Source organism: Pinus tabuliformis, chromosome 3_1, assembly GCF_031772625.1.
Source record: "Pinus tabuliformis cultivar Carrire ecotype Pingquan chromosome 3_1, CPIR1, whole genome shotgun sequence".
Classification (NCBI taxonomy): domain Eukaryota; kingdom Viridiplantae; phylum Streptophyta; class Pinopsida; order Pinales; family Pinaceae; genus Pinus; species Pinus tabuliformis.
This window is the reverse complement of record NC_142301.1, coordinates 189,682,995-189,827,173: the sequence shown is the minus strand read 5'-3', so window position 1 is coordinate 189,827,173 and position 144,179 is coordinate 189,682,995.

The window sequence follows — 144,179 nt, the reverse complement described above, 5'->3', positions numbered from 1 at the left end:
TCCAATAGCATCTACCCTTAGGAATGTTCAGCTTTTAGCCTCCCTCCCTCTGGCCCAATGCCTATATTTATAGTGCTCTAGAGGAAGTTAATTAGCTCCACCATGGATGGGATAAGCCCCTCTTTCAATGGGATAGGCTCCCCTCTTCATGGGATAAGTTCCTCTTTCTTTGGGTACATGAACCATCTAGAGGCGCTTCATACACGTCAAACAAGCTTCTAGAATGCTCTAGAAATGACCACAAGTAACTTTTTTAAGATGAAACTCGCGCCTTTTGACCTTTACAGGGGTACGCACCCACCCCTTTAGATACAGAGCGTACAAGTACGCAGGTATTATGAACTTGGGTTGCGTACACACAGGTAAGGCTAAGAGAAACTGCGTACTAGAGATAATTGACTTTAAATGACTTTTCTCTCTTTTTGGAGTTTGACATGAAGAGCAGAGGCATGAGACTTGCCAAGGAGGATAGTATGACAGTGGATGGATCCATACTAACTGCAAATAGTCATGGTGACATTTTTTAGTGTAACAGATTTCCCCCTAAAGTGCGAAGCCTGTAGTAGATTAGGGTTTTATATGATCTAGGAAGGGTGAAGTACTTTATCATTTCAAGGAGTATCTCGCGGAGAGCCCGGTTAGAAACTGCAATTATTCAACACAAAATACATATATAAGATGATATCATTACTGAGGTAGGCATTCCCATACTCAGATTGAAAACTTTAACTAACAATCTAACTACTGCTCTGATACAGGAATGATTTTGCAGTACATCACAATCATAGACTTTCGTAGACACAGTATGGATGCAGCCATCTGTTTATAGTTAGTCTACTATATAATGAATACAAAACTCCTCGCAGCCTGGATGGTGGAAACTAGATCCAGGGTCTTCATTTCTACTTCCCGAATTGGTACGATTCTATCCATGCGAATAAATGAGTTGATGTCGAACATGGTAGAAACCACTTGATTACCAGTCGATGATGTAAACTATTAACAATTGTGAGAGAGACCACCAGTGATGTCAATGGTTCTCAAAGTACCCAGTACAATCCATGAAATGTGAATGAATGGGTTGATGTCGAACACGTCACAGAATCCTTTGATCGAAAGTCAATGATGTAAATTGTCGTCAAGGGCGAGAAACCTGCCATTGATGCATGCAGACTTCAAGGTACTGACGATTTCTAAGTCATCTTTCTAGATAATGTGCTGATGTCGATAGAAAGCGACCCGTTGCGGGCAAGCCCTCAACACGAAATCATTGTTCAAGTTGAAGAAATGTTGTTGTAAGGACTGACTCAGGGATGGTCAAAATGGATGACAAGTATTTTGCATATGAGTGGTTTATTTGCAGAGACCTCTTGAACACATAATGACACGACAGACGGCTTGGTGACGATTGACCCAAAGTTAATACCCGGAAACGGTTGAAGATTTTCAGAGACGTTTGATCAACTTTAAGGCAAAGGATTTCCCAACCCAAGTGAATGAAAAGTGTCGTGTTCAAGAGCGGTGATAAGATTCTTTTGTAACAAAGGATAACAAATAGGCTCATTCTTCTCTCTTTTCCCCCACCATTTCTGGCAAGTACCTCTTTATTTTTACAAGCTTAAGGAGGATAACATATGCTTGAGTATAAGCTCATCCTTTGGATGAGTCCAACTTAGTTTAGATTCGGACCCTAAGAAGGAGTGGTCCGTTCCTGTTTGTAATCGAACAGGTCATTTACTGTGAAATTTTAACGAGTCCAGTATAGGAAAAACTCGGCGTTTTTCAATTTTAGAGAGTCTGAAAAAACTAAAGAAGACTCCAAGGTGAACTTTTTCGTAAATTTGTGTCTCCCAAGCCCGAAAAAGTATAAAATAATACCTGAGAGAACCGCTTGATCTTGCGACCAAGGAGTACTTTCATGATTAATGCCTTTGACCTGAAAAGTAAAAAGCGATCAGAGGCATGTCGTTTTATTTCCAGTATCAAATTTGAAACGACAAAAATCCAGCAATCTTTTCTTGTTTTTACGGTCAGAAAAGAGCTATAAGAGGACCGTCTTTTAATTCCGTTTTAACGAGTGTAGAAGAAACACTCGGCAATCTTTTCATGTTTTAGGAGTCAGAAAAGGGCTTAAAAGATGACTCTGAGGTTTCACTTTTTCGTAAGTTTTAACGAGTTCGAAAAAATGATAAAAATGTACTCATGGTTTTCATTTTTTCATAAGTTTTAATGAGTTCGAAAAAATGATAAAAATGAACTCATATGTCCAACTTTCAATTTAATTTACGAGCAGGAAAAGACGGAAAGAACTCGGCATTTTCATTTGTTTTACGAGAATGAAAGATAGCAAAATAATCTCGGGATTTTCATGAGTTTAACGAGTCTTGAAAATAACTAAAATTGACTCAAGATAAGTTTCATTTTTACAAAAGCTTGAAACAGAGAAAAAACTATGCTTCAAAGTAGTTTCATTTTTTTACAAGCTTGAAACAGAGAGAAAATTGTGCTTGATGCCCCCTAAGCATAACTGCTAGAGCGCATGCCCCCCCAGCTTCATTTCATGCAACCAGTTGGATGAAATGAAGGTTGAGTTACGAGATCATTTGAAATACTGGACCTAAAACAAAAAACTGAAATAACTAACCTAAAAATATAACTTAACATTTACGAGATCTAGTCAAACTCACAACTCGATTAGAGGAGGATTTGTTTCATTTTTTAACGAGCTTGACATAGGAAAAGAACTATGCTCGGATTCGGTTTCATGTTTACGCAAGCTTGAAACGAAAAACTATGCTTGTTATAAGTTCACATGCCCCCAGCATAATGACGCAAAACGAGGTACATGCCCCCCAAGATTCATTGCATTCAATGAGGTGGATGGAATGAAGCTTTACTTTCAAAATCTTGGAAAGACTCGAGGGAGCTGTTTCATTTTTTAGTGAGGTTGACACAGGAAAAGAACTATCCTCAAAACCCTTGTTTCATTTTTTAAACGAGCTTGACAAAAGATAAGGAACTATGCTCATAACTACTCTCTACAATCTACCTAACAAAAACTCTACTCTAAAAACCTTGATTCATTTTTTAACGAGCTTGACACAAGACATGGAACTATGCTCTAAAATCCTTGATTCATTTTTTAATGAGCTTGACACAAGACAAGGAACTTTGCTCGTGACTACTCTCTAAAATCTACCTATCTAACCTATCCTTGTTTCATTTTTTAACGAGCTTGACACAAGATAAGGAACTATGCTCAAAAAGTTTGCATGCCCCCAGCATAATGACGCAAATCAAGGTACATTCCCCCCAAGCTTCATTGCATTCAACCAGATGGATGGAATGAAGGTTAACTTTCAATATTTAACTTGAAAAGGGAGTTATTTCATTTTTAATGAGGTTGACACAAGAAAAGAACTATCCTCATACCTGATTCATTTTTTAACGAGGTTGACTCAGTAACAGGAACTATCCTCATACACACTGATCATGGCTTCCAACTGGAAGAAAGACATGTCAATGGACACACCTTGATCATGGCTTCCAAGAGGTCTTCATCAGAAGGAAGAATAGTTCTTTGGAAGGAACACATGTCAAGGGATTCAAAATGGATAAGAACATCGTGTTCAAGTAATCCCATGGAGTTTTCCATGTCAATTACCAGATCTAAATCGAAGGAAGATGAGCAAACAGTGGGAGGCTCACTTACATCGGTAACTGAAAACATGGGGTCAGTTGCCACATAATTAACCCGTGGCAGGGTAGATACCACTTTAGAATCAGGAACATTTAGGGGTGTCATACTATTGGTAGTTGAAACAAGACTAAGGAACGAAAGCTGGTCTACAGTCACAATACTGCCATTGTGAGGGAAAGACATCATGCGAAAGAGTGTCGATACGACAGCTTTCATTGCATAAACATAGTCTCGCCCAAGGAGTAAATTGAAATCCAAGGGACCTCGAACTACCATAAGATCAATACAGACAGTTTTACCTTCCAAGGTAATAGAAAACTTAGGAAGGATCCCTAAAGGTTCACTAATGGTTCTGTTAAAAGCTTTCAGATTCTGCGTAATAGGTGCAAGCTGAGGGGAACCCAAAGCTTTCCAAACAGTTGAGGATAAAATACTAACAGAAGCACCTTCATCTACCTGAGTACGATGTATGTCCCTACCACCAGCCTTGACAATGATTTGGAAAGGGATGGAGGAAGGAAGACGAGGTTCTGTCAGTCTATTCCAATCAAAGGAAAAGACCTCGGTACTTGGAGGGGGTTCTATAGAAACAGGTGAAATGCCCCCCGGCATAGAAGAATCTGATGTAACAAGAAGAACCTGAGCGGTATGAAGTTCACTCTCTAAAGGGAAAGTGGGATCGACCGAATGTGAAATTGAATCGACCACTTGATCAACTAATGGATCATCAACCTGAGTGACATGAGTTTCACTCTCCAATGGAAGAGTGTGATTGACCGTACTTGAAATTTGATCAATCATTCTGTCAGTTGACGGTAGGTTGGGAGAAAGTTTACGGTAACCAGTTGGAAATTCTTGTTGTGGAACAGTAAGATTTTCCAACAATTTTGAGGCTTCATCCATGTGAGGGCAAATGTGAGTTTGATGACTCCCTTTGCATAACTTACAAGGAAACCTAACTTTACCCTTTTTCCCATGAACCTGACTATCACTGGTTGATGGATCAACGGAAATTTGATGAGATTTTTCTGACCATACTTCCAAGACCTTTGGAATACCAGGACAATTGACAAGGAAGTGGTCACCCTTACAAAGCCTGCAAGGGTATTTGGGTTTACGATGCATGTCGGAGTTTTCCTCAACACCACGAACACTTACAGTCGTGGTTGGTTGGTTGACTTCTTTCTTATCTTGCTTCTTCTTCTTCTTCTTCTTCTTCCCTTTCTTCTTCTTCTTAGCCTCCTGGTTACTAGCATCAAGGCTTTTACCAGGCGAAGAGGAAGAAATGGAGGAAGAAAAATTAGGCGAAGAAGGTAAAGAGTCAACAGAAGGTCGGTGATGTTGAGATGGTGAACTCTGTTGAGGTGAAGCATTCGGTTGAGGTGGAACAATTGGAGTACTTTGGGCCAACGAAGTTGAAAATAACCATATCGGTAATCCTATTGTAAATCCAGGTAATGACAAAGTAGCCATATAAGGAGGACCAACATTTCCAAAGTAAGGAAAAGTGCTAGGATTCTCGTTAGGAGGGGTTCCTAGGTTGATAAATTCCGGAACATTTGCCATTATATTCAGCTTCAGTGAATTTTATTAACAATTTAAAACTAAAATTAACAATTCACAATTCACACCTAACAGTTAAAATTCACAATTCACACCTATGGTCTCTAAAAGTAAAAACAAACAAATTAACACGCGCTATCAAATCTAGGAGTCAAACCACACACAAACAGTAACCTTCCGGATCGAAAACACTAGTTGGTGATGAAGCCCAACATCGCCGAATTCAGTACAGAAGTGGTGGGTGGAACAGTTACCCCGGTAACCTACTTAATGAATAGACTGGACCAAGTTCCTCCACTTTAACCGTCTCGAGTGAAGTGAACCCCCTAGAAAATCCAAGTGAGTCTAGCCGACGTCTGCTCCAGGTACAGTGGGATCTTCCCTCCACCGTCACCTTGGGTAGAACCCTAAAGATAATGGTCACTAAGGTCACCAACAGCAACAAATATACCTAGGGGAACAGTCTACGACCCGATAGCACGCAAGGGCAGAGTAACAAGCTCAATCCCCTTGCCGGCTCCTTGACAATAATCCAAGGTTTACCGACAAGTGACCCCAGGCTCCTCGACAATAATCCGAGGTTTACCGTTTGTAGTACGTGCGTATCTGGCGTCTTTCTCAATGAAGGAGGATTGATCCCGTCACTGGTTTGGACACGGTCTCGTGCTTCTCCTTTAAGAGGAGCTTTCCCAGAGTACAAATGAAACAGTTGGATTTATCCTACCACAAGATGAGCTACTTGTTTGGTTTTGCTGTCTTGGAGAGTTAATTACTCTCCTACTCCAAGACACTAGCCTGATCTATATTGGTGTTTCAGAGCCCTAGAAATGTAAAAATTACTAGATGAATTTTAATTAAGCGCTGTGTTATTAAGGCTGTTATTACTCAAATGGGTAAATGGATACGAAACCAATGGTGTTATGACCCGACTTAACTGAATGCAATCGAATATGATAATGTAATCTTTTCAATTCGATGAATCCTAACTAAAGTAAGGAGAGAGTTTCCATTCACTTCCAACAATGCAAAAAATTGATCACTAAGAGAAAATATAACAAATTCTCTAATGCACTAATTTTATCAAGAAAAACTAATGCAAATCAATTCCAAACCATTTTTTTTTATTTTTTTTTTGTGTAAATTCAAATCAAAGAAAACTGATCTAAATCTACGATTGATTTTTCAGAATGTAAACTATGCAATTGTCATCTATGCACAATTCACTTGAAAAGTATGCAAATGTAATCTATGCACATTTTTCATTCATATTCTGAAAATGAGAATTCTAATTATGAAAATGTGATCTATGCAAGAGAATTCTCAAACACAATATGATTCTAATGTAATCTAAGAACCAATCAAGTGTAAGTGGAGAAAATTGGGTGAGAGTTCCAAAGATCAAAAAAAATAAAAACACTCAAAGGCGGTTAACGCTCATACACAATTTATCGGGCAAAGAGGAAGCTCTGTTTGAACTAGAGGAAGTATGTCGAGACAATACTGCAGAGGTTTAATATGCATGATAGTAAACTGATGAAGGTTCCTATTCCTATAGGTGTAAATTTATCTACTGAATAGTGTCCCAAGACACAAGAATAGGAAGAGGACATGTCCCATGTTCCATACACAAGTGTAGACAGTAGCCTCATGTATGAAATGGTCTATACTAGATGATCCATTGTATATGCAATGGGAGTATTGAGCAAGTTTATGTCAAAACCAGGGAAGGACCATTGGACAATAGTGAAGCAAGTTTTCAAGTATTTTTGTGGCACTAGTGATTATGGTTTGTGCTACCAAGGAAGACTGGGATAGGACAAAGTTTTGGACATCCATGGCTTTGTTGATGCAGACTAGGCTGAAGATATAGATTGGAGAAGATCTACAAGTGGGTATTTTTTTAACCTATTTGGAGGTGCAACCAGTTGGATGAGCAAGAGACAATTTGTAGTGGCACCTTCAACTATAGAAACAGAATACATGGCAGCCACTCATGCAAGCAAGGAAACATTTTGTTTCTAGAGAATGTGTTCAAGTATGGGGTTAGCACAACGAACTATAAGGATATATTGTGGCAACCAAAGTGAAATTTTCTTGGCAAAGAACCCTACTTATCATTCAAATACAAAGAAAGTTGATGTTTAGTATCACTTTGTGAGGGATATGATTGAGGACAAAAAGGTGTTGATGGTAAAGGTGGACACTTTGAAGAATGTTGTAGATGCATTGATGAAGTTTGTGAGCACTAAGAAGTTTTCTTGGTGTAGAGAAACAATGGGCATTGAAAGGTTGGACAATGACTAAGCTCTCTAATGACTCCCTATGTGGAAAAGAAAACAACAAGGGGGAGAATGTTGGGTGTGTGTTATATTCTTTCCACAACTAGCCACACATGTGGGGGGGTGAATTATCGCAACCCATGTTTGTTGCACTAGGCACATTAGGGGGGTCATAGGTGGGGCGCATCCCCCTTTGTCGAGGGGTTTTAGGGGAGAAATAGCCCCTGTGTATAGGGTTTGGGGCATTTCCCCGGTAATTTTTTTTGGACCCTATATTACGTGGGGGACTACCTATCATTTAGTGCATGGGTTTCACACATAGTTTTGGGCATAATGGTTTTCTGCCCATGGTATTTTGTAGATCTATTTAAGGGAACTACAATTATGTTCTAATGCAAGATTCATGGATTGAGGTTTTATGAATGCTTCAGCATGTATACATATGTATTGTAACATTGAAAGGAATATAATCAATAATCAATCTAGTAGTCCCGGTTTTGTGATCCAAGGGAAAATATATGTGTATTTGTTTTGTGTTTCTCTCCATTATATATTGTTTGTTTTTAAGAATTCATTTGCAGGTAATTTATATACAGGGTTAAAACATATAGGCTCAAATTTCCATCAGATATAAGGTAGTCACATTAAACAAGTAGAGAAGTAGGAAGGTGAAGATTCTTTCAACCTTTCTTCTCTTTTTCAAAACCCTCCATGCCAAAACAATGTTCCTTCATTCATGGATGATTCTCAATCTGCTAATCTTGGTAGTGAATCAAATGAAGTCAATTCTTTCAATCAATCCATAGCCTTTGGAAACAATCATTCTGATGATGATGACTTTGTTGATGTCTACGATCAGGAATGCCCAGGTGCGTCATCTGATCTTTTGGTTTCTCATGAAGACGTTATTTTAGATCTATAATCTAATTCACTCAAAGAAGATGTTCTTACTGAAATTTTCTCTTCATCTCAATATCTCTTTCACTCTACCATTTTTTATGCATCTACTAGTGATAGAGATACTCCATGCTCATCAAGTTTTTCAACTGATGAGTTAACTTCCCAATTAGCACAAGACAATGATATTATCCATGAAGAAAATGAAAACAATCAAATCATTGATTACTCTTTCCATCCCCCATCATATCTTCTCTTGCATGAAGACAACCCTTCAAACCAGCTTGCTGATGAAATTTCCTTGATTCATTTATCTTTTGATTTGAGATTAGAAGAATATTTCAATTCAAGTAATCTATTTGTTGAAGTTGAAAAATACGATCGAATCAATGATAGAGATGGATGCCATCTAGTGAACAGTGGTATTATTGAAACCAATGGTAACAACTATCTTCACACCATGCACGATTTGGTTCAACCTTCAAGATGTGATTTTACAATCCTTGAAAGTTATGGGACTTGTCAGGAAGTCAAGGCACTTCAATTTTTTTTTATGGTTATGTCATTATCTCACAACTTTGGTAACGCCATCGAACTAAGTCAGATATGGTTTCTTTCAAAAATACTTCTCTTTGCATGGTTTCATTCAATGTAAATATATTTCTGAAAGATATTTGGTATTTTAGATGTAATCTTTAAAACTTTCAAGATTTGGTTTCTTATCGAATTCAGGAATCTTCTTCAGTATATCCATCTTCATGAAAATTTCTTGCATCAAAATCGAGTTTGGTTTGGCTGTCTCTCATAACATCATGGAATTACGAAGTTGGTCATTTCAAAGAGCATCTTTGTCCTAAGGAATCATGCTTATTATATTCAATTTTTAATAGTCAGCTCCTAGTTTTCTTATGAATGTTTTATTGAAAATATTTCCCTTCACCGCACCTGAAATCCTCTTGAGTGACAATGAATGCATGAGTTATTTCATGAATGAAATTCTTCTCATTTCAATATGTCCTGAATTGTCTCATGTGTTTGTTTTGATGGCATCCATTTTAAATTATTTTGATGATTACGTTGCTTGTATAGTTTGTCACCAGTTACAGGAAAATGGTTTGTCACATTTGGCCTGCAAGGAAGTTGGTTCGAATGTTTAGATCGTTCGTAGATATGTTCAAATTGATTTATTGTTGTTAATTACAAATTTGGAATCTAATGCTTTAATCATCCCATCTGATCATTATTTCTTCTTTGATGACTGTCATTCAGCTTATCATTTTCCCACCAGCACATCCAATGACAGTTGTTTTACATCCTTTGATCTTTCTGGTTCAACATTTCACTATTCAGATATTTGTTGAGCATTGGAGGCACTTCAACCTTCGTTGATGGTTATGTCAGGTTCTCACTGTCTTGGGATGCTTGCTAAATACGATCGAATCTATTTTCTCTCACAAGATTCTAATCATAATCTTGTCCCTCTAATTGAAAATTCATCTTTTCAAATATTTCGGGGTTTTCAAGAGGATTATCATGAATTTTACAATCCAATCACTGAATGGTTGGAACAATCTTACCTAGAATTTTTTGTCGCAAACAACAATTTTCCATATTTCCTCATGCTTGCCAAGGAGTTTGATGTGGATGGAGACACATCCGCGAGAAGCTTCTGAGATTTGTTGATTGATGGTTCTCATAGAAAAGGAATGAATGTGAATTGTTTAAAAGTATTAACTACAACATATCTTTCTGCTGATAGACAAGACCTTCAATTTTTTGTAAAAGTTATACAAGCTCTTATCTTTTCCATTACACATCATTTTATATTTCTTTTAATTGATCACATATTTTTTATTGTAGTTCGGGAACAATTACGATGGATACATTGGAAATTCCATTATATGTGACCTAAAAATTCTAGCTAGTTAGGTTAGGAGCAGGTCTAGTTGCATTTTAGTTTACCTGCACTTTCGTCCAACATTTATTTTTTGTAGTTTGTCTTGTGTTTTCTGGTTTTGGTTTCGCATCATTTTTTCATTTAGCCACTTTTTGTCTTGTCTTTTGGTTTTGTTCCCTTGTTGTGTGTTGTATTTTCTTTCGTTTTGTGAGACCTTGCATGAAGATGCCCTATTGGCTCAAAAGGGAATGTGGGAAAATAGAAAATGACTTTGTGACATTGCAACATTTGTCTAACTCTCTGTCCTTCTTCCTTGTCTTAGTTACACATTTTGGTTGATGATGTTATAATGGAAAATATAATATTTGCATTAAGAAATCCTTGTGTCGAACCATGATCTCTATGTCTATTATGGAAACCTCATGCCTGCATTCAAGTTTTTATGTTTCAGTGTTTTCAACTTGATCCAAAGAAGTAGAGAAGGATAAGGGAAAAATATAAACGAGAAAACCTAAATAAGATGTCTCTATATGCTTCTCTGAAGGAACAACCTCTCCTGCTCTCAATAATTCGAGATCCTTATTATTCCCACAAAATGAAAATTAAGTTCTAATTCATAGTACTCTTAAATATATAAATAAAGGCTAAAGAAGAGAAATACTTCTTGTGGAGATAGGTGAATCAAGAAACTCCATCGAGGTGCTTTCCAGGCTTGCTAGCAACAGAGTAATGTTTGTGTTCCTAAAGTGACTCCATTGGGGTACTCTCCATGCCTGCTAGTAGCGGGGCATCACGAGAGATGAAAAACTATAGTTTGAAAATCTAAAGCTCATGAACTTCATTACCATGTCCTGAATTTAAACATTGTGTGATCGTCAATCTTATTTTTTTGTTTAACTGAGTAAAGGAATGAAGTGGAATATGTTTATGCACGGGGTACGTGGGGAATCCATGGTAATCTAAAAGATGCATCAATAGTTCCTGAAGAACTAGACATTACATGAAATAATTGACCAAGACAAATAAGCTGGAGTTCTACCAATGTGTCGCCAAGTGTTGTCGTTGTGACAAACACCCTCCAAAATTTTTTCTAAACTTGAATTTTGGAGCCTGCTTTGGTGTTATTGGGAAAACTAGTGTCCATTCAGAGCTGCTAGTCCCACTAAGATGGGTAGCTATCTTAGCAACAAACAAACTAAAGTTACTTGTGTTTTCCTTTATGAGAGATAGATGAGAGAGAAGTAGAGAGTACCAACCTCAGTCCTTCGCTTGGCTCCTTACTTGTTTCCTCCCTCCTTTGACAGAGCTTCGCCACTCCTTCCTTATTTGTCCCGCTTCAAAGAAAACCTGTAGAGTCAAAGCAGCATAATACAATCAAATCATAGAGATTTATAACCATAAACAATATAGGATCAGGTGTATATTAACGATACAAATGCATATATCAATACAAGATTCAGAGATATACAAGAATATGGAGGAAAACTCAAATAAATTTATTGATAGAAGTAGTAGAAGAGAGGATTACAACCCATTGGTTTCACCCAGTGCCATCCTCCCAGCATGAAAGCCCTCTTCACCTCATGAAAAGCTTAGATCACCCAACAATGCAATGTTGCACAGAGAAACCAACAACACTTCCTTACAAAATACAAAATGCCAGCCCTTGGATCTCTAGGATGAGGGATCCATATATAGATATTTGCAGGTGGGTGAGTCAGCTTCTGGGATTTTGATTAGTGTCATTTCTATGAAAGTTCTTGGTTCCACTTGGAGACTTAACGATCTCTTACTCATCCCTGGGCAAATTCAGAGAGGAAAGTGTCAAATGGGCAGTTTCTAGAAGATTCTCTGGGTTTCCACCTAGCCAACTGCCTCTGCCATTTGTCTGCTCTCGCTCATCGCATCCTACATAAGGGCTTTTCATTATGCATTGCACTTTTTGCATGTGGTAGGTGAGATGCATCACACCCTTAGCACTGAGCAGTCTGTATGGTCCATTTTTTACCAGTTCTGAGTAGTTTTTCAGGGAGAACTTCTGGGAGTTGATGTAATCAGCTAACCTTGTTCCTTTAGGGTATGAAACAAAAATTTAAAGGGCTTAGAAGCCCTTGGTTTATGGACATATGAGATTGGGGTTGCAATGCCCAAATATGTCTATAACAGTTGCCCGCTAAAGCATGAGGTCGTAAATCTTCTAATGTCGGGTGAAATGCTTTATCATGAGGATCCAAGGTTTTTTGAACTGGAAGGTGACCTGTAATAAGATACAATACAATACATTATCTTCATAATATTTTCATGATCTAGCTAAGGCGAGCATTCCCATGCTCAACTTTATAAATTCATTTTCATGTATATATGACAGACAACCGTCTGCATGATAGACTGATGATTCTGGTAGAGCCATCATCCATTGGCTTGGATGATTATCTGTGCAGCTATGATGTACATTTGATGTCTTTACTTTCCTGAATATATCGCAGCCCAGATGGATGAAACTAGATCCGGGGTCTTCAAACTCGTTCAATCTTCACCTGAAGTACAAGTCAATCCATGTGAAAGGATGTTTTGATGTCAAACATGGAAAGACATCGCCTGATTACCAGCCAATGATGTAAGCTATTAACAGGTGCAAGAGGAATCACCGATAATGATAATGACCCTCAAGGTACTGCAGTACAATTCACGTGGTGCGAATACATGAGTCGATGTCAAAAACCACGCAAAATATTTCGGTCGAAGGCCATTGATGTAAACCTGTGTCCAGAAGTGAGAAACTTGCCATTGAGTAATGAAAGCTTCAAAGTACTGAAAGGGTTGTTCCTAGATCAACTTCTTGGATAATGAGCTGATGTCGACAAGAAGTGACCTATCGTAGGAGGGCCCTAATGAATCCCACATCTATGACACGAAATGGGGCAAATGATTTTGTGGAGGTGAAAACGATCTGATGATACAAGGTTTAGGGTGGCGGTCATGAAAGAATGAAGCATGAAGGTATTGCAGTGGATGAGAATAAGCTGGGTTGGTGAATTCTGTGAGCGACTTCTCTTGAACATATCGATGACACTAAAATGGATTGGTAGCATTAACCCCAAAAATGGATGGTACACAAGACCAATGGTGATATGACCGGTGAACAGAATAATCCAACCTGACTCAATCATGGTGATGGAGTGAAAGGGTCATGTTCAAGAGCGACCTGCTACCAATAAATTTTCTTCACGTTTTCTTCCCAATTTTTCCCCAGTCATTTCTGAACAGTAGCTCTTTATTTTTGTCAAGCTTGAGGAGGATACCATTTGCTTGTTCTATAATTTGCCCTTTGGGAAAACCTGTCACTATGTTTTAACGAGCCTAGTGATAGTGAAACTCGCTCTTGTCTGCATGGACAAGTTCATCACTATTGTTTTAATGAGTTTAACGACGAAGATAACTCGGTCCTTTTCAATTTTTGAGAGTCTAAAAAGAGACGGAAAGGCAACTCCACTATTCCTTTTTCGTAATATAATCCCTTAAGTCCGAAAAAGTATAAAATCATACGAAAGGGATGATTTTTCGATAGTTTTAACGATCCGAACAAGACAAGCACTTAATCTTTTTGTGTAATGATCCCTCAGGTCCAAAAAGATTAAAATCTAGAGGAGGGATGGCACTTCTGATCGCTTTAATGAGCTAGAGAGGCCAATTGCTTGACAATCTTTTCATATTTTACGAGTTAGATGAAAAGAGCTTAGAGGAGACTCGTTTTTTGAGGAACGAGTGATGTTTTCAGATAGTAGATGGTTCTAAGTAAGGTTTGGAACTTTTCAATCACGACAGTGTAGTGAAGGTGACTAATAGAATCACTCGTCGCGGCTATTCCTCAAAATGGGTAAACAATCAAATGGAGGCATATGATCGCCTAAAAAAGAGTGGAGGTGATGGTAAAAACATGACCAAGGTTCAAAAGCTGATAATTATGCGATCGCAATGGTTATTTACCAAAGGTGGGTTCACTTTTTAATGAGCTTAAACTCTGGTGGAACATATGCTCATTGCTAGGTTTATTTTTTAACGAGCTTGAACTTCGCATAAAACTGCTCGTGATAATGGTCAGAGATGTTCGATTCACCGTTAACACTATGTTCTCTTGACGGTCATACTACCTATTCAATCGCTCCATCAAACTGATTAGATACATGCTTGAAAAATGAGTTAAAAACCAATACCTTACTTGAATTACGTGAACAGTAACATAAAAGTAGTTTTTTACCTCTCATTTTACTATTTCATTCAAATTTGGGATTGTTGGAGCTCTGGAGGTGTTTTCCCCCTCGATTTTCATCAGCTGATTCTGGGAGATTCTGTGGACTATTTTCGGTGCCTTCTGGACTAGGTAGGAGCTAACCTTGAGCTCTTCAATTGCATTCTTTCCTTTTCTGATTCTGAGCATGTTTTCTTGTTCCTCTGGGCCTCTAGGGTTCAAACAATTCATTCTCATCCCATCGCACCTAATATACATCGAAAGGTGCGATGCATACTGAGTTGGGCATTGGCCAGTCAGTATGAATCCCACCCAATACACAGCCAGGGTGGGATGGGCGAAAGGAGGAAAGTTTATGCACTGATTTTTCATGGAAATTTTGCCTATTTTTTGCCAAATCAAGATCCTAATTCTTTTGTTGTTTGATTTTCAGAGATTCATTGGAGCAAGATGGTCATTACATGGCATGAACGTGAGCATGAAGAAGAGGATATGATTGCCTTACATGATCTGGGTATGGTGACTGTATTGCGGAACTGTGGCTTGCTCAAATTCTTCCGCATATCCAACATGAGGCAACAAATTAATTTGTTGCAATATCTTCTTGATGCATGGGATCCTACCAACCAAGTATTACAGATTAGGGGTAAATCCATCCCTTTGACTGTTGAGGATATCTACTTTTTTCCCAGTTTATCAAGGCTTGGCGCCCCTCTCTCACTATCAGGTTCATGAGGGATTATATTCACCGTATTGTAGAGATGGATCTCAGCCGAGCAAGGACGGCAAGATCAATATTTGAGATGTCACTGACTGGTCCTTGAGGAATATCTTATTCACCTTTGCTATATTGGCTGGTAGTGTGGCTCTTCACTTAGCCAACAGTTCCTATATGCAGTATGCCTTGGAATGCCTTGAACCAAAGGTATTCAACTGGTGTGATGCAGTACTTTCGGTGATAGAAGAACAGCTTACCAAGGTGAAGAACGGAAGATCAAAGAACTTTGGTTATGGTTCTATTCTGACTGCTTTCGCCTTGGAGAAGATCCCACTGATGCAGCCACAGTACATTTCACTCGGAGTGCCAGCACCAACCGAACCATGGATGCAGAGATGGGTCAATATTATTGCCAGACATGCTGGCCAGTCACAGATTTCATTCTCTGATGCCTTCTTTGAGTGGTTCAACCGTCAGCAGATGGTTTATGCCGAGTATCCATATGTCAGGATGGATTTCCTGGGTATCTCAGATTTGGTGCTGCCGGCTGGCGAGCAATGGGGTGTTATAGGTAAAATATTTGACCATATCTATATTTATTGCTTTTATAATGTTCTTGTGTTTTTTAAATGTTGTCAAGACTAATCAAACCCATATATTCGTGCAGATATTGGACCAGTGCAACCAACAGTTGGCCTGAGTGTAGCAGCTACTGTTCCAGCAGGAGAGGCTATAGGGAGGGCTGTCCTTCGCAATCTGGACATAACCGAGACCCTTGCAGTACTGCAGGATCAGATAGAGGGTCTCACCCTTGGTATTCAATATGTGGGGACCGACAAGTTACCTCTACGATTACAACGCCATACCACTGGTGTGCCGAGCCGATGGACTAGGCTCTTACGTATGATTGCACAGGCGGTGACTTGCTATCACTAGCACCATTAGTCTAGGGTGTTTTCCTGCATTTTTGAGTTTTTGGGTCATGTCACTAATTTTGTACTGGACACAGAACATTTTGTAAAAACTATAAATAGTTATATATATTTTTTATTTTCGGAGCTTTATTTTGGTTAAGTTATATGATCCTGATGCAAATGTTGATGCAATGATTTTCTTTTATAAATGTTGCAAATGTCTATCTAACACATAATTTGCTAATGAATAAGTTAATGTGTTTAAGTTTCTGGAAATGTGTTGATATTGAATAGAATCAAATTACCTTTCCAAAATCCTGACCCTTAGGAACACACGATAGATAACTGGATTCCGAACGGAATAGATGCCGGTAAGCTGTAGAATGATGAGTTGTGAGTATAGCCTGACGACAAGTCGGTGTATGCAATGTGTGATGGAATCAGAGAGGATCTCTGTCAACGTGCTATATTCAACGATGTTGTTCATTGACTGCCCAATACATACCCCTTTGAAACTCACTAACTCGCCGCTTGGATCAAAGATAGCCCAGGCTGCAGAAGATAGGTTCCGTGTACTACGACTAGCTCCATCGACATATCCAAAAACTGATTCCAATAGGTTCGACATCTGCAACAAATGAAAAAGTGGATTACCTAACCATAACAATCACTCTTGACAAAAACAAAAATGTAACAAAAGCATATGAAGAGATTACTACGCTTAGTCAAGCATAGTAACGCTTAAGGTATAACCTATTTTGGGGTTGCGACAGTGGAATCCCATCGTAATCTACTAGCTCGTAGGCTCCTTTTGCTAATACACGCTTACCAATATAGGGACCCATCAAAAAAGACTGGAACTTACCTGCTCCCAATTTATCGGATTCCTGAGTGTAAAGTAAGACCAGGTCACCTTCTGAGAAGAAACGGGGTTTGACATTCTTATCAAATTGTGCCTTGACTCATTTCTTATGCACTTTGTTAGACAAGGCGGTGTCACGACAGGTTTCATTTAGATGGATTAATTCCAAGAAATGAGCCTCTTCCTCTGATGTTCCAGGGAGAAGGTCGACTGTGAATTTGAGAGATGAAATTTCGCACTAAACTGGTAAGACCGCTTCCAGGCCATACAGCAGCTGAAATGGTGTAAATCCAGTTGCATTTCTTACCGATGTCCGATATACCCACAAGGCCGAGTACATGATTAGGTGCCAACTCCATTTATGGACTCCAATCATCCTTTGCAGCATGCGTTTCAGGACTTTGTTGATTGCTTCAACTTATCCGTTAGCTTGCAGATAACATGGAGTGGAACTGTCATGAGACAATCCTAATTTCGCAGCCAATTGAACCATCATGCAATAACGGAAATGCGATCCATGATCTGTGACTATAGCTTGTGGAACACCGAATCTGGAGACTACATGATTCAAAAAGAAAAGAGCAGTTGTTTCACCACTGTTGTTTAATGTAGGCATCGCCTTGACCCATTTCATAAAATAGTCAACTGCGACTATGATATAGCCATGCCCCCCGGTCGAGGTGGGGTTACATGTCATGAAATCTATGCCCCATTTGGTGAATGGCCCAACAACAACTACTGGATGCAGAGGTGTGGGTGGTATTTTGGTTTTGCGGTCGAAGATTTGACAAGCATGGCAACTTTTGACTGCAATTATGCAATCTTTGAACATTGTTGGCCAGAAGTAACCTGCTCGTAAAATATTTTGTGCCATAGCATAACCAGATTGATGCCCTCCCCACACACCTAAACGGGTATCATTCAGGACTTTTTCGGCCTCCTCATGGGTGAGGCACCTTTGCAGAACTGTATCAATACCATGACAATAAACTATATCACCAACGATCATGTAGTCTTTTGCTTGGTATCGAGTACGTCGTTGTTCTGAGTTAGAGGTATTAGGCCTATATGTTTGGGTTTGGAGATAGATGATTATATCTCCATACCACAGATCACTCGACAATATCAGAAACAAAGATTCATCCACAATTAATGCTCTGGATGTTGAATCGTTGGATGACGATGGGAAGTCGCATAGTAACTCCGCGAAAACTAGAGATTTGATTTGGATTTTACGAATTCCAGATCAAAATCTTGCAAAATAGCTATCCATTTCAAATATTTTCCCCCAAGTAACTGACTCGACAAGATGTAAGTCATAGGGTTGCAATTTGACAAAATTATAGTTTTGCGAAAGAGGATATAGTGTCGAAATCTCTGTACTGCTTGAACAGCTGCAAGAGCCAGCTTTTCAACATAGGAGTACTTTCTTTCTGTATCATTTAAGTTTCGACTTACATAATATAAATGGGGTTCGATTTCATTGTCTTATTGAACTAAAACCATTGCGATGGTCGTATTTGCTGCAGCTAGACACAGGTTAAAATATTTTTGATAGTCAAGAGCGTACATTAATGATGCTTTTATTAGGGATTCCTTTAGAGCATCAAAGGAAGCTTGCACAACCTGGTCCCAGTTGAATGGCACTTCTTTTTTCAAAAGATGCATATAACCTTTAGCAAGTTCGACGTAACTTGGAATGAACCTCCTTAGAAAGTTTGCTTTCCTTTGGAGTTTTTGAATCTGAAGCAAATTTGAAGGTGGAGGCATATCGATGATTGCCTGAACCTTATATGGGTCAAGGCGAATCCCATCCTTTGAAACCACAAATCCAAGTAAATGACCAGAACCGACACAAAACACACACTTATGTGGATTGAGTCGTATCTTGTAGTGTCGGCAACGTAGAAATATAGCTCTCAAAATGCTGTGGATGATCAGTTCGCTTTCGCGAATGAGCTGGTAGATCATCGAGATATGGTTGAACGATGTTCTTGATGTCATGGAAGGCATAATTCATAGCCCTCTGAAAAGTTTCCCTTACGTTCTTGAAACTGAAAGGTAACTTGCGGTACGCGAATGTGCCCCACAGACAAATAAATGCAGTCTTTGATTGGTCCTGTGGGTGGATATTTATTTGATTATACCCACTCCGCTGGGGAGGGAATAGTTTGTTTTCTTGTTTCTATTTGTTTCCTTTATAAACTATAGAAAGGGCTTGAAGATAAGCCAGCTATCCTTCAAACTGCATTTGCTATCCAAGTGCAAAGTAAATCAACGCTGCTTCAGTCAATCTCTGGGTTTGTTTATGAACTGAACAACTGACTTGAAAACATCCTAAGTGCCCTAGTGGTAGCTCAAATAACCTCATTAGATCAGCCCCTATACTTTTTGTTTACTGCCTATCATTAGCTCAGCCTAAATCTCTGAACCAAGCTGCAAACTGTGAGCAAAAAACCAAACTCAATCTCATCCCTGGACCATCACACTATCTCTCATTGACAGTCTAGATGCATCACACCTCCTGTGTGCTGAAGGTGAGATGCATCCCTGTTTCCCTATGTTACAGGTGCAATGATTAGGTAAGACTGTTTCTGCCTCCAGATTTTGGTTTTCTCTTCATTGTCTTCATCTTTATTCAGTAGTTTTGCTGTCTGTGATCAGTATATCACTGTTGAAACTCTCTTCCTTTGCATTATTCAGCAACCATTGATAAAGAATTGTGAATGTTTTTATGTATTTTTCTCCATTTGTAGTCTAAATGCAAATGCACATGCATGTATTTGTTTTTCGCTTTCTTAATGTGTGAATGACAAAAAGAATGCTAAGTATAGATTTGAACCATTTTTCTTTCAAAGCGACAGTACTAAAAATTTTCTTTTCAAAAAATGAAAGGAAGACTAAGACGAAACTTTGTGATTTCGAATTCAAAAAACGAAAGGAAGACTAAGACGACACTTTGCAATTTCAAATTCAAAAACAAAAGGAAGAATAAGTGATCTCGTGTCCATTTTGTTAGCGGGAAAACTAGTGTCCATTCAGAGCTGCTAGTCCCACTAAGACGGGTAGCTATCTTAGAAACAAACAAACTAAAGTTACTTGTGTTTTCCTTTATGAAAGATAGATGAGAGAGAAGCAGAGAATACCAACCTCAGTCTTTCACTTGGCTCCTTGCTTGTTTCCTCCCTCCTTTGACAAAGCTTCGCCACTCATTCCTTACTTGTCCCACTTTAAAGAACACTTGTAGAGTCAAAGCAACATAATACCATCAAATCATAGAGATCTATAACCATAAACAATATAGGATCAGATGTATATTAACCATGCAAATTCATATATCAATACAAGATTAAAAGATATACGAGAATGTGGAGGAAAACTCAAATAGCTTTATTGATAGAAGTAGTAGAAGAGAGGATTACAACCAATTGGTCTGGCCCAGTGCCATCCTCCCAGCATGAAAGCCCTATTCACCTCATGAAAAGCTAGATCACCCAACAATACAATGTTGCACAGAGAAACCAACAACACTTCCTTACAAAATACAAAATTCCAGCCCTTGGCTCTCTAGGATGAGGGATCCATATATAGATATTTGTAGGTGGGTGAGTCAGCTTCTGGGATTTTGATTAGTGTCATTTCTCTGATAGTTCTTGGTTCCACTTAGAGATTTCATGATCTCTTACTCATCCCTGGGCGAATTCAGAGAGGTAAGTGTCAAATGGGCAGTTTCTAGAAGATTCTTTGGGTTTCCACCTAGCCAATTGCCTCTGCCATTTGTCTGCTCTCGCTCATCACACCCTATAGAAGGGATTTTTAGTATGAATCACACTTTTTGCATGTGGCACGTGAGATGCATCACACCCTTAGCACTGAGCAGTCTGTGTGGTCCAGTTTTGACTAGTTCTAAATAGTTTTTTAGGGAGAACTTCTGGGAGATGATGTAATCAGCTGACCTTGTTCCTTTAGGGTATGAAACAACACTTTTAGGGGCTTAGAAGCCCTTGGTTTATGGACATATGAGATTGGGGTTGCAATGCCCAAATATGTCTATAACAGTTGCCCCCTAAAGCTTGAGGTCGTAGATCTTGTGATGTCGGGTGAAATGCTTTATCATGAGGATTCAAGGTTTTTCGAACTGGAAGGTGACATGTAATAAGATACAATACAATACATTATCTTCATAATATTTTCATGATCTAGCTGAGGCGGGAATTCCCATGCTCAGCTTTATAAATTCATTTTCATGTATATATGACAAACAACCGTCTGCATGACAGACTGATGATTCTGGTAGAGCCATCATCCTTTGGCTTGGATGATTATCTGTTCATCTATGATGTACATTTGATGTCTTTATTTTCCTAAATATATCATAGCCCAGATGGATGAAACTAGATCCGGGGTCTTGACACTCCTTTAATCTTCACCCGAAGTACAAGTCAATCCATGTGAAAGGATGTTCTGATGTCGAACATGGAAAGACATCACCTGATTACCAGCCAATGATGTAAGTTGTTAATAGGCGCGAGAGGAATCACCGATAATGATAATGACCCTCAAGGTATTGTAGAACAATTCATGTGGTGTGAATAAATGAGTCGATGTCGAACACCACGTAAAATCTTTCGGTCGAAGGCCATTGATGTAAACCTGTCGCCAAAAGTGAGAAACTTGCTATTGAGGCATGCAAGCTTCAAAGCACTGAAAGGGTTGTTCCTAGATCAACTTCTTGGATAATGAGCTAATGTCAACAAGAAGTGACCCGTAGTAGGAGGGCCTTAATGAATCGCACATCTACGACACGAAATGGAGCAAATGATTTTATGGAGGTGAAAACGATCTAATGATACAAGGTTTAGGGTGGTGGTCATGAAAGAATGAAGCGTGAAGGTATTACAACGGATGAGACATAAGCTGGGTTGGTGAATTCTCTGAGCGACTTCTCTTGAACATATCGGTGTCACTGAAATGGATTGGTAGCGTTAACCCCAAAAATGGATGGTACGGAGGACCAATGGTGATATGACCGGTTAACGGAATAACCCAACCTAACTCAATCATGGTGATGGAGTGAAAGTTTCATGTTCAAGAGCGACCTGCTACCAATAAAGTTTCATCAAGTTTTCTTCCCAATTTTTCCCCAGTCATTTCTGACGAGTAACTCTTTATTTTTGTCAAGCTTGAGGAGGATAACATGTGCCTGTTCTATAATTTTCCCTTCGGGCAAACCTGTTGCTATGTTTTAATGAGCCTAGCAACAGTGAAACTCGCTCTTGTCTGCATGGACAAGTTCATCGCTATTGTTTTAACAAGTTTAACGACGAAGATAACTCAGTCCTTTTCAATTTTAGAGTGTTTAAAAAGAGACATAAAGGCAACTCTAGTGGTCCTTTTTCATAATATAATCCCTTAAGTCCGAAAAAGTATAAAAGAATACGAAAGGGATGACCTTTTGATAGTTTTAATGAGCGAAACAAGACAAGCACTCGATCTTTTTGTGTAATGATCCCTTAGGTCCAAAAACATTAAATATAGAGGAGGGATGGCACTTCTAATCACTTTAACGAGCTGGAGAGGCCAATTTCTCGGCAATATTTTCATATTTTACGAGTCATATGAAAAGAGCTTAAAGGAGACTCGTTTTCTGACGAACGAGTGATGTTTTCGAAGAGCAGCTGGTTCCAGGTAAGGTTTGGAACTTTTCAATCACGGCAGTGTAAAGAAGGTAGCTAATAGAATAACTTGTCGCAGTTGTTCCTCAAAAGGGGTAAACAATCAAATGGAGGCGTATGATCGGCTAAAAAAGAGTGGAGGTAATGGTAAGAACACGACCAAGGTTCAAAAGCTGATAATTATGTGATCGTAATGGTTATTTACTGAACGTGGGTTCATTTTTTAATGAGCTTAAACTTTGGTGGAACATAACCTCATTGCTAGGTTTATTTTTTAACGAGCTTGAACTTCGCGTAAAACTACTCGTGATAATGGTCAGAGATGTTCGATTCACCGTTAACACTATGTTCTCTTGACAGTCGTACTACCTATTCAATCGCTCCATCAAACTGATTAGAAATGAAAATACATGCTTGAAAAATGAGTTAAAAACCAATACCTTACTTGAATTACGTGAACAGTAACATAAAAGTAGTTTTTGACCTCTCATTTTACCATTTCATTCAAATTTGGGATTGTTGGAGCTCTGGAGGTGTTTTCCCCCTCGATTTTCATCAGCTGATTCCGAGAGATTCTGTGGACTATTTTTGGCGCCGTCTGGACCAGGTAGGAGCTAACCCTGAGCTCTTCAATTGCATTCTTTCCTTTTCTGATTCTGAGCATGTTTTCCTGTTCTTCTGGGCCTCTGGGGTTTGAATAATTTGTTCTCTCCCCATCGCACCTAGTATACATCAAAAGGTGTGATGCATACTGAGCTGGCCATTGGCTAGTTAGTATGCATCCCACCCAGTACACAACCAGGGTGCGAAGGGCGCAAGGAGGAAAGTTTATGCACTGATTTTTCATGGAAATTTTGCCTGTTTTTTGCAAATCAGGATCCTAATTCTTCTGTTGTCTGTTTTTCAGAGATTCATCGGAGCAAGATGGTCATTACATGGCGTGAACCTGAGCATGAAGGAAAGGATATGATTGCCTTACATGATCTGGTTACGGTGACTGTATTGCGGAACTGTGGCTTGCTCAAATTCTTCCGCATATCCAGCATGAGGCAAAAAATTAATTTGTTGCAATATATTCTTGATGCATAGGATCCTACCAACCAAGTGTTCCAGATTAGGGGTAAATCCATCCCTTTGACTGTTGAGGATATCTACTTTTTGACCGGTTTATCAAGGCGTGGCGCCCCTCTCTCACTATCAGGTTCCGCCCGTGGGGGCGAATCCATGAGGGATTATATTTGTTGATACTATAGAGATGGATCTCAGCCGAGCAGGGATGGCAAGATTAGTATTTGAGATGTCACTGACCGGTCCTTAAGGACTATCTTATTCACCTTTGCTAGATTGGATGGTAGGACGTCTCTTCACTTAGCCAACAGGCCCTATATGCATTATGCCTTGGAATGCCTTGAACCAAAGGTATTCAAATGGTGTGATGTAGTACTTTCAATGATAAAAGAACAGCTTACCAAGGTGAAGAACATAAGATCCAAGAACTTTGGTTATGGTTCTATTCTGACTGCTTTCGCCTTGGAGAAGATCCCACTGATGCAGCCATAGTACATTTCACTCGGAGTGCCAGCGCCGACCGAACCACGGATGCAGAGATGGGTCGATCTTATGGCCAGACATGTTGGTTAGTCACAGATTTCATTCTCTGATGCCTTCTTCGAGTGGTTCAACCATCAGCAGATGGTTTATGCTGAGTATCCATATGCCGGGATGGATTTCCGAGGTGACCCAGATTTGGTGCTGTTGGCTGGCGAGCAGTAGGGTGTTATAGGTAAAAGATCTGACCATATCTCTGTTTATTGCTTTTATAATGTTCTTGTGTTTTTTAAATGTTATCAAGACTAATCAAACCCATATATTCGTGCAGATGTTGGACCAGTGCGACCAGTAGTGCGCCCGATGGTAGCAACTGTCGTTCCAGCAGGAGAGGCTATAGGGAGGGTTGTCTTTCGTGATCTAGACGTAGCCAAGACCCTTGCAGTACTATAGGATCAAATCAAGGGTCTCACCCTTGGTATTCAGGATGTGAGGACCGATGAGTTACCTCTGCGATTACAGTGCCATACCATTGGCATGCCGAGCCGATGGAATAGGCTCTTACGTATGATTGCACATGTGGTGATTTGTAATCACCAGCTCCATTAGTCTAGGGTGTTTTCCTGTATTTTTGGATTTTTGGATTGTGTGACCGATTTTGTCCTGGACACAGAACACTTTGCAAAAACTATAAACAATTATATATATTTTTTATTTTCGGAGCTTTATTTTGGTTAAGTTATATGATCCTGATGCAAATGTTGATGAAATGCTTTTCTTTTATAAATGTTGCAAATGTCTATCTAACACATAATTTTCTAATGAATCAGTTAATCTGTTTAAGTTTCTGGAAATGTGTTGATATTGAATAGAATCAAATTGCCTTTCCAAAATCCTAACCCTTAGGAACACACGATAGATAGTTGGATTCCGAATGGAATAGATGCCGGTAAGTTGTAGAATGACGAGTTGTGAGTCTAGCCTGATGACAAGTCGGTGTATGCCATGTGCGATGGCATCAGAGAGGAGATCTATCAACGTGCTATATTCAGTGATGTTGTTCATTTACTAACCAATACATACCCCTCTGAAACTCACTAACTTGCCACTTGGATCAAAGATGGCCTAGGCTGCAAAAGATAGGTTTGTGTACTACCACTAGCTCCGTCGGCATATCCAACAAATGATTCCAATAGGTTCGACATCTGAAACAAATGCAAAAGTGGATTACCTAACCAAAATGATCACTCTTGACGAAAACAAAAATTTAACAAAAGCATATGAAGAGATTACTACCCTTAGTTATGCATAGTAATGCTTAAGGTATAACCCATTTCGAGGTTGCGACAGTGGAATCCCATCGTAATCTACTAGCTCGTAGGCTCCTTTTTCTAATACACACTTAACAATATAGGGACCCATCCACAAATACTGGAACTTACCTGCTCCCAATTTATCGAATTCCTGATTGTAAAGTAAGACTAGGTCACCTTCTGAGAAGACATGGGGTTTGACATTCTTGTCAAATTGTGCCTTGACTCATTTCTTATGCACTTTGTTAGCTAAGGCAGCGTCATGACGGGTTTCATCTAATTGGATTAATTCCAAGAAATGAGCCTTTTCCTCTAAAGTTCTAGGGAGAAGGCCCACTGTGAGCTTGAGAGATGAAATTTCGCACTGAACTGGTAAGATCGCTTCTAGGACATACACTAGCTGAAAGGGTGTAAATCTGGTTGCATTTCTTACCGATGTCTGGTATGCCCACAAGGCCAAGTACAGGATTAGGTGCCAACTCCATTTATGGACTCCAATCATCCTTTGCAGCATGTGTTTCAGGACTTTGTTGATCTCTTCAACTTGTCCATTAGCTTGTGGATAATACGGAGTGGAACTGTCATGAGACAGTCCTAATTTGGCAGCCAATTCAACCATCATGTGATTGCAGAAATGCGATCCATGATCTGTGACTATAGCTTGTGGAACATTGAATCTAGAGACTACATGATTAAAAAAGAAAAGAGCAGCCATTTCACCACTGTTGTTTAATGTAGGCATCACCTTGGCCCATTTCATAAAATAGTCAACTGCAACTATGATATACCCATGCCCCAGGCCGAGGTGGGGTTACATGTCATGAAATCTATGCCCCATTTGGCGAATGGCCCAACAACACTACTGGATGCAGAGGTGTGGGTGTTATTCTGATTTTGTGGTTGAAGATTTGACAAGCATGGCAACTTCTAACTGTGGTTATGTAATCTTTGAACATTGTTGGCGAAAAGTATCCTGCTCATAAAATATTTTGTGCTGTAGCATAACCATATTGATGCCCCCCACACGTGCCTGAATGACAATCATTCAGGACTTTTTCAGCCTCCTCATGGTTGAGGCACCTTCGTAGAACTGTATCGATACCACAACGGTAAAGTGTATCACCGACGATCATGTATTCTTTTGCTTGGTATCGAGTAGGTCGTTGTTCTGAGTTAGAGGTATTAGGCCTATATGTTTGGGTTTGGAGATATATGATTATATCTCCATACCACGGATCACTCTACGATATCAGAAACAAAGATTCATCCATGATTGATGCTCTGGATGTTGAATCGTTGGACGACGATGGGAAGTTGCATAGTAACTCCGTGAAAACTAGAGTTTTCTTTGATTTGGATTTTACGAATTCTAGATAAAACTCTTGCAAAATAGCTATCCATTTCGAATATTTTCCCCCAAGTAACTGACATGACAAGATGTAAGCCATAGGGTTGCAATCTGACAAAATCGTAGCTTTGTGAAAGAGGATATAGTGTCGAAATCTCTGTACTGCTTCAACAGCTGCAAGAGCCAACTTTTCAACATAGGAGTACTTGTTTTCTATATCATTTAAGTTTCGACTTAAATAATAGATAGGGTGTTCGATTCCATTTTTTTCTTGAACTAAAACCATTGCGATGGTCGTATCTGCCGTAGCTAGATACAGGTTAAAGTATTTTTGATAGTCAAGAGCATACATTAATGATGCTTTTATTAGGGATTCCTTTAGAGCATCAAAGGAAGCTTGCGCAACCTGGTCCTAGTTGAAGTGCACTTCTTTTTTCAAAAGACGCATACAACCTTTAGCAAGTTCGGCGTAATTTGGAATGAACCTCCTCAGAAAGTTTGCTTTCCCTTGGAGTTTCTGAATCTGAAGCAAATTTGAAGGTGGAGGCATATCGATGATGGCCTCATCCTTACATGGGTTGAGACGAATCCTGTCCTTTGAAACCACAAAGCCAAGTAAACCACCAGAATTGACACAAAACACACACTTGTGTGGATTGAGTCGTATCTTGTAGTGTCGGCAACATAGAAATATAGCTCTCAAATGCCACGGATGATCAATCCACTTTCACAAATGAGCTGGTAGATCATCGAGATATGGTTGAATGATGTTCTTGATGTCATGGAAGGCATAATTCATAGCCCTCTAAAGAGTTTCCCCTACGTTCTTTAAACCGAAAGGTAACTTGTTGTACACGAATGTGCCCCACAGACAAATAAATGCAGTCTTTGACTGGTCGTGTTGGCGGATATTTATTTGATTATACCCAAAAAATCCATCCATAAATGAAAAGATTTTTCATCCAATGCATTCAACAATTATCTGGTCAATGAAGGGTGTAGGGTAGTTGTCCTTTGGACAAGCTTGGTTTACATCCCTGTAATCGACGCACACTCTAATCATTCCCTACATTTTCATCACAGGAATAATGTTCGATACCCAATCAGTTAGAGGAACTAGGTAAATGAAACCAGCATGTAAACGTTTTTCAACTTCTGCTTTGATGGCAGTGGCTTTCTTCGGGTGTACCTGCCGAAGCCGTTGTCATACCGGTTTGACATCTGGATACATCTTAATTTCATGTTCAACTATGCTCGAGTCAATTCCTGTCATTTCTTCATATGACCATGCAAAGACATCTCCGAAATCGCGAAAGAGAGCGTAATATATTTCCAGTTCTGAGGAAAAACAAGATTTGTCGACATGAATATTCTCTACAACATCTGGTTTGGTCGAGATATTTATGGTGATAGTTTCTTCAATATTGGATAGATTTCGCTTGGAATCCACCGTATTTACAGTATTTGATAGGAAATCAAAACTAAAGGATAATTAAGGTCACTGGAACAATCTTTTTGATAATCCGGAAGATGGGAACGATGGTGGTAATCTTCCCATGGTGCCTCTCCTATCATCAATGACTGAACAATTCCTTCATCTGTAGAATGTACATGTGACCAAGGATCTGAAGAGGTACCATATTCTTTAGACCTATCTATCCAAATGCTCGATGAGCGTTGATTTTGGTTTACCTCCCAGGCCAAGAAAATTGATTGCTACAATATTTCTATTGGGCTTGGAGGCAATACCTGGTGATGATCCATGCTAACATCATGTTCAGAAATCTTCTGAATATTTTTAGATACAGAAGATACCACATTGTAGGTCTCCATCATGGCTACTTCCGCCAGATTACTCAGAGGTGGTAGAGCAAAAGTACCCATCAATGTAGGGTCTTTTAGGAGGCCTACTCAGATACTTTGAAGCGATTGAGAGCTTCCATCGATCATCAGGATGCTTTCGGTAACTTGTGAACTGTTGGGGAGAAATGTTTTTTGGTCGATGATTGTAATTTCTCCTTGAGAAGGAAATGAAATCTTTCTAAAGTTTGTTGACACAACAGCAGCCATAGCATAAATCCAGGGCCTTCCTAGTAGGATGTTGTAATCGAGGTTTCCATCGATAACTTCAACATCAATTTCTAATGTTTTTCCCCCCAGTTCAACTTGAAAGTTACTTAAAATCCCGTATGGTGTGTATGTCCGTCCATCAAATGATTTTAATGTTGTTGACGATCGTGACAAGGGTGGTGAGCCTAAATTTTTCTAGCAACTCATTGACATAATGCATGTAGAATCCCCCTCATCAATAATTGTTCGATGAACAGTTTTGTTGAGGATTTTCACTTGAATGAGGAAAGCGAGTTGAGCTGGTAACTGAGGTTCATATCCTTTATGATTAAAGGCCACAAGATTGGAATCCACTGGGTCAATACCACCTATTACTGATAATAGAGCCTGCTTTTGGGAGGGGCAATTTTGCAGTACTACAAGTGTCGACATAGCAGATGGAAATTGGGCTAGATCCTCCACTATATTATAATTCTGTGCTGCTTTGGCACAAGGATTAAATGTCGATTTGTGTACTACTCCCTTTGGCGGCTTTATCATTAGCTCAGGAATGATGGGTGGCACAACTTCGATTGAAGTTGTTGTCGAACTACTAGGTTGATCTGTAGCCTTGTTGTTCGACAGCTGTGGATTCCCATAATCTTTATTCCTTGTTGATATCAAAGCATCATTTTGTTTCAAAATGGACAACATAAGCACTTGAGACTAGGATGCATTGTCTCTAGCAACCAGATTGGTTTCTAGGTTTGGAAACGAAGCAGTCAATACTGCTGAGGTTTTTGAGTTCTTGAACAATTTCTTAATCTCAGCTTTATGCGGACAATCTTTCGTCCAATGATCCTCATTGCACATAAAGGATGGATGACCAAGTTTCTTTTGCCTAGAAGGGTTTGCAAAGATTTTTTAGGAGATGAATCATCTTGTTTCTTCTTTTTGCTTTTCCCTTTCTTCTTGCCCCCTAGTTGCTTCGGTTCTTTTCCTTTGTTGGTCGACATGGCATTAACCTCCGAGGCAAGAAGTTCTTCATTTACATTTTGACCATAAACCGTACGGGCTTTCTTAGATGTAGCCTTTGTGGTTTTCATTCTAGTCGATCCTATCACGCCATCACCGCCATGAGAGTCTTTGTTTGATTTAGGAGGAGGAGGAACGAAAAACTCTGGTCTAGGAGCATCAGGGATTTTGTCATAGAGTGTGCTAGACTAAGTATAGATCAAGTCTAGATATTGCGCACGAGCAATGACTTGCTGTTCAATCACAACTCCCCCCTCGGCCACATCTTCTGTAATAGAGGGCAACAGTGACTTAATAAACCATTCAGCTAACATCTGATCAGGAACATATGTCTTTACCATTCTACAACGACGTCACCACTCATGAATATGATCAGACATGTGAGTGGCTATCGTTTGCTTGAAATTGGTAAGAAGCTTCGTTCCTGTTCGTACCTTATGGGTAACTAAAAATGGGTTAAAAAGGTGGTGGTGAGGGTGCTGAAGTTATCGAATGAAGCTCTAGGCAATTCGATGTACCATTTTGAATCGGACCAGTTAACGTTAGCTAAAAAAGGCGAAGCCTAATCGAATCATCATTGAGAGTGTTGGACGAACACCACAGATGAAAGGTCATCACATGATTCAACGGATCTTCACCCGGATTTCCATTGAATTTAGGAATATCTGACAGAAGTTTATGAGGAATCACCAACCACCAAAGGGCATAAACAATTGGATCATTTGTTAGCCAATTCAGATCTGGTAATTCTAAAGTTGCAACGAAAGGCAACTGTTGATTCAGGTTTGGTGAAGCATACCCAGGATAAGATGGGATTGCCTGAGCAGTGGGTATTTGCATACCAGAATAATGTATTTGATGCTAATAACTTTGATAAGGTTGATGGGCATAACCATTATGATATGATTGATGGTGACCATTTTGAATATACAGCTGCTCATTACCCACAAAGCTTTGTTGCTCAAGTCCTCGGTAAGCTTGCTGGAATTGCGGTTGTTGATGTTGCACCAGCCATGGTTGTGAAGCCATTTGTTGTTGTCCAATACTGGATGTTTGACCAAGATGAGGGGTGATAGTACCCATTTGAGCCTGAGTCGCTCCAGTTAAGGAGCCACTAATCGACGATTGTGGTTGTGTCGTGGAGACAAGAGGCTGTTGTATTACGACCTAAGAGACTTGAGGTTGACATACAATAGGCAGCACTTGTACTTGCTACCCTGTCACAATAGCCGGTGTAGTGGAAATATTTGACACAGGTTGATTTGGTTGTATAGAATATACAACTCTTGGTTGTTAAGGCAGTATTGGTACCCAACCACTTGATGTGATTCCAGCCTAACCCGAATTCTGTTGTGAACTCTCATATGGTTGTTCTCCTAGAGGGAACAATGAAAAGGCATATTGACCCCCATATGGTGGTAATCTAGTGTTCAAAGGGAAAAATGGCCTTTGGAGACTGGACTGCCCAAATTGATACTGTTGCAAAGGATCAATTTGCTGAGACTCAACATAAGAGATTCTAGATAAGGTTTCGGATGAACAAATAGGAACAGACCATACTATCGAAACAGTCCCTGAGTGGACTCCATCTAGCGGTTGAGAACTAGTTCGGACAGATGGTATACCAGCGAACATTGTTGGAGTAGTAGCAAGAGGTTCTGCTGCTACCATGTCAGATGACATAGTCCTAGATGTCGATGGTTTATCAGACATATCGAGTCTATCCAAAAGATTTCCTAGCGATTCTACAGGAACTTGTGATGAAGGATGACTAACTTCTGTAGTAGAAGGATATGGGTGAATCCCAGCCCCAAAATGCAATGGAGTACTGGATGGAAGATCCTCCACAATCTCTTCTATAGCAATCAACCCAGGTGGAAGAGGTAGACCGTCAGGTCTGTAAAATATTTCTGGTGCCAAAGAAGGTATATATTCTGCAGCAACAGATGCTGGAGGGGTGACACCTTCTGAATCAGCCCTAGATGGAGCTAGTTCAGAAATAGAAGTGTTTGCTGCTACACTAGGATTAGTTCTAGTGTCCTCTTGTAACTATGGAATTTCTTCTGTAGAGGCAGGGATACCAGAAATAGTTGGAGTAACTGGAGTCTCTGAGGATGTTGAAACACAAGTTTCAAATAAACCAGGAGACTTTGACCCAGGTACACGAGATCGCTTGGCCCGGAATGGTTTCGTTTCCAGAGTCAAAGACGGTTGACTCGTTAGTCTCCATAAACAATGGGGTTTTGATTGACTTTCTTCCATGATTGTAGATTACTTGATCAACTCAAAATAAAAATGGGAAAATGTTATTCTGAATTAAATGAATTTTACGACACTTTGACACAACTTGCTTTTTCAAATTTTAAGAGTTAAGAAAAAGCTAAAGATGACTCTAGTCGCCTTTGATTTTTAATGAGCCTGAAGTGAGAAGTGCTCAGATGGACCTTTCCTTTTAAGGATGCTAAAAAGGAACAAAAGTGACTACTCTGGAAATCTAGACAGAGGGATTACCAAACCAATCGCAAAATTGCAGAATACTTTTTACGATACGGCGGTCAATCTTCCCGAATGTTGTGTTCAGTGCATTGTGATCGATAGGGCGGAAGACACGGCTTCCTAAGGATAAAGGATAAAGCCTATTTTGGTCTCCCAATATATACTCGACGGTACGTGGGAGCACAAGTCCGTACTGGCACTTATCGTATCAAAGAGGAGGAATCACCCAACCTACGATGAAAATGATAGTTACCAGGCTTTATGACGCCGGAATACGTCTCTAGCCTAGACTTCTAGTTGTTGTGCATTATGTTCCAAAGCGTTTTTATGTTCATTGAAATTTATTTTACTGCTGATTTTTATTAAGAAGTTTGCGTTTAAGGTTCACCGTGTGATGTAGATATACAATTCCTAAATATGCAATCTAAGATGATAAACAGTCGTTTACTTTCTTTTTTGCAATGAAAATCGTAGCTACTAAGGAAAGAGAAGTAAAATCCTTTCAACATAGAGCAAAGAGCACACACTAAGATGCACTGTTCTAAATCAATTTCGCATGAAGTATAAATGCAAATGCACATGCATGTATTTGTTTTCCGTGTTCTTAATGTGTGAATGACAAAAAGAATACTAAGTATAGATTTGAACCATTTTTCTTTCAAAGTGACAGTACTAACAATTCTCTTTTCAAAAAATGAAAGGAAGACTAAGATGACACTTTGCGATTTCGAATTTAAAATTGCTTTCGACACTTGAAATACTATTAATTCAAATAAAATATAATGGAAAAAGTGTAATTTACTATCAAAAAGAGGAAGACTTTTTTCTTAGGCCATTGATTCCTTAATTCCTTTGACAGAGCTTCGCCACTCCTTCCTTACTTGTCCCGCTTCAAAGAACATCTGTAGAGTTAAAGCAGCATAATACCATCAAAGCATAGAGATCTATAACCTTAAACAATATAGGATTAGATGTATATTAACCATACAAATTCATATATCAATACAAGATTCAGAGATATACAAGAATATGGAGGAAAACTCAAATAGATTTATTGATAGAAGTAGTAGAAGAGAGGATTATAACCCATTAGTCTAACCTAGTGCCATCCTCCCAGCATGAAAGCCCTCTTCACCTCATGAAAAGCTTAGATCACCCAACAATACAGTCTTGCACAGAGAAACCAACAACACTTCCTTACAAAATACAAAATTATAGCCTCTGGATCTCTAGGATGAGGGATCCATATATAGATATTTACAGGTGGGTGAGTCAGCTTCTAGGATTTTGATTAGTGTCATTTCTCTGATAGTTCTTCGTTCCAATTGGAGATTTTGTGATCTCTTACTCATCCCTGGTTGAATTCAGAGAGGCAAGTGTCAAATGGGCAGTTTCTAGAAGATTCTTTGGGTTTCCACCTAGCCAACTGCCTCTGCCATTTGTCTGCTCTCACTCATCGCACCCTACATAAGGGATTTTTAGTATGCATCAAACTGTTTGCATGTAGCAGGTGAGATGCATCACACCCTTAGCACTGAGCAGTCAGTATGGTCCAGTTTTGACCAGTTCTGAGTAGTTTTCAGGGAGAACTTCTGGGAGATGATGTAATCAACTGACCTTGTTCCTTTAGGGTATGAAACAATACTTTTAGGGGCTTGTAAGCCCTTGGTTTATGGACATATGAGATTGGGTTTGCAGTGCCCAAATATGTCTATAGCAGTTGCCCCCTAAAGCATGAGGTCGTAAATCTTCTGATGTTAGGTGAAATGCTTTATCATGAGGATCCAAGGTTTTTCAAACTGGAAGGTGACTTGTAATAAGATACAATACAATACATTATCTTCATAATATTTTTCATGATCTAGCTGACACGAGCATTCCCATGCTCAACTTTATAAATTCATTTTCATGTACATATGACAAACAACTGTCTGTGTGACAGACTCATGATTCTAGTAGAGCCATCATCCTTTGGCTTGGATGATCATCTGTGTAGCTATGATGTACATTTGATGTCTTTATTTTCCTGAGTATATAGCATCTCGAATGGATGAAACTAGATCCGAGGTCTTCAAACTCATTCAATCTTCGCCCGAAGTACAAGTCGATCCATGTGAAAGGATGTTCTGATGTCGAACATGGAAAGACATTGCCTAATTACCAGCCAATGAAGTAAGCTATTAATAGGCACGAGAGGAATCACCGATAATGATAATGACCCTCAAGTTACTGCAGTACAATTCACGTGGTGTGAATACATGAGTCGGTGTTGAACACCATGCAAAATCTTCTGGTCGAACACTATTGATGTAAACCTTTCGTCGGAAGTGAGAAACTTGCCATTGAGGCATGCAAGCTTCAAAGTACTGAAAGGGTTGTTCCTAGGTAAACTTCTTGGATAATGAGCTGATATCGACAAGAAGTGACCCATCATAGGAGGGCCTTAATGAATCCCACATCTACAACACGAAATGGAGCAAATGATTTTGTGGAGGTGAAAATGATCTACTGATACAAGGTTCAGGGTGGCGGTCATGAAAGAATGAAGCGTGAAGGTATTGCAGTAGATGAGACATAAGCTGGGTTGGTGAATTCTCTGAGTGACTTCTTTTGAACATATCAGCAACACTGAAATGGATTGGTAGCATTAACCCCAAAAATAGATGGTACCGAGGACCAATGATGATATGACCGGTAAACGAAATAACCCAACCCGACTCAATCATGGTGATGGAGTGAAAGTTTCATGTTCAAGAGCGACCTGCTACCAATAAAGTTTCTTCAAGTTTTCTTCCCAATTTTTCCCCAGCCATTTCTGACGAGTACCTCTTTATTTTTATCAAGCTTGAGGAGGATAACATGTGCTTGTTCTATAATTTGCCCTTCGAGCAAACCTGTCGCTATGTTTTAATGAGCCTAGCGACAGTGAAACTTGCTCTTGTCTGCATGGACAAGTTTGCCGCTATTGTTTTAACGAGTTTAAAGACAAAGATAACTCGATCCTTTTCAATTTTAGAGAGTCTAAAAAGAGATGGAAAGGCAACTCCAGTATTCCTTTTTCATAATATAATCCCTTATGTCTGAAAAAGTATAAAATAATACGAAAGGGATGACTTTTCGATACTTTTAAGGAGCCGAACAAGACAAGTGCTCCATCTTTTTGTGTAATGATCCCTCAGGTCCAAAAAGATAAAAATCTAGAGGAGGGATGGCACTTCCGATCACTTTAATGAGCTAGAGAGGCGAATTGCTCAGCAATATTTTCATATTTTATGAGTCAGATGAAAAGAGCTTAAAGGAGACTCATTTTTTGAGGAGCGAGTGATGTTTTCGGATAGCAGTTGATTCCAGGTAAGGTTTGGAACTTTTCAATCACGACAGTGTAGAGAAGGTGGCTAATAGAATCACTCGTCATAACTGTTTCTCAAAAGGGGTAAACAATCAAATGGAGGTGTATGATTGGCTAAAAAAGAGTGGAGGTGATGGTAAAAACACGACCAAGGTTCAAAAGCTGATAATTATGCGATCACAATGGTTATTTACCGAAGGTTGGTTCATTCTTTAATGAGCTTAAACTCTGGTGGAACATATGCTCATTGCTAGGTTTATTTTTTAACGAGCTTGAACTTCACGTAAAATTGCTCGTGTTTTGTTTCATGTTTACACAAGCTTAAAACGAAAAACTATGCTGGTTATAAGTTTGCATGTCCCCAGCATAATCATGCAAATTGAAGTGCATGCCGCCCATGCTTCATTGCATTCAATGCGGTGGTTGGAATGAAGGTTTACCTTCGAGATCTTTGAAAGGCTCGACTTGGATTTTAAGAGATCATAATCAAAGACTCAATTTGGAAAGGGAGTTGTTTAATCTTTTAATGAGGTTGACACGGGATAGGAACCATCCTCAAAATCCATCGTATTTATAGTATTTGATAGAAAATAAAAAACTGAAGGATGATTAAAGTCGCTCGAATAATCTTCGTGGTAATCCGGAAGATGGGAATGATGGTGGTAATCTTCCCATGGTGCCTCTCCTATCATCATTGATTGAATGATTCCTTCGTCTGTAGAATGTACATGCGACCAAGGATCTGAAGAGGTGCCATATTCCTTAGACCTATCTATCTAAACACTCAATGAGCATTGATTTGGGTTTGCCCTCCAGGCCAAGAAAATTGATTGCTACAATATTTCTATTGAGCTTGGGGGCAATACCTGGAGATGATCCATGTTGAGAAAATGTTTGGGAATCTTCTGAATCTTTTAGATATAGACGATATCATATTGCAGGTTTCCACCATGGCCACTTCCGCCAGATTACTCGGAGGCGGTAGGGCAAAAGTACCCATTAAAGTAGGGTCTTTTAGGAGGCTTACTCTGATATTTTGAAGTGAATGAGAACTTCCATGGATCATCAAGATGCTTCCCGTAACTTGTGAACTGTTGGGGAGAAAGGTTTGTTGGTCAACGATTGTAATTCCTCCTTGAAAAGGAAATGCAATCTTTCTAAAGTATGTTGACACAACAGTGGCCATAGCATAAATCCAGGGCCTTCCTAGTAGGATGTTGTAATCGAGGTTTCCATCGATAACTTCGACATCAATTTCTATTGTTTTTCTCCCCAGTTCAACTTGCAAGTTACTTAAAATCCCATACAGGGTGTATGTTCATCCATCGAATAATGTCATTGATGATCGCAACAAGGTTCGTGAGCCTAATGTTTTCCAGCAACTCATTGACATAATGCATGTAGATGCCCCTTCATCAATAATTGTTCGATGAACAGTTTTTTTGAGGGCTTTCACTTGGATGAGGAAAGCGAGTTGAGCTAGTAACTGAGGTTCATATCCTTTATGATTAAAGGCCACACGATTGGAATCCGTTGGGTCAATCCCACCTATTGCTGATAATAGAGCCTACTTTTGGGAGGTTCAATTTTGCAGTACTTCAAGTGTCGACATGGATGAAAATGATTGGGCCAGATCCTCTACTATATTATAATTCTGTGTTGCTTGGGCATGAGGATTAAATGTCGATTTGTGTACTACTCCCTTTGGCAACTTTATTGTTAGCTCAAGAATGATGGGTGGCACAACTTCGGTTGAAGTTGTTGTCGAACTACTAGGTTGATCTGCAGCCTTGTTGTTCGACAACTATGGATTCTCGTAATCTTTATTCCTTGTCAATATCAAAGCATCATTTTGTTTCGAAATGGACAACATAAGCACTTGGGATGGGGAAGCATTGTCACTAGCAACCAGATTGGTTTCTAGGTTTGGAAATGGGTCGGTCAATACTGTTGAGGTTTTTAAACTCTTAAAGAATTTCTTAATCTCAGCTTTATGTGGACATTCTCTCATCCAATGGTCTTCATCGCATATGAGACATGGTCTAGGAGGTTTCTTTTGCCTAGAAGGGTTTGCAGAAGATTTTTCAGGAGACGAATCATCATGTTTCTTCTTTTTTCTTTTCCCTTTCTTCTTGTCCCCTTGTTGCTTCGGCTTTTTGCCTTTGTCGGTCGACATGGCATTAACCTCTGAGGCAAGAAGTTCTCCATTTTCATTTTGACCAGAAACCATACGGGCTTTCTTAGATGTAGCCTTTGTGGTTTTCGTTCTGGTCATACCTATCACGCCATCGCTGGAATGAGAGTCTTTGTTTGATTTAGAAGGAGAAGGAATGGAAAACTCTGGTCTAGGAGCATCAGGGATTTTTTCATAGAGCGTGCCAGACTGAGTATAGATCAAGTCTAGATATTGCGCATGAGCAATGACTTGCTCTTTAGTGACAACTCCCCCTTTAGCCACATCTTCTGTAATAGAAGGTAACAATGACTTAATAAACCATTCAGCCAACAGCTGATCAGGAACATATGTCTTTACCATTCAACGATGACGCCACCACTCATGAATATGATCAGATATGTGAGTGGCTGTCGTCTACTTAAAATTGGTAAGAAGCTCTATTCATGTTTTGTACCTTATGGGTAACTGAAAATGGGTTAAAAGGGTGGTGGCAAGGGCGCTGAAGTTATCGAATGAAGCTCTAGGCAATTTGATGTACCATTTTGCTACAGGACCAGTTAACGTTCACTGAAAAAGGAGAATCCTAATTGAATCATCATTGAGAGTGTTGGACGAACACCACAGATGAAAGGTCATCACATGATTCGACAGATCTTCACCCGAATTTCCATTGAATTTAGGAATATCTGACGGACGTTTATGAGGAATCTACGGCCACCAAGGGGCGTAAGCAATTGGATCATTTGTTAGCCGATTCAGATCTGGTAATTCTAAAGTTGCAATGAAAGGCAACTATTGATTCAGGTTTGGTGAAGCATACCTAGGATAAGATGGGATCACCTGAGTAGTGGGTCTTTGCATACCAACATAATGTATTTGATGTTGATAACTTTGATAAGGTTGATGGGCATAACCATGATGATATGATTGATGGTGACCGTTTTGAATATATGGGTTCCCATTACCCGCAAAGCTTTGTTGCTTAGGTCCTCGGTAAGCTTGCTGGAATTGTGGTTGTTGATATTGCACCAGCCATGGTTGTGAAGCCATTTGCTATTGTCCAATATTGGATGTTTGACCAAGATGAGGGGTGATAGTACCCGTTTGAACCTGAGTCACTCTAGTTAAGGAGCCACTAATCAACGATTGTGGTTGTGTTGTGAAGATAAGAGGCTATTGTATTACGACCTGAGAGACTTGAGGTTGACATACAACAGACAGTGCTTGGACTTGAGACACCGTCACAAAATCCGGTGTAGTGGGAATATTCGACACAGGTAGATATGGTTGCATTGAATATACAACTCTAGGCTATTGAGGCAGTATTGGCACCCAACCATTGGATGCAATTCCAGCTTGACCTGAATTCTGTTGTGAACTCTCATATGGTTGTTCTCCAAGAGGGAATAATGAAAAGGAACACTGCCCCCCATATGGCAGCAATCCAGTGTTCAAAGGGAAAATTGGCCTTTGGAGACTGGACTGCCCAAATTGATACTGTTGCAAGGGATCAATTTGTTGAGACTCAACATAAGAGATTCCAGATAAGGTTCCGGATGAACAAATAGGAATAGACCATACTGTCGAAACAGTCCCTGAGTGGACTCCATCTAGTGGTTGAGAACTAGTTGGGACAGATGGTATACCAGCGGATATTGTCGGAGTAGCAGCAGGAGGTTTTGCTACTGTTGTATCGGATGACACAGTCCTAGATGTCGATGGTTGTTTAGACATATCGAGTCTATCCAAAATATTTCCTAGTGATTCTACAGGAACTTGCAACGAAGGGAGACTAACTTCTATAGTAGAAGGATATAGGTGGATCCTAGTTCCAAAATGCAATGGAATACTAGATGGAAGATCCTCCACAACCTATTCTATAGCAATCAATCCAGGTGGAAGAGGTAGACCGTCAGGTCCGTAAAATATTTCTGGTGTCGAAGAAGGTAAAGAATCTGCAACGACAAATGCTGGAGGGGCGACACCTTCTGAATCAGCCCTAGATGGAGCTGGTTCAGGAATAGAAGTGTTTGCCATTACACTAGGATCAGTTCTAGTGTCCTCTTGTAACTGTGGAACTTCTTCTGTAGAGGCAGGGATACCAGAAATAGTTGGAGTAACTGGAGTCTCTGAGGATGTTGAAACACAAGTTTCAAATAAACCAGGAGACTTTGACCCAGTTAAACGAGATCACTTGGCCCGGAATGGTTTCGTTTTTGGAGTCAAAGACGGTTGACTCGTTAGTCTCTGCGAACGACGGGGTTTTGATTGACTTTCTTCCACGATTGCGGATTACTTGATCAACTCAAAATAAAAAGGGGAAAATGTTATTCCGAATTAAATGAATTTTATAATGCTTTGACACAACTTTCCTTTTCAATTTTTGAGAGTCGAGAAAAAGCTAAAGATGAATCTAGTCCCCTTCGATTTTTAATGAGCCTGAAGTGACAAGTGCTCAGATGGACCTTTTCTTTTAAGGAGTTTGAAAAGGAATGAAAGTGACTACTCTGGAAATCTAGATAGAGGGATTACCAAACCAATCACAAAACTGCAGAATACTTTTTAAGGTATGGCAGTCAATCTTCCCAAATGCTGTGTTCAGTGCATTGCAACCGATAGGGCGGCAGACACGGATTCCTAATGATAAAGGATATAGCCTATTATGATCTCCGAATATATACTCGACGGTACGTGGGAGCACAAGTCCGTACTAGCACTTGTCGTATCAAAGAGGAGGAATCACCAAACCTACGATGAAAATGATAGTTACCAGGCTTTATGACACCGGAATACGTCTCTAGCCTAGACTTCTAGATGTTGTGCATTAGGTTCCAAAGCATTTTTATGTTAATTGAGGTTTATTTTATAGTTGATGTTTCTTAAGAAGTTTTCCTTTAAGGTTCACAATGTGATGTAGATATACAATTCCTAAATATGCAATCTAAGATGATAAATAGTCGTTTACTTTATTTTTGCAATGAAAATCCTAGCTTCTAAGGAAAGAGAAGTGAAATTCTTTCAACATAGAGCAGAGAGCACACACTAAGATGCATTGTCCTAAATCAATTTCCACATGCAGTATAAATGCAAATGCAGATGCATGTATTTGTTTTTTTCAGTTTCCTTAATGTGAGAATGACAAAAAGAAAACTAAGTACAGATCTGAACTATCTTTTCTCAAAGTGACACTTCAACAATTTCTTTTCAAAAAACGAAAGGAAGATTAAGACGACGCTTTCAATTTCGATTTGAAAACTGCTTTCGACACTTCAAAGAATTGATGATTCAAATCAAATACAATGGCAAAAGTGTAATCGACTATCTAAAAGAGGAAGACTTTACGACACTCTTTTCTTTGACTGAAAATGACACTTGCGACACTTTCAAATCAAAAGACGACAGTTCGATTAAGCTACTGTTTGCAAAGGAAAACTGTAAATGATGAAAAATACATAAAAACATTCACAATTCTTTATCAATGGAGGCTGAATAATGCAAAGGAAGAGAGTTTCAACAGTGATATACTGATCATAGACAGCAAAACTACTGAATAAATCTTAAGACAATGAAGAAAAAATCAAAATCTGGAGGCAGAAACAGTCTCACTCAATCACCGCACCTGTAACACAGGGAAATAGGGATGCATCTCACCTGCAACACATGGGAGGTGCGATCCATCCAGACTGCAAATGAGAGATAGTGCGATGGTCCAGGGACAATACTAAGCTTGGTTTTTGCTCACATTTTGTAGCTAAGTTCAGGGGTTTAGGCTAAGCTAATGATAGGCGGTAAACACAAAGTATAGGGGCTGATCTAATGAGGTTATTTGAGCTACCACTAGGGCTCTTAGGATGTTTGTAAGGCAGTTGTCCAGTTCATAAACAAACCTAGAGATTGACTAAAGCAGCGTTGATCTACTTTGCAGTTGCATAGCAAAAGCAGTTTGAAGGCTAGCTGGCTTAACTTCAGGCTCCGTATGTAGTTTATAAAGCAAACAAATAGAAAAAAAAGCAAACTATTCACTCCCCAGTGGAGTCACCATTTTGTTATATGAGAAGTTTCTAGGAGATTCCTTGATCATCCACTTAGCAAACTATCTCCTTCAGAGCTGCTAGTCCCACTAAGACGGGTAGCTATCTTAGAAATAAACAAACTAAAGTTAATTGTGTTTTCCTTTATGAGAGATAGATGAGAGAGAAGCAGAGAGTACCAACCTCATTCCTTCACTTGGCTCCTTGCTTGTTTCCTCCCTCCTTTGACAGAGCTTTGCCATTCCTTCCTTACTTGTCCCGCTTCAAAGAACACCTGTAGAATCAAAGCAGCATAATACCATCAAAGCATAGAGATCTATAAACATAAAAAATGTAGGATCAGATGTATATTAACCATACAAATGCATATATCAGTACAAGATTCAGAGATATGCAAGAATATGGAGGAAAACTCAAATAGATTTATTGATAGAAGTAGTAGAAGAGAGGATTACAACCCATTGGTCTGACCCAGCACCATCCTCCCAGCGTAAAAGCCCTCTTCACCTCATGAAAAGCTTAGATCACCCAACAATACAATGTTGCACAGAGAAACCAACAACACTTCCTTACAAAATACAAAATTCCAGCCGTTGGATCTCTAGGATGAGGGATCCATATATAGATATTTGCAGGTGGGTGAGTCAGCTTCTGGGATTTTGATTAGTGTCATTTCTCTGATAGTTCTTGGTTCCACTTGGAGATTTCATGATCTCTTACTCATCCCTGAGTGAATTCAGAGAGGCAAGTGTCAAATGGGAAGTTTCTAGAAGATTCTCTGGGTTTCCACCTAGCCAACTACCTCTGCCATTTGTCTACTCTCGCTCATCACACCCTACAGAAGGGCTTTTCAGTATGCATCGCACTTTTTTCATGTGGCAAGTAAGATGCATCACACCCTTAGCACTGAGTAGTCTGTATGGTCCAGTTTTGACCAGTTCTTAGTAGTTTTTCAGGGAGAACTTTTGGGAGATGATGTAATCATCTGACCTTGTTCCTTTAGGGTATGAAACAACACTTTTAGGGGCTTAGAAGCCCTTGGTTTATGGACATATGAGATTGGGGTTGTAGTGCCCAAATATGTCCATAACAGTTGCCCCCTAAAGCATGAGGTCGTAAATCTTATGATGTCGGATGAAATGATTTATCATGAGGATCCGAGGTTTTTCGAACTGGAAGGTGACTTGTAATAAGATACAATACAATACATTATCTTCATAATATTTTCGTGATCTATTTGAGGTGGGCATTCCCATGCTCAGCTTTATAAATTCATTTTCATGTACATATGACAGACAACCGTCTGTGTGATAGACTGATGATTCTGGTGGACCCACCATCCTTTGGCTTGGATGATTATCTGTGCAACTATGATGTATATTTGATGTCTTTATTTTCCTAAATATATCACAGCCCGGATGGATGAAACTAGATCCGGGGTCTTCAAACTCATTCAATCTTCACCTGAAGTACAAGTTGATCCATGTGAAAGGATGTTTTGATGTCGAACATGGAAAAACATCGCCTGATTACCAGCCAATGACGTAAGCTATTAACAGGTTCCAGAGGAATCACCGATAATGATAATGACCCTCAAGGTACTGCAGTACAATTCATGTGGTGCAAATACATGAGTCGATGTCGAACACTACGCAAAATATTTCGGTCGAAGGCCATTGATGTAAACCTGTCGTTGGAAGTGAGAAACTTGCCATTGAGGCATGCAAGCTTCAAAGTACTGAAAGGGTTGTTCCTAGGTCAACTTATTGGATAATGAGCTGATGTCGACAAGAAGTGACCCATCGTAGGAGGGCCTTAATGAATCCCACATCTATGACACGAAATGGAGAAAATGATTTTGTGGAGGTGAAAATGATCTGATTGTACAAGGTTCAGGGTGGCAGTCATGAAAGAATGAAGCGTGAAGGTATTGCAACGGATGAGACATAAGCTGGGTTGGTGAATTCTCTAAGTGACCTCTCTTGAACATATCAAAGACACTAAAATGGATAAGTAGTGTTAACCCCAAAAATGAATGGTATGGAGGACCAATGGTGATATGACCGGTGAATGGAATAACCCAACCCGACTCAATCATGGTGATGGAGTGAAAGTGTCATGTTCAAGAGTGACCTGCTACCAATAAATTTTCTTCAAGTTTTCTTCCCAATTTTTCCCTAGTCATATCTGACCAGTACCTCTTTATTTTTGTCAAGCTTGAGGAGGATAACATGTGCTTGTTCTATAATTTTCCCTTTGGGCAAACCTGTCGCTATGTTTTAACAAGCTTAGCAACAGTGAAACTCGCTCTTGTCTGCATGGACAAGTTCGTCTCTATTGTTTTAACGAGTTTAACGATAAAGATAACTCAGTCCTTTTCAATTTTAGAGAGTCTAAAAAGAGATGGAAAGGCAACTCCAGTATTCCTTTCTTGTAATATAATCCCTTAGGTCTGACAAAGTATAAAATAATATGAAAGGGATGACTTTTTGATAGTTTTAATGAGCTGAACAAGACAAGCGCTCGATGTTTTTGTGTAATGATCCCTCAGGTCCAAAAAGATTAAAATATAGAGGAGGGATGGCACTTCCAATGACTTTAACGAGCTAGAGAGGCCAATTGCTCAGTAATATTTTCATATTTTACAAGTCAGATGAAAAGAGCTTAGAGGAGACTCGTTTTTTGAGGAACGAGTGATGTTTTCAGATAGCAGCTGGTTCCAGGTAAGGTTTGGAACTTTTCAATCACGGCAGTGTAGAGAAGGTGGCTCAAAGAATCACTTGTCACAGCTGTTCCTAAAAAGGGGTAAACAATCAAATGGAGGCGTATGATCGGCTAAAAAAGAGCAGAGGTGATGGTAAGAACATGACCAAGGCTCAAAAGTTGATAATTTTGTGATCGCAATGATTATTTACCATAGGTGGGTTCATTTTCTAATGAGCTTAAACTTTGGTGGAACATATGCTCATTGCTAGGTTTAGTTTTTAACGAGCTTGAACTTCACGTAAAACTGCTTGTGCCAGCCATATAATAAGGATGTCTCATCGATAGGTTAATTTTCTAGGGAGCTTGCCCCATTCGAAACTTTGCTCCTGAGCCTTTATTATGCAAGCTAGGAACGACCCACATATGAGGTTAAAGGGTTGAGAGCCTAAAAACTGAGAAAATAAGCCTACATACTATGAAAATAAAAGTTCGCTTTTCATTTGCATGCAAAAGGTTTGCATGCCCCCAGGTATAAAGAAAAGTAGAGTTTCCAGGTTACCATATGAAAGTTCTCACATTTTCAAGATTGCTCCATCCACATTTGCAGACAAAACACTTCCTTGGCTCTATCCATCGAAATAGACAAAGGTGAATGGTGGGATGCATCCACTCACATAACTTTGACGAGGGAATCTTATTCCAGTCTAATCCCATTTTCCTAAATGGACAGGTGTGTCAGACTAGTCATATATCCTCCACGGAAACCTACCCTATACCTAAAGCTTTCCTGCCGAAGCAGACCAGGGTGCATTCCCCCTGGGTTTAGTCACATTCACCGAATCACTCGCGCTCATCAAGTGGATGGACTGGAGATTGATGAGGCATTTCTTGTGCAAAAAGACCAGTTAGGGATGGCACTTGACTAGTAGCTGTGTTTGATGGAATTCTCATTTGTGGTTTCATGTGAAGCGTGTATTAGCAAAAGGAACCTACGAGCTAGTAGATTACAATGGGATTCCACTGTCGCAACCCCAAAATGAGTTGTACCTTAAGCGTTACTATGCTTGACTAAGTGTAGTAATCTCTTCATATGCTTTTGTTACATTTTTTTTTTCGTCAAGAGTGATTGTTTTGGTTTGGTAATCCACTTTTTCATTTGTTGCAGATGTCGAACCTATTGGAATCATTTGTTGGATATGCCGATGGAGCTAGTCGTACTACATGGAACCTATCTTCTATAGCCTGGGCCATCTTTGATCCAAGCGACGAGTTAGTGAGTTTTAGAGGGGTATGTATTGGTCCGTCAACGAACAACATCGTTGAATATAGTGCGTTGATAGAGCTCCTCTATGATGCCATCGCACATGGAATACACCGACTTGTCATCAGGCTAGACTCACAACTCGTCATTCTACAGCTTATGGGCATATTTATTTCGCATCTGGATCATTCATCAATTATCTGGTCGATGAAGGGTGTAGGGTAGTTATCCTTTGGACAAGCTTAGTTTACATCCCTGTAATCGATGCACACTCTAATCGTTCCCTGCTTTTTCATCATAGGAACAATGTTTGATACCCAATCAGTTAGAGGAACCAGGTAAATGAAACCAGCATGTAAAAGCTTTTCAACTTTCGCCTTGATGGTAGTGGCTTTCTTCGGGTGCACCTACCAAAGCTGTCGTCATACCAGTTTGACATCTGGATACATCTTAATTTCGTGTTCAACTATGCTCGATTCAATGCCTCGCATTTCTTCATATGACCATGCAAAGACATCTCTGAACTCGTGAAAGAGAGTGTAATATATTTATAGTTTTGAAGAAGAACAAGATTTGCCAACATGAATATTCTCTACAACATCTGGTTTGGTCGAGATATTTATGGCAATAGTTTCTTCAATATTAGACAGATTTCACTCAGAATCCACCATATTTACATTATTTGATAGGAAATAAAAAATTGAAGGATGATTAAGGTTGTTGGAACAATGTTTGTGGTAATCCAGAAGATGGGAATGATGGTGGTAATCTTCCCATGGTGCCTCTCCTATCATCATTGACTGAACAATTCCTTCGTTTGTAGAATGTACATGTGACCAAGGATCTAAAGAGGTACCATATTCTTTAGACCTATCTATCCAAACACTCAATGAGCGTTGATTTGGGTTTGCCGCCCAGGCCAAGAAAATTGATTGCTACAATATTTATATTGGGCTTGGAGGCAATACCTGGTGATGATCCATGCTAACATCATGTTCAAAAATCTTCTGAATATTTTTAGATACAAAAGATAACATATTGTAGGTCTCCACCGTGGCTACTTACGCCAGATTACTCGGAGGCGGTAGAGAAAAAGTACCCATCAATGTAGGGTCTTTTAGGAGGCCTACTCTGATACTTTGAAGTGATTGAGAGCTTCCATGGATCATCGGGATGCTTCCCCTAACTTTTGAACTATTGGGGAGAAAGTTTTTTTGGTCAATGATTGTAATTCCTCCTTGAGAAGGAAATGCAATCTTTCTAAAGTATGTTGATACAACAGCAGCCATAACATAAATCCAGGGCCTTCCCAGTAGGATGTTGTAATTGAGGTTTCCATCGATAACTTCAACATAAATTTCTACTGTTTTGCCCCCCAGTTCAACTTGCAAGTTACTTAAAAACCCATACAGAGTGTATGTCTATCCATCGAATGCTTTTAATGTCGTTGACGATCACGACAAGGGTGGTGAGCCTAAAGTTTTCCAGCAACTCATTGACATAATGAATGTAGATGCCCCCTCATCATTAATTGTTCAATGAACAGTTTTGTTGAGGGTCTTCACTTGAATGAGGAAAGTGAGTTGAGCTGGTAACTGAGGTTCATATCTTTTATGATTAAAGGCCACAAGATTGGAATCCACTGGGTCAATCCAACCTATTGCTGATAATAGAGCCTCCTTTTGGGAGGGGCAATTTTGCAATGCTTCAAGTGTCGACATAGTGGATGGTGATTGGGCCAGATCCTCCACTATATTATAATTCTGTGTTGCTCCGGCACGAGGATTAAATGTCGATTTGTGTACTACTCCCTTTGGCGGCTTTATCGTTAGCTCAGGAATGATGGGTGGCACAACTTCGGTCAAAGTTGTTGTCGAAATACTAGGTTGATCTGTAGCTTTGTTGTTCGACAGCTGTGGATTCCCGTAATCTTTATTCATTTTCGATATCAGAGCATCATTTTGTTTCGAAATGGACAACATAATCGCCTGGGATGGGGAAGCATTGTCGCTAGCAACTAGATTGGTTTCTAGGTTTGGAAACGGATCAGCCAATACTGTTGGGGTTTTTGAGTTATTGAAGAATTTCTTAATCTTAGCTTTATGTGGACAATATTTCATCCAATGATCCTCATCACATATAAAGCATGGATGACCAGGTTTCTTTTGCCCAGAAGGGTTTGCAGAAGATTTTTCAGGAGATGAATCATCCTGTTTCTTCTTTTTGGTTTTCCCTTTCTTCTTGCCCCCTAGTTGCTTCGGTTCTTTGCCTTTGTCAGTCGACACGGCATTAACCTCTGAGGCAAGAAGTTCTTCATTTGAATTTTGACCAAAAACCATACGAGCTTTCTTAGAAGTAGACTTTGCGGTTTTCGTGCTAGTCATACGTATCACGCCATCACCGGCATGAGAGTCTTTGTTTGATTTAGGAGGAGGAGGAACGGAAAACTCTGGTCTAGGAGTGTCAGGGATTTTTTCATAGAGGGTTCCAGACTGAGTATAGATCAAGTCTAGATATTGCGTACGAGCAATGACTTGCTCTTCAATGACAACTCCCCCCTTGGCCACATCTTTTGTAATAGAGGGCAACAGTGACTTAATAAACCGTTCAGCTAACAGTTGTTCAGGAACATATGTCTTTACCATTCTACGACGATGTCGCCACTCATGAATATGATCAGATATGTGAGTGGCTTCCGTTTGCTTGAAATTGGTAAGAAGCTCTATTCCTATTTCGTACCTTATGGGTAACTGAAAATGGGTTTAAAAGGTGGTGGCGAGGGCGCTGAAGTTATCGAATGAAGCTCTAGGCAATTTGATGTACAATTTTTTTGCCGAACCAATTAACATTCACTGAAAAAGGTGAAGCCTAATCGAATCATCATTGAGAGTGTTGGACGAACGCCACAGATGAAAGGTCATCACATGATTCGACAAATCTTCACTCGAATTTCCATTGAATTTAGGAATATCTGATGGAAGTTTATGAGGAATCACTGGCCACCAAGGGGCGTAAGCAATTGGATCATTTGTTAGCCGATTCAGATCTGGTAATTATAAAGTTGCAACGAAAGGCAACTGTTGAGTCAGGATTGGCGAAGCATACCCAGGATAAGATGGGATCGCCTGAGCAATGGGTTTTTGCATACGAGCATAATGTATTTGATGCTGATAACTTTGATAAGGTTGATGGGCATAACCATTATGATATGATTGATGGTGACTGTTTTGAATATACGGCTGCTCATTACCCACAAAGCTTTGTTGCTCAGGTCCTCGATAAGCTTGCTGGAATTGTGGTTGTTGATATTGCACCAACCATGGTTGTGAAGCCATTTGCTGTTGTCCAATACTGGATGTTTGACCAAGATGAGGGGTGATAGTACCCGTTTGAGCCTGAGTCACTCCAGTCAAGGAGCCACTAATCGGTGATTGTGGTTGTGTTGTGGAGACAAGAGGCTATTGTATTACGACTTGAGAGACTTGAGGTTGACATACAATAGGCAGCGCTTGTACTTGCGACACCATCACAATAGTCGGTGTAGTGGGAATATTCAACACAGGTTGATTTGGTTGTATAGAATATACAACTCTTGGTTGTTGAGGCAGTATTGGTACCCAACCACTTGATGTGAGTCCAGCCTGACCCGACTTCTGTTGTGAACTCTCATATGGTTGTTCTCCCGGAGGGAACAATGAAAAGGCATACTGCCCCACATATGGTGGCAGTCCAGTGTTCAAAGGGAAAAATGGCCTTTGGAGACTGGACTACCCAAATTGATACTGTTGCGAAGGATCAATTTGCTGAGACTCAACATAAGAAATTCCAGATAAGGTTCTGGACGAACAAATAGGAACAGACCATACTGTCGACACAGTCCCTAAGTGGACTCCATCTAGTGGTTGAGAACTAGTTGGGATAGATGGTATACCAATGAACATTGTCAGAGTAGTAGCAGGAGGTTCTACTGCTACTGTGTCAGATGACACAGTCCTAGATGTCGATGGTTTCTCAGACATATCGAGTCTATCCAAAATATTTCCTGGCGATTCTACAGGAACTTGCGATGAAGGATGACTAACTTCTGTAGTAGAAGGATATAGGTGAATCCCAGTCCCAAAATGAAATGGAGTACTGGATAGAAGATCCTCCACAATCTCTTCTATAGCAATCAACTCAGGTGGAAGAGGTAGACCGTCAAGTCCATAAAATATTTTTGGTGCCAAAGAAGGTATAGAGGTAGACCTTCCGAATCAACCCTAGATGGAGCTGGTTCAGAAATAGAAGTGTTTGCTGCTACATTAGGATTAGTTCTAGTGTCCTCTTGTAACTACGGAATTTCTTCTGTAGAGGCAGGGATACCAGAAATAGTTGGAGTAACTGGAATCTCTGAGGATGTTGAAACACAAGTTTCAAATAAACCAGGAGACTTTGACCCAGTTAAACGAGATCACTTGGCCCGGAATGGTTTCGTTTCTGCAGCAAAACACGGTTGACTCATTAGTCTTCGCGAATGATGGGGTTTTGATTGACTTTATTCCATGATTGCGGATTACTTGATCAACTCAAAATAAAAAAGGGGAAAATGTTATTCCGAATTAAATGAATTTTACGACGCTTTGACACAACTTGCTTTTTCAATTTTTAAGGGTCGAGAAAAAGCTAAAGATGACTCTAGTCGCCTTTGACTTTTAATGAGCCTAAAGTGACAAGTGCTCAGATGGACCTTTTCTTTTAAGGAGTTTGAAAAGGAATTAAACTGACTACTCTAGAAATCTAGATAGAGGGATTACCAAACCAATCGCAAAACTACAGAATACTTTTTATGGTACAACAGTCAATCTTCCCAAATGCTTTGTTCAGTGCATTGCGATCGATAGGGCAGTAGACACGGCTTCCTAAGGATAAAGAATATATCCTATTGTGGTCTCCCAATATATACTCGATGGTACATGGGAGCACAAGTCCGTACTGGCACTTTTCGTATCAAAGAGGAGGAATCACCCAACCTACGATGAAAACGATAGTTACCAGGATTTACAACGCCAGAATATGTCTCTAGCCTAGACTTCTAGATGGTGTGCGTTAGGTTCCAAAGCGTTTTTATGTTCATTGAAATTTATTTTACAATTGATCATTCTTAAGAAGTTTGCCTTTAAGGTTCACAGCATGATGTAGATAAAAATTCCTAAATATGCAATCTAAGATGATAAACAGTTGTTTACTTTCTTTTTTTACAATGAAAATCCTAGCTACTAAGGAAAGAGAAGTAAAATCGTTTCAACATAGAGCAGAGAGCACACACTAAGATGCACTGTCCTAAATCAATTTCCGCATGCAGTCTAAATGAAAATGTACATGCATGTATTTGTTTTCCGCTTTCTTAATGTGTGAATGACAAAAAGAATGCTAAGTACAGATCTGAACCATTTTTCTTTCAAAGCAACAGTACTAACAATTTTCTTTTCAAAAAACGAAAGGACGACTAAAACAACACTTTGTGATTTCGAATTCAAAAATGAAAGGAAGACTAAGACGACACTTTGCGATTTCGAATTTAAAATTGCTTTCGACGCTTGAAATACTATTAATTCAAATCAAATACAATGGAAAAAGTGTAATCGACTATCAAAAAGAGGAAGACTTCATGACACTCTTTTCTTTGACTGAAAATGACACTTGCGACAATTTCAAATCAAAATATTACAGTTCGATTAAGCTACTATTTGCAAAGGAGAACTGTAAATGATGAAAAATACATAAAACATGCACAATTCTTTATCAACAGAGGCTTGAATAATGCAAAGGAAGGGAGTTTCAACAGTGATATACTAATCATAGATAGCAAAACTACTAAATAAAGTTGAAGACAATGAAGAGAAAACCAAAATTTGGAGGCAGAAACAGTCTTACCTAATCATCGCACTTGTAACACAGGGAAACAGGGATGCATCTCACCTACAACACACGGGAGGTGTGATGCATCCACACTGCCAATGTGAGATAGTGCGATGGTCCAGTAAGTTCAGGGGTTTGGGCTAAGCTAATGATGGGTAGTAAACACAAAGTACATGGGCTGATCTAATGAGGTTATTTGAGCTACCACTAGGGAACTTAGGATGTTTGCAAGTCAGTTGTTCAGTTCATAAACAAACCTAGAGATTGACTGAAGCAGTGTTGATCTACTTTTCACTTGCATAGCAAATGCAGTTCGAAGGCTAGCTGGCTTAACTTCAGGCTCTGTCTGTAGTTTATAAAGCAAACAAATAGAAACAAGCAAACAAACTATTCACTCCCTAGTGGAGTCGCCATTTTGTTATCGGGAAAACTAGTGTCCATTCAGAGCTGCTAGTCCCACTAAGACAGGTATCTATCTTAGAAACAAAAAAACTAAAGTTACTTGTGTTTTCCTTTATGAGAGATAGATGAGAGAGAAGCAAAGAGTACCAACCTCAGCCCTTCACTTGGCTCCTTGCTTGTTTCCTCCCTCCTTTGACAGAGCTTCACCACTCCTTCCTTACTTGCCCCGCTTCAAAGAACACCTGTAGAGTCAAGGAAACATAATACCATCAAAGCATAGAGATCTATAACCATAAACAATATAGGATCAGATGTATATTAATCATACAAATGCATATGTTAATACAAGATTCAGAGATATACAAGAATATGGAGGAAAACTCAAATAGCTTTATTGATATAAGTAATAGAAGAGAGGATTACAACCCATTGGTCTGACCCAGCGCCATCCTCCCAGCATGAAAGCCCTCTTCACCTCATGAAAAGCTTAGATCACCCAACAATATAATGTTTCACAAATAAAAAAATAGCACTTCCCTACAAAATACAAAATTCCAGCCTTTGGATCTCTAGGATAAGGGATCCATATATAGATATTTGCAAGTGGGTGAGTCAGCTTCTGGGATTTTGATTAGTGTCATTTCTCTAATAGTTCTTGGTTCCACTTGGAGATTTCATGATCTCTTACTCATCCCTGTGCGAATTCAGAGAGGCAAGTGTCAAATGGGCAGTTTCTAGAAGATTCTCTGGGTTTTCACCTAGCTAACTACCTCTGCCATTTGTCTACTCTCACTCATCGCACCCCACAGAAGGGCTTTCCAGTATGCATCACAATTGTTTCATGTGGCAGGTGAGATGCATCACACCCTTAGCACTGAGTAGTCTGCATGGTCCAGTTTTGACCAGTTCTGAGTAGTTTTTCATGGAGAACTTCTCGGAGATGATGAAATCAGCTGACCTTGTTCCTTTAGGGTATGAAGCAACACTTTTAGGGGCTTAGAAGCCCTTGGATTATGGACATATGAGATTGGGGTTGCAGCGCCCAAACATGTCTATAGCATTTGGATCTTAGGATCAGTCATTCTATAGTTAATTCTTGGTTAGGTGATGCTTTTGACGTCCCTTCTTGGATTGGAAGTGTCGTAGATACTTGATCACACATGCTTAGTCGGCAATAAGTTCATGTGTGCATTTTTTTACGTAATATTGAACAAGCATAACACAGTCCATCAAGAATTTACATGTGTGATTTCCAATCCATGTTGACAGTTCGTGTGCACTGACATCAACAGTTTCTCACTTCTAGCTGTGTTTGTACTTCTATTTTGGTGAGTTTTGCAAACTTGTCATTTTTGCGCACCTTTGTTTTCGCGAGTATCGTTTTCATGTTTTCGACTATCGCTTTTGCTTTATTTCACTCTAATTAGTGTCCTTTTCATGTTGTCTTCACTCTGACATCTATCACTTTCACTGTTGTTCACATATCATAAGTGTCATTCACATTGTAGCAATTGTCATCTTTTCGCATGTTAATTGTCGCAAATGTACATAAGTTTTTTTCGTTGTTTCAAGAGGTTATCTTTATGAAAAGGAGTTGATATTATCATTTAGACATCTTGCGCACTCATTTCCAAAGTTTTAAGCATTGTCGCACAAGTGTCGCCTTTGTCATCGCAAAGTGTATCTTTAGTGTCGCACTTGTCAAAGTTGTCGCAAAGTTTGTCACACTAAGGGGAGTATGTTCTCATGAGTTATGGATGATATATGTTGTGTCGTCAAATTTCTATGTGTGTGATCACAGTCAAGTCCTATCACTATTCACATTAGTTTCACTGATCCCACACTCAAAAAAAATTCTAAAAATTCCCAACAACTTAGCCACATTCGTCCTTCTTGAATTGCATATTGTGAAGTCCTGGCCCTCAAGATGTAACCTTACCTCTTGAAATTTTACAATGTACAGTTCCTGCCTTCTAGGACTACACACTACACAATTTCAATGCTCAAGACTGAGTCTTGACCTCCAAAATTTCACAATTCATCCTTCCAACCTGTCCCCCACTGTGTGTTGCAAAATCTCTGAGTTCAAGCCCAAATCTTGAGCTATTGAACTTCACAACTGCATAATCACAAAGTTTTCTTTACCTCCCAGAACTACGCATTTGACAGAAACACTACAAAACCCTGCAACCTGACTCATTGAGCCTCAAAATTGTGCAATTTGCCTGCACAGTCCAGCATGAACTATGCATTACACAATCTCAAAGATCAAACCTCAACCTTGATCTCTTGAACTATGCAATTTCACAATCATTTGGGCTCATTTGTCTTCCAAAACTACGTAACGGGAAAAATCAGTATTCAAGCCCTCAACCTACCCTGGGCTCCCAAACTGTGCCATCTTCTTCCTCAGTCTAGCCTAAACTATGCATTGTGTAGTCTCAAGCTCAAGAGTAACCCTTACCTTCTTGAGTTGTGCAATTGTGCAGTCACTAAGCCTCTCCCTCGGCCTGCCACCTCATTTTGGCTCAGTCAGTTGATCATCATGCAACATCTTAGGATCGGGGTTTATGGGACCAATGTCATATTTTTATGAGTGGATTTCAGATTTAGTAACTCTATCATGTTATGGCAATATGATGAAGAACGAGACTAAGAAGGAGGACAGGCTAGAAGACACCTAAATATCTGACGAGAAAGGATGATCATCAGACAAGACGCTGAAAGAACAATAGATTACAATAGAATACTAAATATCAGGACCGCAACAAGACTCCATTTGATTCACAACACTTTGGAGGGTAGATATGAAGAAAAACGCATATCATGAAGACAAAGCATTGGATACATCTCTTATTGAATACAAAAATAAAGAAGAAACAAGAAGGAAAAATTGTCACTGCCACATCATCATGTAGTCCATGGAATTAGTGTCATGTAATGTCTTGTCACAAGTCATCATATGCCACATCATTATTGTGGATTATGTAATTATCTACTAAAAATTTATTGTAAAGTGGAATTCCAAAAAACACATTTAGAATTTGAAGTCATGTAAAGTCGAGAAGCCATAGGAAGTCAAACAGTCATGGTGGTAGTCAAAGAGTCACAAGGAAGGTGAAACATCACCTCTTGGTTATATATACACCATATTTGTATGAGCAAAGGACTTTTTACCTTGACTCCTTCCACAAGGCATTAGAGAGATAGGTTAGTTCGTTTGGGGAGCAAGGAGTGGCTCTGATGAACCACTATTGGAGCTAATGGTGTTCATTGTATACATGTCTCTTGGAACTTTTACTTAATATCAGAAGCCTTATGGCTAGCACGTTCTTCATGGATGGATTATGAATATTTGTAAGATAATTCTGTGAATGTTTGTCAAAATGTATTTTTTACAAGTCAATATGAAAGAAATGTGTAACTCTTATGTTCACATAGCTTTTACAAACAATATTAAAAGAAATTAATAATAAAAAAATATTTCAATATTTATTAGAAGTAAATTATTTTAATATATATCTTATATAAAATATTCTAAAATAAATTTTATCTAAATAATATAAAAAAATTAATTGAAAATAATTCATTTTTATTTAAATTTCATTAAAAAAAAGTTATATCTTAATACGATGGAGATATATCATTTTTTAATGGTGTAATATAGAATTGGAACATGACATTTAAAAATTTGTCTTAATGTCAATCATAAATTAATTAATTGATTATATATATATATATATATATATATATATATATATATATATATATATATATATATATATATATATATATATATATTATTGGTGTGTTGTTTAATATGAGTGAGGTGTAATTTTTATCATGTTCAACAAGGGCTGGTATGTGTGCACATGCACTTGGGCATGTATAGACTCACATACTAAGAATTAATGAAAATCCATTTTAACTTTGATCCATCGTGCATTGATTTGTAAACAAAGAAACTAGTCGATTAGTTTCACTAACACATTTGTGGAATTAACTTTTGGTTTTTTTGAAGGAGAAATCTGGAACAATATTAAATTTACACAAAATTACTTAACTTAGACACCCATTGAAATGATTGAATTCCCAAATAATATTTTAATTTTACACATGTTTCATCCCAAGCATCATGTGGAAGGAAGATAAATGCTTTATCACTCAACTTCCACAAGAGGAACCCCTTATCATTCAACACAAAAGACAATATGATGCCTTGCATATATTTCTTTAGTATATATATTTTATTAATACTATGCATGGTGGTGTAATTTATTTTATTTTGTTTGTGTAAAACACACACTTTTGAAGCCAAATATCTTTATAAAGTTGTCAAGAGATTTTGATTTATATGTACCATGTATATAATTTATTTATATTACATATCGACGCAAATCTTCTGAAAATTGGACAAGGCTAAATACCTTTATAAAGTTGTCAAAGAATTTTAATTTGTAAGGTATACTTTTATTGTTGAGTATATATAAAAGTTACCCTTCCAATTATCAAATTTATTTTATTTTAATTTCTGAGATACTCAATGTTAACTTTTTCATTTTATATTTTTCCTTAAACTTATGCATTTGGCTAAACTTATATGTATTTATTTAAGAAAAGATATAAGTATGCAAATAAGTTTTTTCCTAATTAATTAAGTAATTAAAGGTTAATATTTCTTATTTTCAATTTTATATACAATTATGTTTTAATTTTATAATTAAGTATTTATTTTATATTAATGTCCAAAATTAGTTTCATAGATATTTATTACTTTAAAAAATTAATTATTTGAAAATAATATTAAAAGTTAAAATTTTCATAATTAATTATTACTATATATATCAAAATCTAATTAAAAAAAATATTTATAAAATATTTTTATCATCAAAATAAATGGAATTATATGAATTATATAATTAGTAATCATATAGAAAATTGTGTTTACAAATGATCACGATTTATTTTATGATATTTTTCAAAAAGTATTTTTAATATAATAAATATTAATTGTATTATTAAGTACTCAATCACATATTAAGTTGGTTGATCAAATTCACTTGTTGATATTTTCAATGGAATAAGAAAATATGTTTTATATTATTTTGATTACAATTCCCTGCTAGATATAAGAGAAACTTGATCGAGAAATGTACCTCTAAAAGGGCCAAAACATCCAATAATTCAACTAAACTTTGTCTATTTATTATTGTTATAGATATCCCATATACACCCATATAAAATCATAATTTAAAAGTATTTGTTATGATATCAACTTCTAAACCTTTAAGCTCAAAAAAAAAAAAACAGAATGATTTATGATTGGATTTATTAAAAAAACTCAAATATATAAATAAAATTTTAAAGCAAAACAAATAATTATTTTACTTTTTTAAAATTTCATCAACCAAATTTAATCTTATTAAATTTTATTGTATGTGTGATCCAATAGAATTGTCAACTAGGACAACCCTTAAACTACAAGTAATCAATAAAATGCAAACAATTTTAATGTTCCTAGAAGCATCCAATATTTTTATGAAACAAATAAATTTAAAAAATAATAATATTATTTTTTGCCATTCAGATCTTAAATTTTTTTGAATAACTTGTTATTTTTATTATTTTATTTTTAATTTTTTAAATAAAAAACCATCACTAACACTACAAATTTATTACACTCATTATCAACAAAGTCTTTTTTTACTTTTTATTTTTATTATTTATTTTTATTTATTTTTTAATAAAAAATAGTTACAAGTGTATTACCCTTGTTCTGAACAAATTCTTTAGTCAAAAGAGGAGAAGGGACCCAAAAATTAAAAATAAAATAAAAATTGTAATAAAAATAAAATAAAAATTGTAAAGCCTTACATATAAAGACACTTTTTTGAATAACTTTTGATTTTTATTATTTATTTTTATTTATCTTTTAGTAAAAAAAAAGTTACAAGTGTATTACACTTGTTATGAACAAAGTTTTTAGTCGAAAGAGGGGAGAGGACACAAAAATAAAAAATAAAAATAAAATTGTGAAGGATTATGACACAATCCATTATTTTATGCTGCCACCCAACAATACACAATAATCCTTAGACTCACGACCCATCCTTCAAGTGGTTATGAACCGTCTTTGGTCAAGCGAAGGGGAGAGGAAAATGGTCATTTACAAGTACAAAGATTTCAAAAAAGTAAGTTCAAGGTTTAAAAGAAAGAAAGAGAATGTTCCATTATCAAATCCGAATAAGACAAGAAGGCAACTGATTCCAGAATGAAAAAATTAAGATCTTTGCACATTCCCAATTGAATTAGACTTAAGAGGTTAATTAATCAACCCAAAATGTATTTCTTACAAGTCAATATGAAAGAAATGTGTAACTCTTATGTTCACATAGCCTTTACAAATAATATTAAAAGAAATTAATAATAAAAAAATCTTTCAATATTTATTAGAAGTAAATTATTTTAATATATATCTTTAATAAAATACTGTAAAATAAATTTTATCTAAATAATATAAAACATTAATTGAAAATAATTATTTTTTATTTAGATTTCATTCAAAAAAAAGTTATATGTTTTTTTTTTCTATGTAAGACTAATTCTATTAAAAAAATAAAAAAAATAAAGTTACAACGAGTCCCCGCCTCTACCTTTGTTTCTAGAGTTCATCAAAACAGTTGAAGCTGCCCCAGATTGGGGAAACCAGCTTGACATTGCAAAAATAACCAGCATATAGCCCTTAACTATCATCAACATACATCCATACTTCGAACAACAGAAAAAGATGAATCTCAACATCTCTGGACTCGACAACAGAACAACAAAATCATTGATCAGACAATCAAACTGCAAAAACATCAACTGACTAGACCAACCCGTCATCAGCAAAAGGCAGATTTGGCTCGAGGGTGGCACCGAATGCCACGAGGCGTCACTTGTCATCTTCCTCGTCAGGTGTCTCCTCGACCATGAGGCAGGCGTACTGGTCCCATACTATACCTTTCCCTTTCTCAGCACCACCTGGCTGCTCCTCTGCATGTTGGGTGCCGCTTGAGCTGCTAGCAAACCCCATCATCAAGGCTGTGCCTACAGAGCTGCCACCAGCCCACTGTATGTCGCCTTTGTGAGCTTCTCCTCCATGCATTCTGCTGTGACTGGAGCTTTGGCCAACGTCCTTCAGTTTTTTCTCAGGACCCCGTCCCAAATCTAGAATTCGCACCTCCTGTGAGAGCTCTTCAGAATTTCTTGCTTGCTCCCTGTTCAGCTCATCTTCTTCAGTGAAGACGATGGTGACATTGGTAGTTATGATGGGTCTATTCAGCCGGCTTTGGAACCTAAATTGGGTAACATGAAGGACAGGGCCAGGATGCAGCTGAGGAATTATAGAGTGGAGCCTGAAATCATTGGGCGAAGCCGTGGATGCCATCCCACACCCCTGCCCATTGCGCACATGGGGATGTCTAAGCGATGACCTCGGAGGAGGAGGGTTTTCCTGGTGCTGAGGAGGAGAGGGGGAGCCGAGCTCTGCGTTTCCTGAGGGCAAGCGCTGCCACCTCAAGCTCCTCCACGGCGACTCCTCATTCGCTGCCTGACCATGCCCGTGAGGTCGGAGAGAAAATTAGCAGGGTAAGCAGTCAAGAGGGGAGACTGGTTATGAAAACAGGGCTCCTGAGCAGGATTTACAGGGCAGAGTTTGGAGTGGGAGAAATGGTGCCCATTTCCAAGATCAATGCAACAAAGGTGCCAGCAACGTCTCCCTGTAGCTATTCTGCTACAAGAGAATTCGGCCTGCAGCAGATAGTAGCTAAGGAGTGGTGGATGAATTGAAGGCTCAGGGGACACCATTCTAATTTCAATTGTCTCCATCTCTCGGCCTGAAATGCCATTTATTGCAACCTGTGCACTGGCCAGGTTTCGTCTACGATGAGCCTGGGTTAGAGTGTGTTTCACCGGCTGGCAGGTCCTTGCGCCGGCAGTTCTAATGGTTTTCATTAATGATCTTGGGAAACACCCGCATCCGGGTAAAAAAAACAAAAGTTATATCTTAATACAATGGAGATATATCATTTTTTAATGGTGTAATATAGAACACGAACATGACATTTAAATATTTGTCTTAATGTCAATCATTAATTAATTAATTATATATATATATATATATATATATATATATTATTGGTGTGTTGTTTAATATGAGTGAGGTGTAATTTTTATCATGTTCAACAAGGGGCTGGTATGTGTGCACATACACTTGGGCGAATTAATGCAAATCCATTTTAACTTTGATCCATCATGCACTGATTTGTAAACAAGAAACTAATCGATTAGTTTCACTAACACATTTGTGGAATTCACTTTTGGTTTTTTTGAAGGAGAAATCTGAAACAATATTAAATTTACACAAAATTACTTAACTTAGACACCCATTGAAATGATTGAATTCCCAAATAATATTTTAATTTTACACATATTTCATCCCAAGCATCATATGGAAGTAAGATAAATGCTTTATCACTCAACTTCCACAAGCGGAATCCCTTATCACTCAACACAAAAGGCAATATGATGCCTTGCATATATTTCTTTAGTATATATATTTTATTAATACTATGCATGGTGGTGTAATTTATTTTATTTTGTTTGTATAATACATACACTTTTGAAGCCAAATATCTTTATAAAGTTGTCAAAAGATTTTGATTTCGATGTACCATGTATATAATTTATTGATATTACATATCAACGCAAATCTTTTGAAAATTGGACAGGGCTAAATACCTTTATAAAGTTGTCAAAGAATTTAAATTTTCAAGGTACACTTTTATTGTGAGTATATATAAAAGTTACCATTTCAATTATCAAATTTATTTTATTTTAATTTCTGAGATACTCAATATTAACTTTTTCATTTTATATCTTTCCTTAAATTATGCATTTGGTTAATCTTATATGTATTTATTTAAAAAAAGATATAACTATGAAAATAAGTTTTTTTCTAATTAATTAAGTAATTAAAGGTTAATATTTTTTATTTTAAATTTTATATACAATTATTTTTTAATTATATAATTAAGTATTTATTTTGTATTAATATCCAAAATTAGTTTCATAGATATTTATTATTTTAAAAAATTAATTATTTAAAAATAATATTAAAAGTTAAAATTTTCATAATTAATTATTACTATATATATCAACAACTAATTAAAAAATATTTATAAAATATTTTTGTCATCCAAATAAATGGAATCATATTAATTATATAATTAGTAATCCTATAGAAAATTGTTATTACAAATGAACACGATTTATTTTATGATAATTTTCAAAAATATTTTACTATAATAAATATTAATTGTATTGTTAAGTACTCAGTCACATATTAGGTTGGTTGATCAAATTTACTTGTTGATATTTTCAATGGAATAAGAAAATATGTTTTATATTATTTTGATTACAATTCCCTGCTAGATATAAGAGAAAATTGATTGAGAAATGTACCTCTAAAAGGGCCAAAACATCCAATAATTCAACTAAACTTTGTCTATTTATTTATTATTATAGATATCCCATATACACCCATATAAAATAATAAGTTAAAAGTATTTGTTATGATATCAACTTCTAAACCTTTAAGCTAAAAAAAAAATAGAATGATTTATGATTGGATTTATTAAAAAAAACTCAAATATATAAATAAAATTTTAAAGCAAACAAATAATTATTTTACTTTTTTTAAATTTCATCAACCAAATTTAATTTTATTAAATATTATTGTATGTGTAACCCAATAGAATTGTCAACTAGGACAACCCTCAAACTACAAGTAATCAATAAAATGCAAACAATTTTAATGTTTCCTAGAAGCATCCAATATCTTTATGAAACCAATAAATTTAAAAAATAATAATATTATTTGTTCCCATTCAGATCCTATTTTTTTTTAATAACTCCTTATTGTTATTATCTTATTTTTAATTTTTTTAATAAAAAAACCATTACTAACACCACAAATGTATTACACTTGTTATGAACAAAGACTTTTTTTTTTAAATAACTTTTTATTTTTACTACTTATTTTTATTTATTTATTATTTATTACCCTTGTTATGAACAAAGTCTTTATTCAAAAGAGGAGAGGGGACCCAAAAATAAAAAACAAAATAAAAATTGTAATAAAAAATAAAATAAAAATTGTATAGCCTTATGATAAAGTCCCTTTTTTAATAACTTTTTATTTTTATTATTTATTTCTTAATGAAAAAGTTTACAAGTGTATTACACTTGTTATGAACAAAGTTTTTAGTCAAAAGAGGGGAGAGGACCCAAAAATAAAAAATAAAAATAAAATTGTGAAGGATTATGACATAATACCTTATTTTATGCTACCACCCAACAATACACAATAATCCTTAGACTCACAACCCATCCTTGAACTGGTTATGAACGGTCTTTGGTCAAGGGAAGGGGAGAGAAAAATGGTCATTTACCAATAGAAGGATTTCAAAAAAGTAAGTTCAAGGTTTGAAAGAAAGAAAGAAAATGTTCCATTATCAAACCTGGATAAGACAAGAAGGCAACTGATTCCCAGAATGAAAAAATTAAGATCATTGCACATTCCCGATTGAATTAGACTTAAGAGGTTAATTAATCAATGCAAAAAAGCATTTTTTACAAGTCAATATGAAAGAAATGTGTAACTATTATGTTCAGATAGCTTTTACAAATAATTTTAAAAGAAATTAATAGAAAAAAAAAAATTATTTCAATATTTATTAGAAGTAAATTATTTTAATATATATCTTAAATAAAATATTCTAAAATAAATTTTATCTAAATAATATAAAAAATTAATTCAAAATAATTCTTTTTATTTAAATTTCATTCAAAAAAAATTATATCTTAATACGATGGAGATATATCATGTTTTAATGGTGTAATATTGAATTGGAACATGACATTTAAAAATATGTCTTAATTTCAATCCTAAATTAATTATATATATATTATGTTGGCAGTTTTGATGTCTCTCTATATATTCACCAAACGTTTTGTAGGTCTTTCCTTTCAACCTTTTGAACCATTTCTAATAGGTTTGTATTCTAATTAGAAGGGGGAAATTAATATATAAGTAAATTTTATCAACCAAATTCATAGTTTTAATGTGGTTGTACTAGTATAATTAAAATTTAATTAACGACTTTTATTTATTTGACGTGTTATCATTAAACTATCTTATAGTTAAAATGAATTTTTTTTTTTTTTTTGTGAAAATGTATTTTTCATAAGTCAACATGAAAGAAATGTGTAACTCTTATGTTCACATACCAGTTACAAATAATATTAAAAGAAATTAATAAAAAGAAAATATTTCAATATTTATAAGAAGTTAATTATTTTAATATATATCTTAAATAAAATATTCTAAAATAATTTTTATCTAAATAATATAAAAGTTATTTAAATTTACTTAAATTTCATTAAAAAAAGTTATATCTTAATACAATGGAGATATATCATATTTTAATGGTGTAATATATAATTGGAACATGATATTTAAAAATTTGTCTTAATGTCAATCATTAATTATATATATATATATCTATATATATATATATATATATATATATATATATATATATATATATATATATATATATATATATATATATATATATTGATGTGTTGTTTAATATGAGTGAGGTGTAATTTTTATCATGTTCAACAAGGGGCTGGTATGTGTGCACATGCACTTGGGCATGTATAGACTCACATACTAAGCATTAATGCAAATCTATTTTAACTTTGATCCATCATGCATTGATTTGTATACAAGAAACTAGTCGATTAGTTTCACTAATGCATTTGTGGAATTAACTTTTGGTTTTTTTTTAAAGAGAAATCTGAAACAATATTAAATTTACACAAAATTACTTAACTTGGACACCCATTGAAATGATTGAATTCCCAACTAATATTTTAATTTTACACATGTTTCATCCCAAGCATCACGTGGAAGTAAGATAAACGCTTTATCACTCAACTTCCACACGAGGAACCCCTTATCACTCAACAAAAAAGGCAATATGATGCTTTGCATATATTTCTTTAGTATATATATTTTATTAATACTATGCATGGTGGTGTGATTTATTTTATTTTGTTTGTATAATACACACACTTTTGAAGCCAAATATCTTTATAAAGTTGTCAAAAGATTTTGATTTCTATGTACCATGTATATAATTTATTTATATCAAATGTCAACACAAATCTTTTGAAAATTGAACAAGTCTAAATACCTTTATAAAGTTGTCAAAGAATTTTAATTTCAAGGTACACTTTTATTGTTGAGTATATATAAAAGTTACCATTTCAATTATCAAATTTATTTTATTTTATTTTATTTTCTAAGATACTCAATATTAACTTTTTCATTTTATATTTTTCCTTAAACTTATGCATTTGGTTAAACTTATATGTATTTATTTAAAAAAAGATATAAGTATGCAAATAAGTTTTTTTCTAATTAATTAAGTAATTAAAGGTTAATATTTCTTACTTTAAATTTTATATACAATTATGTTTTAATTTTATAATAAAGTATTTATTTTATATTAATATCCAAAATTAGTCTCATAGATATTTATTATTTTAAAAAATTAATTATTTAAAAATAATATTAAAAGTTAAAGTTTCCATAATTAATTATTACTATATATATCAAAATCTAATTAAAAAAATTATTTATAAAATATGTTTATCATCAAAATAAATATTATAAATTATTTAATTAGTAATGGTATAGAAAATTGTTATTACAAATGAACACGATTTATTTTATGATATTTTTCAAAAAGTATTTTTTATATAATAAATTATTAATTGTATTATTAAGTACTCAATCACATATTAAGTTGGTTGATCAAATTCACTCGTTGATATTTTCAATGGAATAAGAAACTATGTTTTATATTATTTTGATTACAATTCCCTACTAGATATAAGAGAAAATTGATCGAGAAATGCACCTCTAAAAGGGCCAAAACATCCAATAATTCAACTAAACTTTGTCTATTTATTTATTATTATAGATATCTCATATACACCCATATAAAATCATAATTTAAAAGTATTTGTTAAGATATCAACTTCTAAACCTTTAAGCTCCAAAAAATAGAATGATTTATGATTGGATTTATTAAGAAAAACTCAAATATATAAATAAAATTTTAAGGCAAAACAAATAATTATTTTACTTTCTTAAAATTTCATCAAGCAAATTTAATCTTATTAAATATTATTGTATGTGTGACCCAATTGAATTGTCAACTAGGACAACCCCTAAACTAGAAGTAATCAATCAAATACAAACAATTTTAATGTTACCTAGAAGCATCCAATATCTTTATGAAACCAATAAATTTAAAAATAATAATATTATTTTTTCTCATTCCGATTCTAAATTTTTTTGAATAACTTTTTATTTTTATTATTTTATTTTTAATTTTTTTTTAATAAAAAGCCACTACTAACACTACAAATGTATTACACTTGTTATCAACAAAGTCTTTTTTTAAATAACTTTTTATTTATTATTATTATTATTATTATTATTATTATTTAATAAAAAATAGTTACAAGTGTATTGCCCTTGTTATGAACAAAGTCTTTAGTCAAAAAAGGAGAGGAGACCCAAAAATAGAAAATAAAATAAAATTTGTAAAGCCTTATGATATAAAGTCCCTTTTTTGAATAGCTTTTTAATTTTATTATACATTTTTATTTATTTTTAATAAAAAATAGTTGCAAGTGTGTTACACTTGTTATGAACAAAGTTTTTAGTCAAAACAGGGGAGAGTACCCAATAATAAAAATAAATTTTTAAAGGATTATGAAATAATCCCTTATTTTATGCTTCCACCCAACAATACACAATAATCCTTAGACTCACGACCCATCTTTCAACTGGTTATGAACCGTCTTTGGTCAAGGGAAGGGGAGAGGAAAATGGTCATTTACCAGTATAAAGCTTTCAAAAAAGTAAGTTCAAGGTTTAAAAGAAAGAAAGAGAAGGTTCCATTATCAAACCCGGATAAGACAAGAAGGCAACTGATTCCGAGAATGAAAAAATTAAGATCTTTGCACATTCCCAATTGAATTAGACTTAAAAGGTTAATTAATCAATGCAAAATGTATTTTTTACAAGTCAATATGAAAGAAATGTGTAACTCTTATGTTCACATAGCTTTTATAAATAATATTAAAAAAATTAATAATAAAAAAATATTTCAATATTTATTAGAAGTAAATTATTTTAATATATATCTTAAATAAATTATTCTAAAATAAATTTTATCTAAATAATATAAAAAATTAATTGAAAATAATTTATTTTTTTTATTTAAATTTCATTCAAAAAAAATTATATCTTAATACCATGGAGATATATCATTTTTTAATGGTGTAATATAGAATTGGAACATGACATTTAAAAATCTATCTTAATGTCAATCATAAATTAATTATATATATATATATATATATATATATATATATATATATATATAGATTATTGGTGTGTTGTTTAATATCATTGAGGTGTAAATTTTATCATGTTCAACAAGGGCTCGTATGTGTGCACATGCACTTGGGCATGCATAGACTCACATACTAAGAATTAATGAAAATCCATTTTAACTTTGATCCATCATGCATTGATTTGTAAACAAAGAAACTAGTCGATTAGTTTCACTAACACATTTGTGGAATTAACTTTTGGTTTTTTTGAAGGAGAAATCTGAAACAATATTAAATTTACACAAAATTACTTAACTTAGACACCCATTGAAATGATTGCATTCCCAAATAATATTTTAATTTTACACATGTTTCATCCCAAGCATCATGTGGAAGGAAGATAAACGCTTTATCATTCAACTTCCACAAGAGGAACCTGTTATCACTCAACACAAAGGACAATATGATGCCTTGCATATATTTCTTTAGTATATATATTTTATTAATACTATGCATGGTGGTGTAATTTATTTTATTTTGTTTGTATAACACACACACTTTTGAAGCCAAATATCTTTATAAAGTTGTCAAGAGATTTTGATTTCTATGTACCATGTATATAATTTATTTATATTACATATCCACGCAAATCTCTTGAAAATTGGACAAGGCGAAATACCTTCATAAAGTTGTCAAAGAATTTTAATTTTTAAGGTACACTTTTATTGTTATTGTTGAGTATATATAAAAGTTACCATTTCAATTATCAAATTTATTTTATTTTAATTTCTGAGATATTCAATATTAACTTTTTCATTTTATATTTTTCCTTAAACTTATGCATTTGTCTAAACTTATATGTATTTATTAAAAAAGATATAAGTATGCAAATAAGTTTTTTTTCTAATTAATTAAGTAATTAAAGGTTAATATTTCTTATTTTAAATTTTATATACAATTATGTTTTAATGTTATAATTAAGTATTTGTTTTATATTAATACCCAAAATTAGTTTCATAGATATTTATTATTTTAAAAAATTAATTGTTTAAAAATAATATTCAAAGTTAAAATTTTCATAATTAATTATTACTATATATATCAAAATCTAATTAAAAAAAATATTTATAAAATATTTTTATCATCAAAATAAATGGAATTATATTAATTATATAATTAGTAATCCTATAGAAAATTGTTATTACAAATGAACACTATTTACTTTATGATAATTTTCAAAAGGTATTTTTAATATAATAAATATTAATTGTATTATTAAGTACTCAGTCACATATTAAGTTGGTTGATCAAATTCACTTCTTGATATTTTCAATGGAATAAGAAAATATGTTTTATATTGTTTCGATTACAATTCCCTGCTAGATATAAGAGAAAATTGATCAAGAAATGTACCTCTAAAAGGGTCAAAACATCCAATAATTCAACTAAAATTTGTCTATTTATTTATTATTATAGATATCCCATACACGCCCATATAAAATCATAATTTAAAAGTGTTTGTTATGATATCAACTTCTAAACCTTTAATCTAAAAAAAATAGAATGATTTATGATTGGATTTATTAAAAAAAACTCAAATATATAAATAAAATTTTAAAGCAAAACAAATAACTATTTTACTTTCTTAAAATGTCATCAACCAAATTTAATCTTCTTTAATATTATTGTATGTGTGACCCAATTGAATTGTCAACTAAGGTAGGAGAGGACACAGGGAATGATGGAGGTTTAGGGTTTTTGTCAGGCCCTGCAACGGAAGACTTGCTCAGACCATAGCACCTCTGCAACAACTCATTAGCAACACTGGCAATAATATGCGACAATGAATAGAGTATTCGTCATGGATAACCTCCAGGGGGAGGACACAGTGCCTCCCCCCACTGATCAAGGAAAACCCCAGATGCAAACCGGATATGACAGAAAGAAGTTACAGGAAGAAGAGGAAATGAATCATAATGCATAGACAGATAACACCGGAAGGGATGAGACTCCTAAAGCAACTTCGGCAACATGCAAACCAGTCGTAGTAGAAAGACCAAAGATTGAACTACCAAGTCAAAGAATCAATACCCAAATCCAGTACATGAAGGATCATGCCTTAATAGGGAAATTTATTGGATTTTGGCCCACAGAGAAAGCCTTGCATGGTTGGATAGCAGCCAAATGGAAACCAAAAGGGCACATCACCTTGCAGCTGGGACCAAAGGGCTTCTTCATGGCAGTCTTCAACTGTATAGAGGACCAAAATAGGGTAATCGATGGAGGACCCTACTTCTTCAATGTGGCTGATCTTTACCTGAGAGATTGGATTGAGAGATTCAACCTAGACAAAGAGGATCTAAGCTGGGCACCAGTCTGGATCCATCTTTACTCCCTTCCTCTGGAGTATTAGGATGAAGATTCACTACAAGATATTGGAAATGGACTGGGGGAGTTCATTAAAATTGCGGAGGAGACAAAACTCAGAAGATATCCTCCTACGCCCGCATTTGTGTCTATATGCATCTAAGCCAAGCTCTTCCGGTCACGGTAATCCTATTTCATGATGATTTTGAATGGATTCAGTCAATAGATTATGAACATGTTCCATTCAAATGCAGGAAATGTCATGCCCATGGCCATCTCTTTTGTGATTGTCCACTAAATGTGAAACCCCCAACTTTTACCTCCTCAGAGAAACCTGATTCTGAAGGTTTTACCAAGGTATACAATCGCAAAAGGAACCACAAAAAACCTACAGAAAACCCTAAAAAGCCTTCCGCCAACGCCTCAATGCCATCCACCAGCAACAACTTTGACATATTAGCTCAAACTACTCCGACAGACACTGAGTCCCCCTTACCCTCCAATGAGCCACTCAAGGTAACCTCTAAGGTCAACCCCACAGGCTCAGAGCAAATTCACAAGCCCTCGCAATCCACAGATTTCACCACCTTCTCACCCAGCATGTCCCCGATCTTGAAACCTCATGGCATGGATATAGTTTTTTTGCAACAAAAGACAACATTTGTAACAGACCTCGTGGCGGAAAGCAGTGAGGCCAAGCATATGGAAGAAGAGCCTGAAAGTATAGACATAGGAGATCTGGACATATTGGGACTAGAACAAGCTTGCAGGAAAAAAAATTTGACAAGATCCCAAAAAGACAACTAGAAAGTTTGGAAGTCATCCTTTCCAGAGCACATCAGCAAAGATCTCTAGGTATTCAACTCGGAAGTCAATGGGATGGAAAAAACATTCCTAAAGACAATAAAAAATGAGGGAGAAAGATAGACCTCCAAAGAACCATCCATATAGGGGAAATGCTAGTGGAATTAGGCAGATATTCCAAGCTTACAAAGTATTACAGTCCCCTCCCCAATAATGAAACATGAAGCTCACATCTTGGAATATAAGAGGGCTAAACAACCCTTGGAAATACAGAATGATAAAAAACATGATTCAGCAAGAGAAACCTCAAATCTTCTTCATGCAAGAAACAAAATGTAATTCTATCACACTAGGCCAAACGCTTGCCAAAGTATGGCTAGGCAGTCAAGTAGTAGCAGTGGATGCCTTAGGAGCTTCAGGAGGACTAGCAATAGAATGGGATGAATGAGCCATCACGCTCACTAATATCCATGTGAGTCATCATTTCATTCAAGCCACTTTTCATATAATAGGGAACAATGTGCATGGTCACCTCACCAATGTCTACTTCCCCTAGGAAGCAGTGAATAAGATAGCCATTCTAAATACATTAACTCTGATCAACTCCACAAGAATTCATCCGCTCTGGATTACAGGAGGAGACTTCAATATGATAACTAAACTAGAAGAAAAAGGTGGAGGCAGGAATAAACTGTATAGTGAAAGTATCCATTTAAAGAATTACATACAAAACAACTGGCTTATAGATATTCCATTCAATAATGGTATCTACACATGGAATAATAGAAGAACCGACACCCAACAAATCACCTCCCAACTAGACAGATTTCTACTTTCAGACAATGCCATCCATCTTGGAGGAGATTCTTCAGCCTCGATCTTACCTCTTTCTGGCTCAGATCATTGGCCTATTTTTCTCCAATGGCAAAGACTAGGGAACAACACTCGGAGACCTTTTCGCTTTGAAGCCTTCTGGCTGATGCATCCAGACTTAAACAACCTGATACATACAGCTTGGAAAAGTTTCAGCCCTCCGAAAGGTTCAAAAAAGTACCAATTCCAAAAAAAACTCAAGCATCTCAAAAAGAACATCAAGCAATGGAATCACCTGACCTTTGGCAATATCTTCCAAGCTCATAATGCTCTAGCTTAGGAAATGAAAAGAATCCAGCAGACAATCATTACTGAAGGAAGAACTGAAGCCCTCTCAGAGCAGGAAAAGCTCCTTCAGATTCAAATAGCAGAAAGAGAAAAGCAAGAGGAGATACTCTGGAAACAAAAATCTAGAGTCAGATGGCTTAAGGAGGGAGAGAGAAATACAAAAAAATTTCATCGCACAACCATACAGAGAAGAATGCACAACAATATCACTCATATTCAGAATCAGCAAGGAGTACGCTTGGAAAACCATGAGGACATAGAACAAGAGCTTCTTACACATTTCAAATGAGTACATCAAGAACCATAAGTCAACCGACAGCCAGCTATAGCGAAGATTATACAAAACATTCTGAAAATTATAACAGAAGAATACAATCAGCTCCTCCTTCATCCAATAACTCTTCAGGAGGTCGAGTCGGCTATGCGACAACTCAAGGAAGGAAAGGCACCTGGTCCTGACGGTTTTACCTCAAATTTCTTTAATAATTTCTGGGATCTCATTAAAGAGGAGGTTTGTTAGGTAGTAGAGAAATCTCGGACATCACACTAGATGCTTCCCTCTCTGAACGCTACTTCTATTTCTCTTATCCCCAAAGAAGAGCAATCTCTAACTCTAGACAAATTCAAGCCTATCGCTCTCTGTAATGTCATTTACAAAATCATATCTAAAGTTATTGCCTCTCACCTGAAGCCATTGCTACCCAAGCTCATCTCGCTAGAACAATCGGGTTATGTGGAAGGGAGGCAAATCACAGACGGCATTATTCTCACCCATGAGATCGTTCACTCCTTGAAGCAGCTATGCTCCTCAAAATTGATCTTTCAAAAGTTTTCAATACGTTAAGTTGGACTTACATTCAAAAGATGATGATATCCTTTGGCTTCACCCCTCCTTGGGTTAGATGGGTAATGAGCCTTCTATCATCCTCTCTTTTCTCCATTCTGGTCAATGGCATACCTTCCACCCCCTTCCATCCCTCTAGGCATCTAACAAGGATATCCTCTTTCCCCTTTTCTGTTTGTTTTAATGGTGGAAGGGCTTGGTTGAAGTATTAAAAATGCTCTTCAATCACAGTAGCTCAGAGGTATTTCCTTCCCCAATACCCCTGTTTTTACCCACCAACAATTTGTGGACGATAACATGTTGTTTGGCTATCCCTTGGTTCAAGAAGCCCATAAATTAAAATCCCTTCTAGATGAGTTCTCTGAAGCCTCTGGAGCCAGCATCAATAATGTTAAATCCCAAATATTTTTCTTCCGTACCACCTACATCACTCAATCTTCTATAGCACACATTTTTGGATTCTCGGTTGCCTCTCTCCCCTCTAAATATCTGGGTGCACCCATGACTAACTCTGCTTTAAAGTATTCCGCTTGGCAAAGGCTTCTAGAGAAATTGGAAGCTCGCCTTTCCTCCTGGACTTATCAAGCCCTCAATATGGCAAGCCGTCTAGTATTAGTCAAAGCTGTCTTGCAGTCCATGCCACTTTATCTTTTCTCTGTCTTGGCAGCACCAAAATGGGTGCTCAAGCAAATCAAAAATCTTCAGTGGAATTTTTTATGGGGATCCATGGGACAAAATAGAAAATGGGCACTGGTCAAGTGGGAAACGGTCTACCTTCCAAAACTTTCAGGGGGTACTGGGATTCGAGATCCTCAACAAAGCAATGCAGTCATGGGAGCATGTTTATGGTGGAAATGGATTTCTGCTCTGCATACACCCTGGGCTATCCTTTGGATGGCCAAATATGCAAACAATTGACCACCAGATGAGTTAATTCGACTCACAGAAGTGGGAAAAGGTTCCTTAATTTGGAATGCAACTAGTCAGAACAAAGCTATAATCCAACAACACAATTTTTGGGAAATAAGGGATGGCAACAATGCACGTTTTTGGGATGACTCTTGGTAGCAGAGACCAAAGCTGAGTGACCTGATTAGACCTCACCAAACATAGGAATGGGAAGAGCATCAGATGGATACAGTTAGTCAGCAATGGACGCCTACTCTCCATCAGGGGTACAGACAATGGAAAAGCACGGCTCACATCATCATGCAAGGAACAGAGTCTATTTATAAGAATTTGGAGACAGAGCTCATCAATCGGAGAATTCATTTTTCTGACAAGGAGGACATAATACGATGGGGTTATAGTGCATGTGGAACTTTTACCACTCAAGAGGCATACAATATAACAATTGGCAATCAAACAGTCAAGGATCCTCTCTGGGACAAAGTTTGGTCCCCCAACATTTGGCCCAAAGTTTCTACTTTCCTTTGGCTATTATGTCAAAACAAAATACTCACTTGGGACAATCTAAGGAAAGGAAGTTTCCATGGGCCCTCCATATGCCCAAACTGTAAACAACAGGAGGAAACCATACTGCATCTCATGAACTCTTGCAATTTGGCAAACAAACTTTGGGAAAAAACAAGTTTTAGATGCCAAAAAGAAGGAAGAATTAAAGAGGATATTACCAACACCATACATAGCTTGGCAATCAATCTGTACAAGAGCAATCTATTAAAATCTTTGTGGAAAATCATCCCAGGTCTTCTTATGTGGTCTATATGGAAAGAAAGGAACCATCACATCTTCAAAGATAAATGTACACCATTAGAAGTCCTATGGAGCAGCTTCTGCAACAACCTTCAGGAAACTCTAATGCTCCAAACTTGGAATGAAGAGGACTTTCCTTCCCTTCCACAGGAGCAAAATATATGGACAAATTGGAACCTTCGGATGAATCAGATACAGGCAAAACATAGCAAACCATCTTTACTTCATAGTATTCCAAACAAATGGATTCCTCCACCTCATAATATCATTCAATTAAACTTCGATGGAGCCTCAAAAGGTAATCCAGGCAAAGCAGGATATGGAGGAGCTTTTAGGGATCACAAAGGCAAACCTCTTTTAATTTTCCTCGGCTCTATTGGTTGGGATATGAACAATTCTGCAGAGCTTGAAGGACTATGGAAAGGGCTTCTTTTAGCTCAACAACACAGCTTCTTCCCCTTAGTAATCGAAGGTGACTCTCAGATTCTCATTAATATGGTTAATCAGATACTATAGGGGACCCCGGCATACAAAGTGGTCAGCAGCTGGAGATTGGAAGAAAGATTGGAGCTCATAGAGAAATGGCTCACCACTAATAGAGCAGTCACTTTCAAACATATCAAAAGAGAAGGCAACAAAGTGGCTGATCTCCTGGCGAATGTGGGGGTGGATAGTGATCGGACTCTTCATACTGGTACACTCAACTTAATCACCACTGCTTCCCAGATACATGAATATAATGAACTGTTACAAAGTGAAGAGGCACACCCGGATGTAGGTGATTATAATGAATTTAATACAGATTAGATAGAAGGATCACAGGCGACCAAGCCACATGGCCACCCGCGTCCCCCTCCATGCCAATTTATGGCAAGCTACAGATGGTCTGTAGGCACCATTACTCTGGTGCTCTAGTCGAGGTATTCATAGCAGGCATAAGGCCATGGCTCCCACAAGACATAATTCATTCACCCCTTCACCGCTAAACTGCTCTTGCCCCCCTCCTGTTGTGGAGCTGAGCTCTCGCACAATTACTGGGAGGCAATGTTGAATTCTCAGTTGTGTTGATTTGGGGAATGGTTTCCATTACTCTCAAACAACTCACTTTGCACTGAATTCCGCCCAGAATTCCTCTGTTTCTCTTCTGAATAGCTCCACCATCTCCAGAGTTACCTTTGCCTCCCCAATTGCACTCATTGTTCACAACACAGCCATTTTGGCCTAGCTCAACAGAAGACATTCAACCATGGCACGTACTTGCCATCGAATGTGTACTTGTAGAGGTGGTAATCATAGCAGGAGCACTTGCCTCCCTTCGATGCCCAACCATGATTCTGCCACTCCTTCCTCTTCCCCATCTACTGCTCTTTCAAGAGATAATTTATCTGGTAGTTACCCTGACACTCGCAGTGGTAGAGGCCGGGAACAGGCCCATGGAGTTAGAAGAATGAATGCTGTTACCCAAACTGCCAATCTCCCTACCCCCCTTCATCCCTCTCACCACATGACCCAATTTCGGTTCCACAGTACGCTGAATCGCCCCAATATCTTAGCCACCATCACTGTTACATTGAGCGAGGAAATCAGGTCGGAGAATGAGTAGAATGCTCAGCTTCGAGTTCATGGACCAGAGGAAAAGAACAGTAGGGAGCAGCAGAAGGCAGATAAGAAGAACAAGGATGACTTTGAACCAGAGAAACGAAACAATAGCAAGCAGCAAACGGTAGAGAAAACAAGTAAGGCTGGTAGTGAGAGCATTCTACATGGCCAGGAGCTGGCTGGAGGTAAGCATGTAATTGAAGACAGTGCGGGCAGCACATCAGGCAAGCATGCAGGCGTAGGCAGCTCAACAGGCACGCAAGCAATTGGTGGCCTCCCGCGCGGCACGTCAGCAGAGGATGATGACTGGTATGCATACACGTGTCGTATTGTGGAAGAGCCTCCACCAGATGAGACCTAGTGGGTTCATTTTAAAAACTGATCCATTCGCCAGATGTTGCCCAGCCGCTCTTTGGATGTTTCACAGGTTTTCTCTCATGGATTTTTTCTCTACTGTCTTTTTTTTTCTAAACCATTTGGCTAGTTTTGATTGATTTTAGTTCAGGACCCCTGTGTGGGCCTTTTTAAGTTTTGTCCTGAGACCCATGCATGGGCCTTTTACAGTGGGTTCTCTCGGATTGGTTTCCCCTCGATGGGCAGTCGAGTATAGTCTTCTGATTAATCTTGACATAACTATGTTCATCACCGCAGAGGCCGACGCCTCGCTATATTTTTAATTTTGCCCTTATAAATAGATTAGTATTACTTAGAAAAAAAAATAGAATTGTCAACTAGGACAACCCTTAAATTACAAGTAATCAATAAAATACAAACAATTTTAATGTTTCCTAGAAGCATACAATATCCTTATGAAACCAATAAATTGAAAAAATAATAATAATTTTTTTTCCCATTCAAATCCTAATTTTTTTTAATAACTTGTTATTTTTATTAATTTATTTTTAATTTTTTTAATTAAAAAACCATTACTAACACTACAAATGTATTACACTTGTTACCAAAAAAGTCTTTTTTTTTAAATAACCTTTTATTTTTATTATTTATTTTTATTTATTTTTATTTATTTTTTAATAAAAAACAGTTACAAGTGTATTACCCATGTTGTGAACAAAGTCTTTAGTCAAAAGAGGAGAAGGGACCCAAAAATAAAAATTATAGTAAAAAATAAAATCAAAATTGTAAAGCATTAGGATATAAAGTCCCTTTTTTGAATAACTTTTTATTATTATTTATTTTTTAATAAAAAAAGTTACAAGTGTATTACACTAGTTATGAACAAAGTTTTTTAGTCAAAAGAGGCGAGAGGACCCAAAAATAAAAAAATAAAAATAAAATTGTGAAAGATTATGACATAATCCCTTATTTTATGCTGCCACCCAACAATACACAATAATCCTTAGACTCACGACCCATCCTTCAACTAGTTATGAATTTTCTTTGGTCAAGGGAAGGGGAGAGGAAAATGGTAATTTACTAGCACAAAGCTTTCAAAAATTTAAGTTCAAGGTTTAAAAGAAAGAAAGAGAAGGTTCCATTATCAAACCCGGATAAGACAAGAAGGCTTTCGAGGATGAAAAATTTAAGATCTTTGCACATTCCCAATTGAATAAGACTTAAGAGGTTAATTAATCAATGCAAAATGTATTTTTTACAAGTCAATGTGAAAGAATTGTGTAACTATTATGTTCACATAGCTTTTACAAATCATGTAGTCTAACAAGGCTGAGGAGTTGCCCGGAAAGTTATGGAAATTCCGATCATATTTAGAGAAAATCTGGCAAGGATTTTTGTAAATCCAAGTTATAGTTGTTAAACTTCAAAATTTTAGGTGCCTTAGACGTTTTTGATGGTGCCGAATCCGTTTCCACCATCAAAAACACGATTCAAACACTGCCTCTACAAGATTTTTTGAAAATTTTTTGCCTAGATTTTGGCCACTTTTGGCCATCTGGGCAATTCCTCCGCCTCGTTAGACGACTCCTTTACAAATAATATTAAAACAAATTAATAATATAAAAATATTTCAATATTTATTAGAAGTAAATTATTTTAATATATATCTTAAATAAAATATTCTAAAATAAATTTTATCTAAATAATATAAAAAATTAATTGAAAATAATTATTTTTTATTTAAATTTCATACAAAAAAATTTATATCTTAATACGATGGAGATATATCAACTTTTAATGGTGTAATATAGAATTGGAACCTGACATTTAAAAATAAGTCTTAATGTCAATCATAAATTGTATATCTATATATATATATATATATATATATATATATATATATATATATATATATATATATATATATATATATAGATATATATAGATATAGATATAGATATAGATATAGATATAGATATATATATAGATATATATATATATATATATATATATATCATATTATGTTGGCAGTTTTGAGGCCTCTCTATATATTCACCAAACGTTTTGTAGGTCTTTCCTTTCAACATTTTGAACCATTTCTAATAAGTTCGTATTCTAATTAGAAGGGTAAATTAATATATAAGCAAATTTTATCAACCAAATTGATATTTTTAATGTGGTTGTACTAGTATAATTAAAATTTTATTAACGACTTTTATTGATTTGACATGTTATCATTAAACTATCTTATACTTAAAATGAATTAAGTTTTTTTTTTGTCAAAATGTATTTTTTACAAGTCAATATGAAAGAAATGTGTAACTCTTATGTTCACATAGCTTTTACAAATAATATTAAAAGAAATTAATAATAAAAAAATATTTCAATATTTATTAGAAGTAAATTATTTTAATATATATCTTAAATAAAATATTCTAAAATAAATTTTATCTAAATAATATAAAAAATTAATTGAAAATAAATTTTTTTATTTAAATTTCATTCAAAAAAAGTTCTATCTTAATACGATGGAGATATATCATTTTTTAATGGTGGAACATGACATTTAAATATTTGTCTTAATGTCAATCATAAATTATATATATATATATATATATATATATATATATATATATATATATATATATATATATATATATATATATATCTATATTAGTGTGTTGTTTAATATGAGTGAGGTGTAATTTTTATCATGTTCAACAAGGGGCTGGCATGTGTGCACATGCACTTGGGCATGTATAGACTCACATACTAATAATTAATGCAAATCCATTTTAACTTTGATCCATCATGCATTGATTTGTAAACAAGAAACTAGTCGATTAGTTTCACTAACACATTTGTGGAATTAAATTTTGGTTTTTTGAGGGAGAAATTTGAAACAATATTAAATTTACACAAAATTACTTAACTTAGACACTCATTGAAATGATTGAATTCCCAAATAATATTTTAATTTTACACATGTTTCATCCCAAGCATCATGTGGAAGTAAGATAAAGGCTTTATCACTCAACTTCCACAAGAGGAACCCCTTATCACTCAACACAAAAGGCAATATGATGCCTTGCATATATTTCTTTAGTATATATATTTTATTAATACTATGCATGGTGGTGTAATTTATTTTATTTTGTTTGTATAATACACACACTTTTGAAGCCAACTATCTTTATTAAGTTGTCAAAGAATTTTAATTTTTAAGGTACACTTTTATTGTTGAGTATATATAAAAGTTACTATTTCAATTATCAAACTTATTTTATTTTAATTTCTGAGATACTCAATATTAACTTTTTCGTTTTATATTTTCCCTAAACTTATGCATTTGGTTAAACTTATATATATTTATTTAAAAAAAGATATACGTATGCAAATAAGTTTTTTTCTAATTAATTAAGTAATTAAAGGTTAATATTTCTTATTTTAAATTTTATATACAATTATGTTTTAATTTTATAATTAAGTATTTATTTTATATTAATATCCAAAATTAGTTTCATAGATATTTATTATTTTAAAAAATTAATTATTTAAAAATAATATTAAAAGTTAAAATTTTCATAATTAATTATTATTTTTTTTGCTAAAGCAAGATTGTTTTCTTCTCATTCATTAATTCAAAAATTACAAAAATATGTTAGAAACCATGGCACTGAGGCCTACAGGATCAGCCAGGCCCCTCCAAGCTTCGAAAACCAGGCCTAGGGCCCACAAAACTATGCAACCACTGACGACCGTAGGAACTGAATCTAAAGATCACACGGTTGAGGGGCAAAATCGGGAACTCAACTAGCACACCTTTTATCAAACACAACGGACCCGAAAAGGTTTCAAAACCATCTTAATAGTCCATTTGGGTCCGCCCAGGGAAATAACTCCTGGGCAATTTTACTGCCCAAAACCCATGAGAAGCGGGTGAGACCCCACCAAGATCACGATGAGCTCGGAGGATAACACCACCAAATAGCTCGATGAACCATGTCCGTAGATCTTCACAAGCAGGATTTAACGGTTGAGGAGAATATCGGGCGGAGAAGAAGCACGAGGAAAACCCGCTCGATGTGGGTGGTTTTCTCTCTCCTCCCGCCGCCACATGTTGATTGATGAGTGGCATCAGGGGAAAACCTTGAAATACCACTTAGGGGATCGGGGATGCCCAAAAACCACTAAACCGCTAAAACTTTGTTTTCCTTGAAAAATCATACCGCTCTTTCTCCACTTCCTTCCGTCCATCTGGAAGACCCAAACGCATCGACTCTGAGGTCTGCTACTTGTTTAACCTTTATCCTCCATCAACTTAATTTCCAAATTGCTACTTCTCCTTCATACTGTGATAATGTTCCCTGTCTGCGCTTGCCAGAATGTGGTAGTCCTCACGTAGTTTCCCTACAGATGCTAACTCCCACCTACATTTACTATTATCTTTTTTATAGAGCACCCCCTCATTTGCCAACCGATCCGCTAATCTATTGGCATTTCTGTGAACATGAACAAAACTTAGGGTTCTCAAGATTCTTAGATGTGATTGAATATGATGATAGACCTGTAAAAGTCTCCAGTGGTTTGAGACTTTTTCTGGTGTTGAGCCATTTACTATTTTTTTGACAAAATTAATTGTTAATTCAAAGCCTACCACTATGATTGCGTTATGCATATTAAGATCCATCAGTATCTCTAAGCAATGCTCTATGGCCATTAGTTCCACCATATTGTTGGTAGCATTCCCTAAATGACAATGAAAGATGACTTTTATATTTCCCTTGTCATCTCTTATAACTCCACCATAACCTGTAGCCCTCGGGTTTCCTTTTGAGGCTCCATCTATATTGAATTTCAAAAATCCAGGGGGGGTGGTTGCCAGTAAGCCTTCCCCACTGAAGAGTGTGTTGCAATCTTGTTTGTGCCCTAGGGAACAAGCTTCTGGAGGCCCAAAAACAAAAGAATGCAAGCCTGCTGGTGAGAAGGAGGATTCTCAAGACGTTGCTTCTGAAGGGTATTTATAGTTTCTTTGAGGTGTCTTAAGAGCTAAGCTATGATGCTTTGGGTTGAGCTAGATTTATCATTGAAAAATCTATTTTTGCGTTCTTTCCAGACATTCCAGATCAAAAAGCCTGGAATCAGAGTGCAGGCTATGTTGACTATCTCATTTTCAAATAGGTTTTTCCTCCAATTCTTTAAAGTTTTAAAGATGTCATTTTCATCCCTGTCATTTTTCCTGAAGATTGAGGCAACCCAGTTCCATAAAGTTGAGGTAAATGTGCAGAGGTTGAGAAGGTGATCCATCGTTTCTTCATGAAGACCACATAACTGGCATCTAGATGGTCCAGCAAAACCTTTCTTTCTAAGATTTTCCCAAGTCAGAATCTTTTTATGTTGTACCATCCACACAAACAGTTTGATTTTCATCCAATTAGGGTTCTGCCATAGGTCCTTCCATTTTTTGTTAGGGTTTGGAAAGTTATGTACAGTGGCAATTCCTTTGGCTTCTTTGAGGTTAAATTTTCCCTCACTGTTTCTTCCCCATCTTAGTTGGTCTGTGGAAGTTGAGATCAAAATTTTTCTCTTTTCCAGGATCGCTACAAGAGCTTCAGCCTGGGCCTTCAAAGGGGTCTCTTCACTGTAAACTGGTACCTTCCATGTTCTCCATTTACCATTGTTCCTTGTCTGATCCCAATAGTCACTGACCTTTTGTAGCCCTTTGTTGACAGTATCTTCTTTGAGAATGTCCAGTCCTTCTCTGCATAGGTTAGGTTCTTGCTGCCAGTTATCCTCCCAAAACCAGGCTAAGTTCCCATTTCTGATCTCCTAGAAACTATGTTTCTGAACTAAGGCTCTGTTCTCCCAAGCATTGTTCCAAATATGGGAGCCCCTGATGTGTCCTGTCATTCGAATATGGTCCCTTTCCTACCAGTCCTTTGCATATTTCTGTTTCCAGAGCTTGGCCCATGGGTTTCTCGTTTCCTTTAGCCATCTCCACCAAAGTTTTGCCCCCAAAACTTTGCTGAGAGTTTTCAGGTCATGGAGACCCAAACCCCATGAGTTTTGGGTTTGCAAAGCTTGTCCCAGGCTACCAGAGCCCATTTAATTTTTTCTTCCCCTTTTCCCCAAAGAAAATATCTTTGAATATTCCTGATATGTTGTAAAACTCCTTTTGGGATAGGAAGAGCTGAAAACATGTAGATTGGAATGGTTTGCAAGACTTCCTTGGTGAGAACTAGCCTTCTTGCTAAATCCAAAGATCTACTTGTCCATTTACTGACTTTGTCCTTCAGTTTATTAGTCACTGGCTCCCAAACTTCCTTGCTCAGAGGTTTGTCAGTGAGAGGTATTCCCAGATATTTGGAGGGAAGATGGTCTCTCTGAAAGTCGAGAATTCTGGAGAGATTTCTTTGAATAGCAATATTAGTGTTGAAAAATAAAAATTTTGATTTTGTGAGGCATACCTCTATGCCAGTAGCCATAGCAAAATCATGCAGAATTTGTTTGAAAGCTTTGGCTTCTTTGACCATGGGTGTGCCCTGCAACATGGTGTCATCTACAAATTGTTGATGAGTCAATGAGTCTCCGTCCTAGGTTAGCTTGAGACCCTGGATTCTTCCTTCCACCTTGGCTAAATTGATCACTTTGCCTAATCCTTCCATCATAAGGATAAAGAGAAAGGGGGAGAGCGGATCTCCTTGTCTGAGACCTCTCGAAGGCCAAAAAGATCTGGATGGAGAGCCATTGAGAAGGATTGAAAAGCTAGCAGAGGTAACCAGAGCCATAACCCATCTTATCCAATTATGGTCGAAGCCATACGCTTTTAGTACTTCCCTGATGTATGACCAACTTAGCTTATCATAAGCTTTCGCTAGGTCAAACTGTATGATCATACTTGCTTGCTTATTATTCTTGAGAGAGTGCACCACTTCGTGAGCTTGAATGATGTTATTGAGAATTTGCCTTCCTTACACATATCCAGTTTTCTCCTCAGACATGAGAGTTGGAAGAAGGGGCTTGAGCTTGTTTGCAATTACTTTAGAGATGATTTTGTATACTACATTGCATAAAGCTATGGACCTGAATCAATCTGGTGTCATAGCTTTTTCCTACTTAGGAATTAGGGCTATGAAGGAGGCATTTAGCATTTTCAGAATTGTTTTTGAATTTCTCGAATCCTCCACCACCTCAAGGATGTCATGTTCGACTATTTCCCAACTTGCCTTGAAGAAGTCTACATTGAAACCATCCGGGCCTAGAGCTTTCCCATTATGCATCTCTCTGATTACTTCATTGACCTCCTCTTCCATCACTGGCCTATTGAGATTATAATTATCTTCCCTGGTCACCAGTTTTGGAATGTGCTGAGTGAAGCTTTTAATAAATAGAGATCTATCTAAGATGGGCTCCTTTGCAATGTTTTGAAAATGTTGTACTAGAATGGATTCCATATCTTTGTGTGTGCTCAGTTGTTTCCCTTGAGGATCTATGAGTTTTGTAATCTGATTATGAGCTCTATGTTCCATGGTAGATTTGTGAAAAAACCTCGTATTTCTTTCTCCTTATTTAATCCATTGCACTCTTGATTTCTGTCTCTAGAAGATTTCTTCCTGCTAACATCTATTGTCCCATTCCTATTGGAGAGAGTCAGCTTGCATTTTCCTATCCTCAGTGAAGCCTTCCATGATGAGAATTTGGTTAATTTTCTATAATTTTTGTTCCACTTCTCTTTTGGCTTTAAAAATATTTCCAAACTCATTTTTGTTCCATTCTTTAAGTCTGAGCTTGATATGTTTGAGTCTCTGTTGCAGAAGGAACATTTTTGTGCCTTGAATGGGCAAGTCTTATGTCCACCATTTACCAATATTAGTGATGAAGTCAGGGTGAGTAAGCCAAACATTCTTGAACCTAAAAGGTCTGTTCCTTAGAGTACCAATAAATGAAGCTTCTAGTTGAACAGGCCAGTGGTCCAATCCTCCAAAAGGAAGGATAAAAGCATTCAAGTTAAGCCTAGAGAGAACGAGGTCCTCCGAGATGATGAATCTTTCTAGTTTCAAGGCAACTTGGGAAGCTCCTCCCTCTTATTGTTCCATATAAAGGTACCATTTACTATTTCTGTGTCCACTATCCTCATGTTGATTAGGAAGTTCTGGAATGCAATGGAGTCTCTACCCAGTTTTCTGGTCCCTCCTTTTTTTCTGTGAGAAATCTGATCATGTTGAAGTCTCCTCCTAGAATCCAGGGCACTACTAGGTGTCTCTCTTTCAGTTTCTCCGATGAAATAAGAAGCCTGAGCTTGTCTTCAAGTTTTTGAGGACCATAGACATTTGTGATCATATAGATTTCCTTATCACCCAAAGGTTGGATAACCATTGAGAGGTAGTTCTTGGATGCTTCAGCATCCAGAATTCAAAATTTCTGAGGATTCCAAAGAGTGAGAATCCCACCCGCCGTATTATTGGATTTGACTTCTAGGTGCTCATATTTAATAAGCCATTTGTTGTGTATCTCCCAGATTTTGTCTATTGAACATTTTGTTCCTGTATAAAACCATATCTGGGTTTTCTTCTTTTATTCTATTGCTGAGATTTCTTTGTTTTCTTTTGCTTCCTAGACCCCTAATATTCCAGGTTGTGAGCTTCATGATGATGGGTTTGTAAATGAGTAACTGGTGAGATCTTTCATCTTGCCTGAGTTGATCATGAGTTTCCCACACTCTGTCAGCAACTCATTTTGTCTCTTCCTTCCTCTTTTCTTGTCTGGGTTCTTGGTAGAATGTCCTGATGCTTCCTCCATTGATTTGACCCCTCTGTTCTCCTAGCTATCATGGCTCCTTTTGACTCCAGTAGCCTTTGTTTGAGATCTCCAGAGGAAGAGCTGTTGTACTCTGTCAAACTCCTCTTGTGGTAGAGAGTCAATTCCCTTATTGGTTCCTTGGTAGAGGAACTTTTCTAGATCAAGATTCTCCCTTTCAAGAATCTCCTATAGTTCATGGTCCTCTGTCCCAACTTCACTTGGGGTCATCTCATGGTCCCTGCCAAGTTCCATACTGTTTGGTAGATTCTCCTTTTGTTCGTTGTTTTCATGTATGATTTCCATGTTGTCCTCTTTTTCCTTCTCTGTGGGATTGATCTCTGGTGCATTGTCCTTTCCATTGTTCTCTCCTTCTTCTTCTAAAATCTCGAAATTGTTACGACTTGGTAGCTTGTTCTCACTAGGTTTCTTTTGGTACTTTCTTCCCCCTCCTTTCCCTCTGCCTCCCATCTTGGTGAATCCTTCAGAATCTTTGCCTGTGTTGGTTCTCGAATTATTCTCCATTTTGTTTCGTGGGAAATCTCTAAAGAGGTGCCCATGTTCATGACATTTACAACATCTGAATGGGACATGTTCATAGTCCACTGCCTGTACCCATTCCTCATCATAGACTTCTAGAAAAACTTCATCCAGAAGTGCTCCTGATAGATCCATTTCCACACATATGCGGGTGAAGGAGGTATATTTACCTCACAGAGTTGCCTCTGATATTTTTAGAAAATGCCCTAGTTTATTGCCTATAGCTTTTAAGGATTCAGGCAGCCAATAATCTAGAGGTAAGGAGTATAGTCTTATCCATACCGGGACCGATGTGAACATTTCTCATTCCGGGACAAAGTTCATCGCCCAAGGCCACATGTATAGGCTTGCAATAGCATAGAAGTAGGATCCTCCTTTGAACACTCTGTCTTTGTCCTCTAGGTTAGTGAAAACCACTGTGAAGAAACCCTTGGACCCTAGATGTAGATTTATTTCTCCCTTTGGTTTCCAATTGTTTCTTATCCATGTGTACAGATTCTTCTCTGTAGGCCATATACCCATAAACTTGCATATAACTGTGTAAGTCACCATGTGATCTCTGTGCACCTATAGTGCAGGATCATTCAGGACCACCTGGGGTTTAATGGTTGACTTGGGTTTATAGGGTCCCGTTGCAGATTTGTACTCGTTTCTCTGACTACTGTCTCCTGGTCTCTCCTCCCTCCTGACTGCCCCGTGAGTCTCTTCCTGTTCATCGGATTTGCTGCTTTCCAGCTTTTTTGTGTTTGCCTTCTTTTTTTTGCCTCCGTAGGTTTCCTGAATCCATTCAAACTTGCCTCCTTGCTTCTGCTTGATACTATGTTACTGTAGGAGGGAGTGGAACTCCCTCCTCCTTGCCCCTCCATTGTTACCAGCTCACTCCTATTGCTCTCTGTTCTTAACCCTAACTTCGCTCTTCAAAATAATGAAAAAAATCATAATTAATTATTACTATATATATCAAAATCTAATTAAAAAAAATATCTATAAAATATTTTTATCATAAAAATAAATGGAATTATATTAATTATATAATTAGTAATCCTATAGAAAATTGTTCTTACAAATGAACACGATTTATTTTATGATATTTTTCAAAAAGTATTTTTAATATAATAAATATTAATTGTATTATTAAGTACTCAATCACATATTAAGTTGGTTGATCAAATTCACTTGTTGATATTTCAATGGAATAAGAAAATATGTTTTATATTATTTTGATTACAATTCCCTGCTAGATATAAGAGAAAATTGATCAAGAAATGTACCTCTAAAAGGGCCAAAACATCCAATAATTCAACTCAACTTTGTTTATTTATTTATTATTATAGATATCCCATATACACCCATATAAAATCATAATTTAAAAGTATTTGTTATGATATCAACTTCTAAACCTTTAAGCTCAAAAAAGAAATAGATTGATTTATGATTGGATTTATTAAAAAAAAATGTAAATATAAATAAAATTTTAAAGCAAAATAAATAATTATTTTAATTTTTTAAAATTTCATCAACCAAATTTAATCACGCTAAGCCGGATTGGTTCTTCAACTTGTCCTGACGATGAACCACACTGGTTGGTTCGAAACGCGTCGACAAAAGATTGGTTATGTGATTTTGCCAAAGATTATCTAAACAAAATTTAATCTTATTAAATTTCAACTAGGACAACCCTTAAACTACAAGTAATCAATAAAATACAAACAATTTTAATGTTCCCTAGAAGCATCCAATATCCTTATGAAACCAATAAATTTAAAAAATAATATTATTATTTTTTCCCATTAAAATCCTTTTTTTTTGAATAACTTGTTATTTTTATTATTTTATTTTTATTTTTTTTAATTAAAAAACCATTACTAACACTACAAATGTATTACACTCGTTATCAACAAAGTCTTTTCTTAAATAACTTTTTATTTTTATTATTTATTTTTTAATAATAAACAGTTACAAGTGTATTACCCTTGTTATGAACAAAGTCTTTAGTCAAAAGAGGAGAGAGGACCCAAAAATAAAAAATAAAATAAAAATTGTAATAAAAAATAAAATAAAAATTGTAAAGACTTATGATATAAAGTCCCTTTTTTTAATAACTTTTTATTTGTATTATTTATTTTTATTTATTTTTTAATAAAAAAAAGTTACAAGTGTATTACACTTGTTATGAACAAAGTTTTTAGTCAAAAGAGGGGAGAGGACCCAAAAATAAAAAATAAAAATAAAATTGTGAAGGATTATGACATAATCCCTTATTTTAAGCTACCACCCAACAATAGACAATAATCCTTAGACTCACGACCCATCCTTCAACTGGTTATGAACCGTCTTTGGTCAAGGGAAGGGGAGAGGAAAATGGTCATTTAACAATACAAAGCTTTCAAAAAAGTAAGTTCAAGGTTTAAAAGAAAGAAAGAGAAGGTTCCATTATGAAACCTAGATAAGACAAGAAAGCAATTGATTCCCAGAATGAAAAAATTAAGATATTTTCACATTCCCAATTGAATTAGACTTAAGAGGTTAATTAATCAATGCAAACCTGCCACGCAAGAAAATTTTGCACTATCCACATGCACACCATTGAGTAGGGCAGAATGACCATCCTTAGGCTAATTGTAGGGTCAGATCATCGAAATTCTTCTCAGCATTCCACTCATATCACTTTCACGCACATTTGTTTTTGCGAGTATCATTTTCATGTTTTTGACTATCGCTTTTGCTTTATTTCACTCTAATTAGTGTCTTTTTCATGTTGTCTTCACTCTAGCATCTATCGTTTTCACTGTTGTTCACATATCATAAGTGTCATTCGCATTGTAGCAATTGTCATCTTTTCTCATGTTAATTGTCGCAAAATGTAAATAAGATTTTTTTCGTTGTTTCAAGAGGTTATATTTATGAAAAGGAGTTGATATTATCATGTAGACATCTCGCACACTCATTTTCAAAGTTTTAAGTATTGTCGCACAAGTGTCACCATTGTCATCGCAATGTGTATCTTTACTGTCACACTTGTCGAAGTTGTCACAAAGGTTGTCACAATAAGGGAAGTATGTGCTCATGTGTTCTGGATGATATATGTTGTGTCATCAAATTTCTATGTGTGTGATCATAGTCAAGTCCTATCACTGTTCACATCAGTTTCACTGATCCCACACTCAGAAAAAATTCTGAAAATTCCCAACAACTTAGCCACATCCGGCCTTCCTGAATTGAATATTGCACAGTCCCAGCCCTCAAGTTGTAACCTTGCCTCTTGAAATTGTGCAATTTGCAGTTCCTACCTTCCAGGACTACACACTACACAATTTTAGTGCTCAAGACCAAGCCTTGACCTCCAAAATTGTGCAATTCATCCCTCCAACCTCGCCCCCAATGTGCACTGCACAATATCTGAGCTTAAGCCCAAGTCCTGAGCTATTGAACTTCACAACTGCATAATAACCAAGTTTTCTTTGCCTCCCAGAACTACACATTTGACAGAAACAGTGCAAAACCCTGCAACCTGACTCATTGAGCCTCAAAATTGTGCAATTTGCCTGCATAGTCCAGCATGAACTATGCATTACACAATCTCAAGGATCAAGCCTCAGCCTTGATCTCTTGAACTGTGCAATTTCACAATCATCTGGGCTGGTCTATCTTCCAGAACTATATAATGGAAAAATCAGTATTCAAGCCCTCAACCTGCCTCACTAGGCTCCTAAACTGTGCCATCTTCTTCCTCAGTCCAGCCTAAACTGTGCATTGTTCAGTCTCAAGGCTCAAGACTAATCGTTGACTTCTTGATTTGTGCAATTGTGTAGTCACTGAGCCTTTACCTCGACCTGCCACCTCATTCTGGCTCAGTTGGTGGATCATCATGCAACATCTTAGGATCAGGGATTATGGGACTAATGTCATCTTTTCATGAGTGGATTTTAGATGTAGGAACTCTATCATGTCATGGCAAGATGATGAAGAAGGAGACTGAGAAGGAGGAAATGCTAGAAGACACCTAAAGAACTGAGGAGAAAGGATGATCATCGGACAAGACGCTGAAGGAACAATAGATTACAACATAATACCAAAGATCAGGACCGCATGAAGACTCCATTTGATTGACAACCCTTTGGAGGGTAGATATGAAGAAAAACACATATCATGAAGACAAAGCATTGGATACATGTCTTATTGAATACAAAAATAAAGAAGCAACAAGAAGGACAAATTGACACTGCTACATCATCATGCAGTCCATGGAATCAGTGTTATGCAATGTCTTGTCATGAGTCATCATATGCCACATCATTATTGTGGATTATGTAATTATCTATTAAAAATTTATTGTAAAGTGGAATTCCAAAGGACACATTCAGAATATCAAGTCATGTAAAGTCGAGAAGTCATAGGAAGTCAAACAGTCATGGCGGTAGTCAAAGAGTCACAAGGAAGGTGAAACATCACCTCTTGGTTATATATACACCCTATCTGTATGAGCAAAGGACTTTTTACCTTGACTCCTCCCACAAGGGATTAAAGAGATAGGTTAGTTCATTTGGGGAGCAAGGAGTGGCTCTAATGAACCACTATTGGAGCTAATGGTGTTCATTGTATACATGTCTCTTGGAAATTTTACTTAATATCAGAAGCCTTATGGCTAGCATGTTCTTCATGGATGGATTATGAATATTTGTAAGATTATTCTGTGAATGTTTGTAATTCATATTTTCTTTTATTTGTGCTAAATTAGTTGAACTGTTTCAGTTATTTTGGTACTTATCATATTGAGAATGTTTTTTAATGGTAATTATCATTCTCACATCCTTATGGACTATTCTGCTAGATATTATACATATCTTCCTTGTTGTAATGGTTGCATCTTTGTGGACTATTCCACTGGATGTTGAACAACTTCTTCTTTTTTATGTATGTCTCTACTAGGGTGGTACTATTACCTCTCTCTTAGAGGCTCACTTCTCTTCCCTCTCTGGAGTAAAATAAATTTTACATGCATATGACCAAACACTCACCGGGCACATTGCCTTGCTTTTCGAAGGCACATTTGCAGTTCTCTCTCTTGCTGACAGTAAGAGACAAGAAAAATTTGTAAGAATATATGGCAGTTGGGCCAGTACCCCGGATGGGGCTCCTATTCCAAATGGTGTGAGGTCTAATTGGGACTTCACATCAAGGAGACACCCCCTTGGTTGATGAATTTCCAGCACCATCAACAGTTAGTTGGACCTGTTCAATATATTTGTTAACAAAAACCCATTTAAATCACCATATGTATATGAAATATTGAGACCTAGGATATAAAACCTCTAGGTGTATGTAGTACTGACTTCAGATGGATTCATTATTGTATTAGTGTTGAATAGGAAATTTTATGTCATTGTGAGCTTAATAGTTGAGAACATTAATGTTTAGGGATATGTGCTTCTTTGTAAAAGGTCACAGGTTCAAATCTAGAGGAGGGTAAAAAAATATTTACTCCTCTATGAACTTTAGCAGTAAATTAATTAAAGGATGATTCTATATATGGATGATTTTATAGACTAAACATGATAGAAATAAATCTAAAATGACACATCATTCCAAAGAGAGTGGGTACACATCTACCCCTCCCAACATAAGCAAGGGAAGCATGCCCTTTTGGGCATCGACCTCTAGAAAATTTATTTATGAATATGCCTAATTGTAGTGGAGATTGTACCATTTTTCGATTGTATTTTGGAATGACTATGCACTGGATAAGAAATTCATGGAGCTCTTTATGATAAAAATATCTCTTCTTAATACTTGAAATTTGTATTAAATTTATTATTCATTTTCTCTTGATCCGCATCCATATAAATATATTTAATAAATTAAAATATTCATAGTACTTTTTCTCTCTGGCAAGCTCAAACAACTTTCACATTCCAAGGAAATACATTCTTCCATATATTCTTATGGATCAAAGATCTACTCCTAACAGCTACGGTATGCCAACTCCTTCATTTCTCCATTCCACTATACTTCTCTTTGGTGGTTTTTTTATAAGGATGTCTCAGTTTTGTTTATGGCTTAGTTTTGAAGTTGTGGATGAGATTGGAATGAATAGGAAAAATTTGGATAACAATGGCTCATGTCATCACAAGCCTCTTAGGGGCAGGAGTGTTATTGTTGGCATGGAGTGTTGCCTAATTTGGATGGATTGCAGGTCCTGTGTCCATGGTTGTTTTCACTCTTGTGACGTTGTATTCCACTTTTTTTGTTTCTAAATGTTACAAGTTCCCAGATCCAGTCTCTGGGTCCAACAGAAAATGTTGTTACAAAGATGTAGTATGAGTGAATTTAGGCGTTATATCTATTTATTTTTAAATTGTTTTAGGTTTTTCTTGCATATATTTTCTACTTTCATGATGACTTTCAGAAATGTCAATATAAATAATTTTAACATTAGATTTATTATCTAGACATCGCTAAAAAAAATTAAACGCACACACGACATATGTATAGAATTAAGATGATTGTATCTGCCTTAACTTTAAATAAACCTATCAACTTTACATGCAATAATTACCTATATTTCCTTTTAGGTGCAAGAAGAGCATGGTTATGTCGACTTGTTCAATATGCCTCCTTATACGGAAACTTTTTTTGCTTAAACCATTACTACCTCAATCAATGTGAGGTTAGTTTCCATCATAAGATATTTGAGATTGTAATAATGTCTGAATTAAACAATGTGTTGAGTCTAATTTTTCTTTCACTGCACAAACCCTGTTATGCATACAATTTCCTATACTCTGATTTTGTACATTGTTTTTTAGGGATTATGCTACCTTATAAAAGTGTACCTTCTCATCACTTGCTTAGAAGGCTTTAGAGCTATAGGTGCTTATAGCTCTGACTCACAAAAATTTATGAACAATACAGACCAATTAGGCAATCAAATTGTTATCACAAATATGGACATGATACTTCATGCCATTTTCCATATATCACTTATAGGATCCTCTTTGGAGTTATACACATTATCCTGTGCTAGATACCAAAATTTCATAAACTATGGGGCCTTTCAATAATTGCAACAACAATTTCCTTTGCCTATGTAACAATAGGATTTGGCCTTGGCATGGTAAAACTTATTGGTATTGTTTTATCCTAGTCTCATTTATTCTATTCAAGGCTTCAACCATTGCCCATGTTGGTCTCTTACTACTATGTGTAGCTAGGCTATGGAATTTCAATATCTAATCAGATTCACCATAGCCCTAATTTCAATCATTGAAACTCATGGGTTCAAACCTCTAGGAAATGGCAGAGAATGGAGAGATTAAAGGCACTTTGGTTTGAATCAACACTATCACCTCTCTTACTCAGGTCCGAAAAGTTTGGAGGATGATTCAAGTTATTGTTTTGAGGCTTTTGCGATTAGTTCTTTGTGTATAGTTTACTTCCGGAGTTCTCGCATCCATAATTGTTTGATTCGACATTCCGAGCCATCCACCGTGGCTCATCATCAGGATAGATCAGTAATTGTGTAGGACAGATCTCATTGGACTTGAATAAATAGGGTTAAGAGATGCATAGGGAATGGATTTAATTTAATTATATATTAATAATAAAATAGAATGATTTAAATTTAAATTGAAATATTTAATTATATACTAAGATAATTAATGTTAATGTTAACATTAGTAATGAAAACTAATTTAATTATTTAATTTAAGATTCTTTGTTTATTAGTTAAAATGTAAATTAATATTTTTAATATTTAATTATATAATAAGATTTTTAATTAATTCCAATCTATTGAGACTAGATAGAAATATTTAATTATGCAATGTGATTTTTATTTACTGCCATTAATTATTAAAATAAATTTTTATTTATAATTAATTGTATTATGTTTGTTTCTACTTTATTTTATTAATTTTGTTTTGGTTTTGTTCTTGCTTTTAGAGTAAATTAATTAGTTTGATTTTAATAATAATCTTAATGTTAATTAGTACTAGTTTTTTAATATTAGTGCTTGTTTCTAGAATTTTTGTAATTTTAGTGATTTTTATTATATTTATGATCTAATGGTTTATATGTTTAAATACTATGAATATTAATGTTAATGTTAGTGATGAAAACTAATTTAGTTATTTGTTTAGAATTTATTTGCATTCCTATTAATTTTCTATCAATTTGTTCTTAAATGAAATTCTTATAAAATTCTTCTAATCTAAGTTAATATGACTTAGTATTATAGTTCTAAAAGGTATTAATGCTAATTAATATTAATGTTATTATTAGTAATTTAAGATTCTTAGTTTTTAGTTTAATATGTAAATTAATGTTTTTAATTTTAAGAATTGGAAATTAGGGTAAGTGTTTAGTACTAGTGTGAAGTGTGGAGGGAGAAGGTTGGGGAGGGAGGTCAAGCGTAATGGGGGAAGGGTTGAGTTGGGAGAGGGTGTTCTAAGACATTAAAGTGGGAATCCAATTGTCACTTATTTTCCATCCTTCATCTCGATTGAGGTTGTTAGGGTTTCTACCTATTTCTATGGCTACCCTTAGTTTTCTATGGTGATAATGATCAATTTTGGCTACCACCTTAGAGTTTTCAATGCATATGTGATGATTGGTTTTACTGGAATGCTCAGCGAGAGATGAGGTTTTTGAGCGGTTATGTTTTATATCGGCGGCATGTTCTTGAATTCTTTTTTGGATAGATCGACCAGTTTCTCCAATGTATGTTTTTCCGTAGGAACATGGAACCATGTAAACTCCTTTGTGGAATTTGGGATTCAAGTTCTTGGTGACATTGGACTTGCATTTCCATGTAATTCCATTGCCTTTGAAATTCAGGTATAACTCAATATTTTTGTTCATTTCTATATTTGAATCCTTTGGAAAACCAGAAACTACAAGTATAATTATGAGGCTTCCTCTAATTTACAAATATGTAGGATACTCTCAAGTCAACACCCCCAAAGAACCTAATTATGAAAAAAGAAAATTTGTTGTCACTAAGCATAACAACTACCTTCTATATGTTATGTTATTTTCTGGGTTATGGATCTTTTGGGGAAAATGCACATGGAAACCTATTGATAGAATTTGGATTCTACGAGCCTTACTGTCTTACTAACCTTAACAATGCATGCATTGTGGTTCACCTGGTGGGAGCATACCAAGTAAGAAATAATTTTCTCATCCTTTCTTTTAGTTCCGCTCGATTGAAACTCTAATGTCTTTGTTACCTATGGAAACTTCATTGTAAATCATTTCATGCCATTGTTACAGGTATATTATCAGCCAATCTTTGCTTGTGTTGAAGCATGGTTTTCTCATACTTGACCTGACAATAAATTTATCAAGGAGGGACTTCCCATACGCATTCCCTTCTGTGGTGGTGCAAATTCAATCTGTTTAGACTATGCTGGAGAACTGTATTTGTGGTGTTAACCACTGGAATTGCCATTATATTTTTGTTATTCAATCATGTGTTGGGAATTTTGGTTGCTTTAAATTTATGTCCATTGGTAGTCTACTTTGCAGTTGATATGTACATTGCACAAAATAGGGTCCCAATATGGACAATCAAGTGGACCATTTTCCAGATATTCAACTTCATATGTCTTCTTATAACAGTGATAATCGATTTTGGCTCCTTAGAAAGCCTTACGAAAGACAAGTAGACATAGAGAGGCCTTTCAATATGGTATTTCAAAATTCACAGATGTTATAAGGCTCTGATCCTGTTGCTTGGAAGCTATAAAAAGCTTTAAGTGAAAAAGGTAGAGCACAATAAGAGGCAATCTTAGCTACTCGCTAAGTTTGGGGAATGAGATGCATCATTCAAAACAAGAAAATTTTGACTTCATAGTTATAATCATGGATACATTACAGGAGTTCAATTATTTATCTACACATTAATAACAAAATGTATCTAGTAATGATCCACAAGATGAGAAAGTTGAGCTTCAAATTTTTTTGTCCAGGGAACAAGGCACTGGTTGGCAGCATATGGCTTAGTGAGAAAGGCTCTCAACTCAAAATTCATAGGGCCATTGGGTTTAAAAAATCTTCACCACCTCTCATTGAACCACTAGCAAGTGAAGCATCAAGATTAATTTCAAAAGAATACTACGGTAGTAGATTCTCTAGAGAAAATATATTAATTCAATTTCACTTAATTTATCAATAAACACCCTTTCCCCAAAGAAACTAGTTTTGTAAGTGCTAAGATATATACTATTTAATATGAATTAACTCTAGAACATATATATCCTAGTTTATAGAACATTAATTTCTTTGTTGTCGGATGCATAATGTTTACCTTTCTCTTATGGACCGTGAAAAGCATGTTGAAGGCACCTTATTTTGGAAAGTCCTCACATTAATCATCCACATTATTGGGTATCACTTAAGCTAGGAAATGTTCAATGATAAATGACCTGTACATTTCCATGGATATTTCACTAGAATAATTCATCACAACAGATCTTGTATTATGCTTAAATATTTTACTATGTAGGTTTACTTCCTTAGATCTTAGATTATTACTAGCTTGTTACTCAAATATTTAAAAGATGATATATTTTGAAAGAAAATAGATTATATTAAAATTGTGGAGAATACATGACCAAGTGATGATTAATATGGATCAACAATGATATTTTGGTAGATCCTAAGGGGTCGGGCCAATAGGTACTTTGACCATCGTGTGGGCTCAATATAATATCATTCAAGGCCAATATGCATCCTTAAACAAAAGCACCCACAAGTATCCCATGTAAAGTATTAATGTAATAACATGAGGCTTAGGAATCACTGGTGAAGCTACCAACAACATGGAGATGACACCTTGGATGAATAGATGATTAATGACCTACCTCCTAGCTTTCATGATTAGGAATCATCTATAGTTTTTAGGAATCTTTTCCTTTCATAGCAAAAATTGAATGGAGGCATGAAATTTGAAATTGAAACTACAAACTTAGTTGTGGTTAATGTCAAGCAAGCAAACCTAAGGGAAATATCACTGCTAAGATAGAAATAACATAGGTTATTAGAGAAACATTTTTTTGAGATGACACACAAATTAAAACAACAAAAGGAGATGATAAAAAATTTCATGAATCAAGACTCTTACTGTAAAGTTTGAAAACATAATGTGAATGAATTTTTCCTTTACTTTCACAATTATGTGGAACAAATTGTGCCACTTGTCATTGAATTCTTAAAGAATATTCTCACAATCAAGGATTATGATGGTAATATCATCATGGTAAAATAACAAGTAGAATAGAAAATTTCATAAGTGGTGAGAAAGATTCAAGACTTAAATGGAAACAACACATTGTAAGAGAAATAAAATTTTATCCCAACCAATGTACACTCGTTTCTACAAAGTGAAATATATTGGTTTGTAACCAACATTTATTAAACCAAAATTATGAAATGCATTTGAAGGCATTGAGTTACTACGGAAAGAGAATAATGGGAACCTAGATGAGGCTATGGAAATGATCCAGTTAGATAAAATATAATGTCTCAAAGAGACAACAAACTAATACCATTCTTTTATAGTTTGGACATTTTATATGATTGAAATAGGGATAAGAAGCAACAAGTAACTAAATTAATAACATCATATAACAAATGATGATGGAGTTCATTAATGTTACCCTTACTATTAAAGTATTTCTATTAATCTATCCTCATAAAATTAGACCGATATCTAATGAACAAAAACTATTATCCACTGCATTGTGAATTAAGGTGATATGAGATTACTTGTGCTATGAAATGTTTGATTTAAATCATTTACTTATAACAGTTCTTGAATCTTAATGAAGAATATTTTCATAAATCCTTTGGAGTTAAGAGTTGTGCATTACCTTCACTTTGAACATATTCTGTAATATTGACCTAGTAGAAGTCTCCTTGAAACATAATGTATGATAAAAAGAAACATGAATAAAAAAACAAAATTACATAAAAAATTTACTTCTTTTCTCTATGCTATTATTTTTTATGTTACTCCTTTAGAGTGTTTCCTTTACAATATATACACACTAGTGATATAAACCTATCTACTTATATCAACCACATTTAATGTTGTGAATATAATTATACTAATTATAAACACAACATAGTTATACTAATTATAAATTATATAATAATTATATATATGTAAATTAAAAAATTAACTATTGATTATTATTTTTATTTATTTTTATAAATTATTTTTTCATCTAATAATTTATTTATTTTTAAATGATGATGAGTTGGTAACTTGTCGACAATAATATGGGGAGTTTAGATCTAACAAAAGTCATGATTCCACGAGTTTAAAAGATTCATTCCTTAATCCAAGAAAAAATACAACGCATAATTTTATACTGGCAACGGAAATAAAATTGTGAAGGGCTGCGACATATCTCATTATCTTATGTTGCACCTAACAATACGCAATAATATTTAGACCGGCTGCCCATGGTAGGTTATAATGTTTTTGTTTTTAGTAAAAAAACAAAAAAAAATTAAAATTTTTAAATAAATTTTATAAAGTTTATTAAAATTTTGAAAAATTAAATATTTTGAAAATTAAAAATAGATTTTGAAATTTTTTAATTTAAATTTTATTTTTTATTAGTTTATATAAATGAAATGAAATGAAAGTTTGTAACATACCCTGGTAACCTCACATGTAAAAGCAGGGAGTTAGAATTTTTTTTATACAAATTACCCACAAGTAATTATCCAATTCAAAAATCCACAATTCCTCATTAACCATTAGATATAATGTACATTAGTACATCAAGTAAATTGAAATAAAAGACAGTAAGTTGCATAACCATTAACCACCACTGTGGTAGTGTAATAACATAAACTGTCTCATGAATCCTTGCATCCATTTCATGATTTCCTTAACCATATTAATTAATCACATACTTGGACATTATGATTATCCCATCAAATAAAGAACCATCATCATCGAGGATTCAACATCATCAAACTAACACAAAAGGCAATCACACCATTGAACACCGATATACCCTGGAAACCCCGTAGGGTGAAAACCAGCAAACGTTTAATCTTATTATTAAATGCTCATGAGGGTTTTCACCCCTCACTCGATGGCTTATAAGGGATTCCATCCCTTATCCATTGCTATAAATTATTACAATGAAATATCATCAAAATGTCTCTTAACTAGCTAAAAGCTATTACATTTTCCATGAAAATCTTTACCTACATATCGCCTCATGCAACATCCTAGCGGCATGATTGTTCCAGAAATGTATGATTCTACAACTCGTACTCATCTACATGGACCAATAATCCTTTTCCTGCCACAATGTTAAACATCACTTTTCTTTGGCACCAACCGCCATCGTTTCCTGTAAATGTTGTCATCAACAAGCTTTGACAACAAGATTAGATACAATATTAATCAATCAATAAGCAACCTCTAAAAGTGATCTTTTAACATCTACTCATGTGTATGAGCAAGCATAACATACTAATTAATTAGTACATATGTTCAAGTAATTACTTGTTTTACTTCCACAATACTTATTCACACTAATGCATAATTCTCTTTAAGAGATCTAACCCATTAGTTCTACTAAATGTATAACACAATCGTGATATCTCCATACATGTAACAAACTGTTGTTCCTATGCTTATGCACATGTGTTCTTTTCACATAGTTATTTTTCGAGAACTCAACATAGTTTCTCTATCATACAAAGAACTTATCTCTATATCACAATGACTATTCTTCATGCATACAATAGCTTATCATAATAGCCCTTCTTAAATGTATGCAACTCATATTCTCTTCTCTAGAATACTACCATCATTTCATGTAACAAATTACTTACTTCTTTCTTAAAGGAAGTCATTATACCCTCAATTCTCTATCTTCCCATAGGTAGGTTCCTCATGCTTCCCTTTCAAGAAATTACTATAGATTCCATCTTTATGCATGAAAATTCAGGAAACAATAACATGGTTAACTATCCATCATTCGTTCAATGTCATGTGATATTTAATTCACAGTACTTTTACAAGTACTTAAGAGCTCATCACTACTCCACATGCACACTGAATTAACTCTCACTAAAGACATCCACAGAGTACTTCTAAAAGTACCAAAAGAGCACCTAGCTCTCTAATCATCAAAACAGTCAATCACTGCATCAAGTAAAAATTGTCTTAGCCCCTACTAAGATGTTCACAAGATTAATAATACGATAAAGGAATTAAAATTTCCAATAACTCCTTATTGAGCACTAAGCTCATTTCCTGTTAAATGTGCATGACATTTTTACACATCTATATATGAAATTCATTTTTAACATAACATATAGCTGATTAGTTAATTTCTTTAGCTATGAGAACCACAATAGGCTAAAGAATTCCCAACCCATGGGAACTGGTTTCCACAACCAAATCGAGTCATTTTCACATCCAGATAGTTTCTTTGATAGGGACCTTACCTGGTCTAACATGGAATTTTTCCCTTACTAAGATCATTTATCTCTGAGGAGAGGAAATTCGGGCAGACAAGTACCATCAACCCCTCCGGGCAGCTAAATTCCATCAACCCAAATCCGAGCAGACAAGTACCATCAACCCCTCTGAGCAGGTAACTACCATCAACCCAAATTTGGGCAGACAAGTACTATCAACCCCTTTGGAAGGGTAACTGCCATCAACCCAAGGCATTCTAGCCTTTCACAACTATCTACAACTATCTAGCATGTTAAATTTCTCTTTTATCACTCTTTCCCAAAGTAATTTACCTAATGAACCATATGCACATTTTCATTAACAAAATAAACATGCATGTACACCATGCATTTACACTTAACCCTCAACATGGGTCCACAACATCTATATTGATGGGCAACATATCTATCATACATGTTGTATGCATTATGATTTTCCAAATAACACAATTCATGCATATAATATAACATTATTCTTTCTCATTTATGATTGCAATTCTCATTGCAACATTCTACATGACGAGTTTTTGTTATTGCCATTAAGCTACCACTACTTAATCCCATCAGCAATCATTAGTTATACATATGCATCATTTAACAAGTATTCACTTCCCAAATCTTTTTTTTTAGTTTGCGGCACAATACTATCATGCATAAAAGTATATGCAAATATTTATTACTGTGTAAATGCCAATGATAGTTGAGGTAAAAATCTACACATTTCCAATTTCCCACCATGGATTGCCATCAACAAATCGATACAAGAAGTAACTACCATAATCACTGGTTTGCAAATTGTGATAAGCTTAAATAAAATTCAATTTACGCACACAAGTGCTATTAGTTAGTCATACAACACTAACCAATCACAACTACCAATCATCTTAATGGAACCATGGCAAAAATTAATCAAAAATTAGTTATTACCATCAAGTCTCACTACTTGATTAATTGCATATTTTCAATATCTAAAGGGGTTCTTCTAATGTACTTTTAAAACAATTTGTCATCCTATTCAGGGATGTTCCCCATAATTTATATTCATGCATTGACTCATTAAATTTTGTTCTTTGTCAGTTCAAAGTTGTTCAATAAATGCATCATTGTTATTGCCATATTTGCATATCAAAAGTTGGTAGTTGTTTGTCACTTTTCCTCAATGAGTGTTCAATATTGTTCATAAGTGTAATGAGTGCTCAATATTGTTCTTAAGTGCGACAAAAGTTTTATTGTCTTTCATCCTCATCAAGAATCCAATGTCATGAACATAGTTATGCAGCAACTTTATTATTTACTACTCAAAGCAATTTAAACACAAATCACACTTATCATGCCAAAAGTAGTGTACTACGTAAATCAATATGTGAATGGTTAAACTCATACCTGAGTTAATGCCTATTGGTCACATACCTCAATTTCTTTTCCGCTTGCCAATTCCCAAAGGTGCTAGTGCTGCAACCTTTAGCTCTGATACCACTTGTAACGTACCCCAGTAACCTCACATGTAAAAGCAGGGGGTTAGAATTTTTTTTATACAAATTACCCACAAGAAATTATCCAATTCAAAAGTCCACAATTCTTAATTAACCATTAGATATAATGTACATTAGTACATCAAGTAAATTGCAATAAAAGACAGTAAGTTGCATAACCATTAACCACCATTGTGGTAGTGTAATAACATAAACTGTCTCATGAATCCTTGCATCCATTTCATGATTTCCTTAACCATATTAATTAATCACATACTTGGACATTACGATTATCCCATCAAATAAAGAACCATCATCATCAAGGATTCAATATCATCAAACTGACACAAAAGGCAATCCCACCATTGAACACCGATATACCCTGGAAACCCCGTAGGGTGAAAACCAGCAAACGTTTAATCTTATTATTAAACGCTCGTGAGGGTTTTCACCCCTCACTCAATGGCTTATAAGGGATTCCATCCCTTATCCATTGCTATAAATTATTACAATGAAATATCATCAAAATGTCTCTTAACTAGCTAAAAGCTATTACATTTTCCATGAAAATCTTTACCTACATATCGCCTCATGCAACATCCTTGTGGCATGATTATTCCACCAATGTATGATTCCGCAACTCATACTCATCTACATGGACCATTAATCCTTTTCCTGCCACAATGTTAAACATCACTTTTCTTTGGCACCAACCGCCATCGTTTCCTATAAATGTTGTCATGAACAAGCTTTGGCAACAAGATTAGATACAATATTAATCAATCAATAAGCAACCTCTAAAGGTGATCTTTTAACATCTACTCATGTGTATGAGAAAGCATAACATACTAATTAATTAGTACATATGTTCAATTAATTACTTGTTTTGCTTCCACAATGTTTATTCACACTAATGCATAATTCTCTTTAAGATATCTAACCCATTAGTTCTACTAAATGTATAACACAATCGTGATATCTCCATACATGTAACAAACTGTTGTTCCTATGCTTATGCACATGTGTTCTTTTCACATAGTTATTTTTCGAGAACTCAACATAGTTTCTCTATCATACAAAGAACTTATCTCTATATCACAATGACTATTCTTCATGCATACAATAGCTTATCATAATAGCCCTTCTTAAATGTATGCAACTCATATTCTCTTCTCTAGAATACTACCATCATTTCATGTAACAAATTACTTACTTCTTTCTTAAAGGAAGTCATTATACCCTCAATTCTCTATCTTCCCATAGGTAGGTTCCTCATGCTTCCCTTTCAAGAAATTATTATAGATTCCATCTTTATGCATAAAAATTCAGGAAACAATAACATGGTTAACTTAACCTTTTATGCACTAAAATCAAGAAACCAACACAACTCATCTAACAAGACAATCTTTCCAAGAGATTATTATTTTCAATAAAGTTAACATAATCACTTTCTCTACGTACACACAAAATCATATTTCCAAAGTCACAATAGCTACCCTTATGTGCATGCAACTTGTGTTTTTCCTAACACAATTACTTTTACTTCAATGCACATAATCTTTTCATGAAACAAGTATGGATTCTGGTTCTTTTATGAACACTATTCATATGTGTCTTCTAAGGAAATAATCTCTATTTTTGTTTTCAAGGTATCTCCATAAAGTCATTATTTTCATGCATGAAGAATGCACTCTTTTCCTAAAAATAAACTATATTTATGTGTATATAAAACATACGCTCTCTTCAAGAAAGTTAGAAATGAATATCTATGTGCCTAGAAGCACATCATTAGCTATTTCTATCATGCATGTAATGCATAACTATTTCACTAGAAACTCTAGCTAGAATCACTATGCAATTAGCATATATCCTTTTTCAAGAAACTTTTATTAAATAAAAAGACATATTATAATTCAAAGAAAACTTGGCCACTTTTCACACTATGTCCTCAAGAAGTTTATATGCCTCGCCATCTTTTCTCAAGAAGATATTTTGGCTATATTTAGCAAGGATTTTATTCCAAGAAAATGACAAGAGACAAGAATTTCACACACAAGACTCACATGTAGTCTTTCTAAGAGGAACTACCTATTTTCTTTACCAAGAAAACATATAAAATATTCAATCTTTAACTGCATGCGTTAACATATTTTCTTTACCAAGAAAACCTATAAAATAACCAATCTTTTACTGCATGCATTAAAATATTTTCTTTTACCAAGAAAACATATAAAATATTCAATCTTTAACTGCATGCACTAACATATTTCCTTTACCAAGAAAACATATAAAATAATCATTCTTTCACTGCATGCATTAAAACACTTTCTTTACCAAGAAAACATATAAAATATTCAATCTTTTACTGCATGCATTAAAATACTTTCTCTACCAAGAAAACATATAAAATATTCAATCTTTTACTGCATGCATTAAAATACTTTCTCTATAAAGAATGCAGTTACTTATCTTATCCTGGCAGCCTCCTTGCCTCCATCACCTTCAACACAGAGAAAGAACTTCCTTTCAATAATAATGTGTGAGAAAGTTCAATCCTTGTACTCAGATCAGCAGGGCATCCAGAAAAGCTCCAAGAATAGGTAAAAACAAGCCCCCAATTATACCAGGTCCCATCACAGTCCCATCATAGTCAACAGGAGCTCACTTCTATTTGACATAAATGTGGCCGATTGGAACAATAGGCATCCATAAACCATCAGCAACAACAAGTTTCCCACTAGTGTTTTATTTCAAGGCATGAAACCGTAAGTATCGTCACAACTAATCAAGCGTAAGTCTCCTTGCAACTACTCAAGTACAAGGCCTAGCGCAGACCAGTCTACAAAGTGGTCTTCACTGTAAATCCCCTCGATCGATTCCCGTTGTAGATCTCTGGAGAAAAGTGGCCTCTATACCATGCTATGGACGCATACGCATTGCAATAGCAGCAGCCAAAAGATTACCGTGAGTCCCTTCATTGGAGAGAACTTATGCTTTCTCATCAGTAACAGTCGATCTCCGGTGAATAAAGAACGTTAAGGGCAGTTATCAAGAAATGAACCCTAACTAAAACAGTTAATGGTAAACTTCATTATTTATGAATATTTTATTTCACTTAAGTTTTTACATGAGTATTTACACTAGGGATATTACAAAGTTATAAATATTATTTATTTTGAAAAATAAAATGTTATATATTACGAACTGTTATTATAATATACATATTAATGTGAATATTTAAGACTAAATTTCAATTAAATTTTAAGAGCTGTAAATATTTTATTTGACATGTTATCATTAAAATATATTTGTTGAAGGCTTCTTATTTCAACCTAAGGTGGATGAGGATTTGTTCACTTTTATTTTTATTTTTTTAATTGATAGCCTAAATTTATTCTCAAGGGAATATGCTCAGCAGCTCACCATATGATTAGTCTTAATGCTTATTAACCATTGTAGTGTGTTACAAAGTTTGTTAGGTGGCATTGACTTTTGATAAATTTAAAAAATTATATGCGTGCCACTTAGCTCCTTCCCACCAATTTGGTTGAACCAATTCTAATAAGTTTGTATTCTAATTAGATGGGGAAATTAATATTTAAGCAAATTTGGTTGTACTAGTATAATTAAAATTAAATTTAGGATTAATCACATCATTAATATTTGGTTGAACCAATTCTAATAAGTTTGTATTCTAATTAGATGGGGAAATTAATATATAAGCAAATTTGGTTGTACTAGTATAATTAAAATTAAATTTTATTAACTACTTTTATTGATTTGACATGTTATCATTAAACTTATTTTATAGTTGAAATGAATTAGGTTATTTTTTTGTCAAAATTCACAAGTCAATAGGAAAGAAATATGTAACTCTTATGTTCACATAGCGTTTAAAAATAATATTAAAAGAAATTAATAATAATAAAATATTTCAATAATTATTACAAGTAAATTATTGTAATGAATATCTTAAATAAAATATTCTATAATCATTTTTATCTAAATAATATAAAAAAAAAAGTAATGGAAAATAACTCTTTGTTTTTTTAAATTTCATTCAAAACTATTTTTATAGCTTAATGTGATGGAGATATATCATTTTTTAATTGTGTAATATAGAATTGGAAGATGAAATTTAAAAATTTGTTTTAATGTCAATCATAAATTTCATATATATATATATATATATATATATATATAGTGTTGTTTAATATGAATGAGGTGTAATTTTTATCATGTTCAACAAGGGATTGGTGTGTATGCACATGCACTTGGGCACGTATAGACTCACATACTAAGAATTAATGCCAATCCATTTTAACTTTGATCCATCATGCATTGATTTGTAAACAAGAAACTAGTCGACTAGTTTCACTAACACATTTGTGGAATTAACTTTTGATCTTTGTGAAGGAAAAATTTGAAAGAATATTAAATTTACAGAAAATTACTTAACTTAACTTAGACGCCCAATGAAATGATTGAATTCCCAAAAAATATTTTAATTTTAAACATGTTTCATCCCAAGGATCATGTGGAAGTAAGATAAATGTTTTCACTCAACTTCCACAAGAAGAACCCCTTATCACTCAACACAAAAGACCATATGATGCCTGCATGTGTTTCTTTAGTATATATATTTAATTAATACTATGTATGGTGGTGTAATTTATTTTATTTTGTTTGTATGATACACCAACACACACTTCAAAAGGTTTTGATTTCTAAGTACTATGTATATAATTTATTTATATTACATATCAACGTAAATCTTTTGAAAATGAGACAAGGCTAAATACCTTTATAAAGTTGTCAAAGGATTTTAATTTCTAAGGTACACTTCTAATGTTGAGTATATATAAAAGTTACCATTTCAATTATCAAAATTATTTTATTTTAATTTCTCAGTTACTCAATATTAACTTTTTCATTTTACCTTTTTCCTTAAACTTATGCATTATGTATTTATTTAAAAAATATATATAAGTATGTAAATAGGTTATTTTTTTTTCTAATTAATTAAGTAATTAAAAATTAATATTTCTTATTTTAAATTTTATATACAATTATGTTTTAATTTTATAATTAACCATTTTTTATATTAATATCAAAAAAGGGTTTCATAAATATTTATTATTTTAAAAAGTTAATTATTTAAAAATAATATTAAAAGTTAAAATTTTCATAATTAATTATTATTGTATATCAAAATCTAATTAAAACAACTATATTTATAAAATATTTTTATCATCAAAATAAATTGAATTATATGAATTATATAATTAGTAATCTTATAGAGAATTGTGATTACAAATGAATACGATCTATTTTATGATATTTTTCAAAAATTATTTTTAATATAATAAATATTAATTGCATTATTAAGCACTCAATCACATATTAAGTTGGTTGATCAAATTCACTTGTTGATAATTTCAATGGAATAAGAAAATATGTTTTATGTTATTTTGATTACAATTCTCTGTTAGATATAAGAGAAAATTGATGGAGAGATGTACCTCTAAAAGGGCCAAAACATCCAATAATTCAATCAAACATTGTCTATTTATTTATTATTATAGATATCCCATATACACCCATATAAAATCATAATTTAAAATTACTTGTTACGATATCAACTTCTAAACCTTTAATTTCATAAAAAAGTAGAACGATTTATGATTGGATGTATTAAAAAAACTCAAGTATATAAATAAATTTTTAAAGAAAATGAAACCATTGCTCTACTTTTTTAAAATTTCATCAACCAAATTTAATCGTATTAAATATTATTGTATGTGTTACCTAGTGGGATTGTCAACTAGGACAACCCTTAAGCTACAAGTAATCAATAAAATACAAACAATTTTAATGTTTCCTAGAGGCATCCAATATCTTTATGAAACCAATAAATTTAAAAAATAATAATATTATTTTTTCCTATTCATATCCTAAATATTTTTTTGAATAATTTATTATTATTATTATTATTATTATTATTATTATTATTATTATTATTATTATTTAAATAAAAAATCGTTATAGCACTGCAAGTGTATTACACTTGTTATGAACAAAATCTGTTTTTTGAATAACCTTTTTTTATTATTATTTATTATTATTTATTTTTTAATAAAAAATAGTTACAAGTGTATTACACTTGTTATGAACCAAATGTTAGTGAAAAGAGGGTCAAAATAAAATAAAATTGTGAAGGCTTATGACATAATCTCTTATTTTATGTCGGCAGTTTTGAGGTTTCTATATATATTCATCAAACATTTTTATGTCTTTCCTTTCAACCTTTTGAACCATTTCTAATAAGTTCGTATTCTAATTAGAAGGGGAAATTAATATATAAGCAAATTTTATCAACCAAATTGATATTTTTAATGTGATTGTACTAGTATAATTAAAATTTTATTAATGACTTTTATTGATTTGACATGTTATCATTAAACTATCTTATAGCTAAAATGAATTAAGTTTTTTTTTTGTCAAAATGTATTTTTTACAAGTCAATATGAAAGAAATGTGTAACTCTTATGTTCACATAGCTTTTACAAAACATATTAAAAGAGATTAATAATAAAAAAATATTTCAATATTTATTAGGAGTAAATTATTTTAATATATATCTTAAATAAACTATTCTAAAATAAATTTTATCTAAATAATATAAAAAATTAAATGAAAATAATTCTTTTTTATTTAAATTTCATTAAAAAAAAGTTAAATCTTAATAAGATGGAGATATATCATTTTTTTAATGCTATAATATAGAATTGGAACATGACATTTAAAAATTTGTCTTAATGTCAATATTATATTTATATATATATATATATATATATATATATATATATATATATATATATTATTGGTGTGTTGTTTAATATGAGTGAGGTGTAATTTTTATCATGTTCAACAAGGGGCTGGTATGTGTGCACATGCACTTGGACATGTATAGATTCACATACTAAGAATTAATGCAAATCCATTTTAACTTTGATCCATCATGCATTGATTTGTAAACAAGAAACTAGTCGATTAGTTTCACTAGCACATCTGTGGAATTAACTTTTGGTTTTTGTGAAGGAGAAATCTGAAACAATATTAAATTTACACAAAATTACTTAACTTAGACACCCATTGAAATGATTGAATTCCCAAATAATATTTTAATTTTACACATGTTTCATCCCAAACATCATGTGGAAGTAAGATAAATGCTTTATCACTTACCTTCCACAAGAGGAACCCCTCAACGGAAAAGGTAATATGATGCCTTGCATATATTTCTTTAGTATATATATTTTATTAATACTATGCATGGTGGTGTAATTTATTTTATTTTGTTTGTATAATACACACACTTTTGAAGCCAAATATCTTTATAAAGTTGTTAGGATATTTTGATTTCTATGTACCATGTATATAATTTATTTATATTACATATCAACCCAAATCTTTTGAAAATTGGACAAGGCTAAATACCTTTATAAAGTTGTCAAAGAATTTTAATTTTTAAGGTACACTTTTATTGTTGAGTATATATAAAAGTTACCATTTCAATTATCAAATTTATTTTATTTTAATTTATGAGATACTCAATATTAACTTTTTCATTTTATATTGTTCCTTAAACTCATGTATTTGGTTAAACTTATATGTATTTATTGAAAAAAGATATAAGTATGGAAATAAGTTTTTCTAATTAATTAAGTAATTAAAGGCTAATATTTCTTATTTTAAATTTTAATACAATTATGTTTTAATTTTATAATTAAGTATTTATTTTAGATTAATATCCAAAATTAGTTTTATAGATATCTATTATTTTAAAAAATTAATTATTTAAAAATAATATTAAAAGTTAAAATTTTCATAATTAATTATTACTATATATATCAAAATCTAATTAAAAAAAATATTTATAAAATATTTTTATCGTCAAAATAAATGGAATTATATTAATTATATAATTAGTAATCCTATAGAAAATTGTTATTACAAATTAACACGATTTATTTTATGATATTTTTCAAAAGGTATTTTTAATATAATAAATATTAATTGTATCATTAAGTACTCAATCACGTATTAAGTTGGTTTATCAAATTCACTTGTTGATATTTTCAATGGAATAAGAAAATATGTTTTATATTATTTTGATTACAATTCCCTGCTGGATATAAGAGAAAATTGATCGAGAAATGTACCTCTAAAAGGGCCAAAACATCGAATAATTCAACTAAACTTTGTCTATTTATTTATTATTATAGATATCCCATATACACCAATATAAAATCATAATTTAAAAGTATTTGTTACGATATCAACTTCTAAACCTTTAAGCTCATAAAAAAGTAGAATGATTTATGATTGGGTTTATTAAAAAAAAAACTCAAATATATAAATAAAATTTTAAAGCAAAACAAATAATTATTTTAGTTTTTTTAAAATTTCATCAACCAAATTTAATCTTATTAAATATTATTGTATGTGTGACCCAATAGAATTGTCAACTAGGACAACACTTCAACTACAAGTAATCAATAAAATACAAACAATTTTAATGTTTCCTTGAATCATCCAATATCTTTATGAAACAAATAAATTTTAAAAATAATATTATTATTTTTTCCCATTCAGATCCTAATTTTTTTTTACAATCACTTGTTATTTTTATTATTTTATTTTTAATTTTTTTAATAAAAAACCATTACTAACACGACAGAACTATTACACTTGTTATTAACAAAGTCTTTGTTTAAATAACTTTTTATTTTTATTATTTATTTTTATTTATTTTTTAATAAAAAAGTTACAAGTGTATTGCCTTTGTTATGAACAAAGTCTTTAGTCAAAAGAGGAGAGAAGATCCAAAAATAAAAAATAAAATAAAAATTGTAAAGACTTGTGATATAAAGTCTCTATTTTGAATAGCTTTTTTGTTTTTATTATTATTATTTTTTTTTTAATAAAAAAAATATTACACTTGTTATGAACAAAGTTTTTAGTCAAAAGAAGGGAGAGGACCTAAAAATAAAAAATAAAAATAAAATTGTGAAGGATTATGACATAATCCCTTATTTTATGCTGCCACCCAACAATACACAATAATCCCTAGACTCACGACCAAGGGAAAGGGAGAGGAAAATGATCATTTACCAGTACAAAGCTTTCACCGTGGTTCCTGTGGCGGTGTATGCACCGCGGCCCAAAGAACATCCACCATCAGCATATTCTCCATTTCATAGCTAGTGCTACCTAAAAATTTCAACAACAGCGATACAAGGTAGACTCATAGAATTTGTGGATGGACAGAACTTCTGGTTGAAGAAGGTCGAACTTGTCATTACCACGAAATTAACCTGGGAAAAGGTTGCCAGGCTCAAAATTAATAATATTTTAATTACACGGAAAAGCATTCCACGATTTGCGTTGACGATCCATTCCACGATTTGCGTTAATTTCACAGAAAAGCATTACATGATTTGCGTTGACAATCCAATAAATGGAGCGTTGGCCAAAAATTTAAAAACCAATCATAATGTTAACTTTGTAAATAAAATTAATTTTTTTTTAACTTTGTGATTCGCGTGACTCGTATTCAGCCAGCATCGTACATTCGCTGAGACCGTACTGTTAGTCCCATCACCTGCCTGTCTGTTTATTTTATTGGCTAATCACAAAATGTTTGAGGTATCATCATGATACAATATATTTTACAAACTATATATATCACATTCATTTTCTTAGTGCGGTTCCTCTATGATCTACACAAATAATAGATTTAAATTAATAAATATGATATCAAAGTTTATAAAAAAACAAACACAAATTATTATTTCTGTTTAGCTAAAGATGATGTGATCATGAATTATCTTGTTATTTTAAGTGTAATTTTTATTAGTATAAAGTTGGATGTTTTTATTGTTTTTTACTCCAATTTAATTATATCTAAACTAAGTTAGAGTAGCTGCGTTGTAGTCCTTGTTCAAATGTGGTGGCTAGTTTATATATTTCAAAATTCAATAATGAAACTAAGAAGAAAGAACCCTAGCTATGAAACCTTATTTTACTATTTTTTGTGACCATTGTAAATGTAATGATAACACTAACCAGTAGTCCTTGTTCAAATGTGATGGCTAGTTTATATATTTCAAAATTCAATAATGAAACTAAGAAGCAAGGAACCCTAGCTATGCAACCTTATTTTACTATTTTTTGTGACCATTGTAAATGTAATGATAACACTAACCAATTCCCAGCCAGCCTTCAGGTCACACTAATGTAGGTTTAGAAATCCAAGCCTTTTCGTGTCCAAACATCGACACAAAATACTTTTAAATAAAATGTATGAATATTAAACTCTCGAGGATTCCATGTGAAAGTTGTCATTATGCGGTCTCTTTAACTTATGGAGTCTTCTAACTAGGCGGAGGAATTGCCGGGACGGCCAAAAGTGGCCGGAATCCGGACAAAAAAAAATTCAAAAAAACTTGTAGAGGCACTGTTTGAATCGTGTTTTTATGGTGGAAATGGATTCAGCACCATCAAAAATGTCTAGGGCACCTAAAATTTTGAAGTTTTAGAACTATAACTTGGATTTACAAAAATCCTTGCCGAATTTTCTCTAAATATGACTGGAATTTCCATAACTTTCCGGGCAACTCCTCCGCCTCGTTAAATTATGCGTTAACTTATTGATCGAAAAAGTATAAAACAAAATTTAGGAATATCAAACTAATGTCTAGGGCACCTAAAATTTTGAAGTTTTAGAACTATAACTTGGATTTACAAAAATCCTTGCCGAATTTTCTCTAAATATGACTGGAATTTCCATAACTTTCCGGGCAACTCCTCCGCCTCGTTAGACTACGCGTTAACTTATTGATCGAAAAAGTATAAAACAAAATTTAGGAATATCAAACTCTCGAGGATTTTACGTGAAAATTATTATTATGCGTCTTTTTAATTTATTGTTCGAAAAAGTATAAAACAAGGCTGTATAGCTAGTGTTCCCTACCACTTAGTTTAATAAAATATTTTAATGTTATGATGTGTTGTATATACTCCAAAGAATAATAAAATTGTAAAATGAGATATGAATATTTGTTTAACTTTTTTTTGTTAATTTTTTAAATATAATTAAACTTTTTTTTTTAAAGTTATATATATATATATATATATATATATATATAATTGACATTGAAGAGAATGATAACAAGTTAATAATTATTTATTTAGTATTGAATGATGGCAATTTTTTATATAATGGTCATCTTATAATACACATGTCATGTCATTAAAGTATAGATTAATATAATGAGAGTTGTACAAATTGTACACTTGTTATTTTTATATATTTTTAAATTATATATTTTAAATTAAAAAATAAAACCCATAAAAATTGTCTATTCAATATTTTACGCCAATGAGAAAATATTATTTTTGAATTTAATTACAAGCCATTTGTGTTTATGGTACATAGTAATTAATATATAATGTTATTTTTTTAATTATTTATATTTATTGTACATAGTAATTAGTGATATAGTACATAGTAATTAATAATATAATAAACAAAAGTCAATTCTTGCCATCATTACACAATAAGAGGGGAGACATTTGAACCAATCATACTTGAAATAAATAGAAATAAATTAATTTTATTTAAAAATAGTAAATTTAATTTCATAATGTTAAACTTTGGATAGATTTTAAATTTTTTTAGTCAAAGAAAAACTAATAGCAAGTCAATGAAAAACTGAATATATCCTGCCAGTAATTAATACATATCATGCACATTTTTATAACTAACCCTTAAAGTATAAAATAAGGGTAACAAATATATAGCTCGTTAATTGGCATTAAATGCCTTGGGGATGTATATGCACATGGTTGATAACTGGCTTGCCAAAATCCAAAAATGAGCATATACAACCCCACTCATTTAATACCCATTGGCAGGCTACTTATTTTCAGCCTAAAATAAAAGTCAACCTCGCCTTTAAATTTGCCTAGAAAATGATTGAAATTTTGACGAGATGTTTTGATAAAATTCAAGAGAAATTTTTGTAAATCAAAAAATTTGCCAAATTCGCACCTTTTCTAACCATTGTGGCTAAAGCTTGGTAGAAAACACCTTAAATAAAGGTGTTCAACAAACCATTCTTTGAATATTTAATTTATGATATTCAAACTATGAGAATATAGATGTGTGATCCAATCTTGCTTACTAATCCAAGGTCAAGAGTGCGACCTCATTTTCCACTAGCTCTCCATGCTTGCAAAATGCCTACCGTCCTTGTACACAAATAGCAAGGGAATCTAGGTTAAATACAAAATCCTCAATCAAGAGAAAAGGAACACTTGGATATATGATGATATGGAAAATCACTTGTGGCTTGAGATGTGGTTAACTGTGTTTCAATGCCTTCAAGTTTTGACGATTTTACATTTGGAATTTAGTTTTAAACAAGGGGGTTGCACGGTAGCTAGTCCCTGCTCTAAGCCGGAGGAATTTAGAGGTTCAGTTCCCGGGACGAGTTGACAGGACAGGATGACGTTACATGGGACCATGTTATACTTGGCATCTGCACACCACTTCTTGAATCCAACCATGTCACGCAAGGATCTCGGCAAACAGGATCGAGATCTGATCACTAGTTCCGGTCTTCTCCGGCTTGAACCAGTTGTTAACGCCTTGTATTCTGCTAATGGAAGTAGAGTTATTTCTGATGCTGGGTGATGGGACAAAAGCTACAACATTCTTTATTTATGTCTTCAAGGTGATAGCCCCAATGCAGAAGGAAGGTCGACTAAAGTCAAGTAGGTATATATAAATTTATACGAATAATAAAAACATCTTTGCATGAATAAATAATTATTAAGAAGTTGTTTATCTCCAAGAACTCAAACACCAATACTCTAAAGAATAAGTTAAAACAATTTGAGTTCAGAAAACATGTTTACATGAATAACTTAAACCAAAGTTGTTTATCTCCAAGAACTCAAACACCAATGCTCTAAAGAGCACAATGCTAGAAAGTGCCAAATTCTTGATAAAAGATGCATGCAGTGGTTCACAACAGCTAGTCTGAATTACTTATGTTTATTCAGTATTTGAATATCCTGGATCCCAACACAATACCTGCTTTTGCTCACTATAAAAACAACTATTAATTATATCATATATCATCCACATTCCCTCACAATAGGGCCATTTCTATTAGCATTAGATTCAAAGTTCATTTCTTGAACAAATGATTTACAAAATTATTTTAGTTTTTTTGAGAAAACATTATGTAAGATAAGATATGGCAGTTAAAAAGGTATACGCTAAAGTAACTTTAGAGAAGCCTCCATTGGCATATAGCTTAGAAAGTGAGCCAATCGACTGTCGGAGGAATGGGAATTCAAGACCCAACTCGGTCTCAAACAGAGGGAAAAATAATGGATAATTTTCTAAGAATCTCGACGAGGAGGACATTGTTATTTATCTGGACTAGGGTAAACCCATTGAACATAGCCAATCGTCAGTTCTTCGTCAACTGTCCCAATATGTGAAGGCACTTGGGGCTCTGTCTCCCTATTCCGCATGTGACATTGGTCTGGAAAGGGTGGACGTTCTTAAGTGGCTTGGACACAACCTTGTCGTAACGTGAGCTTGTGGCGATGAACAATTGTTACTTATAGGCATAGTACAAAGTCAAGGAACCCAATTCATTCGGTTCTCCAAGGACAGATGCTAAACCAGAGCGAAGGCAAGCATCTGTATCCACGCTACCGTAGCGGCACCCACATGATTGCTTTGTCATGAGAAACACAGCCACGTATCTCTCATGTTGAATGCCAACCTGCATGCATACCAAATGCCTTATTACGATAAACGCCAACCTGCCTGCATGCATACCAAATGCCTTATTCTGGCATAAAGAAATCATCTCGGTAGCGGGTGGTGGAACAAAGGTTAGCTTGGCTATCAGCTAACCAGTTCTAGCTTCAGTTCTTCTGCTCGTGGTCCATATGAAGACCTTGAACCAAATAGTTCTAGTTTCAGTTCTTCTACTCAGTTCTTCTGCTCGTGGTCCCTTTTTCTCGTGCTCCATATGAAGACCTTGAACCAGCAGCCGCCATCTCACCCAGTACTAGTGGTATACCAAACAGTCCAACAGCAGTAGCTCTAGAGCCATGTTTTCAGGTGCAGAATCAAAGCGAGTACTTCCACCAGTAGTAGTTCAAGATGCAGTAAGGGTAGACCATCAATTAATTGTTCTTCCCTTCCCTATATTAGGTGAGGTGGGTGAGGCCCTGATGGCTCCTAGCTTCTGTAAAAAGAAAAATGTTTCAAGGTGACTGGCCGTAGAGGTTACAGATACGGGGGCAGAAGCAAAGGTAGTCGGTAGGTGCAATTCTTTTGCCAATTTATATGGTATTTGAGTGTTGTTTGTAGAGGTATAACATCATATGAGGTGCTTTTTTGAAGACCAAGCACAATATCTACACCAGGAGATGGGGCATGTCTGTGATAGGAGTTATAACCAGCAGCCTGGGCACATTTTCCGGGGCACGTCTGTGATAGGAGTTATAACCAACAGCCTAGGCACATTTTCCAGGGCTGTTATGTGCCTTAGTTACATCATAAAAGGGAGCATTCTTAACCATTGTTTCTAGTGCCTACTGACTGGGTAGAGGGAGCGCACTACTTCAGATCTTCTTTACCCATTTGTTGTGATGCCCCTTATTTTAGGCATTAAAACAATAGTTATTCTATTAGCAAGTGCTTGACTAAGTTTAGTAGGGCAAGCATATGTCTTTCAGTCTCAGTTAGTAGTGAAGTGATTGTTGTTTTTAGCACTCAGAAGAGGACGCATGCTGGGTAACTTCATCTAAATTGAATAAGCATGGCATAATAGACAGTGCAGGTGTGTTCTTGCAGCTTTCTTCAGACTTCTAAAGAAGCATCTTTCTTCAAACTTCCGAAGAACCAAAGCTAATGCCTGAAGCCAAGCTAATGCCCCCTGCAGCAAAAGGAAAATAGACAGAAGTAACTTGCCTCTTGCAGCAAAAGGAAAATAGAAAGAAGCTGGAAAGCTGGAAAATGTTGCATGAAGACAGGTATTACTCTTCATGAATCATTAATGTTAATGTTTGTCTTGCTCTTATTATGTCTACTCTTACTTACAGTTGAGATGGGGAGATGTGCCTCCTCTTATAACCTTATCCTTTATATATAAAACAGATAAGCATACCTTGATGGTGATAACTCAATGCCTCCATTAAGAAAAGAATGCCTCTGCAACAAAAATCCCCAACAAAGATAGGGGAGATGAAGCCTACAATAGAAAATCAACTTCCAGGCATGGTGGAAGTGACTAACAAAGATAGGGAGTTGAAGCTTGCAATAGAAAATCAACTTCCAGGCATGGCAGAAGCGGCCAGCCATCAACTTCCAGGCATGTAGGAAGTGGTCCTATTATTGAATTGTCGAACTCCCCCTTCATGCATCACCGTCGGTATGCTCTACAACTAATAACAACATGCACCACCCCGTGGTAGCTAGCAGCTGTTGCACCACATGGCAACTTCAACATGCACCACCCCGTGGCAGCTGGCAGTTGTTGCACCACATGGCAACTTCAACATGCACCACATGGCAACTTCAATACACCATTTGGAAACTATAACTTGGGAACTTGCTTTAGCTTACCATTATAGCATTTAATATCTGTTAAACTGTGAAACTAATGCTAACATTAGTTGACACTATGTTTCCATTAGTTTACACTATGAAATAGATTTCCGAAACAAGTACACATAATATATGATTTTGGCCTCTTCGCCTCGGGAAGAGGCCAAATAAGATGGTGAAACTATATGCCTCTAAAAACTTTGGTTTATAAGTGGGGACTAATAACAAACAAGTGAATTAATAGAATAGCATCGTTAACCAATTACTATAGTCCCTGGCCATTGCCAGATGGTAGGGACTAATAATAGAGGATTTTGGGATCTTACTTCAGTTATAACTAGTTGTATTTAACACTGTACTCGGTTTTACAAAAAACTTCATGATTGATCTAAACATTATAGTTAGTTTATAAAATCACATGTTTTAAGAAAATTGACTATTCTAGATGATGTTTATCCAATATGATAAATCTAGAGTTTAATTTATAAATGATCTTTATATATTATGAAAAAGTGTTTGTAATAGATCAATTATAATTTGGTAGGGATTTAAAAAATTATCATTAATTGAAAGTAAAATCAAACTTAATACAATTTGGGTGAAAATTTGTTTGTAATAGATTAACTACAATTTGGTAGGGATTAATAAATCATGTTTTAACATAATTTACCTCTCATTGGCTTACTCATTAGAAGATTTTTCTAGATCAAATCATTGCGAGCATGAGAGTGGAATGATGGCATGACCTCAGGGCCTCCTATCATCACAAGGTGCCTTTTGGGCACATCGCGATCCCTTGTGTGTGCATCATTGACTTGTTTCACCTTTGCCTCATGGAGCACAAAGTTGCTCCATCTGAAATATGCCTCAAAATAAGCTCACTTATATAATCTCTATAGCCTTAATTACTTAGTGGAATATAGTGACTCTTTGATATAGTGCAAGAAATGTTACTATCACTTCTACTTCAATTCATAATTCCATTCATAAAAACATGAGCATTATATGCAAGACATAAATCCATGATAAACATCATCATACACATGCACAGATTTATAATGGAATAACCTTCTAGCCTTCTTTTATTAATGAATCAACCTTGCAACAATCATTGAGACAATGGTGCGGGTTGCAAGAGTACAATGCCAAAAAAATGAACGTACAAAGGTTCCAACCTTGTTGCACCCTTTGGAACCTACTCGGATCCCTCCAGCACATTCATAGGTTGTCTCAACGCCCTACAAGTCGTCTCGACACCTCCATAGGTCATTTTTGTACCTTGCGTTGGGTGATAACAGGTGCCTTTTAAAACTCCTAATTATCCTCACATTAATTATCAACCCAGGAAAGTCCTCTTATTTCAAGAGTGTACACAGTATGTGGCTGCTATTTAATTCAGAGAGTAATGTTTCCTAAATTGCAGTATAGATCTTTAAATACAAGAGTAAGCGGATGCATCTAATAAATTCCAACAGCAATCATTAAAGGGAATATAAAAACTGAACTTCAAACTCCTACCGAAAGTGTAATCAATCCTGACTCAAGCAATTCGAAATGGGATCAGCTGAGAGTACAGTAGTAATAACCCTTCTCTTCTTAACTGATTTAATCTAAATCAAAACCCAATCTCCAGTAAATAATCCAAACAGCAATAGTATCAATATGAGAGTCCAGCAGTGATAGTTAAACTCTTTACAGTTGATTATATCAAGCTGAATATTTATCTAAGTAACGCAATCTGAAGATGAATTGAATTAAATGATAATGTTGTAAATCGTATAAAGCAGATATATTCTGTCAAAGCAAAAAAATAATAAACAGCGAAGGAAATAAAATCACAGAAAGAAATAATACTATCAAATCATCATGCTTGCGAGAATTTGGAAATGTATGACACAAATAAAGCAGTTGAATCCACCAGAGGCTGGGCCCTTAGCCGCTAGCGAACACTGCTATGTTACTTCAGATAGCTTGAGGGAACAAAAACTTCACTTATGTATTAATCATCGAATATAAGTAGCATTACAATATATCTGTGTTCTCTCAACAATGAGAGTCTGTAATTAAAATTACAAATTCAATAACAACAGAGATTCCCCTTTCTTTTTACAATCGTCTCCTTTTATAATCAGAAAGGGTAAAATATAAATGGTAAATGAGATCCCTGAGGATCTCCTAATCCTGAGGGATTCGCAACTGATTTCCAACTTCAGACATCCTTTCCTTTCTCGCTCTGATCTTCTTGATTCATCTTTAGCCTTGACCGTAACTGCCGTGTTCCTTCCTTGGCTTGTTCATTTTTGTTGTTCCTTTGTTAGGGAACAACGTTTGTCCCTTTTGTTGTTTTCCTACATAAAGAAGGGTAACAATTAGTTAAGTCATAACTGCAGATAATTCCTTCATTTCTTACCATAATTCTTTAATATATTTTCACATTAGGATATAGAAAAGATAAGAATAAAGGAAAAGAATGATGAGATTAATAGTAATTACATACCCATTTCACGACTCAACACCTTGTGGTTCACTATCACTCTCCTTGTCCCATCCTTGTCTGAGGTCTCCATGATCGTAGGCCCCCAAGCCTTTCTTCACTCAACTCCTTCACGCCCTTCAATTTTCACTTCCTTTCACCTCCATTTGCGAGACTGATCATGCTATCGAAGGTTAGTTTAGTTCATTCGACTTCCTCCTCCTCCATCTTGTGACTCCTCTACTTATACAAGTCATGCCTCACGTTGTGCCACCTTCTCATGGGTCGACTCACCCTTATGATTGAGTGCCTTGGGCCAAGTGATGAGTGCCATTATTGCAGCAAGGATGCTGCAACTCCTCGGCTACCAGCTTTACTTATCAACCCGGGGTTCGTACAAACTTGGAGGTGATAGTGATGTATGCACAAGTAAAAGTGATGTTTCTGCATGTTGTCACTATTCAGTTGGCGAGAGACCACTGGGATTCCAAGCCAGACTTCTATAGAGTCAGAAGAAGCTTGATTCTTTGATGGAACAAGGGAAAATATACTCTAAGAGAGTTACTCTACTGCAGTAATGGAAAAAAACCAACATGTAATGCTAAACCACACCATACCCTAATTAACCATTTAAGCAGCTATGCTAAGAAGAATTGCTAAATAAACACTAAAAAAATGCTACTATCTAAGTTGCAGAAGTAAAAAAAAAATCAAACAATACTAATGTGTAAGCAAAGAAACTAAACTAAATCTGTTTTCATTTCTTTGGTTTTTTTTGGCAAAATCAAGTATGCAAAGTAATTGTTCTTGTGGATGTGACAGGTGGATGGAAGGTGTTTGAGTATGGCTAGAAGGTTTATGAAGTGGTTGGATGGTGTGGAGAGGTCCTAGGAGGATTTTTGTGACTTCCTAGAGGTTTCCCATCAATTCGGTCTCAAAACAGGCCATTTCAGGAAAACCTACAGGATGTACTAGAAACCTACAAGATGATCTTGTAGGAATTAAAGGAAACCTACAGGATACAACCGAGAGCTAATTGTGAGGTGTTGGAGGTGTTGGGAAGCTTGGGAAAGGTGTGTGATGGGTGGAATGGAGTGTTAGAAGTTCTAGGATCACTCAAGAGTCAATATCCAAGGTAAGAGATGGCTAGATTCACTTAATGTATCTAGGGGAATTTTAATATGAAATGATGAAAAAATAGTGAGGGTGATGGTGAAACAAGGGATGGCTAAGGTGGATGGAGTGGAAGGTGGTTTCTTGTGATGAAGTCTTGTTCTCCTCTTGAAGTACCTGCTTTTCTTAAAACATGTGTGTCTTCCCAGAACTATGCAACAAGATACATTTTCATAAACTAGAAAAGCATGAATCAATTGCCTATATTATGCATGAAGAAAGTTGTTGAAGGGAATGAAAGCATGAGTGAGATCTTATTGCAAAAATGGAGATGGAAAAAGATGAAAATGAAATCTACCTTGCAACATTAACCAAATACTGAATGAAAGACAAAAAACTCCAAAGCTCATACAAGAACTAGAAATCTGTGTTTTTGGTGCTGCTGAAGGATCCCTTCCTCAAGTCATGGTCCCAGAGGGAGGAAGTGAGGCCGAGACACCTGATGACAACCTTGTGGTGATCCTTTTTCTCCTTTCTAACCTGCTACTTGAAACAAGGCACAAATGGAAGCAAACTATCACACAACCAATCTAATCTACACTGTTGTAATGGAAATGCATCTACTAAGTAAATGAACAATTACGCTATGAATCTACACTAGCATATATGTACAATAAAGAGGAGCCTTGGCTGATAGGGTTGGGCCCTAACCCAAGAGCTTCAACTCTCTGAGTTAACTCAGTGCTGGCTCAAAACAAAACTCATTCTTATTACCAAAACAATAAATTACATCAAAAACTATCACAAGTCTTGTAGCTCGAAAATAGAGTAGAGTTTTACAATAAAAAATCCGAATCCTACTAAGGTCATATGCCTCTCTACTTATACATCTGAAGTATCCAACGACTTCCTTAAAATTAGGGAGGCTCAGCTCCCAAACTCGAGATAAACTGGTGCTTTGTCTTTCACTTGCTCGGTTGCCTTCTAGTCCTCATGATTTGGTTGTTTGCACTCCAAGCTGATGGAGGAATATTTGAATGGAAGGGTAGTAAATGAGGAGGATTTACCTCCTATAATCCCTCTCCCTTGTCCCATTCGAGTTTTTACCTTGTCTTTGCCAAAATTCCTTGCTTTTATCCTTTAATCTTGCATTAAATGCACATTAGACCACAAAGCAAAATATCCAACTCTAACTCATCTCATAAAAAAAGTATAATCAAAAGTATGCAATAAGATATGAGAATAGTTGGCCTGACAAGGCTAGGAGGTGAATTAAGGCCCATATAATTACCCAATGATGAGGCTCAACATCACCCCCCTACTAAAAGTGTTGCTAATCCTCTGAGAAACTTAGTCAATATCCATATCCTTCATGGCTCTAGTAGCTTCTTTGACATCCCACGCCTCTGCTGTGGTCTCCTATTCCTGTTCATAGAAGCCTTCTTCTTCTTCTTCTTCTTCTTCTTCTTCTTCTTCTTATTTTTCTTCTTTTCTCCCTTCTAGCATCCATAAGAGCAGTGGTGGACTGAGTTTTAGGCCTATACAATTGACCTTCAACCTTTGCATAGATTGCTTATACATAGGTGTCATGTTGAGTGCCTCTCTCAACATTTGAGGGGAGTGATATTCTCTTATCTTTAAGCTATATGGAATTGTGTTCCATCTCCTTAGGAAAGCATGTATACTATCATCTTCTAGCATGTGTCGAAATTTCTTGCTCTTGGGCAGCAAGATATCTAGGTGCCAACTCAGGATCATTTGCAATAAAATTATGGGTACTGATGAGGGCCATGGGATTTGATTGTTCAACTCTTAATCAAAGAGGATCAGTTTGTTCTCTGGCCAATATCCTTTTCATCTTTGTAGCTCTTGACTCCTCATGGTTCATCCATGATGTTAATGCCATTAATTGTAGATCTCCTAGCTTGGCATTAGGGTCCCAAACATTCATGTCTATTAGGGCCATGTTGTGCAAATAAAACTCAGCCATTTTGGCCCTATCCTCTAGTGTGCTTTGATCACAAAGATCAATAAACTTCCTGTAGTCCTGAAATGGCATGGTTCCCCTCTGTGCTAGTGTCTTAATCTGAAACTGCAGCCATTGTTTTTTGAGGTAGAGAGCATAGGATTTGGCTAATCCTACACTAGATTGCCTCCAAGGAGAGGCTGACCATACATGCTAGTTGGTTCTCTCTTTCCTACAGTTGTCCCCTCAGTCATGCATTTTTTGTCTCTAGTTGATTTCTCATTACCCTAAGCCACTTATCTTTATGCCCATTTCTTTTAGTTTCTCTTCCATGTGCCCAATGTCTTCCACCCCATTTGATTTGATGATCTGCATCCATCGGTGAGTTCTAACCCTCTCCTTCTTAAGCTCAAAGAATAGTGGGATGGAAAATTTTTGAGGTATGACCCTGCCTCCTTCAATAAACTAGTAATAGGAGTCCAGGTTAGGTTGGGAGCTAGGTTCCTTTGTCTCTAGGTCTTCCTCTTTAGCTTCTTGCTGCTCCCCTACCTTTCTTTCCAATTTCTGTGCCTCCTGTAGATTCAGCAGAGTATCGTGTAGGACTGTTTTTTCTTCATGTAGATTTTGTTCTGGATCCTGTAGGATTGCCTTACCCTTTGAGGAAGTTGATCTAGTATTAGGCCTCCTTACATAGGTGATAGGGGACTTTAGGGAAGGCATCTTGTCTTTTTGTGTAGGGGAATCTTCAATCTCAATAGGAATTTTTATTGATGTTTGTGGCTTCCCCTGTCTTATTCTTGTGCTCTTTCTTGTCCTGAAATATAGTGGGGTCTGCCTCTGCCTTTTTCCTTTTTGCTTGATTTGGGTGCTGAGTGCAATGAGGGCAGCTGCTGCCTCCCTCTTAGTGGCCTCTAGAGACACCCTAGGTGACTCCTCCTTGTGTTTTTTCCCCTCTGTTCTATTGTGTTCTTCCTCTATGTTTTTCTTGTCTTCTTCTTCTTGTAGATATTCATCACCTCTATCAGTTTCCTCCTTAATTTCATCCTCTATTTCTTCATCATCCTTCTTCTCTTCTCCCTCTTCTTCTTCATATTCATCATGTTCCTTTGTGTCACCTCCTTCTTCATCCATCTCATCCTCATCTTGCTTTGTATCCTCCTCTTCCTGTTTTACTTCCTCTTCACTGATAGTAGGACTAACATCATAAGTGAGAGCTTTGATGTCATCCTCTGCTGGCATGTCTCTGAAAATTGGCCATGTTATAGGGGTTCTGAGGTTTTGGAGGGAATCTTCAATGAGGATCCTAATTAATCAATGGTGAGCCAATTGTTGGGAATTCCCCTCCTTCACTTTAATGCTTGAGTCTATGAGTGATTGAAGCAAGAAATATGGTATGCCGAGTGTTGGCTTATATGGGCCTGACCCAGGTTCAGAAGAGTTATTTAGCTAAACAAATCCCGTAGCTACCGGCCCTTTTGGCAACAGCCCGTGGAGCACGGATTGAAGTCTCACCCGAGGTAGAAGGGTAGGGTGTTGGAACCAGGTTTCTGCACCCTTGGGATGTCTTGATGTGGTCTGGAAGGTCCGCGTTCCATTCTGTGGCCTCGCGCCACTCTGATTCCACGTAGATCCAGAGCAAGGCAATTCCTTAATATTTATGATTACACAGTTTGTTATAGATCAGATCTACTGTTTATGGTATTTAAGCAAACATTTACTCAAGATAGCCAATTTGCGCACCCAGAAAAGATACAGATTTGCATAAACTCAATATGTAAACATAAGCGCATAAATCAAACAGATATATCAACCAAAAATTAACCAAATCTGTAATAATTCAGATTCAACATAGTATTTTAGAACCAACTTATCTTTAATCACGTCTTTCACTAATACAACCAGATCTGCCCTACGCACTCAGTTGCAAGGGTCCTTGCACACAGCTGCGGACTCTACCAAGCCTCTGCGCACACAGCTGTAGAGCCTCTATCTACCCACCAACACCCTCGACTCAGACTTATAGACACTTCAAGAATTCTTTCTTCAAAAACCCATTACATTCCAGATCCAAAAGTACATACCAAAAAACTGACTCCTAACTCTAAAGCCTTGTTCTATTTATACATTCCAATGGTCCACGGACCATGGGCGGCCGAATTATTTTACATTATCTTTGGGTGGACAACCCTTTGACTTGAATTATTACAATTCGCACTCCACACATCTCGCGGAGCCTTTACCATACCTTTCTCCAAAATTGCAGGCTTTAAGCCCCAAAACTGTTATGCGGGGCCTCTGCTACCCAACAGTCCCCCAACAGAATCATCGTGACTCGTCCCGAGTCACTCCGCTGGTGTGACAATTTTCTCGCGGAGGTTAATTAGCAACTTTTGTGCTTTGCTTATACTGGCAACGAACTCTTCCACCATCCACTATACCTACTCAACGCGTGCCGCCAACACATCAGTCTCGGTCTCAGCTGCTTCCTCGGGTTCATATTCTGCCTGCATGTGTGCCACCTTACGCTCGATGGTGGTGGAAACCGTGAATGCCTCATCAATCCATGGTTGGAGTCATTCTTTAATCACTGCTTCCTTTTGTCGAGTAGCATCAACTTGTATTTTTAGGGCCTGGTCCTCCCTCATCTTGGCCAAGTGCTGCGTAATAGCAACTGTCTCTGCAGTCCCCCTAGCATTATCGTAGGCTTGCTGGAGCTCCCTTGCCTCTATTTCCAGTCGCTATAGGGTTGGATCTTCCTAAAGTGAAGTGAGTGTACTAAGCAACTGAGTCAACAAGTTGGTGCATTCCTTCATAGAACGTGTGATTGTTTCCCGTGCAGAGTTAATGATGCTTTTGTGCTGCTCAGTGACCTCTGGTGGCATCGAAGGTTGTACCTACAATTTCAGCTCTGCGATCTGCAAACTGAGCTCCAACTGAATCCTCGTGGCCTCCTCCTTTGCATCACGGAACCCACTAGCCAGCTTGTGGATTTGTATGCCAGCAGGTAAGTCGGCCGCAATCTCTAGCTCAAGGGCATGCGAACATGCTTCCCCTACAAGTTGCTCCAATTATTGACTCTGGGTGACGGCTTCATCCCACTGGAGGCTCAACTATTTGATATTAATTCTCTATTGGTTGAATACCTATTCTGCGCATCCTTCCCTAGCACGGAGCTCCATCGTGGCGCTGTCCTGGAGCTAGTACAAACTTTCGCATGGGAGGGCAGCCAAATTTAGGCCTCGCGCCGTGAGCTGTCCGAACATAGCTCTGTCCTCCATATTTTTTGTTATCAATACTCCTACTGGAATCACAATAGTATGAGCCATTTGGGCCTTCAGTAGCTACTAAGTGGCTAACATACCCGTAACCTCATGAGTAACGGTGATTCCTATCTGTGCTGCTCGTATCCCAAGTTCCTGCAGCTACACATGAAGCTCCCCCAACATAATCTGTTGCTCCAACATGGCCTCGTCAATTGCATCCCAAGTGACTTCACGAACTATGTCCCCTATGTCACCTAGGTCACCCTCGGTCAAGGTGGTCAGTTCTTCGTCCCATTTAGACACCTTGGCCTTCTTCTGCAGCTTCGCCCATTCTGTCTGTGGTGGCCATTTTAAGGGCACACCCATGGTGGTTGATGGTGTTCCTTCTGTCCCTGTCTCTGTGGCCGTCTCAATGGGCTCCTTCTGACGGCTTTCATCCTTTGCAGCCGCTTTAGCTGGTGCTTTGTTTTTCAAAGTCTGCACCACCTCCCCGGCTGCTCAAACTTCTGCAACATGCTATTTGTTTCGCTTTTGTTGTGTGACACGCTTAGCTTTAGCCTTATGTTTCTTGATGGCGGCCTCATCATGCCCCACCGCATCTGGTCCGCACCATGCCAGTGGCCAAGTATCCAATACCGCATCGATATCTTCATCAATGGCAAGGAAAGGAAGTGTAGTCCATGTCTGGTCGGGGTCCCTGCACACTCGGATGTAGACAAAGTGCGTGTTGGCTTTGAACTCGGCTATGTGCTTCACACTGTCATAGATTTCGTTGGACAACCGGGGTTGTTGGGTGACCCAGTGTCAAACATCTACATCCATCAATATCCAAAACATCTTGATGCCCACGATTCTTTGAGCATCCTTGGTCGCCCAGAGCGACGCAAATTTGGCGGCTTCTGGCCAATCTTGGTCAAAGGAGGGAAACTGACTCTCTGCAGGTAGGTCAGTGGTAACCAACACAATGGACAACAACAGCCATGCATAGTGGAAGGTCTTTCCCTCCTCTTGGACCTCCCTATAGTTGGTCAAGAATTCTTCACATAGGAACTATGCCCAATTGAACCGTTCTACAGCTGTGCATTCCTCAGCTAGTGCAATGACGATCGTTGGAACCTCGGTGCCGCAACATTGCCGCATCACTTTCCCTGCCAGCAACTGGGTAGCAACATGGACTACTTTGACCGAGATACTATCAATAATGCATGCTCGCTGCCCTCTCTCCAGCTTATACTTCTTTTTCAGGGTTTCTGTCATCACCACATCGCCACTTTTATCGACAATTTCCCTGGGGTATTCTTTTGGCAGTCCTAAAACCACGGGCTTTCGTCCAATACTTTTTCATTCATCTTGCTCCTCTCGGCTTGAACACAGGGCGTGCTAGTCTTCGAATGATCAAACTGTGTGGTGTGCCCCTTTTCTTGCTTGTTATATATGATTTCAAATTCAAAGTTGGTCGGTTGCCCTCTTCGTGGCTCATTAATGCAATTTTGGCGGTTATCCTTATGCCTTAATTTCCCACCACCCACTCCTCTGTATCTTAAATGGGACATTTTATCATGAATAGTACCTACAATGGTCACCTTCCATCCCATCCCCACGGTAGCACACTGCCTGGTACGCGGATGCGTCCTATGCCTTTGACTGTCCGTGCATGCCACATCAACTTTTGTAGCTTTCCTACAGCCTATTTTATAGTCCCACGCCCTCTTCCAACTGTGTGGAGCACTGGGACTGGGCCTCCTATGGATAGTCAGGTGGTCGCACCCATCGTGCGAGCCTTTCGCTACCCTACTAGCCCGGGCTGCGGGCACCCTTCGCGCTCCTTTGAGTCTAATAGTGTATCGAGGTTAGTGTTCCCTTGTGCCCTAGGGTGCAGTCACAACCATGCTAGCAAGGTCATGGCTTGTCCTAGTAGTGTAGGAGAGTTGGCTATGTCTGGTCCCTTCAATAGCTCTTGCGTGCGACCCGTGTGGTTGACTTCTAATTTTATTTTATCAATTTCTTCATCTAACCTCGCACTTTGCTTTCGTAGTCAGGCCCCCGTTTCCTCTAACTCGTGAAGTCTCATTTTGTCGCGTCGAATGGCTTCCCATAACTGCCGAATCCCATCACGCAGGTCTTCATGTTCAGGTTGGACCGTAGGGGTAATAGCCCGTCTGTCCATGGATAGAGTTCCCTTGGCATACCCTACTCTTTGTATGGTCGTATCGGCCTAGCGAACCCTTGCTATGTGCAGATTTAGCTGGGTCGAGGGTCACGCAACATGCAACTGGACCTTGTGTTGTAGATGGATGACCCCCTTGCTCTAGTGTGGCTGCCGTGCACATCTTCCAATCCGTACATGGAACCACCGTCTCCGTCTCAGCTTCCTCTGTTCACACCACCTTAGGGCACGTGATGCTTCTTCCGATGCACCATGCTGCTTCTAGGCCACGATTAAGGTGCCCGGGTTGATGATTTTCCCTTCACTGGTTGCACTATTTTCTGCTGGCCGTTACCTTACTTTAGTGGTTACGCACTGCAGTGATCTAGTCATCATATTAGAGTTGAGTGTGGTGACTTCCTGCAATCTATTCTTCCATCTCTCAATCTCCTCATCTGAATTCGATGTGCACAAACTATCATGCTCCCATGAGAATTTTTCGTCCACTGAGGGATTCACCCAACCCTGGTCTTGTGTTGTTATCTGGTAGATGTAGTCTAGTTCATCGTCACTTTATTCGTCATGCACTGGCTCGGTGTACCGCGCTCCTTCAGTTGTGTCCAGTGGGACTGTGACACGAAGTGCCTTTTTTTCGAAGGTCATTTTCTGTCTTTTTAAGTTGATAACCCCATTCATGTATGTGGCCCAATCTATTCCTAGTAATGCAGGGTATGGATTACTATCATCAACAATTTCGATTACCTCAAAATCGGTCTGTGTACTTACTCCTTCAATGTCCACTGTCACCCCTTGCAGTCGTCCCATCGATAATATCTTTTGCTGATTGGCCATCCGTAATTGAATAGGAGACCACTGTAATGCAGGCCTACCCATGTGTTCCCACATTTGTTTAGGCAATACATTTGCATCCAACCCTAGATCCAGAATGACCTGGTCCATCTCGTATTCCCCAATTTGCGCTGTTAGTCGCATCTCCCGCCCAGTGCACAGAGCATGTTTCCCTAGTTTCCGGACTATGCGCAGTTTCCCTGACCCCGCGCATCTAGTAATAAGCTCTTGGAGTCCCTTAACCACCCTATTATTACGTAGAAACTTCACACATGTCTCTAAAAAGGTGGTAAGCATGGAGGGATCCATTCCCGGCTCAATTGGATCCTAATCACCTGGAGTAGAGACCGTCGTGAAGCTCTTTGGAGCTTCTCTAATCGTCCCTTTCACTTGTTCAGGTTCCTTTGTTAGAGCACCGCAACCCTTCTCATCTTCCCCAGACTGTTTCCTCGCATCTCCTCTGGTAGTTGCACTGATTCTTAGTACCATGTTTACACTAGGGTCCTCTTCGCGAGGTTCTAATCTCATCATCTGGACATTTTGAGTTGGAGTGGGCTACAATACCCATTTTTTGCACATTTGGGCGATAAGCTTTGGACAGTCTACCATTTCATGGTCAAATTGCTCACAATACGGACAAGATATCCTTGTTGGATTCATGCAATCGCGAGCATAGTGCCCTTGTGTTATCGGGAAAACTACTGTCTATGCAGAGCTGCTAGTCCCACTAAGGCTGGTAGCTACCTTAGAAACAAACAAACTAAAACTACTTTCGTTTTCCTTTATGAGAAATAGATAAGAGGGGAATAAAGGAGACCAACCTCTGTCTTGCGCTTGGTTCCTTGTTTGATTCCTCTCTCTTCTGGTAGATCTTTGCCACTCGCTTCCTTGTCTACCCAGCTTCAAAGGGCACCTGTAGAATCAAAGCAGCATAACACTATCCAAGAACACAGATCTATTATCATAAACAATATAGGACCAGATATATATTGATCACACAAATGCATATATCATCAATCATACAAAAATGTAGAGGAAAACTTGAATAGCTTTATTGATAATCAAGAAAGAGCAAAGAGGATTACAACCAATTGTTCTGACCCAGCATCATCCTCTCAGCAAGAAAGCCCTTCTTCACCTCACGAAAAGCTTAGATCACCTAATACTCTGATGTTGCACCAAGAAACCAGCAGCACTTCCTTACAAGATACAAAATTCCAACCTCTGGATCTCTGGGATGAGGGATCCATATATAGATGTTTGCAAGGGGGGTGAGTCAGCTTTTGAGATTTGATTAGTTTCCTCTCTCTGATAGTTCTTGAATCCACTTGGAGATTGATGATCTCTTACTCATCCCTGGGTGAATGCAGAGAGGCAAGTGTCATAGGAGAAGTTTCTAGAAGATTCCTTGCTCCTCCACCTTGCAGATTGACCCTGCCATTTGTCCACTCTCACCCATCACACCCCATAGAAGGGCTTTTCAACATGAATCGCACCTATTGTGTGTATTTAGGTGGGATGTAGTGCACTTTGACCATGAAGCAGGTGAAATGGTCCAGTTTTGACCAGTTCTGAGCAGTTTTTCATGGAGAACTTCTGAGAGAAGATGTAATCAGTTGACCTTGTTCTTTTAGGGGTCAGAACAACACTTTTAGGGACTTAAGAGCCCTTGGTTTATGGACATTTATGATTGGGGTTGCAGTGCCCAAAAATGTCTATAACAGTTGCCCCCTAAAGCATGAGGTCGTTAATTTGTTGATGTCGGGTGAAATGCTTTATCATGAGGATCTGAAGTTCTTTCAAGCTGGAAGGAGACCTGTAATAAGATACAATACAATACATTATCTTCATAATATTTTCATGATCTAGCTGAGGCAGGCATTCCCATGATCAGCTTTATAAATTCATTTTCATGTACATGAGACAGACAATCGTCTGAGTGTAGACTGATGATTTTGGTAGAGCCATCATCCCTTAGGTTGGATGATCATCTGTGCAGTAATGATGTAACATTTGATGTCTTTATTTTCCTGAATATATATCGCAGCCCGGATGGATGAAACTAGATCCGGGGTCTTCAGTCCCGTTCGATCTTCACTCAAAGTACAAGTCGATCCATGTGAGAGATGTTTTGGAGTCGAACATGGAAAGACATCGCCTGATTACTAGCCAATGATGTAAGTTGTTGACAAGCACGAGAGGAATCACCGATAATGATGATGACCCTCAAGGTACTACAGCACAATTCACATGGTGTGAATAAGGGACTTGGCGTTGAACACCACGCAAAATCTTTCGGTCGAAGGCCATTGATGTAAACCTGTCGTTGGAAGTGAGAAACTTGCCATTGAGGCATGCAAGCTTCAAAGTACTGAAAGGGTTGTTCCTAGATCGACTTCTTGGATAATGAGCTGATGTCGACAAGAAGTGATCCGTCATAGGAGGGCCTTAGTGAATCCCTCATCAATGACACAGAACAGAGAAAATGATTTTAATGGAGGTGAAAACGATCTGGTGATATAAGGTTTAGGGTGGCGGTCATGAAAGAATGGAGCGTAAATGTATTGCAGTGGGTGAGACACAGGTGAATTCTCTAAGCGACTTCTCTTGAACATATTGGCGACACTGACATGATGGATCGGTAGCATTAACCCCAAATATGGATGGTGTGACGGAACCATGGTGATGTGACCAGTGAATGGAACAACCCAACCCGACTCGGATGTGGAGGGAAAGTGTCATGTTCAAGAGCGACTTGCTACCAATAAAGTTTTTCTTCAAGTTTTCTTCCCAATTTTTCCCCAGTCATTGCTGACCAGTACCTCTTTATTTTTGTCAAGCTTGAGGAGGATAACATATGCTTGTTCTATAATTTTCCCTACGGGCAAACCCATCGCTATGTTTTAATGAGCCTAGCGATAGTGAAACTCGTTCTTGTCTGTTATGGACAAGTTTGTCACTATTTGTTTTTAACGAGTTTAATGACAAAGATAACTCGGTCCTTTTCAATTTTAGAGAGTCTGAAAAGGGACGTAAAGAAAACTCCAAAAAATCCTTTTTCGTCACATATTCCCTTGAGTCCGAAAAAGTATAAAACAATACAAAAGGGATGAATTTTCGGTACTTTTAACGAGCCGAACAAAACAAGCACTCGATCTTTTTGTGTAATAATCCCTCAAGTCCAAAAAGATTAAAATCTAAAGGAGGGATAGCACTTCCGGTCCCTTTAACGAGCTGGAGAGGCCAATCGCTCGGCAATCTTTTCATATTTTACGAGTCAGTTGAAAAGAGCTTAAAGGAGACTCGTTTTTTTAGGAACGAATGATAAATTCGGGTAGCAGCTGATTCCAGGTAAGGTTTGGAATTTTCCAATCATGGAAGTGTCACAAGGATGGCTAACAGGATCACTCTTCGCAGTTGTTCCTCAAAAAGGGTAAACAATCAAATGGAGGTGAATGATCGGCCAATACAGAGTGGAGGTGATGATGAGAACACAACCAAGGCTTCAAAGGCTAATGATAATACATTCACAATGGTTATTTACTAGAAATTGGTTAATTTTTTAATGAGCTTAAACTTTGGAGGAACATTTGCTCATTGCTTATGTTTATTTTTTAACGAGCTTGAATTCCGCGTTAAAACTGCTCACTGCTTATGTTTATTTTTTAACGAGCTTGAATTCCGCGTTAAAACTGCTCGATAATCCAGTCATATAATAAGGATGTCTCATATAAACACGGCATTTTTCAAAGCTTTGCCCTGCATCCTTTCTTTATGCAAGTTATGAAACGACCAATCCTACGAGTTTAAAGGGTTAGAGGACCTATAAATCTAAAAAATAAATGGTCGCTCTTCACTTGCATGCCAAAAGGTTTGCATGCCCCTAGGTATAGCGAAGTAGAGTTTCTAGGTTACCCCTCAATTTGCAGAAAAAAACATTTGTTTTATCGGGAAAGGCCTACCTTTTCTAGGTTACCCCTCAATTTGCAGACAAAACATTTGTTTTATCGGGAAAGGCCTACCTTAACAGAGGTATCTTATTCCGGTCTAATCCCATTTTCCAAAATGGACGGGTGTGTCAGCCAGTCATATATCCTCTGCGGAAACCTACCCTATACCCAAGGTTTTCCTGTCGAAACAGGCCAGGGTGCATGCCCCCTGGGTTTCAGTCATATCCTTCGAATCACTCGCGCTCATCAGGAGGATGGACTGGGGATTGATGAGACATTCCTTGCGTGAAAAGACCATTCAGGGTTGGTGTATGACTATTTGCTATGTGTGAACTGGGGAATGAAAGCTGGTCTACGAGCTTGACCACTCTTCCTTCATGCGGAAAACACATTACTCTAAAGAGTGAGGAGACAATGGCTCCCATGCAATAAATATAGTCTCATCCAAGGAGTAGATTATAATCCAGGGGTCCTTGGACTACCATTACGTTCATGTGAATGGTTTTCCTTCTCAATGTTATCGCCACATCGGGAAGGATCCCTAACGGTCGACTGGTTCCTTTGTCAAAACCTGTTAGATTTCTCATCTCAAGCAAAAGCGATGGCGAACCAAGCGCTTTCCAAGGATTTGAGGAAAGGATACTCATAGAAGCCCCTTCATCTATGATGGTACCGGCCATGACCATTCTGTATATTTGAGAAATGATTCGAAATGGTACACTAGCCAGTAAGCGGGGTCTGCCTAGTAGATTCCAATCGAAGGAAACAACTAGGTTTCTTGGAGGTGGGACCGAATAGACGACCGGATACGACTTGGACGAACTTCCTTCCTGCGATAAAGGAATGGGTAGACTGCCCCCATGTTCATCGAAGTCTGTGCTTACGAAGAGAATTTGGACGGTGTCATTCTTGTTCTCGTCGGTGACTGTATCATCTGAAGATGAATCCTCTGAAGGCAAGACCGGGTCAACTGCCGCCTCGACCTTTTGACTTTCGTCTAGTGTGGATTCAGATGGTTTATCTTCAATGATAGATGCTTCAGCTGACCACAAGGGTGTGTCAGCTGGATTTTCAACTAGTGACGGACTCGGCAAGAGCTTCTTATATCCAGCAAGAAGTCGTAACGGTGAAACTGGACGGTCGTCCAAAACTCTTTTAGCCTCGTCTAAGAAGGGACAACAGTGGAAGGCGTGATCGCCTTCACACAGTTTACAAGGAAATTTACATTTTCCCTTTTGTCCAAGGGCTTCACTTTCACTAGTTGACAGTGTACTTTCAACATGATCATCAGAGGTTGATGACACCGGATTGTGCAAACGAGGAGACCAGTCCCTTAAGATCTGAGGGATGCAAGGACAATCTCGATGATAGTGGTCTCCTTTGCAAATGACACATGGCGATTTAGGCCTGGATGGTGCAGTGTGTGGATTTTCGCTAGACGATGCTTGGTTGCCCCTTTTCACCTTTGGCTCCTTCTTCTTCTTCTCTTTCTTCTTCTTCTCCTTCTTCTTCTCGGTTACTTGATTTTTGGCTTTACCAGCTTCATCAAGCGAAGAGGAAGGAGGAGAGGAAGAATTGGATGAAGTAGAGGGTTGGGGGGTAACTCTGGTATCGTTTAGTTGCTGACTAGATTGTTCAGGAATCACGGTGTTCTGAATGACAGAGGTTGAGAAGAGCCATATAGTCAAGCCGATTGTCAGTCCTGGAAGCGACAATGTGGCCATATGGGGTGCGCCAACATCTTCCCAAGAGGAGAAAGGACTAGGATTTCCCCCAAGGGGAACTCCTTGGTTGGTGGACTCCATTTTTCTCAACCTAAGACCAACGTAAGAAAGGTGATATTTATTCCAATTAAAATAAATTTTAGACGCTTTGACACAACTTGTTTTTTCAGTTTTTAAGAGTCGAGAAAAAACAAAAGATGACTCTAGTCGCCTTCGATTTTTAATGAGCCTGAAGTGACAAGTGCTCAGATGGACCTTTTTCGTTAAGGAGTCTGAAAAGGAATGAAAGGGACTGCTCTGGAAATCTAGACAGAGGGATTACCAAACCAATCGCAAAACTGCAGAATACTTTTTACGGTACGGCAGTCAATCTTCCCAAATGTTGTGTTCAGTGCATTACGATCGATAGGGCGGCAGACACGGCTTCCTATGGATAAAGGATAAAGCCTATTGTGGTCTCCCAATATATACTCGATGGTACATGGGAGCACAAGTCTATACTGGCACTTATCGTCTCAAAGTGGAGGAATCACCCAACCATCAATGAAAACAACAGTTACCAGGCTTTACAACGTCGGAATACGTCTCTAGCCTAGACTTCTAAATGTTGTGTGTTAGGTTCCAAAGCGTTTTTAGATTCATTAAATTTATTTTACAGTTGATCTTGCTTAAGAAATTTTCCTTTCAGGTTCACCGCGTGATGTAGATGTACAATTCCTAAAATGCAATCTAAGATGATAAACAGTCGTTTAATCTTCCTTTTGCAATGAAAATCCTAGCTACTAAGGAAAGAGAGATGGCGTTCTTTCAACAAAGAGCAGAGAGCACACACTATATGCACTGTCCTAAATCAAACCAACAAATAGTCTAAATGCAAATGCACATGCATGTATTTGTTTTCAGCCTTCTTAATGTGTGAATGATAAAAAGAAATCTAAGCGCAAATCTAAATTACTTTTCAAAGCGACATTACTAACAAGTTTCTTTTCAAGACAAAATGAAGACAATGACGACACTTTGCGATTTGGAATTGAAAACTTGCTTTCGACACTTGAAAAACTACTAATTCAAATCAAATACAAGAGTAACAGTGTAATCGACTATCAAGAACAATCGGATTCTCTTCTACGACTGAAAACGACACTTGCGACACTTTCAAATCAAGAAACGACAGTACAATTACGCTACTTCTTTGTAAAAGAGAACTGAAAATGACTCAAAATACATAAAAACATTTACAGTTCTTTGCATAATGGAGGCGGAATAATGGCAAGGAAGGGGGGTTTCAATTAGAGGTGTACTGACTACAGGCAGCAAAACTCTTGAATAGAGCTGAACAGAGTGAACACAGAAACCAAAACTTAGGAGCAAGGCCTTGTCTAATAAGCGCACCTGTAACACAGTGAAACAGAGATGCAGCGAACCTACTACACTCGGGAAGTGCGATGCATCTGGAGTTCACATAACAGAGAGTGCGCTGGACCAGGGATGAGACTTTAACTGGGTTCTGGGTCACAGTTTGCAGTTCAGTTCAGGGATTTAGGCCGAGCAAGTGGTAATCAGTAAATCAATCATAGGGGTAGATCTAAAGAGGTTACTAGAGCCACCACAAGGGCAATTAGAGAGCTTGTAAATCAATTGTTCAGTTCATAAACAAAACCCGGAGATAGACTGAAGCAACATTGATCTACTTTGCACTTGCATAGCAAATGCAGTTCGAAGGCTAGCTGGCTTGACTTCAGGCTCCATCTGTAAGTTTATAAAGTAAACAAATGTAGATAAACAAACAATCTATTCTCTCCCCAGTGGAGTCGCCATTTTGTTATCGGGAAAACTAGTGTCTATGCAGAGCTGCTAGTCCCACTAAGACTAGTAGCTACCTTAGAAACAAACAAACAAAAACTACTTTCATTTTCCTTTATGAGAAATAGATAAGAGGGGAATAAAGGAGACTAGCCTCTGTCTTGCGCTTGGTTCCTTGTTTGATTCCTCTCTCTTCTAGTAGATCTTTTCCACTCGCTTCCTTGTCTACCCAGCTTCAAAGGGCACCTGTAGAATCAAAGCAACATAACACTATCCAAGAACATAGATCTATTATCATAAACAATATAGGACCAGATATATATTGACCACACAAATGCATATATCATCAATCATACAAAATTGTAGAGGAAAACTTGAATAGCTTTATTGATAATCAAGAAAGAGCAAAGAGGATTACAACCAATTGTTCTGACCCACCATCATCCTCTCAGCAAGAAAGCCCTTCTTCACCTCATGAAAAGCTTAGATCACCCAACACTCTGATGTTGCACCAAGAAACCAGTAGCACTTCCTTACAAGATACAAAATTCCAGCCTCTGGATCTCTGGGATGAGGGATCCATATATAGATGTTTGCAAGGGGGGTGAGTCAGCTTATGAGATTTGATTAGTGTCCTCTCTCTGATAGTTCTTGAATCCACTTGGAGATTGATGATCTCTTACTCATCCCTGGGCGAATGCAGAGAGGCAAGTGTCATAGGAGAATTTTCTAGAAGATTCCTTGCTCCTCCACCTTGCAGATTGACCCTGCCATTTGTCCACTCTCGCCCTTCGCACCCCATAGAAGGGCTTTTCAACATGCATCGCACCTACTGTCTGTATTTAGGTGGGATGCAGTGCACTTTGACCATGGAGCAAGTGAAATGGTCCAATTTTGACCAGTTCTGAGCAGTGTTTCATGGAGAACTTCTGGGAGAAGATGTAATCAGTTGACCTTATTCTTTTAGGGGTCGGAACAACACTTTTAGGGACTTAAGAGCCCTTGGTTTATGGACATTTCTGATTGGGGTTGCAGTGCCCAAAAATGTCTATAACACCTTGTCCTCCATAGTTATGATAGATCAGTTTTCCATGGCCTCACCTGAGCCCCATTCCTCTTCCCCACTCGCGTCCTTGAAATCTCCCACGTGGCTCGACCGTTGGGATGAAACCCCATGCTTTAGTCTGCACTCGATAGGCTAGAGTTCTTTCCATCATTAAATCTTAACTTCGACAAGTTCACTCATCATAACCCACTGATCTACAAAAGTTGCAATATAGCTGTTGCGGGGTCTTGGTATACTTCTGTAACAGGTGGCAGTTGTCTATTGCGTGCTTTTCTCCCACTTGAAAAATTTCACACTAGAGCACGGGTGCCGCACTTGGCCTTACTTGTACCTCTAGCTTCAATGGCATCGGGCCCCCTCCTACCAGATAGTTTGCAAAGATAGGGTAGTGGTCCTTGTCGTGTCCTTGGCTCTTTCACTTAATGCACCCTCCTTCTACACACGCCTCTGGTCGGGGCACCCTTTCTTGCTTCAAGCTTTACATTTCTAAGCACAGGTTTTGTGGTTGCGCGTGGATTTTCTGAACTCCCAACCCTGGATCCTGTATTGGAGTTTCGTGCAACCTCATTGTTGTCTCTAGTGCTTCGGCTTGGATTGAGATCTTTTGCTGTGATAGCACCATCCTTAGGTGTGGTGTCAAAGACACCACAAATCATGTGCAATTTTGCGCCTCTGTCAATGTCATGTTAGCCTCACGGATTGTGCTTTTCAATCTTTGATCCAAATCCCAGGGGGTTTCACCTGGTAGCATTGCGATCTCCTTGGATCCAATGACCAACTACGTCTCCGATTTTGGCCAACTAAACTCCCTTGTCAATGCATCCTGGATCATCGTTATTCTTGCATTCAGATGATCACTTGAGTACTTTATATACCATGTCAACGCTCGGTCCTGCAGCGCGCTAACCAGAGTAGCCTTTTTGATGTTATCATCTGTTATGCCTTGGGCTTCCCATACAACCCTTACCACAAACTAGAACTGACATGGTTCCTCATTTCCTACACCCTTAAATACTAGCAACTTGACTGCGCTCGCCATCCCAACCCTCAGTGGTGGTGGAGGTGGAGGTGGAGTCGATGAAGATGGATTTGATGTAGGTGAAGTAGGTGATGGCGTGGTCAGTGGTGGTATCAGCAAAATGTGTTGCCCAAACAACCGGACTACGCTTCTCGGAGAGAACCCTGTGAGTTCTTCCTCGCTTTCTCGCAAGATGGAGATCAAAGGGTTGTTCTCTACTCCTTCGGTTCCTCGGTAACCTCTTCCACTCCGCGTTACGCCAGACATCAATAAACGTGCATAATCTGTTTTTCACACAACAACATCTTAATCCAAGTATTCAATGATTTGATATACTTACCCCATGGTCCTTGGAGAAAGCGCCTTTCTACTTCACTATAACTCACATTTGTGTCTATCGTGAACTCAGTGATAAACCCTCCTATTACCCAATCCAACCAGTGATCTACTACGTGTGCGACTTTGTCTTCAGATGCCTCTAGCCTGCGCACCAATTCTGGAGTCCACACAATAGGTTGATCTAGTCCGCACCTCCCCACACTGTCAGATAACCCCAAGATCCACTCGTACAACTCTGTCGAGAATGACACAAAGAAGATCTCGTGGATGTCTGTGTATATGTAACAATCAAACCACTGTTCTTCTGATATCCACGGATTTCTGTTTTCTTGAACCACGAACTCGTGAAGCTTCTGATCTAGCCAATCTTCAAGCTCTTTCTTCATAGGGTTCCAGCATTCTGACATCAAACATCCCTTAGGCAGATCCCGGTCCCGACAACAGAACTATTTGCTGGCTTATATGGGCCTGACCCAGGTTCAAAAGAGTTCTTTAACCAAACAAATCTCGCAGCTACCGGCCCTTTTGGCAACAGCCAGCAGAGCGTGGACTGAGGTCTCACCCAAGTGTTATAGACATTTTTGGGCCCTACAACCCCAAGCATGAAATGTCCATAAATCAAGAGCTCCTAATTCCCTAAAAGTGTTGTTATAACCCCTAAAGGAACAAGGTCAACAGATTACAGCTTCTCCCAGAAGTTCTCCACTAGAAACTGCTCAGAATGGGTCAAAACAGGATCATTTCAGCTGCTCCACTGGCTAGGTGCGTTGCATTGCACCTAAATACACTGTGAGGGTGTGTTGCATTTCAAAAGTCCCTTCTGTCGGGTGCAATGGGTGAGAAATGACAAATGGTAGTGTCATTCCGCGAGGTGGAGAGACAATGGAAGCTTCCAGAATCTTCTCCTGTGACACTTGCCTCACTGAATTCGACCAAGGATGAGTAAGAGGCCTTCAGTCTCCAAGTGGAAGCAAGAACTGACAGAGAGAAGACACTAATCAAATCACAAGCTGACTCATCCCCCTTATAGATATCTATATATGGATCCCTCATCCCAGAGATCCAGAGGCTGGAATTTTGCATATTGTAGGGAATTGTTGTTGGTTTGTTGAGACAAATATCAGATTGTTGGGTGATCTATGCTTTGTTTGAGGTGAAGAGGGGCTTCTTTGCTGGGAGGTTGATGCTGGGTCAGGAACCACTGGTTGTAACTCCTCCTGGATCTTTTCTTGTTATCAATAAAAGCTATTTGAGTTTTCCTCCATACTTTTGTATCATTTATGCTTGTTACATTTGTATGGTCAATTTACATTTGATCCTAGATCGTTTATGAATATAGATCCATGTCTTTGTATAGTGCTATGATTCTGTGATCTTACAGGTACTTTGTGAAGCTGGGTGTGCAAGGGAGCAGGTAGCTGAGGACTATCAAAGAAGAGAGGAATCGACTTGAAGGATTAGCGCAAGACTGAGGTTGGTCTTTCTATTCCTCTCTATCTATAATTCATAAAGGAAAAACATAAGTAGCTTTTCTCTATTTGTTTCTAAGGCAGCTGTCACACCTTAGTGGGATAGAGCAGTTCTATATAGACACTTTTCCCTGTAACAAAATGGCGACTCCGCTGGGGATGTGTTAGTTTGTTTGTTTATCTTCTTTGTTGTCTTTTTCATAAACTTACAGACGGAGTCTGAAGCTGTGCCAGGTAGCTTTCGAACTGCATTTGCTATGCAAATGAAAAGTAGATAAATGCCGCTTCAGTCGACCTCCGGGATCTGTTTATGATTTAAACAACTGATTCACAAACTTTCTGATTGCCCTTGTGATAGCTCTTAGATCCTCCTTAGATCTACCCCTGATTGTTGTATTACTGATTGCTTTTGCTCGGCCAAAACCCAAGAACTGAACTGCAAACCATGACCCGGAACCCAAACAGAGTCTCGTTTCTGGCCTAGCGCAGGTACTGTTAAGAGATTCTGAATTTCAGCGCACTTCCCCAGTGGAAAACCTGCACTGCATTTCAGATTCTCTGTGTTACAGGTGCGCTGATCAGACTAGCTCTGTGCAGTTGTGAGTTCTGTGATTCATTATTTCCAGTTCTATTCCTGAATTTTGCTGCCTGTGATCAGTATATGTCTATTGGAAACCCCTTTTCCTTGTTGTTATTCTGCCTCCTTTGTACAAAAGAGCTGTATATGTTTTTGTGTGTTTGTTAAGTCATTTACAGTTCTCCTTTGCAAAAGTAGCATAATCATACTATCGTCCTTTGATTTGAATCTGTCGCAAGTGTTGATTTCAATCATAGGAAAGAGTTTGATTGCTGTTTGTTGGATACCTATACCAATAGGTTTCATATTTCATGATGGGCAAGAGAAAGGCCAAATATGCTCTGCTTTGGTATCCCAAAGATCCCATATTTCCTAGAAAGCAAGAGCTGGGTAAAGTGTTTCAAGTATTGAGGACCTTATTTCAATTTTGTGGATGATTCAACAGTCTAATCTGGATCATGCCATATTTCAATTTTGTGTTATAGAATAGAGAAAGAAGTCTGTCCAAACAGCCTAATCTTGGCAGACAAGCAGTTTAGGTAGAGAAGCAAAGGTTCCCAACAGTTTAATCTGGGACCTTGGAAGAGACAAGGGTAGAAATAGATAGAGAAAAGAATAAAGAAAAAGCCAAAGAAAAGAAAAGGCAAGTAAGGGTTTGCAAGTCCAAGTGCACCCTCCAAGGAGAAACAAAAAATGCTAGGCAAGCAGCTGGGTAGGTAGTTGGGGTCGCAGAAAGTGAGTCCTATCATTGCAGGAATGGTGATGATGGGCAGCAAAGTAAAAGACTACAGCAGGAGCATGACTAACTTCCCTCTTCCCCTTTATTCCATTACTAACACTCCCTTTCTTTCAGCTGAGATTTATGGAGAGAGATCATGGTTTTATGGTGGTTCTAGTTATTCAGAAGCCACATTTCTTGTCTAAGATCTTTTCATTTTGATCTACTCTCAAAACTAAATCACTTTCATATAAACTCAGTAAGATTCCCTTCATTTGCTCCCTTCATTCATATTAACACTAATTCTATTGTATAAATCCTCATATCGCCTATTCCCCTAATATTACTAACACCAAGGTGTATAAATCCCAAACTCTTATAAATACCCACCCCCTTGGCATTATAGCCAATAAAGTTACAAGTCAGGGATCAAATGACATCAGGTCATATTGATAAACCTATGCCAAATACCCCTTTTCCTCATAAGCCAGTTCCTCTATCTCTACCCCCTTTTGCACATAAAACCTTTAAAAAGGGCCCTAAACCCCACCTTACCCGCTTCAAAGGGCCAAAAGAGCATAAAACCCACTTTCCGCCGGTTAGCCAAGGTTGGCGCATATAATTGTTTTTATCGAAATACATTAGAAAAGCGCTCAAAAGCATGGTTTATTTGTCTCCGCCCTCATCCGTATATTCCACACATTGTCACCTCCCCGACCACCACTAGATCAAGGGCCTGCAGATCCGACGGCCCTGATCGCGTTGGACCCCTTCCGACGTCTGACCGATACCTGTACTAACCTCCCGTCACATCTGCCTCGCGTCCACCGTCCGATCAAAGTCCGTAGATCTAACGATCATCGTGACGTCGGAGCCCATCCGATGACCGATAGATATCTCCCGACGTCCGTATTTGGAGGACGTCATTCCACTGCTACGTGCCCTCACCACCATACGTCGGAGGTACTACTGGCCGATACCGCCCCGTACAGGAGGCGGTGCGATATGAAACCAATGCTGGTTTCCAGATTTCCTCATCCCGCTTACCCGCGTCAGCAACGCGTCACCGCCCCGTCACCCAGGTACGCTGCCCCGTCGACCTCCCTGTCCCTGCCATTGGTCCACCTGTCCTGCCATGTCACCGCCACCGTGTACCAACCAGACAGCGCCACGTCACCCGATGACGTCAGTATGACGTCATCCGACCTTGACCCCACCCTATGACGTCATGCTGATGTCAGCACATATTCGCGCCAAAAGCGTAAAAAGGTCTATTTCACCCAAAATTTCGCGTTTTTTGGTCATTTTGCGTGTTCGTCGTTATTCTGCTCTGCATGCAAACAACGTCCAAATTGTCTACCAACCTGCTAAACTGACCAGAAGACCTCCAGCGCACCAGTTCAACTTGCGGTCACGACCTCTGCGCGTTGTTTTACCAGGTATTCCTCATCATTCATCCTCTGTGCGCCTGCAATTATCTATTTAACGCCTTAGAGAGCTTAAAGAAAGCCGAAAATCAGAAATTCACCACTGAATTCCTCAGCAAAGCCTTGAAGTTCCAATTATCACTTCAAAAAACACCAGCCGAGCCGTTCCCAGTGGCATTCTGCTAAGAAACCAGGCCCTGTCTGCGCAATCGTGGCAGGCGCATTTGAAACCAATTTTTAACATTGAAAGGTGCCAAAAAAGGGCTAAGCTTCGCTCTTAATTACAAAAACAGCATTTCAACTGCTGCACACCCTGCATTTACCTCCCACTTGCATTTCCATCCCTCTACAAAGAAACTTTGCTGTTGTTACTCTGCATAGTAACACAGCCCCTGAGTAAGAGTAAAATTTGCAAAGGAAAATCATGGACCCCCCTGTAGCTCCCATAGCCCTCAATGTGGCTCCCCTGAATGTTCCTAATAGAACATTTGACACCAGAGCATTGGCAGACCTGGACTACAAGATAACAGAGGAAATGATGAGCAGAAGCCGGTTCCATCTGCAAATATTAAATGAGATAAAGATAAAACATGAGAAGGGGACAGACATCCTGGGAATTTGGGAGTCATTCCTCCCAATATTCAAACTTCCTCAGGTTAATCAATTCCCTGAGCTTGTGCACATAGTTGCTGAACACTATGATGCATCCCAGAGAGCAGTGCTAGATGCTGAAGGTTCAATCCTATTCCTCATTACCCCTGAAGCCATCAGGGAGATGTTGCAATTCCAGACAGAGCATAAGTTGGTCCCTCTGTCACTAGCTGATTTAATAGTACAGGGAGCCAGAACCACAGAGGCCCAAATCACTAAGGTCAACCAGCTCTTCATCAAGGCTGACACTTTGCAGATTCCTCCCATCAACTGCGTTTACCTCAATCAATTGGGCCAAGACCTGGTTGACATGATCAGTCCCATCCTGGGATATGATTCAATAGAACATATTGATGAAACAGTTATACAAATGATGCTTATGTTCTCCCCAGGAAGGAAACCAATCCAGTATGATTATGCAACATACATATCAGACAAAATGCATGAACAGTTGATGAATTTGCCAAGAGAAAGAGTGTTTAGGTACACCTCCTACCTATATCATCTGCTCATATACTTCCAGCATGATAAATTCTCCTTCCCAAAGAAGAGAGTAGATGCACAGGGCAATCTGAGATCAGTAGTATATTGGACATCTGTTTTCCACGTATCATGCTACTCTCCATATACCTACTGTGAGTTTATTGATCTCTTCATCCATCCAGCCTTGACTCTACTGATTGGTTCACCTCCTCCCAGACTGACAGAGGACATGAAAAGGCGCCTACATTTGTCAAAAGTATACAGTATTGGGGACTGGTATCTTTACCAACACCACACCGTTATCAGAATATATGGGTGTGAGTTACCCCCATTTAGACTACCCAAATTTGTGCCCATGAGGCTATTTGCCTTAGAATACTTCAGGCAGTTTGGCTATGTG